The following is a 138756-nucleotide window of genomic DNA, read 5'->3' on the forward strand; positions in this document are numbered from 1 at the left end:
TTTGTGTACAGCTAATCTCTGGCACCGTTGGCTTGATCTCAGAGAAACTGTGCACACACACTCCCTGGATGCCAGAGCAGAACCTCTGCCCCAAATTTTGGGGCCGCTTTTTGCAAAACACATTTTTGGACAGTACTCCTACAGATTTTGGCCCAAATCGGTACACAGTATCTCTATAGTCATTAGAAGAAACGGCTAATTTCAGATTTTTCATATTCCATCTTGATTGGCAAAAATTGGCTTTCAAAGTTTGCAGGAGTACTCCGTTTCGAACAAAATGCCTCAAATCATGAACACAGCATGCAATTTCCATGAAATTTTGCTCACACATTCCCATTAGGCAGAGGAAGAAATGCCATTTAAAAATGTTCAAATCAGCCTCATGGTGGCGCTGTAACAGGCCGATTCGTGTTTTTACCTATAACTGCACCGATCAGTGTAAAACTTTGTATGCACACTCTCTAGAGGCCAAGGAAAAACCTTTGCCCTGCATTTTTCACATTTGCCTTTTATAGCGCCACCAGGAGGCAGACTTATGTAAAACACATTTTTTGATATTAAGCCTTCAGATTTGATCCAAATTTCACGCAAATAGGTACACATGATCTCTATAGTCATGTGATCAAGACGAATCTGTTTGATTTTTCATATTCCATCCTGATTGGCTAACATTGACATGTAATGTTTGCAGGAGTGGCCCGTTTTGAACAAAATGCCGCAAATCATGAACGCAGCGTCCGATTGTGGTGAAACTTTGAATGCACATTTGCACTACGTTGAGGAACAAATGCCACCCTTTTAACATTGGCATGTTATAGCGCCACCAGCAGGTCAAAATTAGCAAAACACATTTTTAGAACAAAATGCCTCAAATCATGCATGCAGTGTCCGATTGCCGTGCACAGCCTAGGAATAAATGGCACCCTTTTCACATTGGCCTATTATAGCGCCACCAGGAGGCCATAATAACCTACCTGACCTGGCGGAGACTTGTGCTCCGAGGAGCACTTTTTCTAGTTAGTTAATCATATTGCCTGGTTTTGGTCTTGATTAGGTATCAGTTTCTTTGACAACATGTAGAGCCCAGGCCAGATCAAATCATTTGTCTATATCAGTTCCCCAAAACCGACCAATGGGAACTTGATGAGATGGCTTTGTTGAATTAAAAGGGCTTTCTCTTTTGTATAGGAAACCAAAGCTACTTAAACGATCTGTGTTAGAACGTAATGTTGGCACCTATTTGTATATCCATTCCTCACACCCTCTCTAATCTGTTAAATGCATCATATTGTTATGCAATTATGTGATTTTAATAAAATAATCTAGTCAACTAGCATAGGCCTAATACACTCTTGCACATGAACGTGATTCTATTTATTTTGTTAATATGTAATTGATGATCCAAAGTAAGCATGTGATATAAATATCCTGTATTGTATGTGTTCTCTCTCTCCCTCCCTCCGTCTCCAATTTCAAATTCAATGATGACATGGATACTCTATACACTGCCAATTCCAAAGCAATGGGTGAGAAAATAATTGACATTCAAAATGAATAAAGTACAGGGAATATACAGTGACAGTATATCAGACATACAACAATATATATATACATAATGGCCACTCCCCCCACCCCACCCCACCCCTTATCTGGGCTGCTTTTTTTTTAAATAATGAGATAAGATCAGCCATTGTAAGGATGTCCAGTAGACTGGACATGATTGTTTATTTGAGATACTTTAGTACCACAGTCATTTTATTTGAATTTGAACATGGTTTTAGACCTATAGGCTACCTTTATGAATTGTAAGAGGGCAGAATATACAGAAATAACTAATAAAAAAGGTTTAACAAAAGTACATGATCTATTTATAAGGATACATTTTTTACATATCTCTGCTGTCCGGCAGCAACCAGCTAACTCCAAAATGTAAAATTTTCAGGAAATGACAAAAACAAAACAAAACGTGGAGTTAGGAGGGTTTGTTCATCATTGATAAGAACAGCTAAATGGACCTCCATGCTCATAATGAGGTTGGAGGTCAAAAGGGGGTGGAGCCTGGAGTCAGCAAAACCAGCTAACTCCACCCCCCTTTGCTGGACTTAGCTGGTTTAGCAGAAAGTTTGAGGATCCAATGGAGTTAGCTGGTTTTGTCAGAAGCACTTCTTAATACTTTTCATTGGTTCAATATATTTTGAATCAACACACGGACATAAAGGGTGTTCAATAGCACTGATTTATTGGGAAAAATGCAAAAGCGGAAATATGGAGTTAGCTGGTTTCTGCCGGACAAAAGACTTTGCTTTAAACCTGGATTATACTTCATCGTACTGCTGTGCTGTGCACGAACAATTGCAGATCATATTGTCAGCACGCGGCACTGTCATACGATGGACTATAAATTAAGCTACAGTATTACTCTCCATGTCTCCAAATTTCATTTAGTGATCAGCCCATGCATGCATCTTGTAATCCGACAATTCCCAACCATATTAAAGCCTTTGACCTGCCCTGTCACACATTCAGTATTCTCGATATGATGACTTGTGTGCCCTTTGATTTGACACAGCACATCTTGTCCTGTAGTACGGCTGGCTTAGTTGTGATCTCAAAGCTCTGAGGTCCAAGGCTGTAATGGAATATGGTCCCCTCACAGCATGACACCTGTCACCACATCTTTCTTGTGCACCGTGCTTGTTATCCAGAGTGCGACATGGGATATCTCATTGGTGCCGTTGAGTTTGTGGCCTTTCAGTGCCTGTCAGCAGGGACCCCTCTCAGCCTGGTGTCTCTCAGAGGGCACGCGGAGTGGAGGGCAAGGGCATCTCCTCAGCCCTCTGGGGTAACGTGACAGAATGCTGTGCGCCGGTACAGTGGAGGTATCGTGTTCTTCTTTATCATCATAATGAGATGCTATGGCTTTTGCTCCCAAATTGTTGCCACGACAATCTTGCCATGGAACTGATGAGAGTTCAGTTCGGCCTATCATTTACGTAGACAGTGTTTGAGGAAGCATCATGCAATCATAGCTTCATTTGTCCTCATGTGACTGGGATTGCGTTCTGATTGTACAACTCGGCAATGTTGTGTATAACTTCATTATGCATCTCTACCTCTACAGCTTCACTGGCTGTGGCAATTTCTGTCTTCCTGTCCTCCAGAGGGGGCTCTTTCACTGACACTGCACCCAGTGAGGAGGCCCTGCTCCTAACACTGTGCGTCCTTTCTCTTGGCAGGGTTGGTTTGCCCAGAACACTCCTCAGCTGTGCCCAAAAGAATGCCTGTTGTTTTTCTTGCTGTGGCCACTCCAGGTAAGTCTTATTATTCAGCATCTTTTTTAGCTTACAGTACTTGTTGGGCAGAGAGTGGGCATCAATAGGCTCCTTTACCACTAGGATGATATCACTGAAAGTCTTGCCCACAGATTTCTGCTGGGCAAAGCAGAGCTCATAGTTGCACCACTCACTGTTCACAAAGTCATGTGTGAGGACAAAGATAACCTGCAGATAGAGGAAGAAAACTTGAGGAATATGCAAACAGACTTTAGTATTGTCTTGATTATTTTTTTTAAACTATTTTGTTGAACCGATTTACCACACAAGAACTAAGAATTCTGAGCCATGCTATTCCTCAATTTTTGCATAATTGTTGTTGGAAATCATATCTAAATCACTCTTCTAAAGTATTCTATTCAGTTTAAAGTTTAAACTATCCGCTCTTACCTTATGACTGTTTTCGATGTTTTCAATGATATTATCGATGATCCACTTTCCCGGCATAAAGTCCCTCTCGTGAATACAGAGACGGTATGGGGTTTTGTTGTTCTCCAGGCAAGGCAACAACTGGTCCCTCACCCAGTCTGCGTCAGAGTGGCTATAGGATATGAAGGCATGGTAAGCGTAGACCTCTGATTGGCCTGCTGCCTTTTCCTTGTAAGCCCTGTATTTGGCCCTGATGATCTGATAAGTGGCTTTGGTATACCATGGAACTTCAAAAATGTAACAAATCAGCATTAGTATCAGGACCACGCCCACCGTGGTAGCAACACAGATTACAATTACAAGCCTGATGTCACAAGCCACACGGCCTGGGAAGTAATTGGAAATGACTGTGTCGCGCAAAGCTTCTGGGTGGTAACACTTATATTTCTCAGGCCAGTCTGTAAGATTGACATTCCCCTTGGACAGTGTGTCCTGGATAAAGGTGTGAAGATCACAGGTGCAGTGGTAAGGGTTGTTCCCTGCCCTCAGCTGAGAGAGTCGAGGCATAAGCTGGAAGGATTGTATACTAACAAGACCAAACGAATTATCATCCAGGGCCAGCACCTGCAAAGAGGGACTTTTCCAAAGAGAAGGAATAAATTTGATCTTGTTCCCTGTCAGCAAAAGTTCTTCAAGTTCAGTGGCTTTCTCAAAGTATCTCATGTTAAGCTCATTGAGATCACAGTGGGAGAGATCTAGGTAACGCACTGTTGTGGGCAGACACAGGAGTCCTTCACTGTCAAATTTGTTGTTGTTAGCAATTACCCGAGTGATGTTTTGCTTCCAGACACAGTCCTGACTCTGTCCAGCAGAACCAAGCATGTTGTGGCTTATATCCATCACTTGCAGCCGTGGGAACATTTCTAACACAGATGACAAGTCTTTCAGACTGGACAGACTGTTGTAGCTTAGGATGAAGCTGCGAAGACCTAGCCTTTTGGTCTTGTAATCACATCCTTGGTTGAATAGTACTGTATCCACCAATCGATTATTGGAGGCATCCAGATGCTGCACACCTCCCATCTCATCCCAGGCATCACAAGGGACAGAATTGAAGTACACGTATTGAATAGACAGCTCTCTGACTTTGTTGAACCAGGTGAAGCGCCAATCAAATCGTAGCACATCAGGGTTGCTGATATACCTACAAAACAGGAAAACAATCCTCAAAAACTGTAAAAGGTTATATCTTTGTCACTTATTATAATTAGCTGCATATGCATATTCAGCTGCAGCTGCAGAATATGAAAATAAAGATTGTAATGAATTCTATTTCTAAACACTGCATATCAGTTTTGTTTTTGTTTTTTATCACATGCATTGCATCATTCGATATCTTTAAAGCCTGGCTCTTTAGCGGACTGGTAACGTACGCGCATTCGGATCCAGGGATCCCGGGTTCGCCCCGCCCCGGCCGACGCTACAATAGCACATACAGAGCCAATGCTTTGCATGAGAGCTTCAGGCGAGGGTCTGTTCTGGAGTCTAGGCTAAAGACTAAGGAGTTACAGGAGTATTTGCTGTCAGGGCCTTGGCAATCTGGGAACCCATCAGCAAAAAAAAATGGAAAAAACATGCGATCGTGTATAGAGACCGGATGTCAGCCCGTTCACTCGCCTTCAGCCCTCCTCTTCCTGTGGTGCGTCTCTGTTTTCATTCCTACTAACAAACTCTACACGTTGTAATGGTAGCTGCCGACTGATTCAGCTGCGGAGCTCTAAATCTGTCTTGAGAGATTAGGGCCTGGGTAATCCAGTGCAGGGACAGGGCTAACACACAGTAACAAGTGTGGATCTGGGTAGTACTAGTGCTTTGGGCCTTGGGAATCACCACTTGCCTGAGGAAATTAGGCTACTTAAGTTAGTATCATCTTTTAAATCACTCCATAAAACATACAGTACTTTTGCAACAGCTCATTTTGAATCCTCATTTACTATATAGCTTTGTTATCTTTATGGTTTTGATTACTTGCACTTCGCTCTTTTATGGCTATTGTGTAAATGATGGATATCTCAATTTGGAATGGTACTTTAATTTCCTCTATTTTAAAATGGTGCGCAATGCATAGAAGCCATAAAGATAGATGGCTCTTACCAAAGATCTAGCTTGTCCAGTGCTAGGTCTGTTATACTTGAATCTGCTCCATCATCAACAAAGGTGGGCGAACGAGCAAAGTCAATATACTGCAGTCTTAGCCTCTTGATAGGAGTTACTTGTAAGTTCAACAAAGCCATCCTCAGGAGATTCTCATTGAATTTACCCCTGTGAAAGATGAGCTGAGATGCTGTAATATATTGTAGACCCTGGAAAATGTCTTCATCTCCCTTGTAGTACATGAACTCAAAGAGGTTCCGAAACTGAATGACACTGAAGGTCTTGTTGGCAAGGTCATGTAGCATCAAAGGGAGAGTGTAAGGCCTTTGATCTATCGCCATATCAAAACCCATCTGGCTTGTATGGATAACCTCCAAGCTCCCAGCTTCATAGTAGCTCAGATTGGATGAGCATTTAATAGCAAAACCATGCAACGTTATGTTCCTCAAGGGCTGGAAGTCGCCTTTCTTTAAACCCATTACGAGAGGGCCGCCCATGGAGAGCACTTTGAGCTTGATAAATTTGGAGAAGCCATCAGCCAAAGTAGCATGTTTATAAAGGTTGTTTGACATGTAGAGCTCCCTCAGGTTCAACAGGGGCTTCAGAGCTGTGGCAGGAATTTCCTGCAGGGAATTGTTGAAGATGTTAAGATACTCCAGTAGTGGATTGTACTTGTACGCATTGTCATCAATACGGGAAATGTTATTGAACTCCAAATGAAGTACACGGAGGTGAGGGAGGTGAAGGAAGTCATTGGCTCGGACAGCTTGAAGATGGTTGTAGGAGAGATTGATCTCTTCCAGCGTGGAAGGAAACTGTCTCCATGGAACATGGTCAAGTTGTTTTCCAAGGCAGTCTGCAGAGCGGCCAAAGTTGTAGATTTGACAGGGTCCCATTGGGCTGGGAGAGGATTCTGCTGCTGCTGATGATGATGATGGGATTGCTGGTGGAGAGGCGAGAGCTCGAAGCATTAGAGTGCTGAAGCCCATCAAATAGAATACCATCATAATGGAACTGTAAGGAAACAAGACAGAGTGAAATTAAGTTTTGCCTTATCTTTATAGTTCTCTGCTTGAAGCCATACTTGAACGTTGTTACTGAAACGTTCTTCCAGTGTGGTAACGACAAATAAAATCACAGTGAAGTGATCTCTAATATCTTATACCACAGTAGCACCAAGGAATGGACTGACAATTCCATAATAATAATAATAATAATAATGATAATGATAACAACACAACTAAAACATAGCAACATAGCTGAAGCAAAAAGGGGAGCTAAAAACACGATTTTTTAGAATTGATGAGTTACATACTGTACTGTAGTAAAATCCAGTGTGTGAATTTACTGTAATTCTGAATGTGTTAAATTAACCAAAATTTGGAGCAGCAGTTCTCTTCAGTGACAGCCCTTGGCATAGGTGACATCATCAGGTACACATCAGGGTGCCACAGGAACACTACTGAAAGAACGGCATGATGCCAACTTGGGCAACAACATTGCCAGGACTGCCTCTCCAGTAGCAGTTATCACATATTAGATTAAAGAGGATTATGCTGCTGTACAATAAAGTGATTGTGCCTTTTGCATTATGACACACTTGTAAAAGGCACGACAGTCCTTCACATGCCCAGCAAGGGTGGTAGACAGTGCATAGCATACAGTATCAGTAAACTACAGTATGCTGCAAAAAAGAAATCCCCCATAAACGATAAGAAACACTTACAGCCAATCAAAATCCATTAGAATTTACAGAGCGTAATGTAAACACATCACTCATAGTTATCTTTATAGATATCATTCTTGTTGTGGACGACCCTTAAATACTGAGGATGTTACAGTAAATTCTGCTTTGTAATCTACTTACCCTCTCAAGACTGCGTCAACTGCTCAAGACTCTCAATGAAAGTCTGCTACCCTCCTAACTGAGAACTGATTTATGTCACCAGGTCAAAACTACTGGTGCTCACATGGACACTATGTCACCTTTTATAACCATGCTGAGCAAACTCCAGTAGACTTGTATCCAGTCCAGACAAGAGTTGAGTAAATATTTACATCTTGGCGGATATGTGCCGTGAAGACATACAGCCGTTTCCGTGTTTATCCTCATGGATCATTATATTTAATGACTGTATGACATGTAAAACTGTAATGATGGGTGCAGGAACGACATGTGTTACCTATTAGGGTGATAATGATTAATCATCTAGAAAAGTGCTTCCCCGAGTGCAGATTTCCGCCAGGCCTGGTTGCCTACCCAGGGCTGTGTCAGTCGTGGGTTGCAGCTGTCAGGACATGAGGAAGCTGTGGGGAGAAAATAGAGTTTGTACGACAGATGGTGCAACTGTTCGTTTTTGTGATGCCCCTTATGGACAGAAGTGAAAGTGGTTTTGGAGGTGCAATCTATAGAGGACCCTTACCATGCAATGACAATTTGAGAATGATTGGATGTTGCGTGCATGTCATGATATGGCTTTGTTTGTAAGAAATAGGCCCCGCCCACAAATGTGTGAAGGCAATTACAGGAAAACAGTCTGCAGTTATCTAATGACAAGATTCCCCATAATATTCCATGAACCATTACTTTTAACCTCTGTACTGTATATGCAGAATTGGCCATAAATGTATCCTCCTTCCTGGTTATATAAAAAACACAACAGTGATGCCACTTAAAAGGAGGAAAAATAAGATAATGATTCAGCCATATAATATAATCAGGCAAACAATATACAGGCGTTCCTGGAAGCTAACAATAGATAAGATAGACATTCATATTATTGCCTCATATGAAGCTCAATATTGTAGAATGATGTTGCAATATTGTTTTCTAATCATACATATTTGAACATGAATACAATTATTTCCAAGCCCTTTAAGTTTATTTTAAGGCGTACAGTACAGGGAGTAGTAACCTAAGCAAAGAGTCATGAATGAGCAGTTATTAATTAATTAGACACTTGAACAGGACACAATTCAGTAGTTGTTGTGAAGTCAAAACTGTGACCTTTCCATTACAGCTGATTAGCTAAAACTAAAGTAGCCATGATTCTAACCATGTCTATTTTTAACCTATTATGTACGCAGAACCCTTTTGAGTTCATGAACTGAGTTGTTTAGTCATTAACCACAGTATATATTGTCCTTCTGCATCTTGATCTAAATTGGAGAGAGATTAACAGATGAGTCACAGTTAATAAATGTGAAGTATGTTTAAACATTAAACTATTTCCTTCCAGTCTATGCAGTCGCTTATTGGAAGTCTTTATCTACAACAGAGGAATGTGTGCACTCACTCACTGCCTGAGGCATTTTGTGGTAAACATGAATCTACCCTAGCTTCAAGTCCCTCATGTACAAGACATTATAGGCATTATACACATGCTGTATACATTGACTATTTTTGTGTCAGCTTTGTCCTTAACTCAACCGTATAACCTGCTGGTGCCTGCTAAACAATTGAAGCCCCAGGAGTACATGAACTGGGAATGCATTCAAAGATAGCTTACAATGATAGTTTACAAAGACCCCATGTTTCAATAGATTAAACTTAGCAGCTAACAATGACTTTTAGGCATCACGAGTAAAGCCATGTGAAAACACACAGAACTGACCATTGTCAGCTGAACCTCACTTAAGGAAGTGATGGTATCTTGTTCATCACCTGACCAAATTCAATATGTCCTGACAAAGAGTGAATTGTCAATTGTCTAATTGTACAATAGCCTATTGTAACAGGAAATGGTGTCGTTTGACAGTAAAACTCATTTGACCTGCGTAATATACACACCCACCCCTGGTTTACTATCTACACCAGTTGGTAGTGACAGGGACAACTTTGGAAGCATATATATATGTAACTCTAAAATTGGTTTAGATTTTATATGCTATTCAATTCTTGAGTCTTGAGGTTCTTACATGAGGAAAAATGCATTCTACTGTACTGCCTCCAAAAATGCCCTACCAACAGCCATTAAACATCTCAATTCCCCATCCACATTTAAAACTGATCTAAAAACATGGCTATCCTCAAATTATTATTGGACTTAGGGTTAGTCTAATTCTATCCCCTACCAGCTTTATCCCAGAGAGCCGAACAACGCACTCCCTCAGCGAGCTCCATGAAGGAGCCCTGTAGGAGTGGCATCCTCTGCCCCTCGCCCCCACCCCTCTTTTTTCTATAAATATATACAGTATTTTGCTGCTAATGGTGTTGCTACTTATATGTATATTATATGTATTATGTCTTGTTTTCTGAATTGAGTACAATGGACCACAATGGAAACAAGTCCCCCTGGTCTTTTTGTGTTATCCTCCCAGTGAGCCATAGTCGGCTATTAGACGTCTGTCTAAAACCGGGTTATAGCTGGTCTAATAGTGAAAGTTTTTTGAACTTCTAGCCTTACCCTAACCTTTAAGTGTCTATATATAGACCGTCTATATATAGACCGTCTATATATAGCAGTTGAAATGGCGTTGTTTCAATGTCTAGGCTTAGCCTAGACATTGAAAAACATTCACTGTTAGACCAGTTATAACCCGGTTTTAGCCTAGCTGTTTAGACGTATTTTAGATGTCTAATAGCCCAAAAAGCTCAGTGGTTTAGCATAGCTTTTTTTTTTACTGTACTGCCATACTGTTAATCAAACATGTTAATAAGATAATGGGTATGCCACCTTCTGAAAACTGGGAGTTGTGCACAGAGCCGATTGGGGGACAGCGTCAACCAGATAGTGACATGTTGCAATTATGAGCTGGGCTTTCATTGTATGATGTATGATTTACTGTATGCATGATTAGATATCATCAGCTGTCCAAACTCTATGCGTCATTCTGTGACGTGAATTTGCAGGTGCTTTGACTTGTTGTCCCTGAAAGAGAATGACTTAATCATTGATTACACTCGTATCTCTCTTTAATGTCCTGTGGTTGGCGTCATGAAGGGATTTTCAGTGCTTCATCGTTACCTATGTTATTTACCCAACAGTCAATAATACAGTAGTTGTTTGTAGCCAGCATTTTTCATTGACGTCTGTTGGCAGTCCTCTTGCTTTTGCCCACCAAATGCATTCACAATAGTGTGACAACAGACTTGTCACCTACTAATGTGCTTTGCATTGTGTGTTCACTGATGTGTTACAGCTGCAAGTCTATCTCATTTTCTGGACATTTTGACGCCAGGTCATGCTGTCAGCCTAATGTAAGATTTCCACCAATATTTGTTTATGACCTTTGTATCTATGTTGTAAACATAATAACACATTTAAAAAAAAGGTAAATCACAGAAAGAGAATACACAAAACAATTCCTCTTGCTCACATCCTGTGTGCAACTATCAACTGTACCCAAAGTTTTGCAAGCTACCAATTACCTCACACTGGAAGAAGTTAACGACATGAACCACATGAACCATAGCATCCCTATTCTGAGCACGAAAATAGGTGAACATAGAAAATAGCGAAAATAGCATATTGACAAGCTTATCAATAAACTGTTAATAATCTATTTTCAAATAGGCTTCACGTTATTCTGGTCTCAGTTAGGACTCTGTCTCAAATACAGCACTAGTAGTGAAACTACTCCCCAGCACTTGCCTCTAGTTTGGATCGAGTAACATGTGATAGTGGAGAGACCCCTTTTGGGTCAATCTTTACACTCAGATCTTACTGTGTTGTTCCCCAAACTATTCCCATTCAATGATTTTTCCTATAATCATGTTATGTCACCAGATGCTAAAGCAGAGATTTGATTCCTGCATCAGCCAAAGGTACCTGTTGTAGCAGCCTCCTTGTCCCATACACAGCCCTGCTCTCTTACTGTAAAACTCTGCCTATACCTAAGTTGAATGAATAGTGCTACGGCTGACTGTTAATCAAAGATGACAAATTGTTCTATTAACAGTCCTTGAGGTACGTGTACCTCCAAAAGTCAGTGTTTTACTATTAAACATACTATTTTAACACAAACATGGTAACGTGTTGATTATTTATGGCACACAGCATCATACAGTAGCCTAATACTATAAAAAAGGCTACATAGGTAAAAAAATAATTAACTCCTCAGAACTTACCTAAAGCTTCTCTGATGAGAGATGTAACCTTTTCACAACACACTTTCACATAAACACACTGTGAGAAGTGACTCAGCATTAGATGGGCGGGCCAAATGCATGCAGCCGTCACATACTTTGTTATTTTCCTCCAATCTGTGTGCGCGTGCGTGCGTGCGTGCGTGCGTGTGTGTGTGTGATTCATTACATTACTTATTGTGTGGAAATATGGGGGAACACATATAAAACTAACACAAACCCAATATTCATATTACAGAAGAGAGCTATAAGAATAATAACTAGAACAGATTATTATGAACCAACTAATAAACTTTTTATCAAATTAAATACCCTAAAATTCGAGGATTTAGTTCACTTAAAAACGGTGCTAATGGCATACAAGGCGCACAATAATCAGCTCCCGATCTGCATTCAGGGGCTGTTTGAAGCTAAAGAAACCAGGTATTGGTTGAGGGGAGCAAATATGCTTAAGGTAACTAAGGCCAGAACAAATATAAAAAAACAATGTGTCTCTGCAAAAGCAATTCAAATATGGAATAACTGTGAAAATGATTTAAAAATATGTAGTTCTATTGGCAAATTTAAGAAAATGTATAACATTAAAATGGTAATGAAATATATTAATATAATATGATAGGATAATTATATACGTTGCTATAGTAAATATAGTGATGTGGAATTAAGCAATTATTTGAAGTATAGAAGTATTATCAATGATTGATATGTGATTGATTTTCTGTTTTGTATAGCTTGGAAATATTATATATATATATATATATATATATATATATATATATATATATATATATATATATATATATATATATATATATATATTTAGATTTATATAGCAAAGGAATATTTTCTTTTTCAATGTTTGAGTATAAATAATAGATTTTCAGTTTTTAATAGATTATTCAATGCAAGAAGGGTAGGCGCTATAAGCTATTAGCTTCAGCCTACGCCTTTTCGGTCAAGCAGTTTTGTTCTGCTTTGTTTTTGTTTGTAATTGTTTTTTCTTTAATTGTATGAAATGCCATATGGGTGTATGGTTGTATTGACCGAAATAAACTTTATCTAAACAAAAATTCACTGTAAAAGCCAGACTAGAAGTCCTTCCCACCAGACTCAATCTTTCCATCTAGTTTCCCACCACCCAGGTCCCTCATTGCCTGCACCACACCACAGAACAGATCACTGAAACACTGTCACACATCTTGAATGGCTGTTATGCATACAAAGGGATGTACATAGCACGCCAAAATATCATGTATCCTCAGTGAGAATTTACAAACATTCCTGTGTCATTCCATACATGTTTCATCTTTGTGATAACCCTGACATCTTTACATGTTTGACAGCTAATACCCAGATGTTGTTGTGGTTGATGAAGAGTCCAGACAAGTGTCTGTATTAGAGATAGATTGAATACTAATATCTAAATCAACTAGCTCACACTGTGTCACATCACAACACAACACGTTGTGAGCTTGTAGATCTGCTATTTTAAAAAAATATTGGAAAAATATTATGGAGATGTTAATAAAATATAGGCTATGATATAAAATATTTTGAATATTCTTGAAACATTTTAACAACACAAATCTCGTATGGGGGTCCCTGGCACCACAAAATTTCAGATGGGGGACAAATACATATTAATCTGGGGGTCCTTGACATGAAACAAATGTGGGAACCACTGGTTTAAAAAACATTAGAAAGCAAGCCCAATTGAGGAACTACACTTAAAAAAAGCCACAAATGTACTTATCATAAGCAGACATGGATGCGTGTGTGTGTGTGTGTGTGTGTGTGTGTGTGTGTGTGTGTGTGTGTGTGTGTGTGTGTGTGTGTGTGTGTGTGTGTGTGTGTGTGTGTGTGTGTGTGTGTGCGTGCGTGCGTGCGTGCGTGCGTGCGTGCGTGTGTGCGTGTGTGCGCGTGTGCGTGCGTGTGTTTGTGTGTGTCGGTCTCTCTGTTAGCAACTGCTCAGGAATGCAGGGGGAGTTTCTTGCTGGGAAAGGCAGCAAGAAATAAAATATCTCCTCGCTTGAACTTAACTTCAGGTATGTATTAGTGGAACCGTTTTAACCCTATAACGCCAAACGTACTTTCCACTGCTTGGTACCAGCTTGACTCGACTCAACTCTACTAGCTTATGGTAGCCTACCACATAGCACTGCAGATAATGTAAGGAAAGAGTTAAAGAAGGTGGTGGCTTTTTTGGAAACAATCTTTATTTCACCTACAGTCCAACAACAGTTTCTGATAACCTTTTCGGTTAGAAATAGCCAAATGGGCCATGCAGTTGCTCAATATAGATTCATTTCACATTTACAACAGCTAGTTAAGTGTATTCATGATGACATGAACCCTAGCATCCCTGTTCTGGGGATGCCATAATAGATGAATCTTTGGCGGAAATAGGTGAACATTCAACAAAAGTGAGTCTACAAGCTCACAATGCATCACAATGTGAGTCGTTGTGATAATGGCCGGGTTTCCCAAACGAATTTGAGCTCATGCGCAGCCTAGAAGCTGCGTAAGAGCCTCCACGCACCTGCGCAGTAGCAACCCCGCCACGCACTGTCTTCGTTAGTAGCAGCTGTGTGTGCCCAACGTGCCATCTAAACTGGCTTCAGGAGGCACCATCGTCGTAGGTTCTCATTACGTGTGTGCTAAAACTACATTCGCGAGACAGCATGCACTTGAACACCTCCTGGACGAAGTCTACGTAAAGCCTACGTAAACTACGTAGTGCTGTCCTACGCTACACAGCAGTTTAAACACCCTTTGCGAAAGTGAAATGGATCATAAAAATACCAGAGCCAACTGTCAGATGTCCTGAAGCAGTCCACTCCAAATACAACTTTTGAATAATATATTTATGAATTAAATTACAGCGGTGAGGTGATATCTGCAAGGTAAATAAAACACTAAAGTGTCCCCATTATGCAAGTAAATTAAATATACTTAAAATACCAAAAGTAAAGGCAGAATGTCCCATTTCCCAAATTTAATATGTATTAAAATCTTTTGAAAATAGCAGATCTACAAGCTTGTGAAGCGTTGTGAGCTTGTAGATCTGCTAGTTTCAAAAGATTTTTTAACCATTCATAAACATGGCGAGCGCAACAGCTGTCACTTTGTGAGAGGAACTGGGGACTTTCATCATAACGTTTAACTATAAAACTTCGAAATTAAGGAAACATGTTTAGCTCAGCATCATTTATATACCTTTAGTTAACTTGGCATATGCTTAATATTTTTATCAGACGATCGGATCATCCGTGAGAGTACAATTTGTAAACTTCGGGTTCATGCATAGAGGACAAAGCAGCGTAGCCCTGGTTCAGAGCGTTAGTGAACTCTCTGGGTACAGCCACACATGTCCGTAAAGCGTCCGTCAAGTTGCCGTACGGACGCCGGAAGTCCCATCCACTCCCATGTTAAAAAAAAAAACTGAACGGTACTTCCGGTTTTAAATGTATATATATATATATATATATATATATATATATATATATATATATATATATATATATATGTATATATATATATATACATACATATACATATACATATACTACATATATAAATTAAGTGTGTGTGTGTGTGTGTGTGTGTGTGTGTGTGTGTGTGTGTGTGTGTGTGTGTGTGTGTGTGTGGTCGGTCGGTCGGTCGGTCTTTTCATAGATCTATTTCGCTACGATGGGTGTTACTAGCGCCCCAGGGCGCTCGTAACAAACTGCTTCGTAGGACAGCACTGCAGGGCTACGCCTCTCACAGGAGTGGGAGGAGAGTAGGATACGCCATTCTGTCTCCCGAATGTAGTTTTAGCAGACACGTAACCCCGTGGACGTGGGAACCGATAGCACGTTGGGCACAACCAGCTGCTACTAATGAGGGTAGAGCGTAGGTTGAACTGAGATCCTCTGCAACATTTATTTATTTAAGAGGAAGGTGCTACTCAACTAGCAGTAGTGCTTTCCCAAAATGGTTGGCATCCTTCACGAAGAGATGTCTCCTCTGAGTCTGTCCACCATCTCGCTATCTTCAAAGTGCAACTGGTGGTCTTGGAGTGCAGCATTGACCGTTTCCATGTGCGAGAAAAAAATCAGCATGAGTTCATCAAAGAGAAAAAGGTGCTAAACTTCTGTAGGTGCAAAAGCAGACCACTGGCTTTACATCCTGCGTCACTTGATTGATTGATTGATTGATTGATTGATTGATTGATTGATTGATTGATTGATTGATTGATTGAAAGTACATTTCAATACAAGGTCAGTTAAGAGGATTTAAAACCCAAGAAAGCCTATGGCTTGTTTCCATTGGGGTCCTGTGTACTCAATTCATAGAGACATTTAATGACAGATATACACTGCTATGCAAAACATCATAAAAACAGTTTGAGGGGGGGGGGGCTAGGCTTCCCTTTTACAGGGGCCAGTTTCGAATTGCAGCCCCCTGTAGGTACTCTTAGGGCGGTTTTGAAGGAGAGTAAGGTTTTACACTTCTTTTATGGTTTTTGGTAGAGCGTTCCAAATTTTTGTGGCATTGCAGGAGAACAAATTCAACCTCTTGATTGTGCCAAATCTGGGTTTGACTTGATCAGTGGAGCTTCCTCTGGTGTTGTGACTGTGGACTTCATTGACGTTTTTGAAGTACTTTGACAGGTACATGGTGTCTTTTCGTTGTGGTGTATCTTGTAGAACAGGCCCATTGCAAGTTGCTGTACTCTGTTCTCAACCCTGAGCCATCCAACCCTAGCAAGGTGAGCAGGGGTTTGATCAGTTGTAGGTGTAAGGCCAAGAAGTGGCCTCACCAGTTTGTTTTGGGATGTCTGGAGCCTTGTTTTTAAGGCCTTTGTGGTGTTGTGGTACCATGAGGTGCATGCATAGTTGAAGGGCTCCTGTTAGAGTCCTCAAAGTATTCTTACTGACCAGAGAGGAAATCCTATGCACAAAACTTGTTCTTTCGTTAACTTTTTTGATTACTCTTGTTGCCATTTTATCACTGGAAAGGTTAGCCTCTAGAATGGAACCTAGGTAGGTAATTTCCTCTTTTCTTGTGATAACATTGTCACCCACTTTGATTGTGAAGCCGTCTGCCTTTACCCAACCTTTACCCAAAGAGACCTGTCTTGTGCAATGCAATCTTGTGCAATGCAAACACAAACAGATGCAAACACAATGTTACAGTACCTCTTTGTTGGTGGCTTGCTGTCTTGTGAAACTGTCTTGTTGTGATAAGCATGACAGGGATGTGCATCATCAAACCCAGAACAATAAACTGCAAATGAACAGGGTGGGACTGTTGATAGACATTTGGACTGTTGTGAGTTTCCAATCCCTGACTAATCCCTGACTTTTCAGTTACAGATGTTACTACTACCTTAAAGGAATATCCCAAACAATTCTTATGTTCTCTCAATTACTCACCCCATGAAGCCTTGAATACATGAAGATGTTTTTGTTTTTGTCGCTTTCCTGAGCCAATAATCCAATATTTGACTAACTGAAGTTAATAGGATACCAATCTTAGCAAGAGCAATTCTATATTTAAAACATCCTCTTTGAACCTGGATCATCATAGGCCTCTCAGTGAGAGTTGTTTTGGTGTTTTTATTATTCTTTTATATAGTTTTGCATTGGTCTCCTACCACAGCAGCGTCACTGCGTCAGCCTATATTGGGATTATTGGCTCAGGAATGCGCCAAAAAAACGTGTATTCAAGCTTTGTGGGGTGAGTAATTGATAGAAAATAAGCAATTTTTTGGGCGAAGTGTTCCTTTAAAAATAATAATGGTAAAACAAAATATAATAAATTCGGTCTGGTAAAAGCAGTAGAAGTAGCTTTAGTACTTACAGTAGCCTACAGTGTCCTATCCTCCAGCTCATTGTAAATAACTTGGAGTGTTGACCAGTAGATGGTGCTAGACCTTCATTGGTGTCATATCATGCCCAGGCCATGTATCAACCATTTTGTGATATGTGTAGGCCTGTTTATAAACAGTACAGTTGATTTTGTAGGCCCACATGCAGCCTTGTTCTTTGCAGTATTTTCTAGTTTTAGCTGTACTTTGTTTACACACTCATTGTTAAAAAATATCATTTTATCATATGGGTTGTCATCAAACAGCTGCTACTCTTTCTATTTTGTCTACTGTCAATCAGTGGTGTAAAGTAACTAAGTACATTTACTCAAGTACTGTACTTAAGTAAAATGTTGAGGTACTTTTACTTTACTGCAGTACTTCCAATGTTCAATACTTTTACTTCTACTCCACTACATCTCAGAGACAAATACTCCACTACAATTATTTGAAATCTTTAGTTACTAGTTACTTTGTAGATTTTGATTATTATTACAAAACATACATTAGCCACTTCAGCCCTATTATAAATTTCGGTCATTTGAAAATAGCCGATCTACAAGCTCACAATGCGCTTGTAGATCTGCTATTTTCAACAGATTTGTATACATTTGAAATTGAAATGGGACATTCTGCATAATTAGTACTTTTACTTTTGGTACTTTAAGTACATTTTGATACCAGTACTTTTGTACTTTTACTCAAGTAAATTTTGAATTCCGGACTTTTACTTGTAACAGAGTGTCTACATTGCAGTATTTATACTTTTACTTAAAACATTGTGTACTTTTTCCACCACTGCTGTCAATATTTTAAATCAGTTTGAGCTACAGTACATTAGATTTAGGGTCGCTGACAGCTTAAAGTAGTACATACATCTATCTCAGACAAATGAAATGCTCAAGGTGTATACATCATTTGAATACTTTATTAATGCATTTCGGTCATTTGAAAATAGCCGATCTACAAGCTCACAATGCGTCGCATCGCTTGTAGATCTGCTATTTTCAACAGATTTGTATACATTTGAAATTGAAATGGGACATTCTGCATAATTAGTACTTTTACTTTTGGTACTTTAAGTACATTTTGATACCAATACTTTTGTACTTTACTCAAGTAAATTTTGAATTCCGGACTTTTACTTGTAACAGAGTGTCTACATTGCAGTATTGATACTTTTACTTTACAGAAGGGTCGCTGACAGCTTAAAGTAGTACATACATCTATCTCAGACAAATGAAATGCTCAAGGTGTATACATCATTTGAATACTTTATTAATTTTCACTGCACATGTTCAGTCGAGGGAAAACACATGGCATTATGGATTTGTTACATGAATATCTATTGCACTATAGATATCTGTTATTTAAAAATACATGATGTGTGATTATGAGGCGATATTAGACTGATATGACACCAATATAAATCTATTTTTAATAGAGTTTGGTGTGTTAATTTTAAAATAAGATATATCAAGACACAGAATTTTGGCACACACACACCATGTACAGTATTTGACATTCAAAACCCCCAGAGCAAACAAAGCACAATCCACTTAACTCGACATAGATTCATTTACAGCAGATGGCGTGATTTACCAAAATGGTTTCCTGAAGGCATTATATCAAGATCTTGCTTTGAGGGAGATTAGCCTTTATCATCAGACTGGGCTGTTGATAATAGATGGCAGTGGATGATAAGTTTGATGAGTTTGATGCGTTAGTCACATGAATGTCTACCTATGTCAAAGCAAGGACTTGAAGATAGATGGCGTCAGCAATTATTAACCACTATCAACCTGGTGCCCCTATTTTGGACATGTCATTACAGGCAAAAAGGAAAACAAAATAATAATAATTGTCACAAGATTACTTTATATGAGCCACACACGGGTGTAGCTTTGAAAACGAAATGACTTTTTTGTCTATTGGCCACAGTGTCTGGTAAACATTCAGAATCACCAACCACTCTAGTAATTCTACCTGTCATGTTGGCATTTAGAATTGAATGGTAGTAGGTATACAGTAAGGTAAAGTTGATACATTTACCAGTGACAGTCCAAATCTACCAGCATTTGGCTGTCGCCCTGGTCAAGGATGTTAATTAGATGAGGGGTCATTTCAGAGGGACATCAGCCTGAGCACTGGGGCTACTCCCGTAGGAAAACCATAAAGGGCCAATACAATCAACAATGCATGGCAACAATTCATCGGTCTTCTTAACAACACACATGACACCAGGTCATCAATCTTGTGTAGTATTGAAACTAAGCTTGTTTCACACAACAGTGCAGGGCAATGCAGGTGCATTTGCCCAATTAGCCATGGCTAGCACAACCGTTTTACCGGTGGCAAATCTAACGTACTCTTTAGTTCAGAGCACAGTTGCACAGATACAGTAGTTGTACTGTAGGAACAGGCATAACACGTAATTATATAATATGGCCTGTACAGTATGTGTGTGTCTACAGTATGTGTGCGTGTATGTGAGATGTGAGGAAAATCCATCTAAAGAATGGTGTGTGGATTTGATGAACAACCATCCTTAAAAAAAAGCAACATGAGCGATAAGTGTTAGGTGGATGAGGGGCTTAACATAGCTTAGTTTTGGCATCAGTGCAATGCAGCAAGCTGATCCCTTAGATCTGAAGACGGCAACACACAACCAACCACAAATAGAAAGAAAAAACAGACAGGTCGCCCTCATTAACTAAGAGATTTATGTTATAGTTACTATCTTGTCATATGTAAGGTATGCTCATTATCTACCTACTGATCTACTGATAAGAGGCATATTGGACAATTCTTAGATAGGGTATACTTGGGAATAGATGTGTTCCTGATGATCTGAAGGCTCATGCCTTGATAATGTTAGCGTCACAAGCTGACTTAGTTGTTTAAATATCATACCCGCTGCAGTGGTTAGCCTAGCGTGGCCAGATTTATATGACATTATTCTAGATGTTAATTTTCCAAACTCTCGAGAGCAGGCTAATCCACTGAATAATTCATTACAGAGGAAGCTTACTGTACTTCCTCAATCAGTTTATTAGTATGCATAAGGTTTGACTTAGACTTGTGTATATGCTTCAGCAATCTGGGAACACACACTGTAAAAAAGATCTGTCTTGAGAGATTAATGCTTCAGCGATACAACAACTGTTGTTTAGTAATTGACCATGTTTACAAGGTGACATTTTGTTTTTATGTCATACCCGGACCCCGGCGATATATGGCATAAGAGAAAAATGGCCGTCATGTGAATATTGTCAATGATTTGTCTCTCTTGTCTCTCTCTCTGTGGTTGCTGTTTGTTGTGGTTGCTATTTTACTCTACTATGGGATCATATTGAAATCTATCATGCCTTTTGTTTCGCAGCATAGATAAAAGTATGAAAAATAATACTTCTTAGCCTGTTACATAGCTCTAATTTCCCTGTGGAAAGAGGCGAATGCTTCGCAGCCCGTGGTTATGCATCTTGTTATAACTATGGTATAAAACTCATAACCATCAAGATAAACTGGCACATACATAGGCAGCAAAGGTAGGATTCAGCATTGGCAGAGCATAAAATACAAACATACTTCACTGTTATAATTACAGTACCACAAGCCTTTTTCTCCTGGCACGCTACAAAATGCAGCTCTATTGTCTATGCAACTTATTTTAGCCTCATCTGCCCTTAAAATTATGACTTAATAGTAATGGTTACTGAAAATGCAGTAGTGAAATGTTTGTCTGATACCATCTGATAAAATGATATGCACTGCAAAAAAGATGGCCTTGAGTCATTTAATCTCTTATTCTGTCTTAATATCTAATTTATTGTTACAGTTATGAAGAAAACTGAGTTAATTGCACTCCACTACGACTGCACGGAAGAGTGATCTGCCTTGTTTCAAAATAGTGTCACTTGATGCGTAAATGTTCTCGTGTACATGACAGATTTTATTTGATTTATTTTGTTTTGCTGGATAAGAAGACTGGATTTTGGAAGTTGGATTTTAAGACTGAATTCAACCTTAAATGACTCACATTTGTTGCAGTGCAAAAACTGCCTTGTCTGAGGAGGAGGTGCTGAGACACAGTGATGTTCGAGAATGAGCTCACGCCCATCCGCCTACTTCCTGTCAAAAAGCTGACACTTTCTTCTTGCTGATTTGGAAAAGACTTGGCTGCACCATTATTAGTTCCAAGTCTAACCACATCTGCAGTATTCTGCTTCAACTGCAAAATTGTGCTTAGGGGTACATGTCCCAGAAGTGTTAAGGCTTTTTAAATCTCAATACCAGACATTCTTTCTAAATACTAGTGAGCTATATTGATGTCCAACAAGTCCGACAAGATGCATGTTTAGATGTAAGAGCAGTATTAAAGGTTTACATATTCACAAATAAGCACAATCAAGTAAACATAAAAATAAGTAGAGAAACAGTAAAAATAATTGGCCTGGTATTGGGTTTTTCTTTGCCCAACTCATTGGATATGTATCTTTTTGAGTCAGAGGCAAGGTTCGCAAAGCACTTATTGTGATATGAATCTAGATAAAAACTCTCATGACTTCATTTCATAGGAAGCGACCCCAAGCTTAAAAAGCCAACTTCTTAAGTTTGAATATTATGTATTTTCCAAGTTCTAATACATATAAATCTTTATACAGCTGCAAAGTATGTTGTTTTATCATTGAAAGTAATGTTTTAATCATCCATTTACTAGTACTGTAGTTTGGGGACTAGAAGTAAAATTTGTTCAAAATTGATATGATAAATTGAAGGACCAAAAGGAAAGCAAATAGTGGTCACCGTGCAATCCAAACCCTGTACCTCAATGCTGTGCGAACCTAACCCGGTAACAGTGACCCCCTGCCTTTCCTGTTAGTGGGAGCCAATAAGGATGAGGGGTTAGCTTTAGCAGCATTAGCTTTAGCTGCAATTACAGGAGCCAAAGGGTGGCTGCAGCGAGCAGGAGAGAAGACCCCAAGGTCGCAGCGAGGGAGGTGGCTAGGGCCCCCCCATTGTATACCAGCCTAAAGGAGATAACCTCAACCTTAAATCCATCTTCGGTAGCCATGCAACGGAACACACCCTCCTTAAGGGGTGTGTCCACAGCTGGCCCCAGGACACAGGAGTCCCCGGAGAACAGGCAGGGATAGTTCTTGATGCAGTTGTCCTTCTCCCAACGGTACATTGCATGGAAGGAGCGTACAGGGCAAGGGAGGAAGATAGATGTGTTTGACTGCACCACCACCTCCCTGGGCGATGTTCTGCGCTGCTTCAGTGCTGAAAAAAGGCAGAAATCAAGAATGATTTTGAGGAATTAGATCATCGATCATCGAAAAATACAGAAAGTATACAGTAAAATGCGTCTCTTTATTAGCTAACTGTAGCTCCTAATTTGGAAAACAAGGCTTGGCATAGCTGCCAACCGTAGGCGGAGAATATTCTTTATTTGTAATCTTTGGCAAGTCACCATGGTATCTGGTTGATGAAAAATAAGGAGGACTTGAAGAACACAACACAAAGTTATCACAATATGGTTACTAATACTACTACTATTTGGATACAGGCCTGATGGGACACAATAATCCATTCTACATGCTTTTAGCTATGGCACATCCTGTGTACCTTCATGAACCTGGATAACCCCTTATGGTTTTGGTGGCCTTTCCTCTAGCACCACCATTAGGCCAAAATGTGCACTTGCACACAAGATATCTCTAAATCTAATGGGCCATGAAAATAACCTTTCTATATTTGGTGACCTAGCAGCCTAGCACCACCCTTCAGCTAATTTCCAGATGGGTTTAGGAGCAGTCCAGACTCTAGGGGATGCTAGCAGGGAATTTGGACTCTCAGCCCTATTTTGGGGTAGGATGCGTGAGGCGTGCAATAGGTGAATTGACAATTTCCGGGGGGCAATGTGGCATATTTATCCCTGCCGGCATGTGTGGGTGTGTGAGGAGAGGTGCAGTTATGGGTGTATTGTTTGCAAATCGAATTGAAATTGAAATTAGGTGGTCAACAAGGAACACAATTTACACCGTCCACCACCCACCTTGTTTGGACCAGATCTATACTGGCATATAGTGAAGTACAGGCTCTTCCATTGCTAGTTATAGCACATTTTATTATTGCCAGAGATGTACTGTATGCAGATGGTGTAGGTGTATCCAAAATCACACCCTCTTTATTTACAAATTATGCTTGTCTGTTTCGCTTTGTTATGAATCCCTCAAGCTGGAAAACATATGAATATGTAATGTTTCTATGCATTCTAACCCACACGTGACAAAGGTTAAATGCTTGTATCCAGCACAATTGTTGTGCACCACAACACATGGAGACTATTGAAGGCATGTGGTGTTTATCCTTTCCAAAATGCTTACTGATTGGTCAATTGGGTCGATTATTACACACACTGCCTGGTTCGGTTTCATATTCCAGTGTACCAACCCCATTTTATAGACATTTGTCATGGACAGATCACATGGACAGGTGCACAGATACAAATAAATGGCTGCTGCAGACCTCCTACTGTAGACGTCTGTGGATGTCTACTCAGAGCAACAGTTCAAACGGCTTTATTTCGCCTTTATGTCGGTGAAGACAAACAATGCTTTTAATATCTTTAAAAGAAGTCCAGCGCGCTTCAGCCAGTAGAAGGGCTCGTCAGTGCTCAACAGGGACAACTTACATCAAAGAAAATAATAATACCTGGACATTTCAGGAGAGACTACCCAAATAAAACATACTGGAGCACTCAACTGGTCTGCACGTGTATTATTGTTTTGCAGGGGTGACTGACGTTTCGACTTTGACCAGTCGAGTGCTCCAGTATATTTGATTTGGGTAGTCTCAGGTATTATTATCTTCTCTGATGCTTTTAATTTAATATCTCTTCTATCATTCTCTAGCCTCATGTTTCACTTGCTCCACACACACACACACACACACACACACACACACACACACACACACACACACACACACACACACACACACACACACACACACACACACACACACACACACACACACACACACACACACACACACACACACACACAGAGAGAGAGAGAGAGGTTCAGGATCTTTCAAAAGTCAATCACTATAGGTGGACATCTGCTCATTGTCTGCATTTGAGCCGCGTAGCGGACCAAAAGTGGACCCTGAGCAGACATCCGATTATTACTGTAGGTTCATGCAGCAGACATTTTCTGGACATCCACCCATGTAGTTTATATGGCAACTATGAATTGAGCTTAGAAATGCGTCTCATAAGGTTTGATGTGCTGTAGATTCATTGGCGTCACTTCACCTCCTACACAAGAACAAGCATACCGTTGCATTGAGCACAGCACACTTCTCTTAAAGATAATGTAACATCATTTGATTAGTCATGATTGAATCCACCTGCAACACACACGCTATAATATATTCCCCCAGATAAATCGGCCTATTCCAACCCACCTCACCACTTCACCACGGGTACTCCGTCCTTCTCCAGTCCAGAAATTACCAAACGTCTGTCACCATGCCCCACCCGCCACAGCGTTGACTGCACTTCATGCCGGTTCGCCCGTTCCCCCAAAATAGGGCCCATATAGTCTCAAGAAAACCCATCAAACACAGAACTCTAATACACATCTTGCCAGGTGATAATTTTACCTGAATAGAAAAAGTCGTCATTATAGGACTTCTACTGGCTTGATATTTGGATGCTGCAGAGGTAAAGTCATTGTATCATGCATTGCTAATACATGATACCTGACCTAACGTTCCATTGTTGAAAGATATATGGAAATTATAACAGCTTTCTCTTTACAGTGTATCTTCTCATCTTGAACTTTTCTTGAGAAAGATTCAGGGTTGCTAATTTATCAGTACAGACAGGCATGACCATTGCAACGCTGACACAACTGGAGAGATGTGTAATGGAAAAGAGAGATCTCTCATGAAGATACCTACCCAGTTAGATCAGAGAAACTGCCATGAATAGTCGCTTATAGAACTTGGCTTTTGTCTTGGAAGCAGGGCAAGCTTTGATATAAAAATAACTCCCTACTGGCTTCTGGGGCACAGCTCAATTATATGATAATCATCTCTGGACTGTGGCTCCTCAGAAAAGTTCCCTTTTTTGTTTAATTAAGATAGCATAGGGCATGGAGAAAAAGAACCTAATACTGTACTCACCAGCAGCTCCACCACAAACAGAAGCATTTGACTGGTCCAGATGCTGCATGAATGTCCTGGAAGATAATAGAGAGAAGAAAATTAGCAGTAAAAGCTTTACAAATGGAAGGCTTTCATGTCAAAATCATACTCAGAATTTATTACGCTCAATTTAAAACATACAGTGATAAATCATTCTATAATGCGAATAGAAAGGCACAAAAGAGGCACAGCACACTGTACCCAGTGTTAAAGTGTACATAGTCCTATATTGGTATATCAAGTTTAATTCCAAACCCATGATAAAACCATTCCAATCCCTCTCCAACCCCATGACACATTTTCAGAAGTGCATAGCTCTGCCAAAATTACAATGATGCCTATCGCACTCCATCGTACGATGGTGCCCTGTTCCAAAAATAGAAGATCTACAAGTGCACAGCACATCACATCATGGCTATTTTTGATACGGGACACTGTCGTATGACTAAGTATAAATCAGGCTTGAGGCTGCTTTGAAGATGCAATGTTTTTAGCTGACGGCAGCGATTCACTTCTTATGAAACTGCTTGGGAGTGCGCTGAAAGAAAGGACCCGCGACCCTTCCAAAAACAAAACGCAATCTTGGCTGCATATTAAACAGGCAGGCTATTATCAGTCCCTGCAAACATGTAACAGCCCCACAGACACCAGTGACATCATATCCCATCATACCCAGTGGTGATGTTGTATCCCGAGGGGATCGCTAGGCACTTCCTCCTGGCCTTGTCCCAGCCGCAATATGGATCGCGAGAAAGGATGCACTCCCTGCATGTGTCTCCATAGCGACCACAGTCAGCCAATGGCAGTCGCTGGACCTCCATCGCCGTGCCAACATAAAGGTGGCCCTAAGAAGCAATGATGTAATGCCAGATGTACATGTTGCTGAAATGTTTAATAAGATATATGAAAGATACTGTATACAGATTAAAGTGATGATAGTATAACTGTAAAGACACACACTAATGCACACTAATTTAAACTAAAATGATAACTAATAAACTCCAAACTAATTTAAAGTGTCCAATTCATTCAAATAAGCATACATAAATGATTGATTTAATGGCAACTAAAGTAATGAAATGTGAGTACTGTAGCATAGAATGTTTTACATTACTTTTTGGGAGTCGATGGCCATGTTTAAAACGGGACCCTCGTTGTGAAACAGAGAATACTGGGCAATGATGAAGGCCTCGTCGCTGGTGTGAATAACTTTCAGAACTTTGCCTTGTTCTGTTGAAAAAGAGGAGATGAGTGATATAGTTTGTAAACAGGAAAAGAGGGGAAGTCCGCACACCGTTTGAGCTCCCAGTGGAAGAGTTTTAGTTTATTGTTAGGCAACGTTTCGACTGTAACCGTCTTTTCCTGATGTACGTACTGTATTGTTGTCCAGCACCTGATTAATTGTTTTACGATGTGCGTGCTCCTCGTTCCTTCAGTTTGTAAACAACCTCCAAGCAAGGCTTGATTCCATCTACATCTACAGTATGTACCAGTGCTTGTTGGTGATGGTGATTCTTTTGTTTCAGAGTAAAGCCTGATTTACATCTATTTCCAACATGCCACGTTGATGTGTCACCCTTTTTTCATATTGTTTTGTGTCACCAAAGCATAAATCATGCAAGTCTATTGTATTTTCATAGTTGATATATACCCATTTGACTTTTTTGAATTGTAAAAAAAACCTCTAAACTCTGATCATAAAACATTAAATAATGAATATATATATATATATATAACCAGCATACTGTTCAGACTTTTCTTCCATCCCTGAGGAAGGGTTTACTGCAACAGCTCGATGATTGAAAGTGCAAAGGCTTTACTTTACCTTATAGTCATGCTGTCTGTCAGTGAGTTACTGAAGGAAAATAATTATTTTAATATACCTGTTCTATCATTCTGTAGCCTCAGAGACAGACTGCCTCTCTTTCTTTTCACACACAGAGGTTCAAAGCCTTGCAGCAGTCAATACCACAGTACATTACACAGTAAAATCCTCATTAATTTAACGTATAATCTGCTACTTTTAACTGCTGCATTGTATATGTTTTTCCTTAAACCATGCACCTTATGCAATGCATCTGTCATTACATCTGCTGCTATTTTTATTGCCTCCTCCCAACTTATGTATATATCATGCACCTTATGCAGTAGGGGTGTGCCGATATATCGTCCCGCGATATATCGCGATACGTTTTCGTGACGGTATGTATCGTTTTCGAGGGAAAAAAAATATCGTTTTGGGGGAAAAAACGGCTATTGTAGCTGAAAAGCTACAAGTTTGCATGTCTGAATAATGCAAAAACAGAATTATTTGTTTGCATTAGCTTTTTTTCTCCCCCTATATATTTTCATAATAAAAAAGTGCGTATCGAAATCGTATCGAAGTTGTGAGCCCAATATCGTATCGTATCGTTTCGTGAAATTAGTGTATCGGCACACCCCTATTATGCAGATATCTTCACACTGCCATCTTGATATCTGATCACATTTTTCTTTATCTCTTTCCACCTTTCTTGAAACTGCAATGATGGAGCATGTATGACAAAGAATTTCACCCACTTTTCTTCACCTGTAAACCTGTGATATGACAATCAAGTTGAGTTGAGTTGAGTTCAATACTGCACTAGTGTCCACCTGTCAGTTTTCCTTTGTTCCAAGCCAACATAGTAAATGGAACTGCTCTAGTGTCTAAATACATAATGTTGCTAACAGTCTGTGACTGTGGAACACACCCTAATATGTGTATGTACTGTATATGGTCTGAGTAAAACGGAATGAGTAACATTCTCCCCTCCTGCAATAAGAAGTATTGAGTTTCCCGGTGAATGCAGTGTGTGCTGTGGTTGTACAGGGCAGCTCTCAATTGGAATTGGTTATGGGCGTGTCCAATTGTATGTGGAAAAACAAACGGGGGACAAAACTATCTGTCTCATTAAGACAACTGAACAACTTTCATTGTATCCCTTTAATCCAAAGTATAGACTAACCCAATTCCCTGGCCCCTGCTCTGCTTCACACTGACCATAGATCAGATCACAGCCTCTACTACCAAACAAGCACCATTCAGGATCACGTCAATCCTCTTGAGACTGACACTGAAGATAACATTCAAGTCAAATGGAATTCATGGAAACTTGATCTAGAACGGCTCTTCGTGGCCTTGAGAAAATAATATTTACCATAACCTCCAACAGCAGACCAGGAACAATCTTAGTCTAAAAGCTCCTTAAGCGGCCCATATAGGCTGTCCTGCTCCTTCTAGCAAACTGAACCAAAGTGGTTGGACGGACCGTCCGACTGACCGACATAGCGATCCTTAGAGCCCCTGCCACAAGTGGGGCTAAATTATAAAAAGGCTTCTATTTCACTGTCCCTGGTCCAAGGACAGTCCTGTTGTTAAGACTGGTTCAGTTGTACTTTTCAAATTGGTTTGGACCTCCTTAAAGGTGCAGTAAGTTATATTAATTGTATTTGTTGTTAACCTCCCTGTCTCTCCAGCTCTTTAGTAGACAGTAAATGCATTTTCAGGTCGAGATACCAATTTTATCTAATCAGAAGAGAGAACTCATACAGCATACAGGATAAACAAGTGAAATTGAAGTGATGACACAAAGAAATGAGCAAACAAACTGGAACACTATAAAATGTATGCTGAAAATATACTGTTTTTGGCAAACTGAAAATATATTTTCTGTTTATTAAAGAGCTTCTGAAGAGAACGGGGAGACCCCTGTCATTGGACAAACACTCTATGGCAATGATACAGTCACACCATCAATCATGATGAGCTATCCACTTCTCTCAACAACAAATATTCCGATTGTATATACAAGGAGACCCTCTATCATTCCTACAGACACAGGAGACAGCTGATGAAATGTGGAACAGGGCTAACCTTGGTTTGTGAACAGCTGTCAGAAGTGACAAATATTTAAGATGTGAGACACACCAGATCTCAACCCCCGAGTATGTATGCATGCATAAACACCTACAAACAGCATGCCTACAACACATCCCATCCCATCACATACTGTATCACAGCCTGACACCATGACTGAACAGTTACGTATACTGTAACTGCTCTAGTTTCTTTTTTAGACCAGCACAGAGGCCCATGGCTGTTCATAGCGTTACATCTCTTCTCTTCTTTTCACTGACACACTTTGCAGAGGCCACAGTGAGAGGCCATATACTTTCCTGCCAAGTTGCCCTTCCTGCACTCTTGTTTGAAACAACGCAGAATGATGGTTATGAATGACAATGTGTACCGTCATATCCACCAGAAATTATAGTGAAAGCATCACTTTGTTTTGACAAACAGAAAGGCTGAGGTTTCATCAGTGGTGGAAAAAGTACTCAAATGTTTTACTTAAGTAAAAGTATCAATACTGCAACGTAGAAATACTCTGTTACAAGTAAAAGTCTGGAATTCAAAATGTACTTGAGTAAAAGTACAAAAGTATTGGTATAAAAGTTTTCAAATACAAAACATTGAAAATAGCCGATCTACAAGCTCACAATGCGTCGCGATGCTTGTAGATCTGCTATTTTCAAATAGCCAAAGTTTAAATAGGGCTGAAGGGGTTAATGTATGTTTTGTAATAATAATCAAAATCTACAAAGTAACTAGTAACCAAAGTTTTCAAATAATTGTAGTGGAGTAGAAGTAAAAGTATTGGAAATTGGAAATACTCAAGTAAAGCACAAATACCTCAAAAGTGTACTTAAGTACAGTACTTAAGTAAATGTACTTAGTTACTTTACACCACTGGCATTCATGCCCACACGGTATGAGTGTAAATTTTGACAGGGTTTCCATGGCAACTTACTACAGTAGGTCAAAGTTTTGGCCAAGGCTAGGGTGTCTATTGGGTTGCCTTAGCAATCCTTCTGTAATCACAAAGGAGCACTTATGAAAGCTTTTTTCCAAAAAGCAGCATTTCAATAAATTTTGACACTGCCATTGCTGTGTCGCCATTTGCTGGGTGAACGTCTTGCTATTGATTGCTCGCAGTATTGGTAATCAAATTTTAAGGAAGTCTGCGATATTAAATCCATAAATGTGAATATCAAGATTAGCCATCTAATGTATACCCATTAATTTGGATTTTCATGTATTTTCGATTCTACAAGAACAGGAGGCTTGTTTTCCCTATATAATGATCTATTCATTATTATAGCTTGTCTTATAAGCTTGGACATAGATCATTTGAACCCTTTGTAGTAAAAATTTAGCTACTAGTGAATTTAATATGTTTTCATGAATTATACATAAAAATTCCTTATGGTACATGCACATCAATCTCAAAGACACACCTGTTCCCAGATACAGGACACTGTAGTGTTCATCATTTACTGCGAAGACGATGTCGGCCACAGTGTGTGTGATCTGGTCATCTGTGGGTAGATCGAGGGGAGCGACGCCAACCGGACGGATTACGTCCTCAATTTCTGGGTGGTACCGGATGACCCCCAGGTTCTTGATGTTGTTCTGATCTGGTATCGATGCGTTCTTGCGGACACACTACAAAGAAAGTAAAGCCAGATTTATACTTTGTCGTACAATGGTGTATAAATTAATTATAATCACTAATCAGGAAAGAGCAGGCTGAAGATGGTGCAAAATGTCATTATACAATCATTTCACGTTCACTTCTTTTATCTCAGATACTGGATTTGCAAAATATTGTAACTTAACACTTGACAATGAACTTACCATTCCAGGGCGAGTGCCAATGAAAGCAGTGCTGTAGCCCTTCAATTTAGATGTAGAGAAGGCCTGGTCAATGTCTTGAATGGAGTAGGCACATATCACTGTTCTGCCCCTGAACAAAACCATACAAGATTTTAGTTTAGACAGAGAAAACGCGTAATCTCTGAGTACATCAAAACTAAATACAGCCAATTCGACATTAGTTTTTTCCACTCAACAATTTGTCACTTTAAAGTTTTTGTTAGTTTGTTTGTTTTTTTGTTTGTTTTTTCTGTTTTGACAAATTTCGTTATCAGACGCAACTTTCCAGTGATTAGGCTACAAACTACATGCATGGTTTTTGATTTATGAGACCAAATCCTAAAACATGATTGCAATGCATTATCTGAGCTGTTTGAAAGTGTGTTTTCTGTTTGTTTCTGTTGTTAAGGGCTAATTTGAACTTAAAGGACCACTTAACCCATTTTGTATAAAATGTTATCATTATAATATGGTACTATTTCTTCTACTCAGTTTCTGTCTCAGAGGAGGACTGTGGGCAGTTCAGTTTAATGTTGCTTTTATCTAGGTTTATGCATTTCTGCATTTCTCTTCCTGCTTTTAATTGTTATTTTTTATGTATTTAAATGTATTTTTTACGTATTTATTTTCTCTGTTAAGCACATTGAACTGCACATGTTTTCTGAATTGTGTTATATAAATAAAGCTTGATTGATTGATTGAGAAACCCGCCTACCAGTGACATCATCGATGGGGCATCCAAGCTAATAGAAACTACAGCCTTTCATTTCCTGGAAAGTCAGCGTGCTATAATATTTAAAAGAAATCTCGCATTAATTAGAAAAATAAATAATTGAAATCTTTTTTTATTTGAAAACGACCAAACCTGCCTACCAATGATGTTACTGGTAGGCGTGTTTCTGAACTGTCAACAGCCTTCCTCTGAGACACAGAGTGAGTGGACAAAAATTGTGCTATATTATAATGAGCATTAGTGAGGACCAATAATATGAAGAAAGGTTGGAAATGGGTGAAGTGGTCCTTTAACCCATTAAAACCGGGAACGCATTTGAGCAACCATTATTTTATACATTGGCTATTCACAAATAGCAGATATACAAGCTCATAGCACGGCACCGAGTGCCGCGCTACGAGCTTGTAGAACATTTTAGCTCAAATCTTTGTTTCTGGGGGTCCCTGGAACAAAACATTTTCAGATGGGGGTCGGCGGCCAAATACATATAATTTTGGAGGTCCTTGATGTGAAAAAGCTTGAGAACCACTGATATAGTAACATAAGCGTTTCAGAAAAACTGTTAGGATTTAGAAGACATTTTGTTGAATCAGAACCTCAGGCCTTAATGGGTTAATACAACTGTGGCTCAGCAAAAATAACTCATTTGCAATTGAAAAAGGAAAAAAAGGAAAAACATTCAGTCATGCAGGATGATGGCAGGTTGGAAGAGATAGCTTTAGCTTACCATGCATTGGCAAACAAGCCATACATGACTCCTGCCCTGTTGTCCTGAGCTGTGAGCACCACGGCCTGTTTGATGTTGTTGTACTGCTGCTGTGTGTTGCCTGCACCGCACGTCATCCTGGCCTTCATGAAGGTGGTCCATGAGTTCTCCAGCAGGGCCTTAATACCCCCTTCATCCGCCTGGGAATGATACACATGACAAGTGTATTTACACAATCTATCATTTTGATGAATGTTACATTCACTACATTTACACGGTATTAATGCACTTACAATGGGATAGGAACGTACTGTATGTACTGCAGTGCAATTTAAATGTCTACTATTTGGTTCAGTCTGGTGAAGGTGTGCAATTCACTTCATTCACTCATTATATTAAAATTAAAATAGGATATAGTCTGTGAACTAGAGAAAGCGTCTAGCAGTCCGGGCACCTATCTCCAATGTAGCCTGACAGCGCTTCGCGGGTTCGAGTCCCGAACACGACGGTCTTTGCTGCGTGTCACTCCCCGTCTCTCTCTCCCCGATATAAAAAGCCCAAAAATAAATCATACAAAAAAAGAAGTGCCGTAAATAATTTTCATTAGTTTACTTTTATTTTATTTTTTCAAATGATAGATATCTCATGCTGGTAAACTAATTGAGATATTTTGATTTATAAACTAATAGTAGACATATAGACATATATGTAGACATATGCTCTACTCATTATATTTCCGTTTGTTAATAGGAAGTCTACCTTTCAATGTTATTTAAGACTGTATGGTACAGATGGTATGCAAGCAAATGTGGGTTAATAACATTACATTGCACAACAATAACATCACTAAATGATATGTAAAAACCTACCGTACAGATTCGTCCGATGCGGGCCCTGTATGGCTCCTCATCCACCCTGGCTGTCTTGTTGATCTCGCTGAAGAAGAAGTATACCTCCTCCTTGAACTTCTCTGGAGATGGTATTACGTGAGCACCAGCAAACTGCGGATCTGTGTCAAGAAGGATGACAGTACAATGTTTACACTGCTGACAAAAGTCCTAAAATGTTATTTATCTCATTAACAAAATTGAAAATGTGTGTATAATGCAAATCCACTTCCTATTTTTGAATTTTAACACCTCTTGAAACAAAGGCGACTTGCCTAGTATTATAATCACAGAAGTGAAACTGCGTTAAAATGAAACATTTGAAACAGGTTGTTTCATTCCACAGATATTTCTCTCATCTCCTCTCAATTTGAGACAAAAGCAAGATGAAGTCTGATATGATGAGAGAGAGACCATTTCTTAGTTTGCAATGCACATTCTCTGCTTCTGCTTTCGTATTCCTTTCACATGCATATCTCTCCTCAACAACCAAGCGGCATGCAGGGCACTGGCTTCGAGGGATCTGAATAACCTTTAATCCCCGCCACAGACTGGGCAAATTTGAACACGGCAAAACAATATCTTTCTCAGGAGGCTGCCGCTGATGTTGTTAAAAGAAATAACAGCCCTGTACCACCCACCATTATTCATCACCCTCCACTAACCCTGCACGGGTCTCTACATCTCTCCTCCTACTCACTCAGCAGCCAAACGTTCTCTGTCTTCAGGAGCTTCTGGGAGCCAAACGTCCGTCGAATAGAGCCGGCATGACCTCCCACCGACGACATAGCAGAGTACAGACTCCCGTCTTTGGCGGGAGGGGGGTTGTGGGACACAGAGTGTGATGGATTGGTTCGAGGGACGAGAGGAAGTTGAAAGGAGATGGAGAGAAAAAGCCAGAGAGGCGCGGAAAGAGATTGAGTGAGACAGGAAGAAGGGAGGACATACAGAGAGAAATTTTAATGGATGTGAGAGAAAGTACAGACAGGCAGAGAACAAGATTACAGAGAAGGCCAAGGTAGAGAGGAGAGAGAATAAAATAAAAAAGAAATGTGTTTGCCAGACACAGAGAAGACATCAAGGGGGAGCGGCTGTCTGTGCATCCACCCCATCACTACATTTCAATCAACCCACTTAATGGTCTGTCTCCATGGCAATACAAAGGGGAAGCTTTTGAAATCATGGCACTAATGGCTTCATTTGAACAGATTATTATTAGAATGCTGCACTACTCAAGCAGATTGACTGGCTCATTGAACAATCAATCTCCATCTGATTTAACTTCATGCACTGCAAATTGATCTTCCATTGGTCTCAAGAATACCTTATGGATGTTTCTTTAATTATTCTAGCAGCAAACGGTTTCATAAACAGTGTTGTGTCTGTTCTATGTTGTCAATCTAGCTCTGATTATGAATGTTTTTTTTCCTTTTGATCGACTCTTCATAGTTAAGTGGTCCTGTGTGGCTAAAGGGGTAGAACATGGCACTGGCATGCCAACCTTAGGGGTTCCAATCCCAGGTTAGTGCAATGGGTAGAGGATGGCACTAAATATTCCAGGGCTTGTGTCTCTATTCCTAATGTGCAGAAATGCTGCCAGGATTAGGGGCTGATTTATGATACTAAAAGCTGCTTTTGATACTGTGTCCAGCTAATACCATGTTAATTTGTGATTCAGGAGTAATAATGAGGTCTGGTAGTAGGCAGTTCTACCAAGGATCTCTGTATCAAACACAAGCATTCAAAGCATTACATGGTTGGCGGTAATTGGTTTAGCCCCCTTTTCTAATTAGTGACGTGTGCAAATTAAGTAAATTGAACGACTTTAGTAGATTCAGTCATTTCATTCATAACATTTGTAAAGAAGTGCCATATACAATTCTGACAGTATCCTTACAATATGATTGAAAAAAAGAGTACATAAATAAACAAATGATGATAACTAGCAATTGACTTAATTATTGTAATGCATTTGCTATGGTAGGGTGACTGTCTTCCACATGAAAAGTAAACTTCCCATCATTGTGCTGTACCTGCAGGCAGACTGATGAACCTCTGGGAGGGATAGGGTGGGGAGATGTCCGAGGCGGACGCTATGTGTCCATTTCCCTGGACATCTGTCAACACCGTGTCATTTACCTGTGGGGAGGTAAAACATCTCACAACCTGACATGTCCATCCAAATTTAGCATGGTATCCCCATTATATTTGTCGTACGGCGATGCTGAAAATATCCGATCTACAAGCTCACACCATGTTGTGAGCTCACAATGCACATTGATCAATGCTCTCAGTGGTCTAAATGAATGTTGCTTCATGTTGTTTATTAAGTGATATTTAAAACGGGGGAAAGCCATGTCCAAAAGTGTTTACACATTAAAATATTGTGGTATCAACATTCTCTGCCCTGCATCTGTAGTGCAGATGCAGAGTAAAAGTGGACCCAGGCCCATTTTTACTCTCCCCGAGTTAAATGAACACAGAGGATTTTACTGTGCAGTAGAACACAATATGTTGTAACGCAAGACTAATTCATTGTGTTCTATCTGGCAGCTGCAAAGAGAACAGTGTTGTCCAGGGGAAGAGCAGTCGTACAGCAGTACTTATACACTATACCACAGATTCTCAACCGTTTTTTAAATTCAATTACAGTATTGCTCTTTCTCTCCATGCACCATGCCAGTGATTCTCAACCTTTTTCATTTCAATTACAGTATTATTTTCTTTCTGTCTATGCCCCAGGCCGCAGTCATTATCAACCTCTTTAATTTCAAGGACCCCCAGTTTGATATGCACATGGCCACAGACCCCCATCGGATGCTATTGTTTTTAATCTCTGAGATCTGCACTGTAAAATTCTCAGTGTTAATTCAGCTCTGTAAGTGTACAGATGGAACCGATCGGACCTGTGAGGGTCCGTTTGCTTCTATTTGTACACTCACGGAGTTACAGACCTGTAAGGGTCCATTTGGTTCCTAACTATTGTGGTGGCATCTTACGAGGAATCATGTCATTTCCATTTATACTATGTATATGTTAGTATCAGACATATATTCCATATATTTTTTCTTTTCGTACAAGCATGAACCTATTATATCGGTTACCACATAGAGAGCACTATTCGTCTGTTTAGTACACAGAGAGCACCATGTGTCTGGTTTAGCACACAGAGTACACCATTTGTCTCAACCATTTCCTTGCCAAGCCGTGTCCCTGCCAAACAGTTGAACTTGGTTAGATCCGGCTTAAACCAGATTTCTGGCAGATGTTGTGATAGGCCTTATCTTGGGAGCCTTATATTGGTTATGTGTTACCAAGGATGCCGCCATTAAAAGAACAAAATCTATTATATAACAGAACTCAAGGCCTGGTCATTGTGATCCCCTTTGAATGCACCCAAATCCCATGCCAAATCAAATGATTGATTAGAACATAGTGCAAAGAGGTATATGTTCTTATGATTTCTTAATGACACTATCAATGAAGCCGACCACCAAGCCTGAATATTTCAGATTTTCGTTCTGCACAGAAACCTGAAAATCTCTCTCAAATACAATTCTTGAATGATACCTTTCTGCCTCTGAGATCGATTTCACACTTAGGTCCCACTTCACTATCAATCATTTAGCTGCATGGGCACTCACTGTAACCTCTCAAGGACACGCTAAGAACCAGTGCAATATATAACTGGGGACTGGGTGCTTCCTCTCCAGACTTTTCATAGGCAAAATATCTTACCAGCTGCCAGCATTTTGGACTTCCGGCATTTGTCCCGCAAACCACAAAGGTGTCGTTCACCTTCTGAATGACTGTGATGAAATTATCACACTCCAACTGTATGAGAGCCAGGGAGAGACGGAGAAGGACAGAAAAAGACACACAGAAGGAGAACAGACGATAGATGAAGAGAAAGAGAGAGGAAGAGAGAATTCGCAACTGAAAAAGACAAACTGGAAGTGATCCATTTTCTAAACATTTTGGCAGAGAACACAGTGGACTTACCCCTGCAATACAGAGTGATTGCAGTGACTTCAAAGCTCCTTATGCATCACTTATTCATCAAGTACAGAAAATGAACCTCTACCCTTAAGACACCACAAGATGAAATGTGAGAATGAATACTAAATACAACCTTCGGGCATAATTCCTGTATTGTTTTATTTTTCATGTAATACTGAATCGTCCTCATAGTAGCAGAGTAGCAGAACCAAGTGAAGCCAAATGAGACAAAATGAACACCAGCATCCCCTTGCACTAAGAGTATTATTTTATAATATTAAAGTTAAAAGGTTCAATAAGTACAAAATAACAATAGTGGAGGTACAAAGTTTGTGCACAATCAATTTGGCGCTGATCGGTCCAGCGGTTTGCAAGATTAGCTCTAGACAAGCACGCAGACAGACAGACAGACAGACAGACAGACACACACACAGTCTGTCCCTCTTATAGATGGCTGGCCTCCTGCAGAGCCACATTATCACACTGGTGCACTGCATGACTAACCTCACTGTAGTGGTGCTGAAGAGGATGATGATGATGATGATGATGATGATACCAGGGATAAGGACGATAAAGTGATGGAACAGGAAAAGGATGCTTTGAAACAAGGATGACGGAGCAGTCTGAAAAGTGGATCATCTACCTTAGGCGGTGCAGACTTTGCCAGGCAAGTCGCCTTTGCAGTCTCATCAGTTACCACAGGGATCTGTTGGTGGAATGACACATTTGTTATTTTGTACTGCTCAGTCAGAGAATTTCTTCAAGATAAACCATTTACTCTAATCATATTGCATTAACTTTGGCGGTGTGACTGTCTGAAATAATCTTTTACTTTTTAATCTATTTTTTTCCTAATAAAGTTGTTTTTATTTTGTTTCCTGTTTTGTAAAGCTACTTTTGTAAAGCGAGGGAGAGGTCAAATACAACTATGTGAAAAGGACATTCACTGTGTGCGGGCTGTTTTCTCAGTTTCATGATATTGTTGAGCCGTGCACCTTAAGACTGTTGTTTAATCTGGAGTGTTGTGGGCATTCTGCATTGCAGTGCTTTCTCTCTGGCTGAACTATCGCAATGCTTTTATTCTTTTGGACAATATAAAATAGCATCATAATAACTGTTTTTTATGTCACTAATAATATAAAGGTAGTGGCTTTGGCAGCATCATATCTAGAGCTAGTGTTTTGGTGAGTGGAGCCAACCTGTTTTTATCAAAGGCCCCTTTCGGGACTGTCTGTGCAATTGATTTTAGCATGATAGTGTTCTGTCCTCAATGGGAATCACAACCCTAAGAAACTAATACCCTGCTGTAACAGTGGCTTTTTCTACCCACTGCACTACTACAACTGCTTGGCAATTGCTTGCAAGAGTGAACGTTAAGGCTGCCGTAATTACAAAAAATAGAACACAGTAAGATGAAGCACCATATTTACACTGGCAATCTGTTTGGCTAGCCGATGTTGACACTGGCCAACACACACACTATTATAACAGTATTATCTTGAAGCTATATTGACATTATGAGCTTGGGTTATTATCTTCTCCCTCTTCATGGACAGAGATAAGCTTGGTTTCATTCATTTATGTACGCATGTCCTAATATCTTCCATAGTGCTCCCTCCCTGTCAGCCACTGACTTACAGCAGGTCAACACCGGGACAGCCAGTTCACCTCTGGCCCACTCCCCTGGACACCCACTCCCCTGGACACCCACTCCCCTGGCCCTGTGTTTGGTCACTGTGTCATCCTTGTCTCTAAGGCAGGATACAAACTTTTTTTGCTGCAGTGCCTGGTAAATCCCCAGGCACTGCATGGGGCGACAGTGGCTCAGGAGGTAGTTCCCGGTTCGATCCCCCAGTGTTACTGTTGAGCAGGTTGGTGCCTTGCACAAATTACCCCTGTTCTTGTCTCACTACACTGGCTACTAGTGGCGTTCAGAATTGATTTTAAAATGTTCTTAAATCACTGAGCGGACTTGTGAGCTTGTAGGTTGGCTATTTTCACTATTTTATTTTCATTATAATAAAAAGGAACTATATTTACTATTTCCCCAAATTAATCAGCCACTTTGAGAATTTTGCCAGTCCATTACATTGTTGGAATAGAACAGGACCCCCAAACGATACATGATTACCTGCCATATGGGCCAAATAGAGTGGACACACTGACAACAGACAGAGCCAGACAGTTGGAACAGTTGGAACGTGTCCACACGGTTTACCCCTCCTCTCCTTCCTTGTTATTCCTAGTGGTGAGGTGGCCTTGGCTGGTTAGAGTAATTGTCTCATAACTAGAAGGTCATGTGGTTGGATGGTCTCCATAACGACCATGTGACCTGTCATAGTGTCCTTGACCAATATACCGACTCCCCTCCTACCTGTTCGCTCACCGCCTGCTTAGATCAAAAAGAGACTACATGCAGTAGTGGAAAAAGTACTAAATTGTTTTACTTAAGTAAAAGTATCATTACTGCAATATAGTAAGTAAAAGTCCGGAATTCAAAATGTACTTGAGTAAAAGTACAAAAGTATCGGAATCAAAATGTACTTAAAGTACCAAACGTAAAAGTACTCATTAGGCAGAATGTCCTATTTCAAATGTATAAAAATATTTTGAAAAAAGCAGATCTACAAGCTCACAATGCGTCGCATCACGACGCATTGTGAGCTTGTAGATCGGCTATTTTCAAAAGGTCGAAATATATATAGGGCTGATTGAAGTGGTAAATGTGTGTTTTCTGTCAAATAATTGTAGTGGAGTAAAAATACAACATTTGTCTCAAAGATGTAGTCGAGTAGAAGTCAAAGTAATGACATTTGGAAATACTCCAGTAAAGTAAAAATACCTCAAAATTGTACTTAAGTACGGTACTTGAGTAAATGTACTTCCGTTACTTTACACCACTGACTACATGTGGAAAGATATAAGTGTACCTGCTGGTCGCGGACCCTTCTGTCGGTGAACGTCAACACGTAGATCACTGCCTGCCCCCCGACGTAGATAGTGTTGGTACCTTCCGGGTGGTACATGCTTATGTAGTTCTCAGGTTTCTGGAAGTGGAACCTGGGTGGCTCTGTAGGTCACACCAAAATGCTGTATTAACATACCAGTATACAACAGCATGAAACATGTTAATGAATTGAATTGAGTTGAATTGAATTGTTACACATACTTAGTTTGGCTTAGGGGGTGGATGGAAATATGAAATTACTGAATTAGCTACGTTACACATACTTAGTTTCGCTTAGGGGGCGGGTGGAAACATGAAATTACTGAATTAGCTACGTTACACATACTTCGTTTGGCTAAGGGTTGGGTATAGTGAAATTACTGAATTAGCTTTACCCATCACAGATGTTTGACTGAATAAAGGCCAATAACATATCCAGACGGTGCAACAGTGAACCCTGGGATCCCAGAACCACTCCTCTGCCTACACTCATAAGATAATTCCATTTACATAGACAGATTATAAGCATTAGATTTCTTCAAATCATGTCTATTTGTCTTTACGCCGTCATGATATAATTTGAAAGGTTATCCTAAAATGAAAGGCTTTTATGTAGGTCTGCAGGTCTACACAGTAAAATTGTCAGTGTTAATTTAAGTCTGATTTAACTCTGAGAGAACTAAATGGTCCCATACAGGTCCATTTGTTTCCATTTCGTACACTCGCTGAGTTCAACTAACGCTCAAGGATTTGACTGTGAAATGTGTTATTTTAAGTAAGAGGGGTTATTTAAAGCATTCTTGTTGTTGTATTATAATCATAAAATTACAAATTGGATGGCCTGCAGTGGCCGATGTGTCCAATTCTTACCAAAGTGTTATTGAGTAAGTAAAACACTGAACCCCTGTTTGCTGTTGCACCACTTGTGTTGTAAAATCCTCCGTAAAGGGCAACATTGCCAAATTTGCACCCAGACCCTATTTTAATTAAGTTGAGGACATAATAAACGTGATGTTGGAGTGTGTCTGGTGTTTTTTTCCTGTGTTTTGATGTTTTGAACATGATTTTGGTGCCTGTGACATCATCGTACAGAATGTCAGTTCTTCCTGGACTACAATAGACCATATTCACACGGCGGCCATATTGCCATTAAGTCAATGAAATGCCACCCCAGTTATCACAGCAACGCAATGTTAAATTCCAAAATGGCCACCGTGTGAATATGGACTATAGACTATAGATGGGTTTCCTGTTTGTAAACATGAGAGGATGATGCGCGCGCAGTGGAGGGTTGAGCAGTAGAGGGTGCTATTACCCGCAGCAGCTCTAGTCAAATGTACATCCATAAAATAAATGGTCTTCACCGGGTTTAATGAAAGTAGATTAAATGATGCAGTTTGTAATATCTTCTTTACTCAATAAAAATGATTTGTCGGAAGTTGGATCTGTTTGTATAAAATAGCAGCATTATGCCTATTATGCCTAAAATAGCAGCATTATGCCTATCTAAATCCCGAAAATAACAACAGTGTGAATGGCGCTTCCGGTTCGTTCTACCACCCGCATGCGCAGATTGCGCACTCTGCTCTGTGATGACGTCGCGCGGAAACCCATCTATACAGCCCATGTTTCCTGTAGTTCCAGTCAGACCTTCTCCTCCAGCTGATGTCAATCATCTTGTTAAAACTGGGTTTTAACATGATGTCAGTTAACTTGTCTACCAGCACCTCCACAGTGAAGGGCACCATGACACTCCTACAATAACTTTATAAGATATATAAACAACATGAATATTTATACAATACAAATGACAATTGACCTAATACAGGTTAAAACAAATGCATAAAGAACTAAAGAAATGCAAAACAAAAGCCAAAACAAAAACTTCAGTCAAACACCCCTCTCTCTTCCCTGACCACTTGGTACAGTCTGACTAGGTGTTAGACAGTCTTAACAAGATGATTGACATCAGCTGGAGGAGAAGGTCTGACTGGAACTACAGGAAACATGGACTGATGGAGCTAAAACTATATGTTTTGTGGACCAGATTGATATGATCTAGAAATATCGATCTAACCAGTCAAATTAATATAGTGATGTCTTTTTGGGCCTGTACTTCAGTCTTTTAACAATGCCTTTTGTCTACTATACTTTCTCTACCAAGGCCATGTAGCTTAGCCTGGTAAACCCTCCCTCCGGAAAATCTCATTTCCATTTGATTTCAGGAAGGAGTCTGACCTGAAGGCTTGTATGGGCGTTTCTAGCGCATTACCAAAAAACCGAGCCTATCAGCGTCGTCGCTCATCGTTCTGTGATTGACAGCGAAAGTTGGCCAATCAGGTGGCGAGTTCGAGTGAGCCCGAATGGCACCGAGTGCAGCCTGAATGCAGCCGACAAAATACGAACGGCAGCCATCTTTTCTGTGCGCTATTTTCTCCGCTGTTTTTTTACTTCAAAAAGCTCTCAAACTTCTATTTTGAGGCACGGAATTTACTTATAAGATATTGTTTGGATAGAATTTAGTTGTTGTGGTCAATTAATCATGACAGAGCCTATTTAAAAATAAAAATTTAGAGAACCGGCAGGGGCGGGCAGTGACACGCATGTATCCGAATAAGGCAACCTATTTTGGGCATGGCCGTCTCAAAAGTCCCGTTGCGTCACATTAGTCTGGAAGTGGTAAAAATGCACTGGCTGAAGTGGGAAACAGCTGATTGGCTGAAGGGGTTGTCAGTCAATGGTATTACTCCCGCCCAACTCCAGCCCACAGCCAAAATTGCAGAATGGGCGATCATGCCAGACTCACTCCAGAAATAAATTACAAATGAGATTTCCGGAGGGAGGGTTTACCAGGCTACATGTAGCTGGCTCCATATTTGCTATCTGGTGCCGGCTCCATATGTTCCCAATCAGTAAAAACATGTCTTGGTCAACGCTTTGTGTTTAATGTCCTAATGACCTGTATCTCTGTACAATGACCGATATCTCTGCATGACCTGACATCGTCACTAATTCCCTTTGTCAGCTGTCATCCTGTCACAGATAAAACCGAGCACATGTCCCTATGATATCGAAGGAATGACTTGTTTATGGAACCGAGAATTGTACACAAGGACACCATAAGATGAACAACAACTTATTATTATTACAGCCAGACGCCTGTCCATCCTACGACTCCATTCTACGTCTGAGGGTCTTAAAGCCAATCATAAGGATGCACCTATGTCTGATGTCATTGAAGTCCAACTGTGTATAAATACCATTGTTTGTTATTACAACTTTAGTGTGATTATTATTCTTGTCTGTAACTTGTACTGCCTCCCGTGTGCACGCTCGGCAATACAGACTGATCATTTTTGGACATACCGGTGTCTGACTCATTTCTTTGGGTGTTGACTGGACAGGTATTGGGGGGTCTTAGTACCAAACCATCTTTTCCATCTAATCTTGGAGTTAAATAATTCAACTCTATCATGGACTGTAGTCCATTTTAGTCCAGGAAGAACTGACATTCTGTGCGATGATGATGTCACAGTCGCTGAAACCATGTTCAAAATATCAAAACACAGAATAAACACAAAACACACTCCTCCATCATGTTTATTATGTCCTCAACTTCATTAAAATAGGGTTTGGGTGCAAAATCGGCAAAGTTGCCCTTTAACCCGCTGTGCTACTCAAACACTGTGTGAGTCTTCTACTGACTGAGCTACTAAGACACATGTGGACATATGTACTTTATATATATGTCATATTATCTACTGTAATGTGTATATATATCTACAGTACGTATATACCTATAGTATATGAATGAATTATTATTATTATTATTGTAATCGTGTCTTGTCATAAGACCCATCCCTTACGGGATTATAAGACACCAAAAACATAAATACATTACATTACAGTCATTTAGCAGACGCTTTTATCCAAAGCGACTTACAATAAGTGCATTCAACATAGGTAGGGAACGAAACTACTAATCACCAGAAGTCTTAAGTGCATTTCCTGCAAAAACAAGCAACCAAGAGTATACCTAGCGCTAAGGTAAAAGTGCAATATATCAGCTACCTACTTTCTTAGACAGATTAGACAAAATAGCAAAATCAAATGAGCACGAGCTAAAACAAATAAGTGTATCGACTAAACAAGATCCAATAACACAATACAACAATAAAACAAGAGTTCGTACAACTAGTTAACTCATTCTCAATACAATTTATGTCACAATAAGTGCAAAGCCGCTCTTCTATTACTCCTCTATACTATATGTACTGTGCTACACAGTATTTTTTGCCCACTGAAGAGCTCTAGAATGAAATAAGTAAAACATTTCTAAAAGCCACTGGTTTTTCAGTTTGTTGAACAAAAATGTAAAGTTAAACCTTTTCATCTCAAATTTCCTATAAGAATTCTTATTTCCAGCTTACTCTTTGGATGTAGACAAAACAAGACAGATACCATTTTCATCTGCATCGAATTGCCTAGAAAGTCACTTTTAATGATCATGAGTTTAAGGTCCTCCAATAAATATTTGCCAAGACATTCTGTCTAAGTCATGAATTCAAAAGAGCTTTTTCACTGATGTGCTCACAGGCAATGGTTTGAGGTGAGACCCTATACCCCCATGCATCTTTCAGCCATAAGACCAAGGACACACATGCATACACTGATGCAAAAACTCTCTCTCTCTCTCTCTCTCTCTCTCTCTCTCTCTCTCTCTCTCTCTCTCTCTCTCTCTCTCTCTCTCTCTCTCTCTCTCTCTCTCTCTCTCTCTCTCTCTCGCACGCACACACAGTGCCGATGTTTTCCTCTCTGCCTTGTGTGTGTGTGTGAGCAGTGGTGAGCTGTGGATTTTTTAACTAAGGGGGCTATATTTTATGACGTCACGTGCGCGCGCACGTGCACGCGCGCGCGCAGGCATGTGCACATATAGCAACATGCCTGCATATCCAACATAGCAACATTATTTTCCTTTTTTTATATAAAAGCCCTTTACATATATTCACCCACACATAAGTACTTAAAATAATCAATCAACTTGTCTTTACTTGAATAACTTTTTTTTAAAGACTTACATTGCTTTTAAAACAGTGTTTTTTAAAACAAGTAAAAAATAAAAAAAATACCCTTTTGCTACTCACCAAACAAAGACGGTTTTATGGAGTTGAAAGCCTACTTTACTAAATGGGAACACGTGAGTCCCCACCTCACGTCTAAAATACACTTTTTGGCCAGAAAATAAAATATTTCACCGGAATTAAAACCTGTTTTTCGTTACTCCACAGTGCCCTCTACAGATCTGGTCAATGGAATTTTCCTATTAGACCAGATTCTTCCTTCCGGTGAAATATTTTCTTTTCTGGCCAAAAAGTGTATTTTAGACGTGAGGTGGGGGCTCACAGTGTTCCCACTTAGTAGAATAGGCTTTCAACTCCATTAAACCGTCTTTGTTTTGGTGAGTACCAAAAGTGTATTTTTTATTTTTACTACAGACGAGAGGCTGCGCTACCGCGGTGCGAGGGGAAGAATCGAAAGTACCATTGCGTTAAGGAGAACTCCTTCTAACGCTATGGACCAGAGCTAGACAGGGATAAGTTTGTGAGTGTCTGGCAGGCTACTAGCTCTTGTCCTCTGCTAAGCGATTAACCCTTTCACACTCCATGGCTTTAATGTTATGCAAAGCAGCCAGGTTGAGGCCATTGTTAAAGGTGTTAAAGACGGCTCGCCCCCATAGAGGTATAATATAGCTCGCCCCTGACGGTGCGTTGTTGTGTTAATGATTGACGGCTCGCGGGCGGCTGACGGTGAGTGCTCGCGCGTGCATGTGGAGCTCGTGCATGTGGAGCACGCGCGAGCCCCCAGCCTGGGAACTAAGGGGTCGACGACCCCCCGTAGCACCCCCTTCAGCTCAACCCTGTGTGTGAGTGTGTGTGTGTGTGTGTGTGTGTGTGTGTGTGTGTGTGTGTGTGTGTGTGTGTGTGCGTGTGCGTGTGTGTGAGAGAGAGAGAGAGAGAGAGAGAGAGAGAGAGAGAGAGAGAGAGAGAGAGAGGAGAGAGGAGATTCACGTAGGGGAGGGTGTTGTCGTTGTCCATGGTGCTGAAACAGGCTCTGGTGCTTGACTAGATTACTGCTCCAGCCTAAACCAAGGAGCAGTTTTATCGATTTTCTTTCTCCTTTTACTATTTACTTCGACTACTGAAGGTCTTAATGTTGTGGTGACATCACCTTTACACATTGTCTGTGGCTATTGCATAACATCAGGTTTGATTAATATGACGGACACCACGTATAAGGCCATCTGGACCGTTTTGTGTTGCTCATCTCTGCCAGGGGAACGAGTGTTGCGTCGCCGCATATTAACTGGATCTACATGCCTGGCTCTATCGATTGTGAATACATAACAGAGCAGTGTGTGCGACGTAGTGCTGGCGTGAGGGGAATAATTAATTGCGAGTCATCTTGGTGCTGCCTGGAATTTTCCATTCACTGGATGTGTTTGCAGTTAAACCCCTCTACTATAGACTTCCTCATAGTAATATTATTATTATTATTATCATTATCATACAATCTCTCTGCCGATCTACAAGCTCACAACGCTTGTAGATTGTAGATCTTCTCATTTTGGCTAATGCCTCAGACTGACCTATAATTCAATTAGGCAATTAGCCTCTCTCTCTGTGTTTGTCTCTCTCTCTCTCTCTCTCTGTGTTTGTCTCTCTCTCTCTCTCTCTCTCTCTCTGTGTGTGTGTGTGTGTGTGTGTGTGTGTGTGTGTGTGTGTGTGTGTGTGTGTGTGTGTGTGTGTGTGTGTGTGTGTGTGTGTGTGTGTGTGTGTGTGTGCCTGCCTGCGTGCGTGCGTGCGTGCGTGCGTGCGTGCGTGCGTGTGTGTGTGTGTGTGTGTAAATGGTCGCCGGCTGCTGCGGTAGGCTACCATTAACAACCCCCGCACCTGCATTGCAGCGCTGCCGCTGCAGCTGCACGGAGCTACAGCAATGTCGACCTCTGGCTCTAAAAAGAAATTTTCCTCCACAGCAATGATACATGTCATAGTGGTGGAGGACTCAGTGATGCCCCATGCACCCAATAGCTACAGTTTAGAGTTATAGGTTTAACAGAGTCAGAGATATAGTCTACAACAGTGGTTCTCAACCTTCTCAACCAGTGTCCGGGGACCCACCAGTGGTCCTTGAGGGGGTTCAAGGTGGTCCCCAGCTAAATGATGGAGAGTTGGAAACCAAATGGAACTCTTGGGAGTGTAAAATGAAACCAACGGGTCCATTTGGTTTCAATTTTACGCTCAAGAGTTAAATTATTGTTAAACATCTGCATCACTTAATTTACTAGAAGTCTACACAATTAGAGAAAGTAGAATAATTTTATTTTGATCACGTTTGCCTGTTTTATCTCTAATACCTAATGGTACCACTACCACATCAATATAGCATGGAATTGTGGAGAAAATCTTATCCAACGACAACAACATATTCTAGGTTTTCGGTCTGAGAGGCTAAATCTCATCAAATGGTGGTCCATGGCTCAAATGCCGAATAAATAATGGACCTTGATATGAAAAGGGTTGAAAACCACTGGTCTACAACCATAAGCTACAACCAGCCAACCAAGGAACGGGAATCAGATGACAGACAGTCACAGACAGATGTGAACATTTTAACGCGTCCTAATTGGTAAACAAGTGCATCAGCTCTGCTCCGTCTCAATGACGTAACCCACGAATGTTGCTACGCAATATTATGCGTATGAACGCAATTCATGTGTTTATGGGAAAAAAAATCAAGATGAATTCTCATTGTATTAGACCACAACATTTTTCAAAATAGGATACATAGGCTAATAGCCTATAAGTATGAGATCAAATAGCCTCTATACAGTTTGTTGCATGCATATAGTGCCAATAACAGATACAAAGCGGTTTCCTAATCAATCATCATGCAAAAGACTGGACATGTGTACCGGGCCTAGATGGAGGAGGGGGCGTAATTTACTACTTGGGCAGCGGGGGAGGGGGTTAACATATAGGTGGTCTATCAGTTGAATAGAAGCACAAATGCACAATGGTTTAGCCTATTTGTGCATTTTGATGCAATTCTTTCAATATTAGGCTATTGGCCAATAATTGGGTGCATCACTTCCAGATTAAACTACCCCTCATGCATTCATTCATCTATTCATTCATTCATGCATGCATGCATGCATGCATGCATGCATGCATGCATGCATTCATTCATCCATTCATTCGTTCGTTCATTCATTCATTCATTCATTCATTCATTCATTCATTCATTCATTCATTCATTCATTCATTCATTCATCCATTCATTTAATCGTTCATTCGTCCGTCCATTCATTCATTCGTTTGTTCGTTCGTTCATTCACTCATCCGTCAATCACACCGATCACACCATTTTAGCCTTCAACAATTGATGATAAAACGTCCAGACGCGGCTCGTGACACACACACACGCACGCACACACACACACACACACACACACACACACACACACACACACACACACACACACACAGCATAGAATTATTGTACCGATGTTTGACTTAATATTGAAAGCAGAAAACATAGGTCTGCCTACCGTGCACAACAAATTTCAGGCGAGGTGACTTTACAGCACAAACCACAGCAAAAAGCGACAGCAAGATGAAATGTTTCATCTTTGAGGGTAGAAGACAGTCCACCTAAAATAATAATAATAATAATACGCTCTCCAAAAAGCCTTCCTTCTGTGGTTGCCACCTATTATTATTATTATGTCGCTGTTATACGTCCTCGCGCTGATTGGCCCCAGTCAGTGGAAGGAGAATGTTGTCCGTGTGCCTTCAGTCCGCTGTGGAGAGGATCGGGGTATCAGACAGACAGGCTCCACCTCGAAAACAAAAGGAACGGGGAGCGGAGATTGGAGGAAGCGCCAAAACACAGAAGTGCTTTGGTAAAAGCAATACTTTTGGAACCAGTGGGAATGTGCTGCTGGAACATGTGCGCAGCAATATTGTGCGTCAGTACCTGTTGAACAGAGAGAATCATCATCACTAGCCCTGAAACATGACTGTCATATATTTTATGACAGTCATGACGAAACTTCAACCTGGTGTTTGCACTTTCTCCCCTTTTGGCCAGTACATCTACTTAAACGTTCATATTTCAAATATAAAGTGCTTACCCCATGGCCACGGATGTTACAATTCACTTCGGTTGGGTATAAGTACCCGTATCTTCCGTATTGTTCAATAAAAAGCATTTTAATCCGATCGGTGGCCATTTTCTCATAGAGTTATAATGTCATCAGAGTGCAATACACCTCCAAACCAATAGGGTCACATGGCGAAAAAACTGAGAAAATGGCCATCAATCGGATTAAAAGGCTTTTTATTGAACAATACGGAAGATACGGGTACTTCTGAGGGTCCGTACATAATTGTAACATTTGTGGCCATGGAGTAAGCTCTTTATATTTGACATTTTAACGTTTATGTATATGTACGGGCCAAAAGGGAGAAAGTGCAAACACCAGGTTGAAGTTCATCCATGACGGTCGTGACAGACGACCGTCGTGTGATCCATCACACGACGTACATCATCACCGATTTTCATGTTCTAATAATGCTTTCTTAGAACATGCTTTCTTTTGAGTTTGCTTTTAATCTAATTATCTTTTTGGTATATGTTCCAAATAATCAACTAAATTGTTATGCTCAAGATCTGTTTAGTTTTCAAGAGGTCAATAAATTGTTATAAACCCTGTTGAAAATACACCAAATAGACCGTTTAAATCCCTACAATTCCGAATTCCCATGTATAAGTTTTCTTTTCACAATAAAATCTAGAATAATTATGATATAGTCTAAAATAGTCCAAACAGGCAGCTATAGTAGCCTAGCATATCCCAAATCAATCAACTTCTATTACTGTAGTAAATCAATAACTGTCATTAGCCACTGCCCACTTCAGTGAGATGAGTCAGCAATGTGTTTCTGCTGTAAAATGAATCTGCGTAGTTAACTGCCTAATTTTAAATGATAGCCATTTTGTAAACATGAACTGTAGATAGGCCTAATTAGCAGTAGTGTAAAGTAAGTATGTACATTTAAGTACTGTACTTAAGTACGATTTTAAGGTATTTTTTGCTTTACTGGAGTATTTTCAATCTACTTTTTCAGTATAGCCTACTTTAACTTCTACTCCACTTCATCTGAGAGGGAAATATTATGCTTATAGCCTACTCCACTAATCACTATACAATTATTTGAAAACTTTTTAGTTACTAGTTACTTTGTAGATTTGTATTATTATTACAAAACATATACTGCACATTAACCACTTCAGCTGATCTACAAGCTCACAAAACATCACAATGCAATGCATTGTGAGCTTGTAGATCTGCTATTTTCAAAAGATTTTTATCATTTTATACATTTGAAAACTTGTGAAATGGGTCATTCTGCATGATGAGTACTTTCTACTTTTGGTACTTTAAGTAGGCTCCATTTTGATACCAATATTTTTGTACTTTTACTCAAGTAGTAGCCTACATTTTGAACTTTTACTTGAGAGTATTTCTTCATTGCAATATTGATACTTTTACTTAAGTAAAACATTTGAGTACCTTTTCCACCACTGCTAATTAGATATATGACTGAAGAGCAAATTGTACAAATCCATGTGGGTTCATGAGGTTCCAATACAGCATGGTTGTATGCAAGAAAACAACATTACACACCACAGAGGTCAGTTTAGGGCTCTCTGCCTGAATGGCAATTGTTTACAGTCAACCTACAATCTATATAGCTCCTGTCATTGTAAGGGATAGGCTGAATCTTGGTTGATTAATCCACCTGACTGTCAAACGTGAGGTCAACCTGGTGGTGCTGCACTGTATGTTGGAATTTCTGCAGAAATGTAGCCTATATATGGACAGCAGCTTCTAGTCAAACATTACTGAATGTAAACATTTTGTCCAAGCCAATCCAGTAAAATCAGCGCAAAAGATGATTGCATGTGATATGCAATCATCTCTGTATACTTTCAGATACTTAGCGCAAATTATGAAATTATGCTTTCTAATGATGATGATTGAGAAAGAAGACCTCTTTTAGGTCTTCTTTCTAAAAGGTTTTAGCACCCCTTGGTGGTGAATACTAATATAAAGAATTGACACCCACGAGGACAACACTGGACATAAGCCTTTAATACATTCATGATATGTGTTAGTATTTCAACATTGAATGTATTTTCCCCCAAAATAAGTTAAATTAACTTAAGACTCGAAAGTTAAGTTAGATAAAGAAATACTTAGTGTAAATACTGTAAAATGACTAAAATTATCAAATGACCAAAGGAGGGAAAAAACATGTCACTATAGAGGTCTTCATCATTACTAAATGAGGTTAAATATATTGCTTAGTGCTCTTGAGGGATGCAAATTTAGTTGTTGAGTTTGACTGGAGCTTGTGTATCAGTGCTGATCTTCTGTTTGGATGATGGCAAAATTAAGGTGAACATGAATGTTTAGTGTAACTGATTCCATCACCTTGGAGCCAATAGGGAACTTAAATAGCCTAGCAGCAGATGTGAGTAGACTATAATGTTCTCAGTAGTGAGTGTTTGTAAGTCATCAGGACCATTGGCTTATAAACACTGCTTTAATCTGACCCTTGACTTCTCCCCCAAAGAGGAAGTAGATGTATTAAAACAGATCCAGGCTGGGCCTGGGGAGGTAACAGCCGCCAGACACAGATTGAGGCATGCAGAGGTAATCCAAAAGGGTTTAAATCTTTGCTCTTACACATGATTATAAAAAAAATCTGGGTTATTCTGGGCAAACTGCATGAGAGAGAGGGAAACTATTTGCTGTCCATTGAATCCATATTGCTGTGCAGTGAGAGAATGTCAGTGGTGCTCAAAGGTTAACATAAGCCCATCAGTCCATCACACTCATGATACATCATACATACAACACCTCCAGATGTATCAAGCCATGGTCACGGGTGAGTGGGTACACATGATCTTCTAGGTTTCACTCTTTATTAAGGCAGAAAGTAAATCAACAGTAAGGGAGATAAATTAGTTAATGTTCTACTGGTATTCAGGCTTGAGCCAGTAAAGTTACATGTTCCAGAGTATGGGACCATTACGTATCTCTGGGCAATGGGCATTATTTCATCTAATCAGATCATTAAGAAAACCATGTGTGCCTAACAGTAAAATATACAGTATTATTGTATTCTCTGGGACTGCAAGGTCATCTGTCTGCTCTAATCACCTGAAACAGGCCTCAGAGCTCTGAGATTAAGTTAGCTTAGTTCTGGAAAAAAGTGTTCTAATGCCATCTATCTAACAATAGCAGCTGAATCATTTTAAATAGAGCCCAAGAACGACCCACAGTGAGATTGACTTTGGGTAGACTTAATCTTTTTTGTTTTCTTTCATAATCACCGATCACAGCTCGAGGAAAAGCACAGAGACAACACAAGTTTAAATATAGGCATTTAATACTTTGAAATGCAAAGTTTTAAGTGTATCTTACAAACAAGATAGTTAAAACAACAAATTGAAAATGTTAAATGTGTGCACAATATATGCGTACACACAGCTTACATCCATTTTCATGGCATAACAAAGTATTGATTTGTGCGTGCTGTATGTACAGAGTAAGTTTATACAGTATGGTACAAAAGTGACACTAATCCTCAGCAACAGATGAAGTGATGGAATAAACCCAAGAGGACAAAAATGTCCTTGGTCTATACTATCATTCAGATTTACAAGCCAGCAATGATTACCGTAGTTTATCACTGATTTTCTCAGTCATGTGAATGTTCTTCAGGCACATTTGTTATGTTGTTGTGTTCTATGACTGTGGGTAAAAACTACATTAAATGTGAGATTACATGAATGTAAAAAAATGATCATAGTGACGTTTAAAGTAACAAGGATTCTCCTCAATCACCTGACAAAATCAGATAAAAAAAATAATTTAAAGGTGATCCAATCTGGACCTGAAAAATTATTGCATAAAGTGTGAAATGACATTGGGATACATTCTTATATACATAGTATTATACAGTATACCATCAACAAAATGGCACTACAATATTTTTAGGTTTTCCTAAATTGTATGCAGAACACAAAGTAATATTCCTGTCATGTACAGCAAAGGTCGAAAATAGGCATTTCCAAGTGTGTTTGCATTAGAGGCAGCCATTTGCTCTCATATCATACTTGGGTGGGAAAACGATGCTGTGGGGGTTCCCACCGACCGAGTATGACGTAAGACCAAAATGGCCGCCATGTGTATATGGTCAATTGCTGAGCTGACAGTCTCTGAAATGATCCCCTGTGGGTAAGCATAAATAGCAACTTTCGGGTCAAAGATCAAATGGTTGCTTGGCCTGTATTGACAGGTTGAGACATAAAGCCGCAAGCACACATGGATGTTTAACCAAGCACACCTGATATGTTTGATGACATACAGTATGAAGAAAATATATAAAAATTGAACTGTTTTCATGTGTGCCATTCCCAAAGTCTATGAAAATAAAATATATTTTTTTACACTGTCAAAAGGCTTGATCTACAACATTTAAATGGTATTTACATTTGCCTCATCATAATACTCCACCAAAACTAAATGCATGACAAACATGGGATGGATTTGCAGCCTCACACACAGCCTATTGTCTTTCTATTCTAGGCTCATGAGATATTCATCAGTTAGTTGACAAAGCCAAATGAGCACAGACATTTCAGCTCTAAAATTAGAAGAGGACAAGCAGTAGCCCAACAAATGGGCTTTAATTTGCCCTATGAAATACCAGAACCTTCTAATAGAGGACCGAGGCCTTGGGTGTCCCAGTGGGGTCTCCGTAGCACAGGAGGTGGTAGGGTCAATATTGAATTTTGGGTTTAGATCAGCTTCATGGTGAACCTGCCACCCTCCCCTCCATCTCCTCCCCCCGTGGAGGCACGGGGAACAAAGTCAATAGTTGTTGTGTGTTTGACCTGGCCTTTGCTCTGGCTCCAGAAGAACATGAAAACAAAACAGATTGCCACAGAACTGAGAAAGGACAGGAAGCCCATGGTGGTGGCAATGACCAATGTCTTAGCATCAAATGGGTATGGCTTTGCCATCTGAGCAGAGGAGTTGGCACTAGTTGAGTGTGATGACCCTTCTTCTGTAAGGAAGGGTATGGTGCGGTTTCGTGGGAACCCCCTCACCTGCAGACTGACCAACAGACTGTCATTGCCAGCTGCATTGCTTGCTGTGCACTGGTACGTGCCGCTATCCTGAACCTGAGCGTAACGCACTTCTAGAGTACCATTCGGCAAAACCCTGATTCGGCCCGTCAAAGAAAGCAAAGCTTTGCGGGCTGAGGTCCATGTGATGGATGGGGCTGGATCACCATCAGCCTTGCAGGAGAACAGGACAGTGGTGCCCTCTTCTACTCTAGCTTCCTGCGGCCTGTGATCAAGGACACGGGCTGAACGGCAGGTGAACAGCCTTGGGAGCTCCTTCTCTGAGAAGTCTCTGAATTCACGCTCTCGCACCATATCAGGAGATGAACAGGTAGGTTGACGCCCATCAAAGTTGAGCCGCAAACGCCTGCGTACCACCCAAAGAAGTCGGCAGTCACACGCCAAGGGATTCCCATCCAGTCTCAAAACCTGCAGGTTCCCAACTGAGTGAAAGGCACTCTCCTCCAAGGTGGTTAGCTGATTGGATGATACATTGAGCATGCGGAAATAGGCCAATCCCCTGAAGGCCCCCAGCGCTATTTGTAGCAGGCTGCCCCCTGCCAAGTGTAGCTCCTGGAGCCTCAGCAGGTCCCCCAACAGATTACCTTGTATGATTGTAATGGGGTTGTATGACAGGTCCAGGTAGCGTAGGTAGACCAGATGACGCAGCGCAGAGTACGGAACTACACTGAGGTTGCAATTGCTGATGACAAGAGAGGTGAGATTGAGACCGATCAGGCTGTTGCTAGCAATAGTGTCTAACATTGGCCAGTTTGCGATCAGGAGGCTCTGTAGGCGGTGGAGCCGGCGGAAAGCATTGTTGGGCAGTGCTGAGATGGTGAGGCGTAGCATGCGTAAAGTCGCCAGGCTCTGGAGCTGTGACAGTGCCTCGGTAGGGATGGAGGTCAGATTGCTGCGATCCAGATTAAGTTCCTGCAGGTTCTGCAGACCAACAAAGGCCCGCTGGGAGATGAATACCAAGTCATTCTCCCCAGCTTCCAGCGTCTGGAGGCCCACCAATTCCCTAAAGGTGAAGTCCAGGAAGACAAGAATCTCATTCTGACTGAGATCTAGAAAGCGCAGACTGGATAGGCCTGAAAACACCCCAACCGGGAGGATTTTAAGTCGGTTGCTCTTAATGCAAAGACTCCTGAGGTTCTGCAGGCCCTGGAAGGCTTCCACCTCTATCATAGAGATCACATTATCACTGAGGTCCAACTCTTGAAGTTGCGAGAAGCCAGAGAACTGGCGCCGTCCCAGAGTCTTAAGTTTATTGTGAGATAAGTCCAAAAACCTGGTGTCACTGGAAAAGCCCTCCGGCACTGAGGTGAAATGTCTTCCCGAGCAGTTCACTTCTGTTGTGTCAGGTCGACATGCACACCTTATAGGACAGCTCGCTGCAGAAACATCCAATCCAAAGTGGAGCAGGATGCTCCAGGCCCCCCATCGGACAACAGACTCCACAAACATCTTGTCTCCTGGCTGAAAAGGGAGACATAGTCAGAGGTGGTAATGTTTTTGACAATTCATGCAGTGGTATTGGTGATATCAATTGTATGCAGTAAAATTTTGTCGGGCATCTTCAAAATATGGGATAAAATAAAATGAATCTAAAGCCAGATGCAGCATGCCTGTACTCTTTTTATCTGTATTCATTTTATAATAATGTATATAATAATAATTATTATTATTATTGTATTATCATTATTATTATTATTATTGTCTCCGCCAGAGGTGGAGAGTATGTTTTCGTTCCCGTCCCGCTGTGTGTGTCCCCCCCCAGCCAAGCTAACATTGGTCAAGCTTCACGTGACACGTGACAATATGTTGTCACCAATGCTTTTGATTGGCTAGCGAGACGCATGACGAAATAAAATCCTATAAATAGGTGTATCACTTCAAAAAGCCACTGATGTTTTTGAAGTGAGGTAACATTGGTCAAGCTAACATTGGTCAAGTGACAATATGTAATATAAATAGGTAAGACAGGATTAATCAGGAACAGTACTGGCGGAGACCTGTGCTCAGAGGAGCACATTTTCTAGTTATTATTATTATTATTATTATTATTATTATTATTATTATTACCCTTATTATTATTATTATTATTATTACACTTATTATTATTATTATTATTATTATTATTATTATTATTATTATTACCCTTATTATTATTATTATTATTATTATATTATTGCATGTAGTTTGTTAAAATATGTATATTAAAACATACCGTTTGAATGTTGGGGTGCAGATTTTCATAACCAGTGGTGGTAAAATGGAATTAGGCTGAAGTCTTCTGTAGAGATGTATGTTGTCCTTGAGAATGGCCTGTTGAGAGAGAGGAGAGAGAAGAGAATCTTGAAGCAACATTAAAAATGCATGAATAGTGTTTTATAGTCTAGAGTCTACAACATTTTGAGGTAAAACTCCAAAATGCAGTCTGACTCTGTACACTACTGTAAGTCTTTCTTGCAGTGGATTTATAAGCCTGAGTCGTTGCGTATATTTTGACTTTCAGGCTCAGTAAGCAGTTGAAATTGCCTGCATTAAAATCTCTTTAATGCAGGCAATGAAATCCTAACATAACTGATTATGAAAGAATGCTTCCTCTCCACATCCTTTTCACTCAGCAAGTTCTATCCTCACATCTATGTTTCAGGCTGAAACACTAGAGAAATAAATTAATAAACCATATCAAAGACCACATACTGTAAGCTCTTCTGTACTCTAAAAGCACTCATTAGTACATCCAGCTTATAAACGTGCACGAGGCACCTGAGGGCATCTGGTTTTAAGCAAACCAACAGGAATCCGGGTCAATGATTAGACAAGGCAGGTGGAGTACACCTTGGGAATAGGAAGCGTTTGATTTGAAATGAGCATTTTTTTTGAAGGACATTAAATCTAATTATAACACTTATAATAACTGGATCCTTGCAACAAAGTGTAGAAAGTTTTCAACTTGTGAGAATGATGCCAATAGCCATGTCAATTGGGAAAATCAATATTATTATATCTTAATTAGGGAAAATACTCACAAGCACTCAAAAACAAATCAATGGGCAAAGACTTGAGTCATAAACTGACAAATCAAAATTGAACACATCAAAGCAGATAATATTTTACTATATTATTTCTTGCTCATGCACTGCCACTGTTCCACTTAAATGCTGGGACAATATTTACTGTAATTGATACATTGTCTTTAAAACCATGTCCAGAGCAACAAGGAGTAACTCACAAACTCTCAGCCTGCTATGTGTTATATTATCTCATGCTGCGAATGTAGCAAAGTAAAACAGAATCTGAATAATTTGTATTGCCAGTCCAGGTATGTTTGTGCATACATGGGTTTTGTCTTGTTAAGGTTTACACTGAAAGCAACAGTATACAAATATTTTACTATTTGCTAAAAAATAAACATGAGCGTAAAGGAGCTATTAACTACGACATGCAGTCATTACAAAGAAATTCAAGGCCATTCAAACCTGCCACTGTCGTAGTCTCTCACAGTCCACAATCAGAGACTTTCTAAAGGCTAGTTTATATTTATACGTCTCACTCAACCTCAGTGCATCCTCTCCATCTGAATGGCTAAATTGACAGCAGTGCCAGATCTTTGTCTCTCGCATTTGTTTTGAAATGCGTAGAACCACTTGTGTCACTCTCACGCCAGATTTACCGCGCACATAGTCCTGAGGATGGAGGAACTTGCACAATTTAAAAGTGTTGATCCCACTGCCATCTAGTGAAAGACAGAGACTGGCAGGTGTGCGATGTCGCCGGCTGGTGGGTGTCTGATTGAGGCCGGGCTCTCAGTCCTTGTGCACCCCTCACCCCACCCCCATCCCAAGCACACTGACTGGGACAAGAAATCCTCCTGGCTCTGCGATACACCATCTAGATACATCTTAGCCAAGGATCATGACCCTGGAGTCACTGCAAGAGCTGACCCTGTCTGTCAAATTAGAAAGTGAGTGAATAAGTGAACTTGGAAAATGTATTTCTCACCCTCTGTGAATACTAGTCACATGGTGTACTGTGTTACCAGTTAATTACACTAACTATTTTCTATTACATATATCCGCCTTGCACTTCTATTAGTGACACCATCAAGAATATAAAGGGGAATAGCACTCATTGCCCATGGCATGGTCTGAAATAGCCCTATCTGTGAACAGAAACAACTCTCCCAAAGCCATTACACACCCTACTCACATTTGTGATGTTTAAAAGCATAGCTTCAGGAGGCACTCTATAGACAATCCAATACCAGACTGATTTAGTGACCACTATGCGTCTTTAAAATTTTACTACCAAATGACCTTTGTTCTATAATGGTGTTACCAGTCAGCCTGTACAAGAAAATACACCCTCCTTTCCCCAGTCACCTTCAGCATCTTTCTAAATTAATTCTCAGCTTCAGACTTAATAACTGATGACATAGTCTTGAATTCTCATGCTTTATGGTTTTTGGAGTGATTTGTCATACAGTATGGATTGAGCTGTCCCGGGCCAAGATTTAAGAATGTTGTCCTTGAAGCTATACTGTCTTATTTTGTGGCCTTACCAGTGGATTGGATCTTGTCGGATTGGATTTATTTAATTTGCTACAGCATGGCTAACCTCGCCACATAGGGTCCACTTGACCGATAACATGATAGTTTAAGTGACGGTAAACCTTTTGCATAACTCCTGCTTTAGCTCTTATCTCATAAACCCTTACAATGTCAAACACAAGCAATATCAAAGTCAAACGGGAAATAACCTTCACCCGGACAATCGTAATACTAATATTTTCATAATCGACTCATCTATTGATCGTTCAGTTAATAAAGAAAGAAAGTAACAAAAACTATGGTAAATGCTCATCACACATGATCTGAACCCACCAAGAACTTGCTTAATTTATTTACCCAGCAGTAAAAAAAACATATTTTGGAATAAAGACCAGTTTTCATATTATGGTCAAGTTGTAGATAGCACATGTTAGAAATGTGTACACGATACATCAATAAATCAATAAACTGCCATGGATTTTACAGAGTGCACACAGCTGCAGATTCCCCTATTGCTGTTTTTAGTGTTCATCACACTGACCAAAGTGACTATGAGCTCATCACATTCATTATGTTGCTAAAGTGAATGACGCACAGCAACCTAACAGTCAACTGCAAAGAAATAAACAATGCAGTGATTCCCAAATTAACTTTGGTTCTTTTCACTTCTGTAATGGCTCCATTACAGCTGCGTTGAAATGAGATTGCTCTGAGCTCTAAGCTTTTAAGATTAATCTGACATTCCTCAAGATTCCATTCTTCCATGTTGGGACACACAACACGTCACACAACTTGTCAGACAGAGCAAACTTACTGACAACTTCAGATGAACAGTTCCATCGTAATACCACAGGTGTGTCACGTCTTATGGTGGAGGTGACTTCGGATGGGCTGAAAGCGTGTAAGTCTTTTAATTCCAACTGAATTTGCTCTTTCAAATGGACGTCCCTCCCTAGTAGGAAAATTTGCACGCCACCACATATGACAGAGAATGCTCAGTGAATGCCTTGCTGTACTTTCTGCCACTTGTCTAAGTACTATTTTTAGTCTGTGGTGGTGTGAAAGAAAAGACCTTGGCTCAAATCCCGAAATGAAGGCAGCTGGAACAGAACAACAGCGGAGAACAAAACAACAATCGAGATCACACAATGTGTGTGACTGTATGTGTTAGGGTCGCTGTATCTCTGTACCGTAGGTGAGAGAGAGAGGGGAGAGAGGGGGTGGAGAGACAGGGGAGAGAGAGAAAGATATGGTTGCATACTCTATGTGTGAGTATGAATTTGAGTTGTGTGTGTGAGTGCATGCTGGTTGTCATGCTTCTGTTTTCTAAATGGGTCTCTGAATATGTGTGCGTGCATGCGTGTGTGCGCGCGCGCGCGCGTGTGTGTGTGTGTGTGTGCGTGCGTGCGTGTACGTGAGCGTGTGTATGTGTGTGAGTGAAAGACAATTTCCTGGCACCTGCTGCTGTATGGTAGCCCCAGAGTCATGCTCAAGTGTGCAACTAGCATGTTTAAAAGGTGGGCAGAACAGCTGAGTGCCAGGCAACAAGAAAACAACAGAGCTCTTAAAATGTGTGTGCATCTTGCCCCATTGAGCAATGCCAGGGAACGTGGGACGTCGGACGAGGGCTCAAAAACTACTTTAAAGGCCCTCTTTAACTGGTTTTTATATATGAGATTTAATGTTGTCCAATCTGTATGGTAGAGTATGTTAATACAATATAACTTATACAATTGGGGTGGTTGTATTTGGTCTCCCTGCTCTTCTATTGAGACATTTAGATCCTGTGTCTAGGTGAGACATGACATTTGACACAATCCTGTTTCTGGTGATTAAATGTATCCCCTGAGCAAACAGGCAGCCTCTATTAGCTCAATGGTAAAACATTCAGCACTTGCGCAGGAGACCGGGGTTCAATTCAATCCTGGGTTACAACAGGAAAGTTGCATAAGCCTTTTCTCACCAAATTTTCAAAAAGTCCCATAAATGTAATGTAGGTCAATGAATACTAATACGAAACTGTAGGGGTGCGTTTGTTTGATTTCATATTTTAATTTGGCATGCATGGTAAAGATAAAGAGGCGCATATGTCTGTCTGGCTTCAAACTCATGTCTGTGACAAATATGATTATATTACTTTTGTGCCTCTGTGGGTTTTTGCATATTTGAAAAGTTTCCTTTTCAAAAGCTCAGGCTTTTGAGACATTGTTGCCAATTTACTGTGGAGCCTATATATTGTCAATGTTGGGTGCAAATGTCTGTGTGCCTGGTTATCTGTGCTGGTCTGTGTGCTTTTGTCCACATGTGTCTATTATAGAGTCTGCTTGTATGAGAGGGAGCGTGGGAGACGGGAGAAAGACAGAGGGGGAGACAGATGAGAGAAAGACAAAGACAGCAGAGCAGCAGACCAAATGATGGAGAGACAGGGTGACATACTGTACTAATAGAGAGAAAGATTGATGCAAAATAATTTACAAATGTTGTTTGTATTGGCAGGCAGTGACAGAAGTGGGTCACCATGACAACCCATTCAAGCCAGTATTACTACAGAGAAATGAAAGTGGTGTTCCAAGGGTGAGACCGAAGACACGTTCGCACAAAATACACTGTCTGCAATATTAATAATAGCACAAATAAATGAGAGGAGGGAATCTGTGCAGCCACAACGTGACATGACAAATTAGGTTGTTTCAGCTAACGGCATTGATGGGTTGAGAGCACATGAAGAAGGTCAATTGGTTTCAAACAAGAGGTGACTGATAGAAAGCAAGATGCTCTGCCTTTAATTGGCTCAGGCAGTTTATAAAAAATGTACACCCAACTCCTAATTTCATTTAAAACAGACTCAGACAGCAACAAGACCGGGGCAGCAGCTTATTAATATTTAGAGGGTTTGTGACACAGGGCAAACAATGATCATGGGTTTGTGCTGTAAGGAAACTTTAAATTAAAAGAAAGAAAGAAAATAAAACAGCATCAATTTTCTATTATTTCGCCCCTTTAGTCGCATTCTTCTGATGCAGGTTAAGGGGGAAAACAATTTGGTTGACCTCCTCAGAACAAAGAAAAAACTAAAGACAAATCACTCTAGTTTGTCATGGCTTGCTTTTTCCCTGAAAAGCGATCAACTACTTAATCCTCTCACACTATTGGACAGGTGGGGGGGTGGGTTTCTCTTTGGCACACTTACCGGCCTACCTGCTAATCTGATGGGGCCAGTCCACAATCCCACCTTGATTCCAATTGAGCCAGCCAGCTATAATAGTGCAAAGGCTAAAGGGGACCGACAAATCATTTGGAGTGCTGTGCCACTGCCAACACCACTAATGTGTCCATCCCTGTCAAAAGAGTGTTTTAGCAAGACACCGAAACCCTAGCTGCACCAGGATCACCATTCCTGGCTCCACCTGCTTTCTGATCCCACTGGAAGAATTAACACCATGTAGCCTTCTGTATGTCTGTATCTGACAGGGATACATGGAGTGACAAATTGCTAATACACTTTGTATAATTATAATGTTTTAAATGATACATTACAGTGTTTTTGTATGCGTTTCCCATTGGCTATCTTTTGGTGTGTGCTTTCTTTTTGGAGCAGTGTAAGAAGTTTGACCTTTGAAAATGTAAGATTGCCCCTGAGACTCATCCCACTTAATCCTGTCCGATCTACAATCAGTTTTGGTGCAAAATGCGGAAAATCTATTGAAATGATAATGTATCTCAAAATGTGGTATTTGGATATTTTACATGAATAAAAACAAATTTGGCAAAGAAAGAGGCCACCTGAACCCTCGCAAACACAACTAAAGACCTTTCTGTTTGGCGCTGCCTTTGATTTTTGTTTTTCTTTCTCTTCTGAGAACATTTGAGAACCACAGCATTAAAGACTCAACTCTGTAGCATGACATCTTTGTATAGCATAAAGCCTGTATTATTGATATAAGCCACAGGCCAGTGGCATTAAATTCTTAACTCAAGGTTTCATACCCCACTGGTACAGAACATATTATCTCTTTATTCATCTACATGAAAACATATGGATGGTGAACTTCAAATGACTATGTGGCCTGGATATTCCTTTTGTATGCAGCAGGCAACATGCTGCAGGCACATATTCTGTCCTGTATAGACTGTCTTTATCCCTCCAAATGGGTGTAGAAATGAGCAGAAAACAAACAAAAAATGCTGCCCTTTGAGACAGTTGACCCGGGGCAGCACTGGTGTGAAAATTGAGAGTGCTGCCCTTTTGGTGTAAAGAGGGAAAAAAATATCAAGGTTTTAAATTGATGCTAATCTTATTGCCTTTTAAATGCAAATAAAAACACAGACTCTCCGTCAAAAGGCCTTGCCTGAATTCTGAATAAGAATTTGTTCTTAATTGTTTTGCCTGCAATGGTTATATAATAAAAAATAAATAATTTGATGAGCATGTGTGTGTTATTCCAAACTCAGTGCTTCACAGATATCTTCAGTGCTCTTCAGCTATATGCCTGTTATTAAAGGTTGCGGTAGTGAAGTCGAAGCTGCAGTAACATTGTCAGAGGACATTCTCTTATTTTTTTCCCCTAATGGGACAGTGACTCTGCAGGCAGTCTTGCCTCCTGGAAATTGTATAATTATGATATAGAATGTGCTTTAAAATCGTATCTGACTGCCGCTGTGACCAAACAAAACACAGTGATAGAAGATATATTCATCTGATTATAATCAATTCCGGTCTGGTCTGGCCAACTATTACAACAATTCCAGATAAATCGTTCCCTAACAAGGAGACGGACATACTTCCTGAGCACAAAATGTCCTCTGATTAAATTGCCTATTTGGCAGAGTCCCAAGCATCAAATCCTTGGCACTCTCTTGATGTGGATGTGGCTCCGCAGCCATACTTCACCATTATGATATCTTTCCTCATTATGACAGGAAGAGAAGACTGACTGCCTGTCTCAGGGGAGAGTTTACCTCTCCACTGTGACTAAACTGTTACTCCTGTAACTTATCAGACTGCAGGTGAGACAAAAATATTCAAAATAATCTACCATTAGCCAAGTTAACAAATGTAATGTTTAGGTTCAATAACTGAAAGCAACATATCCAGCTTGAGAACAACATAGGCTGAAAATACAACACTGTTGGCGATCCTAATACCAGCACCCAAGGGGAAAAAGAGGATGCACCATCAATCTAGTTATAGGCTAATCGTAAAATGCACTATAGGCTACAAACAAATTGACTTCACGTCCACTTTAAGGGTAGCTATCAAAGTTATTTCACACAGTCAATTCACGTGTAGCCTATAGTGCCACACTCAATAATAGTTGCTGAATATAGATTTTACAGCAGTAATTTCACACCATGCATTTGATTTGACTGAAATAACGGATTTGTGCATACATCCAGTTCATTAAGAAAATCTAAATAGTGTGCTGGCTCTTTAAACATAGATATAAGAACGGGAAGATCACTAAAGATGGCTCTTCAATTAGGCTACTGTCACCATAAACAGGTCAAATAAAATATTCAAAACCTGTATGTCCAACTGTCTGAGCTTAAAATAGTAGCTAGTGGAGCGAAAATGAAAATTCATTGTGATTTTCTGCTCAACAGACTGACAGCCTAATAGGCGGCGTTTAGGACTAAGAAGTAAACAACACATTTCAGAAATGAATAATCAGTGGTGTAAAGTAACTAAGTACATGTACTCAAGTACTGTAACAATTTTGAGGTATTTTTTATACTGGAGTCCAATTTTCAGTACTTCTACTCCACTTCTACATCTCAGAGGTACTTTTACTCCACTACAATTATTTGAAAACTTTAGATAGACCTACTAGTTATTTTGAAGATTTAGATTATTCTTACAAAACATACAATAACCACTTGAGCCCTATATACATTTCAGCCATTTGAAAATAGCAGATCTACAAGCTCACAATGAGTCACACTTTCATACATTTTGTGTTAGGCTTGTGCATAACGTACTTTCTACTTTTGGTAGGCCTACTCTTAGTACATTTTGATACCAATACTTTTGAACTTTTATTCAAGTAAATTTTGAATACGGGACTTCTACTTGTAACAGAGTATTTCTAAATTGCAGTATTGATACTTTTACTTAAGTAAAAAATGTGAGTAGGCTACTTTTTTCCACCACTGACAACAACACATTTCAGAAATAATTCAACTTACCAGTTTGAAGGTGCATGAATGTATAGGTTACTGCAGAATCAGATGCTATATAATAACTATAACGTGTATCCCTTTCAGCCCCACACAATGATCTTGACAGGATTTCCCGCGTCTGTTTCTGACTGTTTCGCGCAAGACTTGGAAACATCTGCCTGAAGACTCTCAATTTAATTCGCCCTCCTTTTCTTCATTAATTTCTTGCCACTGCATGAACCTCGGGGAGTTTCAGAATAATTACGATCGTGAAATAATTTAGGTCGACTTATATCTTTATTCTCTTGATGCTTCAGAAAGCCCGCCTTCCTTCTGGATCCGTGGTGGTGCTGATGCTGGTCCATCCACACACATGATCTGTTTACACAGCGTCCGGACTGCTGCTTTACCGCATGTCAACTACTGTTGCCAGATTGTGTGAGAGAAATAAGCAACCATGTCTAGGAAAACATGCCCAAAAGAATCCACATGAGCACAAGCTGTGCTCATGTGGATTCTTGGGTTAGACTCAGTCTCTATTTCTCTAACCCTATTGGCTATTATAAAAATAGCAGATCTACAAGCTCACGTTGTGCGCTGTGAGCTTATAGATCTGCTATTTCCAAAGAAAAATATTGAAAAAAATGAAAATGTAGGAATATTTTCAAATCCAAAAAATCTTGTAGGCTATATGGGGGTCTCTGGCACAAAATATTTTCAGAAGGTTGAGTCAACTACAAATACATATTAATTTGGGGGCAACATTAGGAAATAAGCCGAAAGCAACTAGCCTACACTTTAGAAACAAGCCAAAAAAACGCAACCCGCAACTAAGCAACTTTACAGAAAAACAAACCCAAAGTCTCTTATAACAAGCAGACATGGCAACACTGCGTCCGGAGTGCTTTACCGCATGTCAACTGAACAAGTGAGAAAACTCCATTGATTTATAACACCGTCCGATGGTCCATCCACACGAGAGGGTGGTTTGGTCGAAGAGCCATAATAACAAAGAAACTGTTGACAACATCCACATCGCTACAGACGCGCAATGTGGTGGCAAAAGACTGGCAATGACCAAACTATAAGCTCTGACGGGATTTGTGATTATTTTTCTTCCCTTAAATCCGATTGACTCAGAGCGCTGGCATGTGTCCAGGTCAGCACATTACTATCACCTATATTATGGAGGGAAGGAAAATGCATGGGTCAGCCAAATCTCCCACACACACGCACGCACGCAAGCACGCACGCATCACACACGTATCTCCCTCACCCCTCCACCACATGCACACATATATACAGTAAGTACAGTATAAATAAGCACACAGTAGCCTACTCTCTGTAGGCTATATGCTCTCTCTCTCTCTCTCTCTCTCTCTCTCTCTCTGACACACACACACACACACACACACACACACACACACACACACACACACACACACACACACACACACACACACTGCAGCCACAGCACCTGTGCTGATTCATCACTGCCAAAGATTTAGGCTACAGGGGAAACTAAAAATAGATCTACCTTAAATATCTTGTAAACCCAGAAAATTCTTCACGTTCGACCATACAATCAGCATAAAAATCTATATATAATACTGCACACAGATGTGTCCTCGGTGAGGGGGTCATAAAAGGACGGAGAGGGTGATAAGCTTATCACAAGTTCTTACAAGATAGGATATATATATATATATATATACATATATATATATATATATATATATATATATACATATATTTAAATGATGTAACGCCCGGGATATGAACCCGGGTCTCCCGCCTTGAAAGCCAACACTAGCGAAAAGGGGAATTCCCCTTGGCTGGGGGAGATATTAGGCTTTTGGTCATCAGGGTTATATGTGTGTGTGTGTGTGTGTGTGTGTGTGTGTGTGTGTGTGTGTGTGTGTGTGTGTGTGTGTGTGTGTGTGTGTGTGTGTGTGTGTGTGTGTGTGTGTGTGTGTGGACCATAGCCTTGTTTATAAACAAAGACAAGAAGAAAATACTATTTGGGGGTATGGGTTGTGTGGGTTGTTGTGGCGGGTGTGTGGGGATGTTGGGGGGCTTTCATAGATAGGAACTACTCTGTATGGAGGATGGGGCGGTGGGGGATGTACAGGGGGAACATTCAGGTAAGAAGGTCCCAAACGCCCGAAGGGCGCTTTTTGGTATAGTGCCCAGAATAGGGACAGCTGGTTCACCCGTAATGATGAATCGTATTTTCCACAAGTACACAACACATGCTTAAAAAAGGAGGAGGGGGACAGGGATAATCTAACATTAAAGAAGCATGTCAAAGAAAACATAAAAAATATAAATATTTATCCTATGATCTCAATCCCAATAAATGTTTTTGTTTTGAACTACCGGTTCAGAGATTTGTTCCTGATTAAAGCTTGGATTAGATTTTCTGATCTGATTGGATATCAAAGTGATCCCAATCCTGTTTTTTTTGTTTCAACTGTATGCAAAATCTGAATTTGATGCACTCAGATAGGGATTAAAAGTTTGAACCCTTGGGCCCGGTGAAAATAGCTCAGCCTATGGTCCGGGCCAGATGGTAGCAGCTGAAACAGTCCATGAATAGGGTGGTTAGGGTCCTGCGTTACTGACACAACGGCTGACATACAGTATACACCATATGTCCTGGATGGAAGGAAGCTCACATCCACTGATGCTCTTGGGGCTGTCCACTTGACCCTCTGCAGTGCTTTGCGGTTGAGGGCAGTGCAGTTCCCACGGCGGTGATGCATGCGATCAGAATTTTCTCAGTGCTGCCTCTATAGAAGGCATGTAGGATCTAGCCTGAGGTGAACGATGTTTTGCTGTGACTTTTGTAACACATAGACAGTGTGCTCATCCCAGGCAGAGAAAACGTTGTCATAGTACGTTTTGCAGAAACGTACAGTGAGAAAAAATGTTATCCCAAAAACGTTGCATGTGAACGTGGTGCGCAGATGAGAACCATGTAGGGTCTAACCCTAAATCTAACCTTAACCCTAACCCTAACCCTAACCCTAACCCTAACCCTAAACCTAACCCCTAAACCAAAACGTTGAAATGCAACGAAAATGTAAAAATTTAACGTTTTTGTGGTCCAGAAACGTTGTCATTAAACGTTTCTGGAGAAACGTTCAATGACAACGTTTTCCTCTGGCGATAGGGTTACTGCAGAATACTGCAGAACAATTGATGTAGATGGGGTCCAGCCTCTCTCCTCTCTTCCTGTAGTCCACGATCAGCTCCTTGGTCTTGTTGACGCTGAGAGAGAGGTTGTTCTCCTAACACCACTGTGTCAGGTTGTCGACCTGTCTCCTTCAGATGCTGCTGACTGCTCATTCTGCTGGCTGCAGGTGCTGCTGGCTGGCTGCCCTGTCATTACGCAGCCATTCTGTGGACTGTCAAAGTGGTTGGATTCCATTCTGTGGACCTGAGGTGTTCCTTTGCAACAAGATAAACTTCTGTGTTTCCTCAGCTGTGAATTTTAATACACCAGCAGCTGTATTCATGTTTATCAATTGACAGCCTATTTTCAGAATCTAAATATGCCTTTAGCTTTTGCTGATTGATCAGCTGCCTTATAATCCCTATATAAGTCATCTCACCCAGGGCAAATAAATGTCAAAAATACAAGGTATGTGTGTGTAAATAATTATATAATTATATTGTGCATTTGACATATGCAATCTACATTATGCCAATCAGCTCATCCCTTCGGCTGAAGCCATGATGCAACTATACTGCCTTGCCATTTTGATAGATTTTTTATTGAATACTTTATGTCATCTGTGGGTGTCACTCACTTTGGAGAAGTAGTTAGACAGGTATGAGAGTACTGAGTGGCACTGTCCCTTTGACTATCTTAAATCCCAATCCCATTAATATTTGCTTAACCCTGAGCCAAACTAGCAAAGTGTGTTAACTTGGAATTAGGTGGGCCGAGAAGTAGTCGTATCAGTTTGTTTTGGGAGGTCTGAAGATGAGTTTTTAGTGACATTGAGATGTTGGAGAACCAAGAGGTGCAAGTATACAAAATGGAATTGAATGAGGCCTCCAGGTAGAGTCTTGAGAGCACTTATGTTCACAAAAGAGGAAATCCTACCCAAAAATCTTGTTCTTTGATTGACTTTCTTGATCATTTTTGATGAATTTTTGTCACCCGTCAGTTTGTTGTCAAGAATAGGGAGAGACATGTATTTTGATGTCACTGTGTCAGACAGCTTTAAGCTTTGTGTGTGTATGAGTTGTACACACACACACACACACACACACACACACACACACACACACACACACACACACACACACACACACACACACACACACACACACACACACACACACACACACACACACACACACACACACACACACACACACACACACACACACACACACACACACACACACACACACACACACACACACAGGATTCAATAGGGTTAAAGAGTAGTTTTCAGACGTATACATGAGATTGTTTATGTATTATTTGATCAGGATTTCAGGATGGTTAGAAGGTTACATCTTGGCTCCTGCTGGGAAACTCTAGATTGGGGATCAACCTCGCGTTCCATTTTAATTAATCTTCATCTGCTTTGCCTGTGGTTCACTGATTGGAGCCGGCCAGCCTTGCACTGCCTGTCTTCCCCGAAGCATTGAGCATCTGCCAACAAGAGATGCTTCTCCTGACAGACACAAGGGGGAAGGCTTTGTTTGATACAGAGCCAGGTGCAGGAGGTTAAGTTTAACAACAAATAGACCTGTTAATTGTGGGCCGGCTGCCTGGGAGGCCTTGTTGTCACAATCCTTTTTTCTATAGCCTGTATACCCAGCAATCTGTCTCAATAGAATTGATCAAAAATGCATAACACACTCGCATACTGATTTGTGATGACTGTGCACTCTGCAGGCAATTTTGCCGTCACAGGTGTCCAAATGTGCCAGACAAAATTGTTCTATTCATCCAGTTGGGAATGTGTCAAAGAGAATTTCAGCAGTCTTTTATCTCTCTGTGTGTGAGTGCCATTGAGTGAAAAACACCCACTAGAGTGACTAGAAGGCAGTTGGTCTCTAGAAAATTGGGCCAACTGAGACCCACTGTTTCAAAGCCTGGCCCTGAATTTCAAAAGCTGAACCAAAATGACCCTACATTTTATGAACAGTCAAAGTAGGCAACTACCTGGGGCCCCAAGCAAAGGCTCATTCAAGGAGGTTGTAATGGCCCCATGGTGTTGGCTGTTCATTCTCGTTGCCCATGACCCCTGGACCTTCTCTAGAGTCTAGAACATGGGTGGGCAATCCTTTTGGCGATCTACTATCTCCATTAACCAGACAGTTAAAATCACCACCACTTTTATGTCTTATAGGCTGCTAATTCAACTAATGCAAACAAATAAGTCAATCATTTAATTTACAAAACTAATAGTAAAAGTCAATAGTTTAATATAATAAAGGCAAGATCAATTATGAAAATGGTATTAGACACATCAAACAACAATGCAAAAATGATTCAGGGGACTTTCAAAATACTGATGATAGCACTTCATCCAGTTTAATTTATTTCTTTCTTTCTTTTTCTCAGTTCGCCTTCGGCTGGAAAAATCTAGTCAATGGTTTTTGGTTTGTCTGAAAGTGTCTTTCCAAGTTCCCTGTCTTCGCCATCACTGTTCAGTTGTTGCTGAATAGACAAATATATACTTAAAATACTGATGACAGCACTTGCAGTGTCATGTATGGTACACATATACAGTATATAATCTATGGCTGAGTCTTACGTTTTAAAAAAAAAAACGTTTTTTCTGTGCTTTCCAAGTTCCCTTTCGTCACCATCACCTGGTCCTGGACCATTGATATGCTGCCAGGGTCATTCCTGTGCTAATTCAGAGAGGTTTTCTTCCTGAAAGGTTGACTTTTAAATGATGAGATACTGTATATTGTGTAAGAAGAAGTTGGCATTATGGCTAGTGCTAAAGGAAATGTCATGTGGTCACTCAAATGATTAGGGTTCATCCTCCTAGGAGCATCAATGTGTTCCGCAAGTCTCACAACAATCTGCTAATTACATTTTGATACAGCTTTTGTGTAAGGTTTTGTAATCTATCCATTACAAATGGGAGGATGTATTTAATGCACAAACCACTTAAACCCCAGCATCCGTATTTTGAGGGAAACCTTCGCAGAAAATAGAAGATCTACAAGCTCACAACACGTTTCTTTGCGACACATTATGAGCTTTTAGATCGGCTGTTTTCAGCGAAGATATTTAATGTAGAGCAAAAACAGTATAGAGCCTAGAGGGACTCAGGTCAACCAAGTATAAGGTTTAAGTGGTGTAAGCTGCAATCCATAACTCTCCTATCCTACCGGGATTTGAACGTGGGTCTCCCATGTGAGAGACCAAAAGTCTACCGTACTTCCAAGATGGACCACTTGTCCACCAGTACTGCTCTTTTCAATGGAACAGTAAAGTGACCAGCTCCAACCACTACAATTATAGTGAGTGTAGTTGATTTAACTGTTTTATTCATTAAAACAAGTTCTGTCTTGCAGCTTTAATATTTAGAGAACACAAAGGAGACCTGACATGGTCACAGTCAGTTCATCAGACTGTTGCTTAGAAATGAATACAAAGGCCAAAGTAAAGTTGCAATCTACATTTAATGCTGCATACGTCAGTGCTTTGGGAGAACATAGTCTTGGCAAACTCCAGAAGGCCTTAATTAGATTTTGTCCCTGGAGGGACAGTCTGTGAAATTAATATAGGGAATTGGAGCCAATTCTCAATTATTACAATGCTTGATCTTTGCACCCATGGTGAGACTATTAAATTCCTAAAAGTAACACAGTAACACAAACAAGAAAGTAGCCTGCATGTCACTAAAGACATAAAGTTGTATTTGAGTTTTCTGTTTTGTTTTAGTTTTTTTGCAGATATCGGTAATTATATCATAGCTGTTACCATAGACGGACAAATGTGGATCTAAATGTTTTTCATTCAATATCAAATGAAATAGAATGGTCTGCAGACAGACACAATAGCAGACTAATAAACTGTTACAGTAAACTCCACTGCATCCACGTATAGACCTACTGTACAGAATGTGACATAAATGTTTTAACGTTTGTTTCCTCACAAAACAATCCAATATGTTTGTGATTGTGATTGTGATTGTGTGTGTGTGTGTGTGTGTGTGTGTGTGTGTGTGTGTGTGTGTGTGTGTGTGTGTGTGTGTGTGTGTCGTGTGCGTGTGCGTGTGCGTGTGCGTGTGCGTGTGCGTGTGCGTGTGCGTGTGCGTGTGTGTGTGAATACTTCCTTATGCACTTCTCCATTTATAACACCTGCCAATAATGGCCAGTTGGTATAGATGAGAAGTGAGGACTGCCATTGACCGGCTGCTTGGGGGTAGGTGGTTGTCTAGCCATAAATACTGCAAAGGGATTATTGTTTGGTGTGTTGGTCCACCATCGAGTGTTTGTATAATTAAAATAATTAAATGTGGTAATAATTCAACTAAAACCTAAAAGTACATTAATGACTTACGACTTAATTACTTGTCTTATATTTGTTTTACTACTACGTAATACTAACTTAACAGTTGTACATCTACAAATGCACTAATAATGCAAATCTACACCTTTATGAATGGAGGCTGTGGTGGCATTTAAAATGGTTTCAAAAGTCACACTATTGCTATCACATGGATCAAAGCATACAAGAGCTAGCAGGCCTTTTAGCTTTTAAACCCCTGTTGAGGCCACAGCTGTTGCTTCATGTGGCCTCCCTAATGAGCGTCCACATAAAGCAGAGTGATCAGATATTCTTTATGCTCAAATATTGGCACCACTATAAAGTGAACAACACTCTTAAACTACAGCCCCCCAGCTCATTTAATTGTCTTGTGTCAGCACTGTGAATTTGACCCCAATCTAAAAATATGCATTAGGACACAGGAGCATGAGACACACACCACTTTAACTCAATCTTGTGTTGGACTATTAAAAAACCATATACAGTATACTTCATTGACTGGAGTCCCCCAGAGTCTATACTAGGCCCCCTCCCTTTTCCCCTTAACACCATCTCTTTGCCGATCTACAAGCTCACAACCGTGTAGATCGGCTCACAAGTCGCAGTGTGATGCGTTGTGAGTTTATCTGTTTTTGCTAAATGTTCACCCCAGAATAGGTACACTAGGGTTCATGTGTTATAATCCTTCAAGAGCAAATTTGGAGATGGCTTAGCATTTGGCCAATCAACCCTTGGGAAAATGTGTGCTGTCCTGGCAGCCTGTGCTCTTAAATGGGTTTTCATTTTGTCCAAGTCATATGGGGGTTGCCATTGCTGCTCGGAATAAACACTAATCCTTTAAACGTTGGAGCACATGTGCACATCAGCGAAAGACAAACATGTAGCAGCAAAGCCAAATAGAATTACTAGAGGCCAGGAATCATGAATGGCTTTGTTTCGCTGCCAGTCTCTGACAGGATTCGTTGATAATTTTCTCTTGGCACGTGACAGGGCTCAATGAAGAAGCCATGCTGTGGTGACTTTATATTGAAAGCCTCTAAGGTTAACTGAGGCAGAACAGCTGTTGTGTTTGGATTCTGTGCCAGGATCCATTCATGATTGTTGAGCACATATGAGACAGATAGGATAGACAATATCAATCATTCTGTGTTTACCCCAGGTATTAGTTGTCAAACATAACAACCTGTCCATTTAGATGTTTGTCATTTAGCAGGTGTGTAGCTAAATACATTGTTACATTAATGAAGCTCCTGAGCCCAATATCTCCGCTGGCCAAGCAGGGAATGCTTCTTGTATGAGTATAGAAATTTAGTCTCTGGTGCGGGAGACCCAGATTTGAATCCCGGGTAGAACATGAAATTTATGGATTGATCCTTTAAGAATTTGTTCCTGTCAAATATGAAAGAACTTTGACATTGGAAAAAAAAACAGTTTACTTTTTATTTACAGCACTGATGAATAGAAGTCTGGTGTCAAATAAATGTAAACAAGTCTTGAAATGATTTAGCAGTCTATTAATACAGGACTAGAAATGTTGCAGTTTTCATCTTGGGCCAATCGCAGATGACGGTCTGTCCAGACCATGGCATTTTCAACATTTTCAAGTTGTTACACTAAATCAAACTGATTAGAGCACACAGTTTGTAAATCTACACATTTGTTTCATAATATATGGGTTCTCATGTGAGGGTTTGTTTGTCAGCACCAGTTGGAAATTGTTATTGATTTATTATTACAGTATGTCAAGGCACAGTGCTTACAGACTTTAGCTGTATGGGCTAAATACTAAAAAAAAAGGGTGGGTGGGAGGGTGGTTGGTTGGTTGTTGTTACACTTATACTTATACTATTATTATTATCTAGATCTTGTGACCATGCCTATGTCTATGTTCTTGTTTATGTATGTTTACTGTGTCTTTTTATGTAGTTTGGTTTAGTTTGTATTATCTGCTGTAGCATAAATTGCCCAGTTTGGAACATATTAATAAACTTGACCTTGACCTATCATCCCAAGTGCAACTGGGTGTTGTGGTACAATTCGTATCAAACGGGGAGGTGTGGCAGAATTCAGAATTTGGGCCCTTATACATGGCTTCAGTTGATTTCCCTTTGATATACATTGTAACATTCGGAAAGATGACAAATAAAAAGGTATATATATATAAAAAATAAAAAAGAACATCCAGACCAGAATGCACAACCTCAGCTAATGGAAAAAGACAACGCTTGGTGTCTAAAGCTCTAATCACTGAACTCGTCAGTGAAAAGAGCATAATGAGGATTTAAAGGCTTTACGTCGCTTTCAGTAGATTGGAAGGTGATGGGAACAAAACATGTGAATGAACAATATGGCAGCAACAAAGCCGCTGCTTTACTGTTATGATCCACAGATTCACAGTCCATTCTCATCTGAATTTTATGGGTGCAGCTCTAGGCCCATTACGTTATGTAATCACAGCCGGAGGAGGCAATATGGATCAGGGTGCATATAGAAAGCGGGATGTCACTCGACTATCTCTGTAGAACCTCACCGAGATGTAAGATTACTTCTTGTTATTACCATGCCATCTGAGTATAAGTTGCTGTCCCATGATGGTCTGAGTCAGCAGGTTGGTCATATGATGGGATATGAGCGGATGCTCCTGGGAGCTGTTTTGCTTCCAGTCTTGCGGTAGACCTGGATGGCGTGTTTATTCTTAACAGGAAACAGATGTAACACCCACTCCTCTCCAGTCTCAGTAACAGAGAGGGAAGGAAGGAAAGAGGAAAGAACTGGCCTTTACATTGTGTTCAGGGACAGGGTACATACACCGTAGGCAGAGTCACATTTAACACAAAATCAATTCACCTCAATAAGATAATGGCCACCACTGATCACATCAATATACATGCATGTGTTCTTCAGCAGTTGGGGAAGACAGACAAGCGCTCCACATTAACCACTATGAAACTGGTAGAATTGTATAATGTTCCACGTAAAAGTAAGGCTTTTGGTTACCACTTCAATTAAATATATTGGCTAATGAATCTATAACCCACCAAATCCATTACCCTTCTTAATCAACACGCGCACGCGCACACGCACACGCACACGCACACGCACACGCACACGCACACGCACACGCGCACACACACACACACACACACACACACACACACACACACACACACACACACACACACACACACACACACACACACACACACACGTGTGCACGCGCACACACACACACACACACACACACACACACACACACATGTACACGTACACGCACACACAGGTCATGACCTGCTAGCTGATGGTAAATTCCATGGTGTTGAGAGGGGGATGGGTGCTGGCTGATGGATCGTGGAGATGCTGATCTCTGGTCTCATTATCTAGAGTGGTTGGCTCCTGGAACCTGAAGTAAGTGTCTTCAAAGAGCTTAAGGTCCACTCTCATGGCTGCTTGAATGCAGCAAGCAGATGCTCCAATACTCCAAGAAGCCCATAGATCTTACATATAGTAAGTGTAAGTGATCTTTGATAAGAGCAAGGCCCAAGGCAAGGCGAGTTTATTTGTATAGTACATTTCAACAACAAGGCAATAAAAAGAGCTGTTTGTTGTTTCATTATTTTTATTTTGCAGAGCAGAATCCCACAATGACAATCACACAATGCGAAGAGGATACAGTACCAGTATATCTAGAGTCATTGGTTCAGTTCCTAATCATACAAATAATTTACACTGTATGATAGTTTTAAATCAAAGTATCACCAAATATCATTGAACTCTTAAAGCGTAAATTATACAAATGAAGGGATCCATTTGGGTCAATTTTTTAACTTTCCAGAGTTAAATTGTGTAGTATAGCCTACTGACACCTTTCTCTAGATTTTCACACATATATTGCGTTCACACATGTGACATGCTGTAAAAATGTATAATTGGACATATGAGTTACTTCTCTTTAGACAAGTGACTTAAGAGGTAGACTAATGTGTGACTGTATACCATAGTAGTCATGAGACATTGTTCATATATACAACAGGCTGTTGACTAACACTACAGGGAAGTAGCCAAAAGCAGACTTAATGTTGGAGAAAATAAAAACTGGGAAAAAAAGAATATATGTAATATATAGCCTACGGATATATGTCCATCACATTCATTTTGTGAAAAATAATTTGTTGATGGAAGCAAGAACATATATATAGTGACAAACAACTATAGTCGTTTTTGTTTTTTTGTTTGTGAACACAACAATGTATTCCAGATACAGTATCACACAGGAATAATCCAAAGCCCCCCGCCCCCGCGCAAAAAAAGAAAACAACAACAACAAACAGTAGGCCCAAATGAAAGATGTCTGCAGGCCTCTCCTTCGGTTATCTTAAGTGCATTCTTATGATTTTATTGTTTGTTTTTGTGTGCTGAGTTCAAATAGCAAATGCAAAATCTATACAACATAAGGGACCCCAGGGTTGGTTTGTACACTTCTCTCTATGACATACATTTCTCTTTTTTTTTAAATTTATGTTAAAATATTCTAACCGGCAGCAAATGAGAAGGTCTCAGCATAAATAAATAGGTTTTAATGTACACAAATGTTTTCTAAAATGAGATGATGCATGACTAAAGTCATGTTGTGTATTTGTGCTAACCAGCTTACAAGCAAACCAATGGAAACAATTCGAACATTCATTCAAACAAGAACTGGGCAACATGAACATTTAATAGAATATCTGCCGATGTTTCGAACCAAATAACATTTTTAGCTAGTAGGAATGTGTAATTATTTTTGCCAAAACACAGTGGCAGCAACCCCAAAATCAGTGTGCCGTAATATGTTAGCCATCTACAGTACATCACTCGTCACAGGCTTTCACATCTTATATGAAAAAATAACTGATTCCTATATATTAAAGTAACACATAACACAGTTTTATGTTTTATTTATTCCAGAGGTTACTACTTTTTTTTCTTTCGATACTATGAAATTAAAATGTTAAACACACCCCAAAAAAAGTTAGTGACTTCAGATATTTCAGATATTCAGATATTTTATCTATTTTAGGCTTACTGTATAGTAGATGAGTGCAGGTCAAGAAAACACCTATTTTTATGTTACATTTTTGTTTCATGTGACCATAAAAGGACCAGACAATAGCTGTGTGCATTCTGTGCAACCAACACCCCTGTTGTAAACAAAGCTGGTCTCCCCAGTAGCCTATGTCAGTGGTTCTCAACCTTTTTAGGCCGTGACTCCCCAAAAATAATCATATTTGAACTGGGGACCCCCCAGATAAAAATTGTGAAAATAGCAGATCTACAAGCTTGATCGGCTATTTTCAAAAGTTTTGCCTCTTTCTTACATTATTTGCCAATTTGGGCAATGTTTGACCAGTATTTTATAGTATAGTTTGTTGATTACTTTTGATACTGTAATGGTAAAAAAAAAAAAAGGTATTAAAAAGGTCTTAAAAGTCCTTAAATTGACAAAAAAAAATCATGTGGGGACCCCCCTGGGGGTCCCGACCAACAGGTTGAGAACCACTGGCCTATCAGTGATCCTCAACCTTTTCCATTTATTTTATTTTTTTTTCTTCTTTGAAACCTCATCTGTAAAATCCTTTGTGTTAATTTAACTCTGGGAGTGTACAAATAGAACTATCAACTATAAATATATATAATAAATCCTTTAACTGGGGCCCAGGGACCCTCGAGGGTCCCTGGGCCCCATGTTGATAACCATGGCCTTGGAGGTTGTCATGACGGGCATGAAATGTGACACCTGACGTGACATCTGGCTGCTAGTTTGGGGGAACTGAGCGAATCCAGATGTAAAATCCCCTTTTCTCCTCCCAATCTTGAAGCTGACTCCATTGTACTTCCTCAAACTCGTCCCAATATAAACACACACACACTGACCTAGTTCAACAGTAAAGGAAAAATCAACGCATCTCATTCAGAAGAAGACTTCATCCGAGCTAAAGTCTCACACTTTTGAACTAAAGGTAAACTAAACTCATTACTATCGTTCTTGATCAGGTCTTTTGTTTCACATTCCTATTTAGTTTTCTGTTTTGCTTTTTCTAGAAAAGTCATACATTTGGCTTCTCATGATCAGCGGTAATGCATATAGCCTAATGGATAAGGATAACTAGAAAAGTCAGCTTATTACATAATGATCAGATCAAGCCACAGTACATTCCTTTCACGGAGAGAGTGGAAAAGAGAGACGTACGTTACCAGGATGAGAATTTGCAAACGACTTCCTCTTGCAGAAATATTATAACTCTATGCTTCCTTCAGACTGAACAAACATCATTATTTGCATAATCGCTATTGGTATTTAGTGGGCGGAACATTGAACCACCCAAGGGAAATTACATTATAGCACAAGATCACGTTGTTGCTGACATTCAAATGCAGTACAATGTGGTTATGTGGCCGTGCAGTCTGGAAGTGGCGACACAAACTTTAGCCTATCACCTTTGTCATGAATCGCACACTTGATTGCACACAGTAAAATCCTAAGTGTTGATGTATCTGCAGTGGTGGAAAGTAACTAAGTATATTTACTCAAGTACTGTACTTATAAGTACAATTCTGAGGTATTTTTTTTACTTTACTTGAGTATTTCCATTTTCCATTCAGAGAACTTAAAGGGGAATTCTGAAATAATGAGTACTTTTACTTTTGGTACTTTATTTTGATGCCAATACTTTTGTACTTTTACTCAAGCAAATTCTGAATATCAGACTTTTACTTGTAACCATAGACTGTCTTGTAACGGAGAATTTCTACATTGTGGTATGGTATTGATACTATTAATAAAACATGTGAGTACTTCAGTTCTTCCACCACTGTGTATCTACGATTTGTAATTCTGAGAGTGCAGAAAGACAGGACGTGGTCACACTGGTCATAATGGTTAAAGCTGCTGCAATCAGCAACTTCTCTCTTCTCTGGGAACATTTCTACCACTCTGTCAAGAAGGCATACACGCTACGCTTTCAGCTTACGAGCTTCAGGCAGTACTGCTTGTCAACCAGTAGGTGTCCTACCCGACACCTCTTCTCTTCGCAGATGAGTGAGGCTGGGAACGAGGCTAACCCGACACAGGATCTAAATTTCTCAATAGAAAAGTAGTTATATTGTAACGTACATACTGTACTCTACCATGCTCATGCAGAATGTTTTATTATTATTCATTACATTTAATAATTTTAATTTAACCTTCATTTATACAGGTTAATCTCACTGAGACCTGAGGTCTCATTCTGAAGAGAGACCTGGTTGGGGGGGGGGGGTTCTGGATTGCAGCTTTAAGAGCAAACTAACATTTTTGCTGAATGCAGCTCAGCAATGTGATGCTACACAGTAAAATCCTCAGTGTTAATTTATCCATTTGTAACTCTGAGAGTGCACGGTACAGTTACATTAAATAAACACTAATGACATTGTGGCAGTGTATTGATTGATATTGCTATGTGTGTTGTTGTTGTTGTTCCAGAATGCTGCTGTGTGCCTGTGTCTCCCTGCTGCTGGCCTCGGCTCTGAGCTTCCCTCTGGATGAAGCAGCCCTGGATGCACAATGGGAGCAGTGGATGACCACTCACAGGAGAGAGTACAATGGCCTGGTCAGTGTGTGTGTGTGTGTGTGTGTGTGTGTGTGTGTGTGTGTGTGTGTGTGTGTGTGTGTGTGTGTGTGTGTGTGCGTGTGCGTGTGCGTGTGTGTGTGTGTGTGTGCGCTCGTGCGTGTGTGTATGTCTGCTGCTTGTTATGTGAACATCTGTGTTTGTTTGACTCAACGTCTGTCTGTCTGTCTGTCTGTCTGTCTGTCTGTCTGTCTGTCTGTCTGTCTGTCTATGTCTGACTCAGTATAGCAGTCAGGTTTTTTTCTTTAAGTGTGGTCTGTGCAGGCTATCAGCCAACGGTATTAATTTCTACTGCCAGTGTAGTGTAGGCAGCTGTTTGTTTGGGGTATACAGTAGCTCAAATGTTTACATCACTTTGGTGCAAGCAGCATTCAACAGCAGCCAGGCATATTTGTTCAAGTTAAATAAAATGTGCAATACATTCACACACCGATGGCAGAGGAAACCCATGCAAGGACACTTTGACAGTAACACAGGGGGAGCCAGGGATCAAACCGGGAACCTTCAGTTTCTCAAGTGGCCGCTCTACCTCTTGAGCCACTGCTGCCCTCATAAATGAAGTGGTTAGGATCTTTTTGTGACAAAATTGATGCAATATAATTTCTAAACAACTGTGGTCAATGCTATTATAACTTACAAATGGGCACCGAACTGTGTTTTGATAGACCTTCGGATTTTAAAACATATTTAACACTGAAAATTTTACATATTTTCCAACACATTAGTCAACACATTGTACTATTAACTTTCGTTTACTACTGTACTAATAATAATAATAAAATAATGGAAGAATGTCCATTTTCAAAATATCACAACGTTTCTAGGACTAGAAAATAATGTACATGTAACAAACGGATGACCATCTAGTTTTGGCCTTGGTTGAAAATGACATTCTCTCTCTAGTGAGAATGAGAATATTCCTCAACCTGGTCAATTACTTTCCCTATAAATGACTAAACTGCTCATGTGGTATATATAATTCTAGGGCCTGGATGACATTACTTTTCACTCAGATGCATTTTATACTCTGCTCTCATCCCTGCTGAATTGCAATAAGTACAACTTTAGAATAACCTTAAATTCCGAGTTCACCCAAATTATAAGCAACCTGTGGTAAAGATTAACAATATGAAATTGAAAACAGCAAAAAAGTGCTACATAAGGAAAGGTGCATTATGTGCATCATTGTACACAGTAAAATCCTCTGTGTTAATTTATCAATTTGTAACTCTGAAGAGTGTACGTACAGTATGTAACCAAATGGACCCTTCTTGGTTATATTTGTACACTCTCAAATACAGTTAAATTACCATTTAGGATTTTACTGTGTAAGCTTTGGCTATACATATTCTAGCTATGAGGGAAATATGAATAAGAAGGCATCATGGAGTCATATCCAGCCTTGATGTACTGAGCATCACTTTCATGTCCCAAGCATCTGCATCAGTATCTCTGTTTCCTCATGTTCACCTCAGGCTAGAGGTCATTAATCCAGATGGGAGGGTGTGTGTGTGTGTGTGTGTGTGTGTGTGTGTGTGTGTGTGTGTGTGTGTGTGTGTGTGTGTGTGTGTGTGTGTGTGTGTGTGTGTGTGTGTGTGTGTGTGTGTGTGTGTGTGTGTGTGTGTGTGTGTGTGTGTGTGTGTGTGTGTGTGTGTGTGTGTGTGAATGAATGAATGAATGTAATGCACATTGTAATGTTTGCTATATAAATGCTACATTTTTCTATTTAATTTATTTAGACTTCATCATACAATGGTGTCACTCGCCAAACATAGCTTACCAGCTCACAACACATTGCATCAAAGCATAAATCAAGCTTAAAATAATGATCATCCTGCCTCCAGTGTCTTTTTTACATTCCTCAAAAGAAGAGACAACTATATTGTTGCATATTTTGGTTTGTGTTCAATTCTCAGGGTGAGGACGGGATCCGGAGGGCCATCTGGCAGAAGAACATGCTAATGATTGAAGCTCATAATCAAGAGGCAGCTCTGGGTATGCACTCCTACGAGCTGGGCATGAACCATCTGGGAGACATGGTGAGTCTACCAGGCGTGCACACAGTCACCACAGATGTGATATTGGACCATTGAATGATTTAATCCAGTGGTTCTCATACCTTTTTGTGCCAAGGACCCCCATCTGAAAATGTTTTGTGGCAGGGACCTCCAGAAGAGAAGATTACAAAATCTAAATGATTCAAAATACTTTTTCCCCCCAAAATGTTCAAAACTAGCAGATATACAATCTCGATGTACAAGTGACGTGCTGTGAGATTGTATATCTGCTATTTTTAAATAGCCACAGTAACAAATTTAGCTGGGGACCCCCTGGAACCCCTCCAAGGACTCCTGGGGGTCCCTGTACCCCACTTTGAGAACCACTGATTTTATCACATGAACATTCTTATTCTGGACATGCTTAACAGGTGAACAACATTCAGCAAAAATAGCCGATCTAGATCGGCTATTTTCGGTGAAGAGATTTAAGTGGTTAAATGGCCAATTTGGGCCAGAATTTAGAATTTGCCTCGTAGTGCACAGCTGTGCTCTGTCTGCACTCCATTGGGCAATATCAGTCCTGTTGACATCACATAGTGGTCAGACTATAGTGGGTTGGTAACCAATGAGTACATTAAACTACATGGGGGTGTGCTATAGATAACTTAACCATTAAAGGATTAAGCCTCTGAATGTAATACATGACCTGAATATGTCTATAATAAGGGTATACCGGGACAATTTTTTTCTGACTGCATATGTCTGGTGCTAAATAACAGTCAGCTCCAACAAGAGCCCCTATGAGTTTTGTCACTCAAAACTACAAAAGAAACCATGAAAGATTATTTTCAAGCTGAATGTTTGCTGGTTGAGCTTATATTCATAAGACAAGACATCAGCATCGATGTTGAAAGAGACAGAATCGCTCCAAGAAATCTTGTCAAGGGAGCATCCAGCAATTGTTGTGCCATTGTATAGTGAAATCCACATATAGGTCATATTGTTTATTTGTTTATTTGTTTATTATACTGTAAATGCTTGTGGTCAAGTTTCTAACAATCTCTATATGACACCAAACATGTCATTCTGCAGAAGATATGTTCTGCCCCACTTTGCTTGACACTCTTTTGTACATTTTAATTGGGGTCTCCCCTCTGGATTAGTCACATGTCCCTGGAACACGCCGTATTTTGGGTCAGTGTTGAAAACACACAGAAATCCAGTCCCTAAGTGCCAGCGATCCTTTTTTTTACTCAAAAATACCAGGACAGAGTGGTGGCTTTAAGCAGATGCAGTCAGCGGCCATTTATCTTTACATGCTGTGGTTAGAGAGGCAAAACAAAGGCTTGTGACCACTTAATTAACTGTAGATGCCGACAAACAGTATATGTCAGAACGGGTCTTGACTGATGGTTGTTTTTACAGGCAAGAGCCAGGCTCAGTTTTAAAACGCTATATATCAAAAAATGATAGTGTAGTGCCTTTTTTATGGTAAGGCTCACATTCATTCATTAATGGTTCTACCTATTAGTGACAAGAGCATGTACAGTATAACAAGGATTCTGAGTGAATAATTTCACGTTATTGTGAGCACAGATGGCTAGGAAATGAAGGGCGCATTTCCATTTTAATTTAGACATGAAGCATTTAAATTTCCTCCAAATGGATCTTTCCACACTTCAACTGTGCTGCAATCAGGGACAAATCAGGACAGATAGTTTCTCTTAAATGTTTGCTCAGACAATCATGATTTCCTGTGCAGGTGTACTCTGCACAATGGATAACTTTTGCAATTACCTATTTATTCCATTGCCTTTAATCTCTCATCTCACTCTGATTCAATTCCTTTCCCTCTCCTGTATTCCTATTGTCCTTATCACATTTCTCTATCCCTCCATTCTGCTCAACACTCCAGTGTCTTTTTACCTTTCATCCACATTCCTTTCACAATCATTTTTAAAGGAGAACTTTGCCCATATTTAACATGACACCAATTGTTCTATTGTGAGGAGGACATCAAATTGGTTCTTTGTTAAGAGCGCACTCTCCACTCTGGATAAATGGCACCAGCCTACATACAGTATGTACTGTTTTTTGTGGCTAGCAATTTACCAGGCCGAACACACAGAACACATAGGGAAGTGTGTCACAGCATAAATCTCAGCAAAGGGCAAAGTTCCCTTTAATGGTCATACAGCGTAAAATGCCCCCCAGACACCCACATACACACAAGAAAATGATGGCATTATTCTATTGCATGTTTCTTAAGTGCATTAAATACATTCAGGAGAACATACATTTGCCTCCAGGGTTCAGCAGGTTCACTCCTCAACAGGCAAAGGGTAATTGGTGTTTAAACTCCATTTTTTATTTTCTCCTCCCTGCATCCAGACAACAGAGGAGGTCTCTGATAGGATGACTGGGCTCCAGGTACCTGTAAACAGGGACAAAAGCCACACCATCTCCGCTGACGACAGTCAGGTGTGGTTGCCCAAGTCCATCGACTACCGTAAGAAGGGCATGGTGACCCCTGTCAAGAACCAGGTCAGAGCTCATATAATACATTCTTTAGAATGGTGCAAAGATGACAAAATGTACAAGCATCAGCTGATAGAGCTGGTTGGTCATATCAGGTTGACTGGATAAGTTTAATACTCTAGTTGCAAATAACAAACTGTTATTTATAGAAATCTGGCTGTCCGGTGGTTATTCCCTCATTCCAATCTTAGTCCTCGTTTGTGTCATTTAATTTTGAATGTCTACTGTATGTATGTGTGTAGAGATGTTTATTCAAAAGTGGTGCTGTAGGGCACCATAGCCAGGACATTGCGCCCTCTATGAAACAAAATACTGCATACCAATAAACCAAATATGCAGTAGCCTATTTCCTGTTTCTTGTATGTTTGGAATCAATGATTTTAACATGAGAAAGTGTGAAGGTAATAGTAAATGTTGTTAGACAAAAATTACCAGACGTTGAATTTAGATATGGATGACGTGGAACTAAACACAAAATGACATTAGACAAAAGCTTTAAGACAAGACTATTTTGCTCGCTTTGAAGCACATTTCTATTTGTCCAGTTCCTGGACAATGTAATTAGTTTCTGTATGATGCAATCAAATGAACCTGCAAGTGTAAATTTGGTTACATTTATGCTATTCTAGTAAAAGTACATTGTACAGGAACTGATGAATTTACTGTGTGCGAATCATGTCTCCCCTGATTCCAGGTGGAAATAAATGAACATTGTTACAGTAGGTCACATAATCTGCTGGGAGAAAGCAAAGTAAACCAGTCTGACTCAGCCTTTGACAGTAAATGAAACCCTTGGATTATGAATTACCATTAGCAGTGGAATTGTAGAACAAGGCAGGATATAGTATATATATATAAATATGGTGTACTACTGTAGGCTATCTATGTTTTGTACTAAAGCAGATTATTACTAGAATGATATACCCTATTGTCTAATGAGCATTAATTCCCTCTGAGTTAGCACACAGTGCAAATAGACAGTGTTTCTAATAAGGTGTGAGTGGAGGGTGAGCTTGTTGTGTGTTTTTTAGCGACCAACTATGAAAGCCTTTCTTCAGGTTCCTGTTGACCATGAATTATCCAATACATTGATTAAAAATGTTGCTTTACAAAGTAATGTTGTTCCTCTTCCAGCCCTGTTATAATCAAAGTTGTGTCCTTGAAGGAACATGGTGACATTATTAAATAACCACGCTAATGTAGAAATACATAGCCAAGCAGTATTTTAAAAGTATTTCCGTTTAATTTCTAAAACAGTTAGGAAATGCACAAGCATCAGTCAGCAGACATTCAGATGGCCTTTAGAAAATCTGTTCCTTTTACTGCCATTACAACCATTGAGCTATACAGTAGGTCACTGACAAAAATGTTCTGCCTCATCATGACTTAACTTTACGTGAAACTGGTCAGAGTGCGCCCCCCTGTGGACAAACTGTAGAAACCATATACTGTACATATCTCAGCTGTTTCTTCTGTTCTCCCTCCTTGTAGGGTTCTTGTGGTTCCTGCTGGGCCTTTAGCTCAGCGGGGGCCCTGGAGGGTCAACTGGCCAAGAAAACGGGGCAGCTGGTAGACCTCAGCCCTCAGAACCTGGTGGACTGTGTCAAAGAGAACTCAGGTTGTGGAGGAGGCTATATGACCAATGCCTTCGAATACGTAGAAGAAAATGGAGGCATCGACTCTGATGTGGTCTACCCATATGTTGGAGAGGTAATGTGACTTGAAGAGTGACAATAGCTGGGACATGTCATGTAGGAAAACAAACAAATAATGTCGCTTAGCAGCCGCCCAATTCCATGTTTAGTGTAATGTGTCATTAAGTGTATAGCGCTGCATCAGGGTCGTCAACTCGTTATGTGTGCATTTATGTGTCCTGCTGTCCTTGAGCAAGAAACGTACTCCTTTACCTGAAAGGTAAAACATAAAGGCCAATTTGGGACACATCACATACACTGTAAAAGTGAAGTGTTGGGTCAATCTGGCTACATTTGTGCACTCTCAGAGTCACAAATGGATAAATACACACTGCCGATTTTACTGTGTCGTCACATAGTTATTCGTTTGCTTTTAATGTAAGGTACTGGCACTTACAGGCCTTAGTTTAAGTTCACCTCTTCCAGAAAATACTTTGCCAAAAATGCTTAAGTGAACTAAAAACCAACTGGAACTGAGTCAGGTGACAAGCCATTTTTTAAATCAGAATGACTTGCCTGATAACTCATATAACCCACAAATCACATGCTTCAACAGAAAACAATGATCAAGCTGTAGCCGCAATGACGTTGTTCTACCTGCTTCCTTGCTGAAGAGTAGACACGCTAAAACTCTCGTGATCTTACACAGCAAAATAATGGTGTGAGAAGGAAGTGAAAATGTATGATTACTGTAGCTTGGTCCATATTCCTTTTTCCTAAATGAATAATGCAATCTCTAGTTGGTTACATAAAATGTCCAACATTTCAACATGTCTTCATTTCAAAAGCAAGCCACACAAGTGAACGCCTTGGAAATGGGTTTGACATGCAGTATATTCTATTGATTATTGTAACAGAGTTCTGCGCTCTCTAGAAAATCTTTCTTTGCTTCTCAATTTTATTTTGTATGCATATTATTTGTTACAATGTGGCAAAGCCATGTCAACAATTTGAAGTAGATCATGAACAGATTTTATTTAATGGTGGCATAATGCAGGCAAATGACTGATTCTTCTCCTTTGTCTTACCTACAGGACCAGCAGTGTCGCTACAATGTATCAGGCATGACTGCCCAGTGCAAAGGCTACAAGGAGATCCCAGAGGGCAATGAGCAGGCATTAGCTGTAGCGCTGTTTAAACACGGGCCTGTGTCTGTTGGCATTGATGCCACCCAGGGCACCTTCCAGTTCTACCAGAGAGGTGAGTGTAGGGTGGATGGTGGCTGATTTAAGCAGGCAGTCACATCACACCTGGCCTGAGTCAAATTAATTACGCTCTGGGCTGGGTGTGACTACAATGTCATGCCTGTTGTGCATTGATTATAGACATGATTTGATTTCAGGATTTTACTGATTACTTTTAAAGCATGTATCTGTCTTGTTCCTTCTCAGACGTTTTAACACTGTATGAATCATAGCGCTGCCTAAGATCCTCTAGTCTAGCATGACCCTTCTAGACTGAACTCTACCACCAAGGCTCCTATACTTTGGAACAACCTGCCCATGGATATTAGGCTAGCAAAGTCATTATCCTCCTTTAAATCTTAAAACTCACTTCTACAGACTTGCTTTCACCACCTGATTTTATATTTCACTTGTTTGTCTTGTCGTGTGCCTAGGTATTTACTATGATCCCAACTGTAACAAAGATGACATCAATCATGCCGTACTGGCAGTAGGTTTTGGAGTGAATGCCAGGGGCAAGAAATTCTGGATTGTGAAGAACAGGTGGGTCGCATAGCCTGTCAAAATGACATCAGGTGGTACATGTGGTCCTCAAAATGGAACGTCAAGATATTAGTTGACTCTGAGCTCACAGTGTAACATTCATACGATGCTTTCTGTCGGACGTATGTTGACAAAGTGATGAGTTGAAATGGTGTTTGACTCCCGGCAATGTTGAACCTCTTGCTCTTCTCTCTTTTCCTCTTCCCTGACAGCTGGAGTGAGGGCTGGGGCAAGAAAGGTTACGTCCTGATGGCACGTAACCGTGGTAACCTCTGCGGAATCGCCAACCTTGCCAGCTATCCCATCATGTGAAAGAAGGACGAGACTCATAACCAAGGGCACAAAGATGATGAAAAGGAATAAGGGACCATGCCTGAACTACTTGACAAATACGTGTGTGTACTCGCGGTCTCGCGCGCACACACACACACACACACAGACAATGTAGTCGTAAAAAGAGTTTAATTCCCCCACCAGAATGTTTTACCACCTTCTCGTTCATTGTGGAATATTATTGAAGTGATTACCAAATGTAAAACCTTTGTAAGCAGCATTTCTTAGGACTATCTCATCTGTATTTTTGGAATCTTGTTTAGAATATTATCCAAAAGATTTTTTAAATTGGATCTTTTACTGGTATAAAAGGATTAATGGAATTTTTGTTGGGTCTTTAGTTTACTTGAAGTGTCCTTACATATTATTGAATTGGAAGTACAGTATGGCTTTATTTTGTGTTCTTTTAACACTTTGAGCACCTCTGAATTATTTTCTGTCTCCCAAGACTTATAGTGTCTTAGCCATAAGGGAAGAGTTGGAATTGTTTTTTGTTTGTTTTTTCCATCAGGCTGCAAGGCTGGATAAATAGTTGTCTGCTTACTAGTCAGTCAACAAAGTTAATAGCCACAATCAAAACTTGCCTGCCTTTGTTTGATGTTCAATACTAATTTTAATCTCTGGCTGCATTAACAAATTGCGCTGGCACACTGCTGCAGTGTGCATAGTTGGAATACCGTTTGACAGGTAACATTGCTGGGCAATGAGAGTTTCTCTTCGTGTTTATAAAAAGAAGGCAACCAGTCTCTGAATTATATTGTATTGAAACTGAAATCTAATGTTTTCTATGAAATGAAATAAAGGTTTTTCATTTTGAATTTGAATTTGTTGTTTGTATCGGCTTAGGGTGGGTTTGTTTGGGGAGGTTGGGTTCTGTCACATGTAAAAACTAAGCTATAAATCAGACTGTAAATTAAAAAAAACAGAATCATGTAGATATCAGGTCGGGATCCACATGGGAACTGTGACTTCAATGTGGATCTTGCACTTCATGTGACCAGCCTGTGACGTCAGTCATCCATGATGATTTAAACAACGTTTGGCGCGGATTGATCCAGAGATTTGCTAGCTTAGCATCGGACACAGACAGAGAGGCCCCTCTCGCAGAGCTTGGCTTCTGCAGGAGGCTAGTGACCAAATTTGGAGGAAAGGATGGTGCTCCAACTTGCTCTGGTAGTCTATGGTAGCAATTTGTCAATCACAATGTACTGTAGCCACACTCAAACACATACCATGCTTTATTATCTATTTTCTCACGTCCTACATGCTCAGACGACAAGTCTAGCCAACAACACCAACTCGGGACTCCTGAATCGCTGCCCTCCACACTCTCCTATCTAGCATCATGGTCTTGAGCTCCACAGTGTTCGTTAAGCTGCAGCGCCGCAGTGCATCTACGTAGGTGGTGCGCTTCTTGCCTTTCCTAGCTTTGCCCTGGGTTGGCTCCCACAGGGTCAGTTTGCATGCCACTAGTTCCGGGTGCCTGACACATTGCCCTGCCATGTGCCGTTGAAGCAGTCCAGGCCCGAGATTTGAAGTACCGGAACCATTCTCCCCAACACAGCCTGTGACGAGAAATAGGAAGGCAATGTCATCCTCAACCGGCCTCTGAGTTGGGGATGACATTGGGGATCTCCATATATGGGCCTGTGACATTAGACATAACATAAACTGTTGCCTAACAATGCCGATTTGCGCGTGTCCATATTTAGGCATATCTGCACGTCCGTTGTTGCAGAGGTTATTGTTTTGACAACACGTCGAGAATGTCCAGTCCATATTTGGGCATATGACATGTAACTTGAACTTTATATAGTAGGCTAGATAACATAATAGGAGCTTTTTTGAAAGTGCTTTACAATAGCACAATGGCGTACCAATTTGGTGGCGGTACAAATAATCCTGCTGCAGGCACGTCTGGACTTTTTGGTGCCAAAACCCCAGCCTCAAGCACAATTGGCACCACCACCACATCCTCTTCAGGATTTGGTACTCTTGGTTCCACAGCGTTTGGGCTCGGCTCCACCACCACTGGTGGTTTTGGAACCACTACAACATCCGCTGCTGCTCCGAGGGCCCCATTCAACTTTCCTCCCTCCAGCACAACAGGTAGTCTATTTGGTAACAAAGGCACTGGGTTTTCCTATGGTCTTGGTACCGGAACTGCAACTGGGACAAAACATTTTGGAATTGGACAGGGTGTGTTTGGAGCACCAACTCAGCAGCAGCAGCTAGGAGGATTATTTAGTCAGCAGGCCCAACAGCAGCAGCAGCAGCAGCAGTGTCAGCCCACCAAGTTGGACCAGCAAGTCACAGCTTTATCAGGTCCCACAGTACTGGGTGATGAGCGAGATGCCATCCTGGCCAAGTGGAACCAACTGCAAGCTTACTGGGGCACCGGGAAGGGCTACTACAACAGCCAAGCAGCCGCCGTTGACTTCACCCCGGAGGATACCTTCTGCAGGTTCAAGACAGTGGGTTATAGCCGCATCGCTGGCAGTAAGGATGAGGATGGTTTGGTGTCTTTGGCCCTAAATAAAAAGGAGGCTGATGTGAGATCTCAGCTGAAGCAGCTGGTGGAGTCTCTCCATCAGGTTTTGGGAAGCACGCAGACACTCACTGTCAATGTAGAGGGTGTGAAAGCACTTCCTGATGACCAAACAGAGGTGATCATTTATGTGGTAGACCGTTCCCCCAATGCGATTTCCAGGCGGCTCCCAGCAACCAACCTCTTCAACGTCATGGAGCAGGACAACATAAAGATCCAACTCCGACAGCTTGGAGTGGTGGAGTGTGTCGCTCGCACTGAGCTTTCCTCCGCACAGCTCAAACAGCTATTGCAAAATGCCCCCGCAGGTATGGACACTATAATTTGGGAACAGGCCAAGGCTGACAACCCTGATCCTGAGAAACTGATCTCTGTGCCCATGGTGGGTTTTAAAGAGCTGCTGCGCAGAATGAAGATCCAGGAACAGATGACTAAACAGCACCAGTCCAGAGTGGATATTATTTCAAATGACATCGATGACCTGCAAAAGAACCAGGTTACCACAGTGGCCAAAATCGCTCAGTACAAGAAAAAGCTAATGGACCTTTCTCACAGGGTTCTACGTGTGCTTATCAAGCAGGAGATCCAAAGAAAGAGTGGCTGTGCCATTGACATGGACGAGGAGCACCTTGGGGTGCAGTTAGACACCATTGATTCTGAGCTCAACGCTCCAACAAAAATGAAGGGCCGGTTGAATGAGCTGATGGCCCAAATCAGAATGCAGAACCATTTTAGGGCAGTGAGATCAGAGGAACGTTACAGTGTTGATGCAGAAGTTCTCAGAGAAATCAAACAACATCTGAAACAGCAGCAGGAGGGTCTAAGTCACCTGATCAATGTAATCAAAGATGACTTGGAGGACATAAAGCTCATTGAACATGGGCTAAATGATAGTTGACAGATCTACAGGCCTATTTGTTGTGACACGTCTAATGTCGGTGTTAAGGGTTCATTTAGCCTTTAACATGGCAAATCTATTTTGGCCATGTCATTAAGCAAAAATATTCTACAAAAAATCCGATTTTTATTTAGTTTTTCACTTTTTTTTTCTTTTACCGAAAATAGCAGATCTACAAGCTCAGCTCCACCATCTTCGCTATTTTGGGAAAAATAATAAAAAATAAATAAAACAACAGCATTTCATCTGTAGAGCAGATCAAATCCCTGATTAATAAAGGACAATCAATGTGATGTACAGTATAGACCAGTGTTTCCCAAACAGTAGGTCGGGACCCAAGAAATTTATTTCTAAAGATTTTCTAAAATAAAGATCTAACATTTTTAAAAATGTTCAAAAGATTCAAATATTTTTTAAAGAAAAATCGTATTGCTATGCGTTGTGAGCTTGTAGATTGGATATAAAAAATAAAAAATAAAAATAAGGCTCACTGTAAGTTAATTGATCATGTATTTTGGGAGTTTGGGAGACATCAAATTTACTTTTTGGGTCTTGAGCTGCTTTGGGAAACTGTATAGACTACATAATATGCAATTTTCACATAGGCTTTTGGTCAAATTCGGCTTACATGACCAAACCCAATTAAAAATTGTCTTAAGTTATGGAATTAAAATTAAGTTTGAAAAAATAATTTAGTAGGCTATGGCTTCCAGGTGGTCCTTTAGCTAAACGAGTTGATATAGCATCAAAATCGACTTAACCACTTTAACCCTACAAAGGCGATTTGAAAATAGATGATCTATACAAGCTCACAATACATGGTGTTGTGAACTTGTACATCTGCTATTTTCAAAAAATCTTGAAAATGTGTGTGGGTTCATGGCTCAAAATGTGTTCTGATGCGGGTCCACGGCCAAATAATTTACATATTAATTTGGGGGTCCTTGACATAAAAACGTTTGAGAACCACACTTACATTTAGCTTGCTCGACAGGGTGTACTAGGCCTCAAAAGTAGCCTATTGCTTAATAATGTGACAGGACTGCTAGCTAGTCTAATCATGAAGAGGAAGGGTGAAGAAACAAAAAAAGAAAAACAAAAAGAGGAACAGTTGAGTTCCCCCACGTGACATTCAGTCATAAAAGACAAGCAGGATAACAGGTTGATGGTGTAATCAATAGACGCTCTCAGCCGACACTAGATTCAAAACGACACATTAAGGTAAGTAAAACATAACTACACCTAATATTATGTTAGACCTTCTGTTTTAACTTTAACTTGTATTGTCAACAAGTAGGCTACTGTAGCTATTATGCATGTTTGCTTTTACTTTCGTTTCTGTTTAGGCTTTTAATTATTCTATTTTATGCGATTTATTTGAGCGAAACGTATGTTATGAGAAAGGCTTGATTGCCCCAAAGCAGGCTTTTAGTTAACAAGACATGGGAATTCACAACTATCTGCATTAATTCGTTTTTTGTTTTTTTTGAATTTTCAATCGGATATTTGCGTATTTATTTTCTATATAAATACTTAGTTTACAGCAAACATCACTTTCTCGATGATAAATGTTGAGAGTGATCAACTGATCATACGTATTAATAAACCTAACTAATATGATCGTAGTTTCAGTGTTGGTGTTTTTATGAGGTGTTTCATCAAATGAGAGAAATGAACATCGCAAGCGCTCTCTCTCTCTCTCTCTTTCTCTCTCTCTCTCTCTCTCAACATCAGTGGTTTTCAACCGTTTTCATATGAAGGTCCATTATCTATTCGGCCTTTTGATCCACGGATCACCGTAAGGGTCCATTTGGTTCATTTTACACTCTCAAGTCAAGAGTTAACAAGACCAGGAGACCTGGTTCTGCCAGACCCAGACTTCACATGACGTGTCAGCCTGTGTCTATGCCCATGTATGGACGAAAGGGGGACAGACTTTTATGGCTGGGGCCTAAGGACAAAGTGACCATGCCCATGTATGGACGAAACAGGTACAAAGCCTCATGTAAGCCAGACCCCCTGGGTCCGGCAAAAATCTATAAGGGTCCATTTGGTTACCTACTCTCCATTTTAGCTGGGGACCACCTTGAACCCCCTCAAGGACCACTGGTAGTCCCCGGACCACTGGTTGAGAGCCACTGCTCTACACTGTCACAGTGGCAATTTATGAATTCTGAGCATGTATCCAACAAAACATGTTGTGCAAAAAGAAAAAGTCCACATCCTCTTTTTTCCCACCTACTAAGCTAGTTTGATGTTCGTGACCATTGGCGACTCATGTCTTTTCTTCACTTTAATAGATCACACAACACATTCAAATGTAGGCTACTGTCCTAAGATTAACAACAAATAAATACATTCACAGGAACCAGCTGACTGGCACTCATTATACTGTAGGCTACATAAGAGTGGACAACGTGTCATATAAAAAAGTAAGGAAAAAATATATAAATAAAAGCGTCTACATAAAGATCAGAAGAATATCAGAGAAAATTCAAGAGTTTGACATCATTAACATCTAACACTGGAATCAATGGTCTCCAGTTGGCCTACTGTTATGACATGAATCTCATACAGTTGAATTTGATCACTCAAATTCTGCCAAGACATTTAGCTTACCTCACTTGATGGGTTGAACTCGGCTTGTTAAAGGTCAAAGGACTTCCTGTTGTTTATGTGACACCTGTTTTGTTGTCTGCACAGTATGCAGCTATAGTCATACCGTATATTGTACATAGCCTATATATAGAAGATGCTGGGTTGAGATTCATCATGTTGAAAACCTGAAAGGAAGCAACACACTTGTTGTATTGCACTGCCATGTGGGTGGAATCGGAAATGTACAAATCTACAACATCAATGAAAACATCTCACAAGCCATTAGGATGCCCCAATGCTTCTAAAATAGAGATAGAATATGCTAATAGGGAAGTGAAACACTCTATAAGCTTAAGGGAGTTTAGGCTACATTAAAACCACAAAGTTTACATTTTAGAGAGCCAGTGCTACACTACTAGCTAATTATAATAAAAATGGATGGCAGCCTAAAGAGTGACTTAAACATGCTGTTGTGCTGCTGTGTCAGTATAGCCTCGCGTGGCCAGACAATATCACACGACACACTGCCGAGGGCTAATGTGCGATGCAATTTTGCAAAGGCAGATTCGGCTGGAACCAGGCTAGTGTCAGTACCCTGTGCAAGGGTTGGGTGGCATTGTCTAATCACATTCCACACCGTGACCTCCTTTGGGTTATTCTGCTGGAGTTTAGGTTCCATCTTCGGTCTGTGCTCATAGTACTTACATGAGCATATTTTCCCCTTTAGCTCCTTTTTTATGCTGTTCAGTCTGGGTTTATTTACTTCCCTATAAGCATATTGTTTCTCATTCAATGGAGCCTTCAGCTCTTCAGTTACCCATGTCTTGTTTGGAAAATCTAGCGCACTGTTTTGGTTGGGAACGTCTTGCATTCTGTATTAAATAATACACTGGGTCAGTCCATCACTGGCATCCCCATAAGCCTCACAAAACATGCCGTACAAGGCTGTGGATGGATTGATGAATTGTTTAAGACGAGCTGATTGTGTGCAACAAGAGCAGTGTCCAGGGCTGGTGTCCAGTAGGTGGGGGTAGTCCAGTGACTGTGGGTTGCCTCAGTACTGAGAGCTTGTGTTCTGCATGGACCAGTTTGTCTCTGAGGTTGGTGTTCCGCCATAGAATATAGCATATGATTCACAGAATTTTCACATTTTCACCATATAGACCACACCCATTTCCACCTGACTATAGATTTTCAGCCATTTAGCTTTTCTTCAAAGCACACTTTTTGCTAACTACTCCTACAGATTGTTTTCCTAAACTCACACAAATCAGTACACATTAGCTCTGGAGTTATGTGATCAACATTTTTCAGATTTCATTCTGATTGGCTATGATTGGCTTCCAAATTTTACGTGATTTTTTTCCTACCAATTAGGCACAACCCAGCTTGGCGGAGATCTGCGCTCCCAGGAGCATACTTTTCTAGTATTGATTTGCAACGACCCTTAGGACAGTGGTTCTCAAACATTTTTTTTGTGCCAGGGACCCCCAGAAGATAAGATTTATGTTTTAAAAAATCTAAATTATTCAAACTGTTCCATATATATATATATATATATATATTTTTTTTTTTTTTTTATCAAATATTTTTGAATTGCCAACGTATACAAGTGGTTAAAATGATTGTGATGCTAAGTTAACTACTTTTGCCGGGGACCCCCTTGTTCCACATCTCCTGCCTATGGTTTTCTGCAACACTGAACTCTCAAATGGGGATCTTTGTAATGAGGGGTTTATGCTGCAACCCTACTATAACACGCCTACTAGGTGAGCTAGTTGTTGATGGACTGTTCTGGCTGTCATAGTCTGCATCCCGTCCTGCAATGACATTCTCAGTCACCCAAGGAAGAGTTGTTCTTGCTCTTTTCCTCGCATAAATGCACGAGCATCATGGCCATTGATGTTTTTGACTACCTCAAAACATGCCCCCCGGTGATCTTTGCCCCCACATGCCACAGAACCATGGTAGTTAATTGCTTAATTGTTTCTGCCTGTGTGGAAGCAGATATGCATTTGTTATGTGTCTCCACGCAATTAATCAGGGTTTTCCTTTAATTTGTCACCCGTCTGTATGTCTGTCATTATTAAAGAAAGGAGACCAATCGCCAAAGAATACCATTTATATAGTATGTAAAGACTATTATCTTATCATAAAATTTGCATATTTGACTATTACCTTCATCCTCTGATGTCACCACACCAGTCCCTAAGGGTGACTAGTGCAGTCAGCACTTCAAACAGAGAAATTGGTAAAAAAAAAATATATATATATGATGTATTGTATGCAATAATTACTGTCTGTGAACATCCAGTTCAAATTTGGTGACCTTATTTACAGAGATACATGTGATACTGCAGTCCCTTTCGAACCGACCACTTTCACTATTTTTCAGTTTTTTGGGAAGGATCCAAACATCAACCAAATAAATACATTTTGCATTTAAATGTTTTTCTTTACAGCCATCCATTAAAAAAGGGGGTAGGGGTATATCAGCTCATAGGGGCCTTAGTTCCTGTGAGGAAAATTCTAATACAGTCTACTACAGACAGTGAAGACTTGGGACAATGGCTCCGGTCTTATCTGTCACTCTCCACTGACTGGCTGAGGTGGGGCATTCCGATTGACAGATATCGGGATGCCAATAGTTGTGCACGCCTAGTGATCGGCTTGGTCCCGACCTGTTTGTGACTTGGGTCAATGGCTCCCGTCTGTCTGAAGGTCCACTGGCCGAGGTGAGGCATTCTGATCGACAGATATTGTCGATCAATTGTTTGCGCTGTGTGCTCGGCCTGGTCCAGCCATGTTCATGTCAGGACAGCTGAGCTGGGTGGAATTTTAATCTGTCTCTGACCCCACCTCTCTGGGTATTCTAAAGGTATAAGTTCATCTGAAAATGTGATATTGGGTAGAACTGAGGGCGACTTCGATGGGAGGCTTCTTGTTTTTCTCCTGTAATATTTGGGGGGAAAAAACAAACTCTTTTGGCTCGACTACTATATGTTTTCATCCTTCACGGAATACTATAGCAGGCGTGGATTTTCATCAGCTCTAAATTGTCTGTCTGCACAGGGACAATGTTGGGGAGTGTGCTGCTCGTTTCTCTGTGTGGATTGACTGTGGCCACATTTAACAGCCAGCTGGACCCGCACTGGCAGATGTGGAAGAAAACATATGGCAAGAACTACCAGTCACAGGTAATACGTTATGCACATGCTATATACTATAGAAAAAAGTGACACTTAATGGATAGAGGGAATCACACAATAAATATATTATGTATAAATTATTGTATTTTAAAGAGATAATACATAAGGCTAATATATATTTTTTGTTCTCAGTCTCGCTGTACATTACATTTGAAAACTGAATATAAGGAGGAAGAATAAACACTGTGTGTTCACACGCTGTGTGTGTGTGTGTGTGTGTGTGTGTGTGTGCGTGCGTGTGTGTGTGTGTGTGTGTGTGTGTGTGTGTGTGTGTGTGTGTGTGTGTGTGTGTGTGTGTGTGTGTGTGTGTGTGTGTGTGTGTGTGTGTGTGTGTGTGTGTGTGTGTGGTGTGCGCGTGTGTGCTGTGTGTGTGCATGCATGCGTGCATTTGTTCAGGTGGAGGAGCTGGGCCGCCGGGAATTGTGGGAGGAGAACTTGGAGCTGATCTCCCTCCATAACCTGGAGGCCTCCATGGGCCTACACACCTACGACCTCAACATGAACCACCTGGGAGACATGGTAAGAGGAGATTATCAGCTCATAGAATAGTGGTGGAAGAAGTACTCAGATGTTTTACTTAAGTAAAAGTACCAATACCACAATATTAAAATACTGAAATACTGTTACAAGTAATAGTCCTGTATTGGCATCAAAATATACTCACAGTAACAGTACCAAAGAAAAGTACACGCATAGCTAACCGTTTTCTTTTAACTTTCTAAATTAGCATCTTGGTAGTTTGACAATAAAGTGTGTGTCGGAGTACCATGGTTCAAGATTTCAGACTCAAGGTGTGATAGAGCACATTCCATCGTTCAGTGTAGGATATCAATCAAAGAAGGAAACAGTCCTATCTGATAAGCTTTTTTTGTATTGGTATTACTGTATGTGTGTAATTTCCTGGTCCTTATGACAGGCAATATCTGTTGTAACTGAAGTTCAAGTACTGAAACGGGCTGTAAAACGTTTTACATACTCACTCTTTTCATTTTGTTATTCCCCTTAATATCATTTGAATAAACTGCAAAAATACTCCAAAAATACTAACTGAATTTCTTGTTTCACTGATCAGTCTAACATACAGTACATTAAAATAATAACGTTTTTTGCCTCCTCACTCAGTGTTCATAATGAAACTACCAATTCATAAGATTATAATGATGATGCTGTTTTTTCCATAGCCGTCTTATATATTGACTAACATCATTGTAAGATCACTACAGTGGATGCTAAGTCTGATCATTTGTTGCCAACCTTTCCTAGTCAGCGGCTGAGATTCAGTCTCTTGCTACATTCCGTGTTCCTTCCGACCTCAAGAGGGAGCCCTCTGCTTCTGTGAGCACTAATGGTGCCCCTTTACCAGCCACTATGGACTGGAGAGAGAGGAACTGTGTCACCAGTGTCAAAATGCAGGTAAGAAAATATCTTTGTCTCAACAAAGCTCTGTCTGAGCTTAGTCCGCAGGGTTGACCAGCATGGTTGGTCAAAGAACAGACATGGGAAGAATGACGGGAACTGATGTGACATTCTGCACCAGTGGTTCTCAAACATTCTCAATCAAGGACCCTGCATTGATGTGTGTGTGTGTGTGTGTGTGTGTGTGTGTGTGTGTGTGTGTGTGTGTGTGTGTGTGTGTGTGTGTGTGTGTGTGTGTGTGTGTGTGTGTGTGTGTGTGTGAAAGCGGACCCCCATATGACAAGATGTTGTGACAGGGACCCCCATAAGAGAAGATTTGTGTTTTTAAATTTTTTTTTTCAAAATGATAAAAAATGTTTTTATTATTACGGTATTATTATTATTTCTGAATATAACCTACAAGCTGGAACCACCTCAAGGACTCCTGGGGGTCCCCGGACCCCATTTTGAGAATCAATGTTCTACACATTATGTCGTCACAGTTCCTCTCTTTGTTATTTTAGGTCATGAATCAGTTCAAGAGCTTGTTGTGCAAGTTTACAACCCACACCTAGTTTTTGTATCAGGTGTCCCAGAGTTGTTGGACTACTTGACACACACTACATTGTGTCGATTGTCGACACTTTAGATACTTTTTTATTTTTACCTTGAATGTATTTTCACACATCGTCGCCGGTTAGATCCGTTTATTTTTGCAGGATCGTGCAAACAATGAATGCAATGACATTTAACATTTGTCACGATGACCTGGTATTAGACACACTGTCCAGTCAGTGAATGAAATATTGAACTTTGAAAAGGTGTCCATCCCTCCACAGACCGGAGCCATATCCTGGCCTACCTGCTCAATGAGTTTAAACAACTCTGAACGACAAAATGTCACCAAAGAATTGCTCACTTATTTCCAATATATTCTGTTTAATACAACTTAAGCCTGTCTTACTCAGAATAGTGAAAATAGCTTATCTAGAAGCTCATAACGAGTAGCATTGCAACGCGTTTTGAGCTTGTAGATTGGCTATTTCTGCTATTTTTTTTTATTTGTCCTTTGAACATTAGAATTAATTACATTATGCCAACAGCTAATTGATGCATGTTACAGTGCACATTACAGTAATACTAAAGCCATTTTATGTGTTTGACTCCAGGGCCCTTGTGGCTCTTGCTGGGCGTTCAGTGCTGCAGGGGCCCTGGAGGGCCAGCTGGCCAAGAAAACTGGTAAACTGGAAGATCTCAGCCCTCAGAACCTGGTGGACTGCTCGTCCAAATACGGCAACCATGGCTGCGATGGAGGCCACATGGAAAAAGCCTTCCAGTATGTTATTGACAATCACGGTATTGACAGCGATGCATCTTATCCTTACAGAGGAGTGGTGAGTTCTTTTAATAAAATTGTGATGATAATAACAATAATAACAACCTTTATTTTTATGGCATGTTGTAAACTTACATTAGTCAAAATACTTGTTTGGCTATTGTATTTCTTCTGTAGATGCCAACATCTGAAAAATTATTTTGTTTGTGTAAACTCAGGTTGGACTTTTACACATTTCTTCATATGTCAGTGTTTGGAATCGGGTTGTGGATGCCCTGTATGTAGTATTATGCTCGGTTCACTTCAGTGTATCTACATGGTATTTACATGGACGAGTCTCTTCAATATAAATACATTGAAGTGAACAGTGTGTTTTGCCTGTAGGCTTCATCAGCTATTTTAAGTATGCGACATCAGTGCGGGACACCGGCGTGCAACAAAGTATAAATCAGTTTTCTTCTGGTTCACTTGCACAAGATTGACCCTGTTGTCTTGTCTCACTTCAGCAACAACAGTGCCGCTATGATCCCAAACACCGTGCAGCCAACTGCTCCCGGTACGAATTCATCCCCCAGGGGAATGAGGAGGTGCTGAAGCAGACCCTAGCCACCATCGGACCCGTGTCTGTGGCAATCGATGCCACGCGACCCAGGTTCGCCTTCTACCGCAGCGGTAGGGAACACGTTGTCAGCCGGCCCCATGGGTTGCAAATGGCCTTAAGACTTTGCACTGGACTAGAGAGTGGTTCATTGGCTTCATAGATCACAATACAGAACTTCTCTTTTTTGGTCAAAGATGTTTTATTAAGATCAGATTATAAAATGTACAATTTGTACAATGTACATTATTTTTTTTCATATATATTTAAAACAAATTTCAAAGAAAAAAGCACAGCAAATAAGACAAAAAGGAAAAGAAAACCCTCAATCCCTCCCACCCCTACTGTTCAGTGACATTACATAAAATAAAGTAGTAAAATTAAATGTTGCCATGGAAAACAAAAACAACACACCAATGGTGTCTTGTCCGTTAAGTGCTACTATTCATGTAACGAACGAGGGGCAGCCAAACCTTATCAAATTGTTTCTCTTTATTGTGTACTAGTCATTTCATTGAGACAATATTTAAATGCAGGAGCCTCCTTCTTTTTCCAATGTGTCAAATTTAACTTTTTAGCTGTAAGCAGACCATATGAGAGAAGTTGTCGCTGTGCTCTCGTCAAAATAACCTTTTCAATGTTCCCAGAATAATTAGCACAGGATCGGGATCAATATGAATACTCAAATTATGGGAGAATGTCTCACAAATCTTAATCCAATATCTCTGTATCTGAGAGCAGTTGGGGCGAAGCTGTGAAGAAGATTTGCCTCTATTTCATTACATTTCTCACAGTGCCAAGAAATATCTGGAAATATCTTGTGTAGTTTTGATTTGGAATAATGGAGTCTATGTATGAGTCGAAACTGAATGAGGCAGTGTCTGGAGTTGATAGAGCAACTTCTTGAAGACTGTCTTCCCAGAGCTCATCGGGAATTTGAGTCCCCAACTCATTTTCTAACGCCAATTTAACTGTAGTAGGGAGATTTACAGCTTGTAATGAAAATGTGACACCTTCTTGCCTGGTTCTATATTTTGGAGAAAGAACCTATCTAAGGGTGAAGGTGATGCTTTCTCAAAAGAAGGAGAAAAATTACGGAAGTAGTTCCTAACCTGTAGAAACCTAAAAGAAATGACTCCTAGGGAGTTTATATTTTTCCTGCAACTGAGCAAATGAGGCAAATGTTTCATCTATACAAAGATCACCAATTGTGCATATACCCAAGCCCTTCCACTGTATAAACACGTCATCAAGTTGGGATGGTGGAAATGAGGGGTTTCCAGCTATAGGGAGCAGGAAAGATAGTGAGTGGTTCCCAAAATAAGTTTTGATTTGTTTCCAGATCCTTATTATACTGTGAATAACATGGCATCCATTATAAATAGATTGATCTAACGTCACCGGGGATACGTTTATTGAACCCTAACAATTTGGGCGACACTGCTCCCGCTCCCACTGTACAATACAAAACTTTTAATAACATTCAATGTATCATAGTAAATTAAAACAATAATAACAATAACTTCATAGCACTATTCATATTCTTCATGACCAAGTTTCTTACATATACAAGTACCGGCCTTTTATTTAATGTGTCCATATTATTATTATTATTATTATTATTATTACAATTATTATTATTATTATTATTATTGTTGTTGTTGTTGTTGTTGTTGTTTTACACAAATAAAACCCTTAAGAGTGTGCTTTTAAGATTTAAAATGAATTCATGATTTAAGTCAATTCGCCTATCAAATCACTCATAGAATGATGTGACTTAGCCAGAGAGTAATTGAAGACAATGCATGAATGCTTAATTTATCTTGAAAGCATAGATTTGAAACGGAATGCATTTCACCACAATACCCCGTCTTGCATCATTTCAGGAGTCTACAATGACCCAAGCTGCTCACAGAGGGTCAACCATGCGGTCCTGGCTGTGGGTTATGGTACACTGAATGGAGAAGACTACTGGTTGGTTAAGAACAGGTAAAGGGATTTCACACACTTAATTCATATTCCAGTGTCCATCTGCTTCATACATACATATTAAGTGGATGTAGAGTCCATAAGACTTCCAAAGACCAAAGACATCTGTCTTTCTGTTGTTCATTTTAAATGATATATAATGATATAATTATATTATGGTACTATAAGGCCTCATTAGGTGGATTCACTGTGCCATCAATTTAACATGTTGCTAGAATCCACAGTGAGTCTAATAATGAGTGCAACTGTACAATAACCTTCATTTTGTAGTCAAATCACATCAACAAGAGAATATATCCTTAATATATATATGAAGAGAATTTCCAGGCAAATAACTATTTATCAAGTGGGGAAAGTATATTCATGTTTTATATGTATGTAAGAAGAAGCATCACCATTACCTTCCTGGAAGAATGACGTACTCGCTCTTTTTCTAGCTGGGGAGCGACGTTTGGAGACCAGGGTTACATCCGCATGTCACGCAACAACGGGGACCAGTGTGGCATTGTTCAATATGCCTGCTATCCAGTCATGTAGTTCCTGACCCAAGGAAACTATCTAAGCAATACTGGACATCCCTCTGTCTAATATATCCTTTTTCTTTTATGATTAATTTTAATATTACTTTATTTCCCCGGCCCGCAGTATTTTGTTTTTTACTTTTTTAAGATATTTGGCCAATGTGGTCAACATTAAACTATTTTATGGAAATTAAAACCCTTTATAGGAGAGAACTGTTATAACCATTTCCCAGAGAATGGAAATTAAGTTCTACCACCAGAGGGTTTGTCATACTGTTACACAGCTGCACAATAAAATTATCTGTGTTGATTTCATTTGTTGATTTGATTCAGATTTTACCCACATTTTACTGTGTGAATTGAAACACTGTGTATGTGCGCGTTTGTCTGGTGTTTCTCTGTAGGAGAGAAGAGGCCATAGATATGAGATAGGCTGTATTCACCCGATGACGCTTATTGGTATGGATTCATTGATTCGTAGCTTGCGGAGTGATTCCATGTCGAACAAACATGTCACAGAGTCCCCAGCGGACTGATTACTTCCTCTTCCATGTTTGACATGGTCTGTTCTATACTTTCCTATTTCTATGGGAGAAGCAGGCTCCATTTCCTCAAGCCTGATTATTTCTTCATACAATAGTGTTGCATGCTCAAAATAACCTATCTACAAGCTCACAATGTGTCGCGATGCAACACCGCCGTGCAATAAAGTATAAATCAGCCTTCAATCTGATACTGACATAATCTCCAGTTCTCCATAAAATAACAGAATAACACAACCAGGCCAAAATACACTTTTGGGTTACAAATGAGTCATTTTTATTTTTTAGTGCAACATCACAACAAACAATTTTCACATGAGGTATTCAAAGGGATTTTCTTTAGTTGTTGATACAAAATGTCCCACCATGATTGAAGTTTAAAGTGTTGTGTATCTTTTTTCAAAGCCTTTGGTTGGTTAGCCACATTCAATAGTAAGTCTAACACATGGACAAGAATGGCACGATAAAGCATGGTGGGTTGGTTCCAAGCCAAGGAAACGCAGACTTAGTCAAATATAATATTTCCCTCAGCTCTTCCCCGTTTAAAGCTTTTTGTATGGATTTCATTAATTCCTACTTACAACAGTGGGATCAAACAGGATTTCAACTACACTAAACATCTTGGAAAAAAGAGAGGGTGGGGTGAGGTGGTTTACAAATGTGGAAAAATAGCTTTTGTCTCCTCTGACCTTTGTTTGGGTGAGCGCTTGATTCTTGGGCTTTTTCTGTTACAGTAAGTCACATGATTCGAGTTTTCGGAAAAACAAGGAATAGGCAACGTTGATTACAGCAAGATCCTCCTTGCTTGGATTGTCACCTCCTTCTTTTTGGTCTTGAAAATGATTTTTTTATATACAGAATATGTACTAAATATGACACTCTAACATACTGGACATAAGCTTTGGCTGGGCTTGGTTGGCTCCTGTAACAGATTGATTCCAGCACATTTTGGTTTTGAATAAAAGGCATGAAGAGACAGATGGACAGACAGATAGATAGGTAACTAGATAGACAGACACCCTGACAGGATGGAATCTTTGGTTAAGGAACATCGTTGCCACACAACATCGCACACAGTTGAGGTAGATGGGTAAAGTCTTCATGTACACACAGGTGGAAGGGAGCAGGGACAAATGGGGAACAATTATGCTTAATTTATACTGTCACACGCCGAAAATGGCAGATCTACAAGCTCAGCTTGTAGATCTGCCATTTTTGGCGCGTGATACCGTCATACGACAAAGTATAAATCAGGCTTTACAGTCATAAGACTTCCATCCACAGACACCGCCTCATGTCAGTTTCTCAGTTCCAGTTTAAGATAATACTGTTTATGCAACATAAAATATTTAGCACACAGAACCTAACCACACGGGTGCTTTTTGGATCAGTACTTCAGATAGGGAACTGCTAAATCTACCCATGATACACAATGATTCAGCAGATGCCCAACAATCTTTGGTTGTTTTACTCTCACTCAACAAATGTTGCTATTTTAACCATATGCTTTGCTTTCCCTCAGTTTTGCTGTTTTATTATTTATGCTCCCAGCTGACTGCTTTCACCCTGGCTGCAGCCCTCAGTTCAGGGTCAAGTTTTCACAAAATCCACTAGGGGGTGCCGCAGGCTACAATGGCAGCATAGATGACCTGCGTTGGCCTACAGAATTCACTCTGACCTGGAAAGGCGGAGGACTCCCCTCAGTTGACGCAGAACAGAAGGTGACTGGTTAAATACAAATAGCTTGGTCTCCACTTTGGATCAGACTCATGGTCAAGTATGACAAAAGAGGACCCTAAAATATGTCACCTTGTCTCAGGTTAAGTACCATGAGTGACAAGGAAACGGTCAGGAAAGGAAAGTTTCTTATTTTTCTTCTTCTATGGACCAGATCCAACCTCGTGCCGCCACCTCCACCCCCCTTCGTTCTCAGCATGCGTACAATTGTTGCTCATTAAAGTTTAATTCACTGCCATGCCCCCCACCCCCCTTCAACTGCCCCATACCCCCGCCCTCCCATTCTAGATGATTCAGCCACCTCTCTGATCTCCCTCCCGCCCCCTGTGAATGCGCCCTAAAGCCCACAGGTCTGGCCGAGAGCGGACCCCAGACCATGTACCCAGAGAGGAGACCAGGGATGAAAAAAGCCCTCTCTTTGAAGTCAGCAAAAAAGTCGATGGCCTCTTTCATGACCGCCCGTCTTTCAAGTGCACGCTGTGAAAGGGGCCCCAGCAGCACACGCCCCTTCGAATGTTAAAGACAGACAGAGGGCGGAGAATGGTCAAACTCAGCCTCGGTTCAGACACACTCTTTTGCCACATTTGACAAATGGTCAGATGAGTCAGGTTCTGTGTGGTAACCGCGTCAATCCAAACTTAACAGGGCCAAAGTGCAGGGAATCACACAGCACTATGCACCACAGAAGACCGGGACACAGCCCTAAGAACCTATTGGAACTGAGAGAACTGGGAGAAGGGTTTGGCGCATGGAAGACGGATATTTTACACAGACATAGTGACTAGAGAGTCTGTGCTGCATCGGTGAGGGGAGTCACAGCCATGCAGTCCCCAGGCAGATGCACAATACACGTTTGCATGTGGTCCTGAAGGACTCGCACTCAAAGGCCTCCGTACACCGCTTTAAGTGGGTCCCCCTGGACACAGTGCACGCTCTGCTGAATGGCATTGGTTTGAACACAACTTTACAAGAAACCTGTGAACCTATGGGATGTCACATCATTATTATTATCATCGTTATTATCATTATTATTATTACCACAACATTCAAACAAGCTTTGGCCTTGGCATAACAGCTGACCATAGAGACATTTGCAAGAGTAAAGAAATCCCCATTATTCTACATTAAAAACAAAACAAAAACAAAGGCCAGGCCTTAAAGATAGAGATACATACTGTAACATCACTGGGTGAGGGTGTGGGTGGATACAGGAACTGGTAAGGGTTCAGGAACAAGGGGAATACAGGAACGGGGGTTCAGGTCGTACATTCAGGGAGGATAATCTTAATCTTTGGTATTACGATGGGATCCTACAGCTAAAAGTGCCCATCAGGAAAAAGTCTTCAGTTTCACACAGACATACAAAGCATCGTTAAATAAATACTTACAGTATATAGATAGCATAAATAAATAACCAAATAAATAGAGAGAAAAAGAAAAAAAGGGAAAAACAATAAATACACAAAAGCAGTCATAAATATGTTGATCGGATCGGCAAATTGCATTTTAAACCTTCTTGCTCCAATTCAACTGGCTATAAGGAGGCATGTTAAAAACCATTCCTTTGTGGACCAAAAATGACCTTGCACGCCAAGCAGGGCCTGAACAACTGCCCCACACTTCCAACGTGTTTCTATAAATAGAGTGATGTGCTTGATATCTGTACAAAAGGGCTGAAAGAATCACATTCCTCCATTTTCTAGACATCTGTAAAAAAAGATTTTGCAATGGAGCAGAGGTTGTGTTCAGCTGAGTTGTTTGGAAATATGCAAGTGGAAAAAAGAAATACTACAACATCACTATACATTGTGTCGGGTGTACGTCTTTCCTCCAGAGCCTTTGTGTTCAAAGGGTGTTTCTTCTTTTTCAGTCAAAAATGGCTATGGAGCTTTTGACTGGAAGCTCAGTCAGTGTCTTAAAGCTAGAAGGTTGCACCAATGAGGCTCTGCTTCCCACATCCCTCGGAATCCTTTGCCTCTTTTTATTGATCCTGTCCCAGTGTACGGTGATATACACGAACAGTTCCCTCCTTGAAAACTCTGATTCATTCAAGTCGGGACCGTCTTCACAGAAAATAGGGAAGGACAGCCAAGGTTTCCGGTTGACAGTAATGATTGACAGCTGGGAGAGTCATGGACACAGAGGAAACCTCCTGATAATTCCGGATTCGGAACTTGGAACACCTCTGTAGTCCTGTGAACCATAACCATGGCAACATATGCTAAGAAAAGGGGTAGTAGGTTCTTCAGAAAAAAAGCTTGTATGTGATGGACTGGTGTTAAAAAAAATGCCTATTTCTCTCTTTTCACCATGATTCTTGAGAAAAAATAGGGCTTAAGGACATGGGGAATTAAATTAGTCTAACAGATGGTGAACATTTTGATTAGGAAATTACACAATGGAGCTCTCCAGCTGTGAGTGAGCAACACCTCTTGATTCTTCACATCGGAGAGATGACTTTAGATTTGAAGGTACATCAAAATATTCTTCCTCCTGATTTGCAATACCCTCATGATCTCTAATCTACATAATCAAAATAACGAGATGGTGTCTGTGTAAGGGTGTGACTCTTCAAGTCAAATCAACTTATATGCACCCTTGACTATACAACGTAGGACCTCATATCCTACAATCATATCATTCTTGGTATCGCCCCCTTCCATTTCAAGGGGGCGATCAACTTTGGTTTGAAAAAATGCTTCAAGATACTTCATAAAAACTTCAATATTAGCCGCCTCGGTCGCTCCCTGATAACGAGGAGGACATTATTTCGGCCGATCTCTGCCCAGACCAGTCTATGTGCCCCCTTGCTCCCTCAGCACCTTCCCGTGTTGCATCTCCAGTGTGTTCTTCCATCAGGCCGTGCTGCAGGACACAGCGGAGGATGAGACGCTGGAGCCCGAGGAGCCAGTGGAGGAGGGACGGCCCTCCTCCGCCCACTTGTTGACGTTGCGGCGGCGGGCATTCATGAAGAAATTGCTAACGGTAGAGAGCTCCAAGCCCAGCTGCTGGGAGATGGTGATCTGCAGGTCTTTGGCTGGTCGGTGGTTCTCCCTGAAGATGGCCAAGAGGGTGCGTCGCTGCAGGTCAGTGAACACCAGCCTGGTGCGCTTGGGGCCCTGGTTGCGCTCTAGCTTGCTCTGCTCCTGCTCCTTCCGCTTGCAGGCTGAGGGCAGATGGGGAAATAAAATGGAATCAAATAAATAAATACAATTCAGGGGGGGGTGGATTGGTTAGCTAACAGACTGGCTGCATAACTAGGACAAATGGATTAACTGGGAGAAAGGGGATTTGTTGAAAGAAAACAGATTAGCTAAGCAACTTTGATTAGTTAAAAGAGATGAATCAGCGACTTGTTTCATTGCACAGTAAAGGAATTAAGATGTTCACACGATCACATCTTATTGCCAGTGAGCTGCTGTAGCCTACTTAAAATAAACTAGATAACTAGGCCCAGCTAAATCTCCGATGTTATCACCATGGTCTCTATACACAATGGTTGAGTACAGTGTAAACTGTAAAGCCTGCTGACAATGTGCAAATCACGATACTGCCCCCTGCCCAACCCCCAGGAAATAAAAACCTTATACTCACACACATATACCCAGATTACCCACACACTTAATTAATCTTAGAAGAGCTAATTATAGATGATAAATGCACCCGTACTCCTTTGAAGAAGTGCATGAAACTAATGCAATAAGTATTCACAACGTAAAAAGAAAATTGACAGTTTTGTCATAAATTGCATCTATGAAATGAGGTGGCATTTACTAAATTATCCACTCTTTATCATTTTATTCTTTTGCATTTCCCACTGAAAGAAATGAGAAAGTGCAACAAACTAACACATTTGAAAATCGAACAACAAATGTATTTATAATCTACTATAATTTTTATAAATTGTCCCAATGCCAAAGTTTTTAAACTCAGCCAAATTCAGTGAATGACAGCAGTTGTGAAACATCTAAAAAATCCTTTCACAGTATTCATGTAGCCAAGACCTATCATGTTCACGCCATAACAAGACTCAGAATTCAAGAATCAGTTCCTTGAGGAAAATCTACAAGATTACTCAGTAAAACATTCAATGTAGTCCACTAAAGGAGTTTGAGGATACAGCATTGTGTGTAGGTTGGGCTCTTTTGGGAATGAGATGTGTTGAATTCAGTGTGTTCATTGTTGAACCTTCCTCCCCTCCCGTGGTGGTCATTGCCTCTCACCACATACACGCTCAGGAGTTCTCAAACACTTCCATGCTGGACTATAATAAATAAATTACACTGTTGGAGCATCTAAAATGGGATAATCCTTTCTTTCAAGAACCCCCAAATTGTCATAGCCTCTGGCTGCAGGCCCCCTAACGAGAAATTGCTTTAAAAAAGCTACAACCTCTATAACGATTTGTGGTGCGTTGTGAGCTTGTAGATCTACTATTTTCGCAATTTTTTAAAAATGTAGCAAATATTTAGAAAAACATGGCTGATCTACAAGCTCACAACGCGTGGCAATGCGATGCGTTGTGAGCTTGTAGATAGGCTATTTTGAAGAAAAAAAATGTTAAGTGAGTAACCAGGAAAAGATATATAATGATATTAAGAAATCCAAAATCACAGACGATATCTAGTCTAACAACACGATACATCAATATAATATTGATGTATGTATAATTGAGAGTGACAAACTGTGGAAAGTGGATTTTACTAAACAAGTCAATAAGAAGATGGCTATTAGTCCTATACAGTGTAGGCCAGGCACCATGCTTTTTTCATGTGCTAACGCTTCTGCCTGTCATTGACTCATTGGCTATCAATCTGTTTCTGCTGTATTTAGTGTGTGTGTGTGTGTGTGTGTGTGTGTGTGTGTGTGTGTGTGTGTGTGTGTGTGTGTGTGTGTGTGTGTGTGTGTGTGTGTGTGTGTGTGTGTGTGTGTGTGTGTGTGTGTGTGTGTGTGTGTGCCCGCACGTGCGCGTGCACACACACTCACGTGTACATATTCCTCTTGGTCAGTAATCCTCTCCCTCTGTCTTTCTTGCCGAATTGAATGGCTAATTTGAGTCTGACAGCCTAATATGCTGTGTACTGGACTTCTATGGTTCTTTCGGATATATACGTATACGCAAGAGTATATGATTCAGCATCATGAATCATGAATACATTATATATAATATTATATATAATAATAAATATATCATATTTTGGATGTTTCTATAAATATGGGATTTCTAATATATTTTTGGGGCTTTTCTTCCTTTACTGGATAGTACAGTGAAGAGTGACAGGAAACAGGAAGGGACACGCAGAAAAGGCCGCCGGGCCAGGGAATCGAACCCACGACTTGCTGTCAGGCTGCATTAGAGCCTATGTCGTATGCGCCTTAACCACTATCAGTACCCCTATAAATGAGGAATTTCTAACAACTAGTAGCTCAATGTCTGCAATGATCAATTCCTTTGCTGCGCTTACATTTTTTTTAATAGTGACTAGCAATTATGATGGATTCAACATGCCCCGTTTTCTCATAAAAACCATTAACTTAATTTTGTCAAACTAATTTGGTAGGTTTTAGCAGCAGGCAGCCATTCACAGTAGTTTTGCTAAGGCCTAACTGTATTTTTGAGCAAGTAAGTAGCAGTAGCAGTAAGTTGGTATGATGGTAGCAATTATTTATTATTTAGGGGTCAGGGAGGCATTACATGATGCTGCTTATGCCTAGGTTACCAAAATTGCCACTTCGCCAGGACCACCACACCACCTCTAAAGTTACAGAAAACACAACACCAATCTCTGTCTTTGTGTACGGAGCCAACACATCCTCCCTCTTGTCTCTCTATCTCTATCTCTCTCTCTGTCTGTCTCCTCCACTTCCCCTCTGCCTAGCCTTAGTGGACACTTCAACATCATTAGTTTCTCATAAAAGTCATTTACATGTGGCGGCAAGAGTGAGTGATAATCACTTTAGAGAGAACTAATTTATTTTCTATTAAAGGGGGTTACGTCAGAGGTGAGTGAAATGAGCAGAGTCGGCAGAGTGTTTAGAAGCCCTAAGTGGACTAAAACATATTTGGGCGACTCGTGTAATTACCTAAATGCACACTTTTAGAGGTTTCAATCAGCAATGTGTGGTGGAGTTTTTCTTTTCTTTTTTGTGTCTTTTTTTTTTTGCTGATGGTATGAAATGGGCTTTTAAGTGTAAGCATTGGTGTACATGCACACACACTTAAATGGATTCTCTATCTCTCTCTCGCACGCACGCACGCACGCACGCACGCACACACACACACACACACACACACACACACACACACACACACACACTCACACTCACACTCACACACACACACACACACACACACACACACACACACACACACACACACACAACGAGGCTATACCTTTGGTCCCAAAGCAGCACTGAGACGTTCAATTGATTGGCTTATATCTCCCCATTGAGAAACATCTCACACGCTGCTGTGCACTGATACTGATGTTTACTGTATGGCCGGCACCTCAGTAGCAACCACATAGTGGCAAATATCTCTCATCAGTAGAGCACTTGAAAAATAAGTGTGACCTTAATGCCGTCCTTTCCACACCAGTGCCATCATTATTATCACAAAGAGCATCACATATGAGACTGCTATACAGCACCATATAGCATTGATTGCTTTGACAACCGCCTGCATTTCTGAACCTCATACATTGAATTACACATGAATAAATCTCATGTTAATTCCCGGTGTATATTCGCTTCCAATCACCATCTGAAGGAAGCATTTGACTAGAGGATGCACTCTTGTCAACTTGAGAGTGCAGAGGGGCCGTTAGCTTTTAGACATCTACAGCTCGTTTGCATTTCTGAGAGGTATCGAACCATGTCTCATTAAAATCCAAACAGTCCAAGATGTCAGAAATTATGTCAATGTTTTAATATTATATAGATTATAATAATATAGTTTATATTCCAAATGTTACATTTTTCACTATGAATACACCTTACCGGCTACACCTGGATTGGAGAAGTGTGCAGAAGGCATTCTATGGTGCACTCACAGCTACAGTACATGTAGTAATGAAAGGAGTGACATGATAGCGGTGGTTAGCTGGCTTGTACCGTGGATTTATGGGCTGATGGAGGAGTCAGGATGCCCGACCACTCTTTTTCCTCCGCCCCTCCGTCCCTCCTGTGCCTCCCAATCCTTACCGACGATCATAACGCCGACCATTAAGTAAATGCTTCCTTATGCTGTAATCATGTGTAAAAGGCTCACAATTACCATGCTATAAATCCCTGGCACTCGGGCTACTCCTGGAGACATAAATATTCCCCTATAGGGTTCTTATGATCGTGGGAACAGCCCCTAATCATGATGTATGCCCCTGTCTCGTGTTGCTGAAACGTGATCGAAAGCCCTTTCCCTACCCCCCGGCGTCTGAACCTACATCCCCCTCACCACCACCCCCCCCCCCCCCTCACAGCCTGCCCCCCTCCCTGCCCCCCCCCCCAAACATCCCCACCACCCCTCCAGCCCCAGCCCCAGCCCACCCCCTGCTGATTTCTTGGGCCAGGGGCTGATAGAAATTATTGATTAAATCTGTGCAGCTCAGACTCCTCGACCCACAGAGGCTGGTTAACCCTTTCAGCACCAGAGTGGGGGAGCTGCTAAAACCAGATAAAGAATAAATAAATAAGTAAATCAACTCTGTTTGTTTGGGGAGGACCATGCTGCTAAGGCCATATTAGCTTGTTTACGATTCCTGATATGCATACGCCGTCCTCTGTGACCTTTGAGCTTTTGTTAACCGAATGTGAACTGTATGCAGCAATGGATGGGTCTTTGTGGCTTTCATTACTAAGGGGGGATGGGGGGGTAGGCAGGCAGTGCAGCCGACACATAAACCACATTGACCTTTCTTATTCATTTAGACCTTTAGTCAAGGGCTTCAGCCATCATCTTTAAAGTTATAGTCTCTGATCCCCCTCCTCTCGACTTAAAGTGTTGGAGCACGGCTGTGTGGTCTTTATCCTGCTTCGCCTGCCTCCTTCTTGGGCTAAATCCTGATTGCCTACTCCACACAGCCTAAGGTCGGGCTGAAGATGCATCTCATATACAGTGCAGTAATCCAATAGAGCATAACCACCACAAACCACAGGGAAAAAAACACATACTGCAGATAAATCCAAGGGATCACCTCCCGCTCTGTGTAAGTACTGCACAGTGTCGTCGCATAGAGACATGTATGAAAGGAAAATGACAACTAAAAGTCTATAATGATGTTGACTGCATTTGCCTCAGATGCTCTGTACAGCAGCCCCCAATACTGGACAGATAGCAGGGAATTATCAGAACAACAGATTATTGCTGGCTGACACTGTCATGTTGAAGGGTACGGTATGGTATGTATTTAAGCGAGTGCTGCATTAAGGAGGATCATTTTAAAACTCGAGGCGTAAAGCAGAGAGTGCTTGAGTTATCTTCAGACTAGGGAGCACAGGGCACTCTGCATTCTAATTCCAGTCTCGATTTGCCGATGCGGCCGAGGTGTGTGTGGGCAAGGCGTGCTGCTCTTTCCCATGGAAATCAATAGAGGCTTGTAATTAAACAAAAGGGGGTTGGCCAGGGAAGAAAAAAAACAACCCCCTTGGAAAGTAGGTTATGTAGAAAAGTGCCGAGCTGTCCAAATTGTGGCTTTGCCAAGAACTAAAATATGCAAGTTTAGGCCATGTGGGAGTGAGAGAAAAGCATTGTCAAATGTTAGCATGCTGGTAATACATTCTCTGCGTAGGGCCCTTAATTTTTTATGAGCATGATTGATCCGCTGCTTAGATTTTGAGCGGTGGGTTGTTAAAAAATGTCTCTGTTTGTAAAGACGAATAAGCTAAAAATTATATGTAATGCATAATTCCAGACAAAATAAAGACAAAAGATGTAACACTCACTTTTATCCTGCTAAATAGAAATGGGTATGCATCTCGAATACACTGCAGAAAGACTGCCCATAAACCAGCTGTCTTTAGAGCAACATTTCTGCACAATTACAGTATCTCCAAGCCTAATTCATCACTTCGTAACCGGTTTGGGTGTGATTGGTGTAACACTTTGTTGAACGGAGGTTGTACACATGTGCTCTGAGAGCCGAACAATCAAAGATCAATAATTGTGAGGGGATTGCAAGAGTGCACAATCATTACCTATGAACCCTATTGTGCTGTTGGGCTTAATCAGTTGAGCTGCTGACAGAGAGCGAAAAGCAGTGATCAACTGGGCTGGCTTACACACACGTACTGCTCACAGACCCCCACAGTGAGCAGCCCACTTGCAGAAACACACAGACACACTCCCCTCTGCTCATCTCATATTACTGTGTTCACTTGGATCTCTTTCTGTGCCTCGTGTATCAGATGGGTTCTTGGTCCCTATGGAGGCACAACACTGTAACATTGCACTGTACACCGTGCTGTCTTGTCTTCAATCCATATCCCCCAAGAATATCAAATGTCAAGCAGCAGATTACATTCTGCCTTTTAAAAAAAAGAAATCTTTCTTCCTAGAAGTCAGTATGAATATTGCATGCTCTTCCACTTAACCAATCATTTATTCTGTTTTCCAAGATAATAGAATATTGTAGAGAATGAATAAAAAGCAAAGTGTGGTGCCTCTGTGTAAAACAACAGAAACAAATGCATTTCTTTTTAGCCTAGCATTAATTGCTTCTGTGACGATGTTGATAAGAAATGTCTGGCGAAAGCTCAATCTCAATTTACATCAACCACCGTGCCAAGTCAACTTCAGCCAAGCACAGAGCAGATATAAATCACTGTTAGAATCAATCAGTGGCTCTAGAATGGCACATCTGCACAAATTATTTTGTGGACTGGAAAGCGATTAAATTTCCAACTGCTGCCCATGCTGATCTTCATGGTTCATTTAAGAAGAGGGCAAATGTCTGTGGCTCTTTTGATTAGAGCTACTGTACAGATCAATAGGGGCAGTGTGTGAGCAAAGTAAACAAAGGGACTGGACATATGGCCTGTTTCTGTCTGGACTGTCCTCAATGTATCCCTGAGTTCCTTCTAGTGTTTAAGATCAAGCCAAATAGTGGTATGAACTGGGCTAATATCAGTAGGATTGTCTCGCTTTTCTTCAAATCCTGACCTGAGCAGCATACTGAACTCAGAGAAGAGAATTTTGTGGAAGACATAGAGAGGGAAGGTGCTTGGGGAAAACAAGGCGAGTGAGTGAGTTTGTGTGTATGTGTTTGTTTTCAAATCATATTTTAGTCGTGTGTGTGTGTGTGTGTGTGTGTGTGTGTGTGTGTGTGTGTGTGTGTGTGTGTGTGTGTGTGTGTGTGTGTGTGTGTGTGTGTGTGTGTGTGTGTGTGTGTGTGTGTGTGTGTGTGTGTGTAGCTGTGTAGCTGTGTAGCTGTGTAGTTGTGCATGGGGAGAGAGCAAAGGCATATCTTACCCTCCAGCCGGAGTGAGGCCATCCTTTGAAACTCAGGCTCCTGGAGCCAGCGCTGCATCCTCTTGAAGGTCTCACGGCCGGACTTGAGCTTGCCCCAGGGCTTGGGGTTCCTCAGGAGGTCAGACAGTGTGCCCTGTGACCTACACAGGACCCTCTCTGCAAAGATGGCCTGAGGGATGCTGTACCTCTTCAGCTCAGTGATGATCCTCTGGGCCACGTCTCTGGTGTTGATCTCCTCTCCTGCCTGCCCTCCTCCCCCAATGCCACTGGCACTGCCAGGTTGCACACCGGGCAACATGCCCTCGCTCATGGGCGAGGACGAGGCTGAAGAGGATGAGTGTAGATGCTCCCCCATCTTGGAGGCCTGCTGGCCGGGGTGGTGGTGAGGCTGGTAGTGCTGACTGTAGAGGTGAGGATGGTGGCCCGGTACGTGTTGGTGGGCGTCCATTTTGTTCAGCTGATGGCCCACCGAAGCATCGACTCCTCCAAGTCCAGGCGGGGACATCTCCCGGGCAAAATCTGATGTCCGACAGAAGATGTTCCCTCCGTGCACTTCGTACCCACCAGGAAGCATCTGGCCCCCGCTGCCATTGGGGCTGTTTCCCAGGCTCCCATAACCATGCATGGATGAGCCCAGGCCTGAGCCGGTGGAGGGTGGGGATAGACTCTGGGACATAGCCAGATCCTTGCCATACGGGTTATAGAAGTTGCCACTGAGGCCTCGGTCCTCACGCATCAGGGTGAAGCTCCCAATGACATTGCTGACCGGCAGGCAGGGATGGTGGTGATGGTGGTGGAATTTGTCATCAAAGGGCTGAAGAGGGGTGAGGGTGGTGTAGGTGCTACCACAACTGGATGGAGCATCCCCGCCATAGCCCAGCGCTGACATGGAGTGGTCAAAGCCTGGTGGACGATGTTCTGGCTCTAGGGACATGGTGGGCCCCCCTAGGGAGGGCCTGGGGAAAGCAGCTGAAAGATCCCGAGCATGTAGCATGGGCCTGCCATCCTGGCCATGCGCCAGCTCCGGGTGGCTGTGGAGGGACATCTCCCCTAGACCCCCATCCATTTTTTTAAAAATTCCCCCAAAAATATTTTGTTTCTTGGCTGAAAATGTCGTTTTATTATTATTGTTGTTATTCGAATCTGTCTTGTTATTGTTGCTCAACAGCCAGGCTAACCGTCTGGAAGGTCTCTTGTTACACGGGAGTATGGATTTATTGATCGGTGAATTAATTGATTTCCTGGCTTATGGGGTGTCTAATTAATTATCTGATAAAGTTAAGTAGTGTCTTCAAACTCCCTGGAAGTCCAGTAAAATGAGTGTGCAACGGTAGAAACGAGTGGGAACCTCAACTATCATATTATTGTCATTTGTGCAACAACACTCCTCGCCCCTCTCTCTCTCTCTCTGGTGCTGAAAGGTGTTCTTCGGCAGATGCCTTGCTTTTGTGCCTGCATGAGATGAAGATACGCGGAATTACTCTGGTGCCTCTAAAGTTGTACCGTTATATAGACAAAGAAAGCAGTTAAATATAACCTTGTCTGTGGGCTAAACCATTAATTGCAGGCATATAACTCACAATTTTAAACAATAGGAATTGCAATATGTAGGCCACATGAGCACTTTAAACATATACATTGGCTTATTTGAAAATAGCCGATCTACAAGCTTTTCAATGCATCGTGATGCGAAGCGTTGTGAGCTTGTAGATCTGCTATTTTCAAAGAAAAATCTTCAAAATTGTGGAATATTTTAAAATCCACACAAATCTTGTCTCTGGCACAAAATATTTTCAGAAGGGGGGGGGGGTCTCTTACAGACAGGCGGATTCCGCTGAACGCACGAGAAAGAAAAAAAAAAAGCCAACATCGGGTGTTTTCAAAACACGCAAATAAAAGCACATTCGTCTCAAAGTTGTGAATACTGAATTAGCCCAAGCTCTGCATGCACGTTAACGAAGGATCAACACATATTAGATCATGCAACGAGCGTTGACGGCGCTTTTAGCGAAACAAAACAGAGCAATAAACGCATGCAAGGAATTAGGGACACAATACAGAAAACACGAACGTACATTGATCTTTTTATATCCAGAAGCCTACCTTTATAATCCACTTATTTGAGCGCATCCGCGGTTGTTGTCCGTCCTGAGCATCGCTTGTCTCCGGCCAGCAGCCTTTCTGTCTGTCTGTGTCTGTGTGTGTCTGTGTGTGTGTGTGCGTGTGTGTGCGTGTGTGTGCGTGTGTGTGTGTGTGTGTGTGTGTGTGTGTGTGTGTGTGTCTGTCCGTCCGTCCGCGCAGAATCACACAATGTGTCCGGTGCACTGACCACTGAGGGATGCTACATTCAACAAAAGCACACGATCGCCCTTCCTTCCACACAACGTCCTCTCCGCGTCCCTTTTGCTCTCTTATTTTGTGATAATACTGTTAAAATGTCCGGCTCTCAGACTCGGCTTTCTTCACCTATAGTAGCTCTGCTCTTTTTCTTTCATTATCTCGTGAGATTTTCCTCCTCCTCCTCTTCTCTCTCTCTGCTGCCACTTCATCGATTTCAGCGGCAACTCTTCTCTCCTCTCCTCCCCCCCCCTCTCTCCTCCGCCCCTCTCCTCCTCCCCTCCTCCCCTCCTCTCCTCCCCCCCCCCTCCTCTCCTCTCACGTCACGGGCTTAAAAATCTGACAGATGTGCAATGAAATTCCAACTCCCAATTAACCCTTTCGCTTCGGCCAGCGTCTCCTGGGAGGGGGCAGGGGTTTGACCACAGAGAGGTGAAGATGCACCCTTCTTTCTCACAGACCCCAAAACTTAGGATTGTTGTCTTTTAGCTCATCTGACTGTATAGTAGCTGATAATAGTATAGGCTATATAGAGCAGTGGTTCTCAAACCTTTTCATGCCAATTAAGGACCCCCAAATTGATATACCCCCATCTAAATACGGTTTTGTGCCAGGGGCCCCCAGAAGAGAAGATTCATGTTAAAAAATACAAAATGATTCAACGTTTTTCCAAATACTTTCAGGATTTTTCAAAAAATGATCAAAAATAGCATATGTAGGCCTACTGCTTGCAGCCGCGCTGTGAGCTTGTATATCTGCTATTTTTGAATAGCCATGGTAACATATTTTTCTGGGGACCCCCTGGAACCCCTCCAAGGACCCTTGGGGGTCCCCGGACCCCACTTTGAGAACCAATGGGCTATAGCACGCAGTGTTTATGAATTCTGTGATGTAGCCTATATCCTGGTCATTACACACACACACTGCTATACACAATTACACATTTAGTATAGGCCTATGTGGTGTTATAAATATTGTGATTACTCGTGTAGGCCTGCCCTACTTTGAAACTGTATTCCATGCAGCCTACTGTAGGAGGTAGATGTAACCATTCTCATCTTAACATAGTTTAAATCATTAGGCTATTTGCTTTATTATTGCAGTTGGTGTCCACCTTACTGTAGCTAGTAGGCCTATATAGCTAAGTGGGGACATTAATTTAAATTGGTCATGGTGAGATAATAAAAACTGTATTAATGGTGAATATGTAATTATGAGAATCGCTTCACTGGCTTATTGACTACGGTATAAGAAAATAAATCTATGCATTTACATATTGGTAGGCCTATGTGTCCTCTGTAGATTAATTCCTAAATGTTGTCCCGTAAACAGAGCAATTTTTATTCTGTATCATTTTGATTGATTGATTTATTTCCATGTTGTTGTTTTCCCCCCCATTGTATTTTGGTGATTTAGAACAATATTGTTAATCCAACCTTTTAGACATTGCTGTCAAGTGACACGCTTTGCAACTGATTCATTTAGCTAACCTCTTAATCAGCACTCAGGCCACGGTTGAGCAGGCCCATTGACAACAGATTGCAGCACACACTCCAATCTGTAGTCCCTAAACAAGATCAATGAGGCCATTCGTTTAAATGCGACCTTTTTACATAAGATACTCGACCTATTGCAGCTATTTGGCACCAGCTTTTCATTTTAACACGGTGCTTATCGGACGGAGTCCTGTATATTTGTGTGTGTGTGTGTGTGTGTGTGTGTGTGTGTGTGTGTGTGTGTGTGTGTGTGTGTGTGTGTGTGTGTGTGTGTGTGTGTGTGTGTGTGCGCGCGCGCGCACGCGTGCGTGTGTACGTCCATATGCGCGCGCGTGTGTTTTGGCCTCTATGTCAGAGACAGAGATTTGGGAGTTAAGAGAGAGGGTTGGTGGTTGGTACGCATACTAATAATATCTAACTGTCAGTTTATTTTTCAGAGATGAGCAATTCTGGCTTTTGGAAGAAAAAAAAGAAGGAGAAAAAAAAGCCTGATGCAGTGTGTGTGTGTGTGTGTGTGTGTGTGTGTGTGTGTGTGTGTGTGTGTGTGTGTGTGTGTGTGTGTGTGTGTGTGTGTGTGTGTGTGTGTGTGTGTGTGTGTGTGTGTGTGTGTGTGTGTGTGTGTGTGTGTGTGTGTGTGTGTGTGTGCGGTGTGGTGGGACCGCTGCCTTCCCGGAGCAGATGCTGCCCTATCGATCCGCGCCGCGAAAAGCCAAGATGGAGAGATACACGTATGGATAGCAAGTAGCTGGAGGTAAAATGGTCAGCGGCCACATGAGCGGAAAAAAAAGGTCCTTTTTAGAGGTCGGGGTGAAAGTTCACCTTCTGTGGCTTGAGAATTTGAGAAGGCAGCAGACTGACATCCGAGATAGAATATATATATATATATATACATCCCCCAGACATATAGGTTGGTGAACAACTGTAGGCTATATAGGCACACAGTAATCCTAAATGTTAATTTAAGTCTGAATTAAATTAACTGTACATTTTATACCATCTCAGAGTTACCGATTGATAACATTTTACCGTGTGGTCATAATCTCGCCCCATTGACACATTATGCAGGCATTCCAGTTTTTGTCGAGACGAATCTATAATAACAAGCCTTGTGTTTTCTCTCTCCAGGACAGTGGACGTGCTGTGAATATTGGTCTAATGTAGGCTACATGGTGCAACAAATAAACAGACCTACACAGAGCTATAGAACCCGCTGTTCTGTGTTGCAGAACCACAAATTACAAGTGGGGCATAAAACAAACTGTCAATACGTTATTAATTTATCTAGCCTATACTTACTCGCATAACATCGACAGTGCTCCCCAAATCTCTGGTTTAATCAAAAGCTAAAATGTAATATTTTATTGGAAATGATAATGGCTGGTGCATTGGTGTTCCTGAATGAAATATCGACTGGCGACATCACTATCTCCACTTGAATCCATCACTGAAGAAAGGCATTTCATTTGGAACATTTCAGGACCAAGAACAGTTCCTCCACGGAGCAATGTATCTCAAGGAATTCCTGTGGCCTAAACTGTGGTGTGTGTACCTATATATATATATATATATATATATATATATATATATATATATATATATATATATATATATATATATATATATATATATATATATATATATATATATATATATATGTAGTATGTATAATAAGTTTATAAATAAATAGGATAATAACAATAATAATCTAAATAACTGCACATTGACGAACACGTAACACTCTCTTTCTCTCTGTGTGCACGCGCGTGTGTGTGTGTGTGTGTGTGTGTGTGTGTGTGTGTGTGTGTGTGTGTGTGTGTGTGTGTGTGTGTGTGTGGGGGGGGGGGGGGGGGGGGGGTATTATTTATTCCTTGAATCGTCACACATGTAAGTATGTTGGTTCTCCCTGATATTTAACCATCAGAAAGATTTTACATGGGCTATACAACACTCTTCTTAACCCCTTGAACCCCAGGCCAGCATGCCTATTCTAGGGGGAACATTTGCCAAAAATAGCAGATCTACAAGCTCACAACATGAGCTTGTAGATTGCCTATTTTTGGCAAAGACATTTGGTGTAAATGGAAAAAAAGAGATCCAAGTACAGTTGTTGTAACTCAGTTCCGTTTTCCTATAGGGTTTAAGTGGTCAAAGAGGATATGACGTTAATTGTCAAAGCTAGCTGGGACAACTGTAACTTTTAACTCAACACGTGTTAATTGGAAAACACGCTAATCACAGGCTAGTGTGTAATTCACGTGTGTTTTTGAGGAACTCATTTATAACACATGGGAGGGACTGAGGGAGGTCCAAACGGTCCATAAATGTGTTGAAAATATATATTATTTTTCTACTGTAAATAAATGGTCCACTCTATAGGGCCTTACATAATAGGTACAGAAGGCCTGCAGTTCAGAAAGTCAAACCCCATGGTTTAAAATACACATTAAAGTCCTCAGTGTCAATTTAACTCTACAAAATGGGTCCAGAATGAACACTGAGGATGTTTCTACTTGGGTTGTGTGTCATTGCTTTAACATGTGATGAGCAAATGGGTACAATTTTATGAAATACGAGTTTTTTTGTAGGAAATATACACACAGACAAACACACATTATTTCAATTCTCGTTTATTTCACAAATAACATTTTCAAGAGAAAGAAATCCTGTTGCTGGCAATCTGTCATTGGTACTCAAAGTGAGGTCCGGGGACCCCCAGGTGTCCTTGGGGGGGGGGGGGGGGGTACCAGGGGCTCATAGCGTGGCACCGAGTGCTGCGCTATGAGCTTATAGATCTGCTATTTTGTTTTTAAATCGTGAACATTTGTGCAAATCTTTGAATATATTTATATTTTTAAAGCGAACATGTTTAACTCAAATCTTTGCTTCTTGGGGGTCACTGTCACAAAATATGAGATGGGGTCTGGAGCCAAATATGTATGATTTTGGGGGTCCTTCACATTAAAAAGTCTGAGAACCACTGGTCTTCAAGTTTGGCGAGTTGTCAGCACTCTGGCGTTGATGTGTAAATAGGCCTGATTAGCTATCAATTCAAATCATTACGGTGGTTATACGTTACACCTGTAGGCTAATGGCACAAAAAATATATAGGCTAAAGGAGATATTTGTTTCATCATTTTTGCTCTACATTGACACAAACAAGGCATAATATTATGAATGTATAGATATAGTGCAAAACAAACAGGCTTTAGCTATATATTTTATTGCAGACATGCTGTTAAATGTATAGCCTGGGTATGCTTTAGTGTGGGTAGGCTTTAGGTTGATGTGTGATGCTGATATTATTCAGACCTGATGCCAATTTATATTACACGTTCACTTTTATATTTTAGAGGTTGTTCATATAAGAATTATCATCATCATCATCATCATCATCATCATCATTATTATATTGTTATTATTATTATTATTATTATTATTATTATCATCATCATCATCATCATCATCATCATCATCATTATTATTATCATTATTGTTATTATCATCATCATCATTATTATTAGAATGATTACTAGCCCACTATTATTAGTATTATCATTATTATTATTAGCAGTAGTAGTAGTAGTAGTTTTAGCATAATTACCAATAACGTTTGTAAAAGCTTATTTCAACATACTCTTTTTTAAATAGCTTTTGAGGATTTATAATTTCCGTCTTAAGTTTTGTTTTAAACATCACCACTAAAAAGGTTAACATATCACGTGCAGTCCTTCTGTTTTCAAACACAAAAATAAAAGCTTCAAATTAGCCTATTTCAGATTTCTTATAGCATTAAAGCCCAACACGACTTTATACCTTTCGGAATATGCAGCATATAGGCTATAGTCTATGTTTTATTTTATTTATTTTTTTATTCGTAGGCCTAAATTATTTTCAGGCGCAGCAGCACCCATCCCTAACCAATCGATGAAATCAATTGTTACCACGAGACGTGGCATTACAGGGATCACTGTGAATAATCAATAAATGAATTAATTTTACTAGATTGGGTTGGAAAAAATTATATGTATAAATGAGCATTGATCTATTCATATAGGCTATTGCCATATGGACTCACTCAATATGGCAGGTATATAATGTGAGACAAACTTATAAAAAAAAAGAGTTGTGTGGATTGAACCTAAACCAGAGAACATGTCCCGTGTGTACGAGGACTGCAAATAGTCATGTGGAAGTATACAGTATATACGTATACAGTATATGTATATATATATACATATATATATATATATATGGGGGGTAGCCATTTATATGCAAGATGATTATAGCCAATAAGCTCTTTAATAGGAAATGATGAATCAAGGCCAAATAATGTGCAGGCTATTTAGCTGGGGTCAGACTGATGTGGCTGGAATACCTATAGCAGTTAAATGCTTCTATTTTAGGCAATGATAAATAGGCTGAAAGTTTCTGACTTGTCATTTGTTGTATTGTTGTTATAGGCCTATATGTGCGCAATCCTCGTTTTGATTTTAATACCTACATTGCACCATGCAGTCATAGGCCTACTGTAGCCTAGCCTATTTAGCCTTGTCCGCATAATCTATTATTTTAATAGTGACCTAACCTTATTTCGTGCTAACAGTTTTCATTTTTTTAAATAATAGGCTACCTGTCATTGTGACTGTCACTGAAATTAAATAAAGTTAAATCTAACCGTAATCAAAAAGTCAAAATAGCCAAGCATAGGCGATTTTGTCCTATTGCATTCTATATGAATTACGTAAAATACATTGCCTTACAGTGTTGTCATTTGTATCTGGATTATGCCTATCGAAATGTAACCTGTTCAATTTCAAGGGTGCTGTTAGGACTCTAAAAACCATGTAGCAAAATTATAGCCAAAAAAGAAACGTCAGAAATACCCAAACCATCACGCGAGTGTTAAATATTGTTTATGGAACATTATGCAATGCTCTAATAGTTTTTCATTGCGTTGACATTAAAATGACATTAAAATATGTTGTAAACGTTGCATTGAAATTAGCACACATAAAATGGAATTATGTAGCCTATAGGCATAATGTTCTAAAAGAGAAGAAGGCCCCGATGGATGAAGTGTGTGTGTGTGTGTGTGTGTGTGTGTGTGTGTGTGTGTGTGTGTGTGTGTGTGTGTGTGTGTGTGTGTGTGTGTGTGTGTGTGTGTGTGTGTGTGTGTGTGTGTGTGTGTGTGTGTGTGTGTGTGGGGTTGGGGGTAGATACAAGCGTGTGCATGAGAATCAATCAATACGCACTTGCATTTTAAAACACCCTTGCTTATTTTCATATAAAATGCAAATATCTCTGGATTATGAACTGCAATAATTGGTGGGTGCATTCTTTATGGTAATGACATTATCTCAATGCCCAAACCACCAAAAGTACAGGAAATTTGTTAATTTATGCAAACTTGAGCTCAGGGGCGTGAAAAGGTCGATAAGTCGCGTTCGTTTTTCTCTTGTTAGCTCTGAGACACTTCTGGTATAATCATTAAAAGTTTTCAAAAGTTTGAAAATTTGCATGTAGTTCACATCAACGAATTAACTGTGGTGATAATTGAGTAGTTACAGCTGAAAAGTCCTTGGAGTTTTTTTGTTCCCTCTAAACACCATTGTAATCATTATAAATTAAATAACCTCACTTTAACTCAAGCCTGTTATTTGTTGCACATTCTCAGCCCATCATTTGCATTCGGAATGCATTCCTATACTGTATATTATATATGAATGCCTTGTTTTGCAGTTAACATAACATAGGCATGATAAACCCTGTTGTTCCTTTAAAGTGTGTTATTTTAAACTTGTCACACAATGTGACATTCAACACACAATTTGTGTACTTAAATAGCATTTTTGGAACAATTATGCATTATACATCCTTAGGCTCCCACATTTTGTGTACAAACTAATGAAAAATATATGAATTATTAAATGTGTGTCAGTTTGAGTAATATAGTTTCAGTGTTGCATGACTTAATTGTATGCAAGTTCCAGAGATCACCCACTGGTCAATCATTCCCTTACAGCAAATTCCTCAGTGGTAAATTAACTTTAACATTAACATCTTTACACTCACCTTGTACACATAGTTGTGGATACTTTTAACTGTAACACAAATTACCTCCCTCATATGAAAACACACACGCACACGCACACGCACACGCACACGCACACGCACATGCGCACACACACACACACACACACACACACACACGCACACGCACACGCACACGCACACGCACACGCACACGCACACGCAAACACACACACACACACACACACACACACACACACACACACACACACACACACGCACACACACACACACACAGACTTTTCTCCCTCTGACAGAGACACACCCTCAAACTTTCACCTGCACAAATGTTCAAAGTTCTCCAGACACTCTCACTTTCACACACACACACACACACACACACACACACACACACACACACACACACACACACACACACACACACACACACACACACACACACACACACACACACACACACACACACACACACACACACACACACACACACACACACACACACACACACACACACACACACACACACACACACACACACACACACACACACAGACAGAGACAAAATATGAATGTAAATAAACATACATGCTTCCTATATGCATACAAATCCCCCACTAGCCCTATACCTCTCCCCTCACCGCATCCTGCCCTTAAAACCTCCCAGTCCCTGTTGGAATAAAACCCCTTTTCTCAGAAGCCTTATGAGCATCTCTGGAATTCCCTTACCGCATGCTGCTTAACAATGTATGACCACTTTGCCACCCACCGATATAAATACCATTTAGGAAGCATCTACATATTGATTAACATCATACGCACTTCTATTCTATTTTCTGGCACAATAATGCATACTATAGCCTCGGCCAGTCAGCCGGAGAGTGTGTTAAGTGTCTGCAAGAGTGTATGTGGGCGTAAGCATGTGTGTGTGTGTGTGTGTGTGTGCGTGTGTGTGTGTGTGTGTGTGTGTGTGTGTGTGTGTGTGTGTGTGTGTGTGTGTGTGTGTGTGTGTGTGTGTGTGTGTGTGTGTGTGTGTGTGTGTGTGTGTGTGTGTGTGTGTGTGTGTGTGTGTGTCTCACACAGCCTTCAGTGTGTGTCAGTCTCTCTCCGGCACAGTCAGTAGGCTAGTCAGTCAGTCAGAGTCAGTGTACTCAGTGGGGGTTCAAAGGCAGCAGGGTACTCTGTGCTTCTTTCTCTCTTTCGTTCGTTTGGCTGTCAGGTCAGCATCTGCATCCATCGCCCCCTCCTCTCGTTGCCGCTGCTCCCCTCCTCCATTTGTCATCCGCTCCTTGCTTTCACTCTGCTTTTCTTCCCAATTATTCCCTGATTTTCCTTCCTCACTCTGCTGTTAAATCCACTCTGCATCCTTCCCCAGCCACCGAGCCTTCTTCCTTCTCTCCATCCGAGGCTTGGTTTGTGTGTGTCTGTCTCTGGCTCCTGCCGTCCGCCTCGCCTTCTCTCTCCCTCTCCTCTCCTCTCTCTCTCTCTCTCTCGCTTCTCTCTTTAATCAGCATGTTAATAAGAAAGGTAACTAATCAATACATTCAATGGCCTGGCCTGGCGATTGATACCATCTCATCCACCCCCCTCACTCTCCCCTTTTAAACACACAGTCACACACACGCACACACACACACACACACACACACACACACACACACACACACACACACACACACACACACACACACACACACACACACAGAATGACATGCACATACACAGTTCTAGTACCTTTAGCTACACGGGCCCTCTGTGGTAATTGTAATAGATGATTATTTTCCAAATGTTTGGGGCAAATTTGTAACATCAATCTAATTATCCCCGGTGAAAAAAGGCTAGACTCAATTTGCTCTCTCTGTCTTTTTCATTCTCTTCCTCCATGTTTTTGCCTAAGACGGTTTCACTGCCGCCTTAGCCATAGCCCTCAAAACCCAACTATTCTAAATGTTTGGCTGCTGGTGGCTGTTAAAGGTAGTTGGATATTTGGCCAGGGAGGTCCTCACAACGCTTTAGGGCAAGAGATTGTTTCAGTCTCAGAAGGGATAGGAATATTTAACAGCTGTATACTCCTACAGCTTAGGGCTCTGAGCGCAGAGCAAAGAGAGAACATTCTACCAAAGCAAATACACATATCCCCATTCTCTCTTTCCAATATTATTAATAGATAGGAGGGATAAAAAGGCACGAGCGAGCACACACACACACACACACACACACACACACACACACACACACACACACACACACACACACACACACACACACACACACACACACACACACACACACACACACACACACACACACACACACACACACGTACACGTACACAAGTCTACCCTCCTCGGGATATGGAACTCCAAGAGACATGAAAACGCTTGGGCTCCTTCTGAGGAACACATGAGAGATATGGCAGAGGATAAAGGGAAATCCTTCATACAGAGAGAACACAGGCAACAGCCAGAATGCAAGGTGGCCTTTCAGGGCTGACTGGTTGGGTTTCTCCCCTTGACCCTCAACACCCCCCACCTCCCCTCTCCCTTATGTGCTTTTTTTTTTGCCTTCTGGTAACTTCTCTGCGTGCAGAGCGTACAGTGTGATGTAGATCCTTTTACATTTGTCTCCCTGTTCACCCCCCTTCTCCCCTCCCTTTTGCCCTCCATATCATTTTTCACTCGCACAGTGGAACAATCGATATGTAGAAAAGCGCTACGGCATCATGTATCATTGTGGAATATGTGATATAGATTATGGCCAGTTCATGTTTACAATATTTTTCTTTCATATTGTTCTGATTCAAGGCATGTTGACAGTCTGTGAAAAGCTTGTTATCCATCCAATAAGATGAACACAAAAATGGAACAGAACATACTACGTATATCTACACAAAATAGAATAAAAAATGCTGCCTTAAATGTAATCAATATTTCAAAAACATACATGATTTTATCTCCAAAAATGTCACTTTTTTCTGGGCTAGGAAAGCATTACTGAATAATAATCCATAGGGTGCCACAAATCATTTTTGCACAAATGGTTGTCCATTTTATCAAATAGATATCTCATTTATGAATACAGCTCTTCTATTTAAACTAGACACATCTAACTTAAATTTCATTGACGTTATTAAAATGGGGATGCATAAAATATCAACAGTATTTGCTTGGGCTTCTGACACTCTATCTTATTCTGATTAAAGTGCATATATTCATTTCTAAATGTCTTATACTGCAGTAGTGGTTCTGTGCTGAATATAACATGATGCTTTGGTGTGTTTGAAAACAGACACTCTCCCATTCAATCTTAATTTTACGATGAATATTTTGAAAAGGCTTTTGTTTTTAAATCAATATGTGCATACGTGGCCAATGGCCCCTATAGCCCCCTTCCCAATCTCACCTCCACAATATTTTTTTCAAGCATCCTTTTTTTTTGTAGAATATTCAATATAATTTTGAAACCTCCTTAAATCTATGTAATAGTGTCATACCAATAACCATTCTACAATTTCATTTTACCATAGCGTGCTTATATCTACTACTCTGCAATAGATGAACCCTGCAATACACATTGATCACAGCCTGAGGTAAAAACAAAGAGAAGTGAATATCAGTGACTGATTCCACAGCAGTATTATATTCAATATACTCTTTACATAACCAATTCCTGCTATGCTTCCATCTCCCTGCAAGCCTAGGTCCAGTTTCATTGCATTATCTGCATGTCCAAGGCGTCCCAGAGGGGCCACAGAATGACCAGTGGCCCCGCTGACCCTCAGCTCCGCTGTCACCCTTCATCATCCCGCTCTCCATCTTGGACGGTGTGGTCACCTAGCAACGGAGGCCAGGGTTCGTGGCTCATGGACCAGAGGCTATTGGGAAATCAATCGATACGCCTCGGCCCAACCTAGCGAGCTGCCTGGCTGGCTGGCTGGCTCCCCTCCCCCCACTCCTCCCCCTCTCCCTTGTTATGGCCAAATGAAGACGATGCAGTTCTCACTTTTCCACACCTCGCTGTATGTGGATATCCTGTTACAGGATAAGAAATGCCTCTGCTTGCCAGGGGCCTGCAACTCTCCCAACTGATGTATCTGCCCTGTCAACCGGCCTCCATTTCCACCAATGTTTGGATTGAGAGGCGGGGGCACAGCAATTAATCAAATTTCAGAGGAGGATTTTTTCCTATCAGGGTATCGGCCATGAAGAAGTGCTGACCAAAGATTGCACTGGTGCAAGATCCCCACCCCACCACCACCACCACCACCGCCGCTACACAGCCGCTTATGAATTTCTTTCAGCACATTGCAGTATCTTGAAGTATCAGACAGTATTTCTGGGACCACCACTCCAATCCTTTCTTGGCTGTGCCGTTGGATCATTTCCACATGGGTCTATGTGAATCTAATTAGAAACCGATCAGACATGAACACAAAGATCACTTTCATTAGCAGAGCAATGCTAAATGTTAAAGGGATTACGGAATCCCAAACATAAAAAACAGAGATTTTTTAAAGCTTGTGCAAGTCTCTAGAAGGTCAGATCTTTTTAGGAGGACCTCTATTTATTATGGAGCCCCCCCCCCCCTCCATCCAACCTTTACAATCAGCCATGGGTCAGGAACCTTTGATCCCCTCCGACCACTGAGGGAGGATGGGCAAAATTCGATCACCTTAAACAGTTTAAGACAGAAGGCTTGGGGAGAGGAGAGGACGATGAAAGGATGGGGGGTGGAGAAAGGGTGGAGGGAGGAGAAGGAAGGGGAGGAGGAGAAGTATCAGGAGGAGGAGGAGGGGTGAAGTTAGCACAGACACCAAACTAGTGCTAATCTGTTCCCCGATCTGAGCAATCAACCTGAATGGCTGAAGCTGAAGGAGGATCTGTCGGTCCATCTGTGCAGCTGACTTCCCTCCCGCACTGATTTACACTTGAGTCGAAGAAATACCACTTCACTATTCTTCTTTTTGTTGATGTCATGCAGTGGCAAACACAATAGATCAAAGTAGATAATAAAACATTTTGTAAATTATATTTAAGGGAGGGATTATGTATTGTGACATCAAATCAAATCTCTCCATCCTGAGAGCAGCAACCGGGAGGCATACAGTATACTGTATAATATACAGTATACTGAATATATATATACAGTATGCTTCCCGGTACATACATACCGTATGTATGTATGTATGTATGTATGTATGTATGTATGTATGTATGTATGTATGTATGTATGTATGTATGTATGTATGTATGTATGTATGTATGTATGTATGTATGTATGTATGTATGTATGTATGTATGTATGTATGTATGTATGTATGTATGTATGTATGTATATATATTTATTTAAGAGCACTGCATTGCATTAAACAGCAGTTGTGCTCCACACTTGTTTTCAATCAACAACAGGCAGCTGCAGTGACAATCTCCTCTCTCTTTCTCTCTTTCCAGATTAGGGTGACAGATTTCTTGACTTCTGTCGTCAACCTATCCCCGCCTCTAAGAGGATGATGGGGCTGCAGTGGACGCGGCTGGAGGAGCCCCAGATGGCCGTCCAGCACGTGGCCGGAGATGGGCCGTGAAATGACCCCCCAGCTGGACACTGTGGCCAGGTCACTGATCTTTGAGCCCCCTCCCCTTATTCAGGGCCAGCTGCCATCAAAAGAGCTCAGACCCATCCTAATGGTGGTGTACCCCCCCCCCCCCATCCTGTGTCCATCTGCCCCTCCCTTGCCTCCCCACTACACCGGCCTTTCACTGGACACCAGAGAACCTGAGGGTGTGGGTGTGTGTGTGTGTGTGTGTGTGTGTGTGTGTGTGGGGGGGGGGGTTACCCCCTCCCTCCAGTAGCCACAAGGATGAGCCATGGCTATAGAAGCATGACATTGACACAGGAAAAAGAATAGAACCTTTTAACCATAAAAGTGGAATAGTTGCCTCTGGAAATCGGAGGCGACAGTAAACTCTGTGTGTGTGCTTGCGTGTGTGTGTGTGTGTGTGTGTGCTTGCGTGTGTGTGTGTGTGTGCGTGCATGCGTACGTGCATGCTTGTGTGCGTACATACATACGTACGTGTGAGTGGATGCGTGCATCCGTGCGAGTGTGGTTGTGTGTGTAAGTGAGTACTTGGGTGTCTCTCTCATTGTCCCCCATTACATGTCTGGTGAGGGAGGGAGACAGTTCCGGATGATACTGAATGGGAAGTGTGTATGTATGCATGCGTGTGTGTGTGTGTGTGTGTGTGTGTGTGTGTGTATGTGTGTGTGTGTGTGTGTGTGTGTGTGTGTGTGTGTGTGTGTGTGTGTGTGTGTGTGTGTGTGTGTGTGTGTGTGTGTGTGTGTGTGTGTGTGTTTGTGTGTGTGGAGGGGGGGGGGGGGGGTTAAAAGCATACTCAGTGACACAAACACACAATCCTGATGCATGCTACTAATGTGCCCCTCCTAGAGAATCCAGTCCAGTTGGATGACTTGGCATGGGCCCATGCACGCAGCGCAGGGGGACGTACGCCTCCGCTGGGCTGGAGCCCTGCTGCCTACTGAGAGAGAGGGGGCTTCTGGGTTCGCTTGCCTGGAGTAATGTCGATAAATCAATAGGACACACGTCACTGCGGGGCCCTGAGAAGCCACATGAAACTGTCATTGATCGGCATAAGGTGGAGCAGAAGGAGGGGTAAAGGGGGAGGAGAGGATGGGTGGAGGGGGAGGAGGGGGGGGGGGGGTGCAGTCGGATGGATGGAGGTGTTGGGATGGGAGGGTGAGGTTGAGAGTGCGTGTGTGTATGGGGGGGGGGGGCCCCGACGCCAGCAGCCCACGGGTCGTTCCCCTCCTCTCTCCTCCCCCGGCCTAACCCCTCCTCTTGTCTCGCCTCCCTCACAATGAAGGCCGGTGCATGGACGGGGTCAAAGGGCAATGCAGTGGCCAGTGGCCCCTGAACAGCACTGCAGAGCCACGTGCCCATCAATAGCTCTCTGTCACAGCTCACAAAGCAGACGACCCCTGTGGTGCTGGAGCGCAACTGTCCTCGTCTGTGCTGCAGTCCACTGAGCTGCTGGACAGGGAATCTAGCTAACAGGCAGAGTTTCACACAAAAAATAGCACATTTCAGCACATACACAAAATATATATATTTTTAAGAGACTCGTAAGGGTCCATTTGGGTCCATTTATACACTCTCATAGTTAAATTAACATTGAGAATGTTACTGTGTGCAATTGTGAATTGTGCATGTGACTGTTGGATGTGACACATTTTCACTGATCCGCTGGACAGGACACGGAGGATACAGCTAGGAAAAGTGATTACATGAATGCATTATTTCACACCCTGATTATTGTTTCAAATTACAACCAAAGTATACAGCTTCAATATTGGTGAACAGCAGTGACTAGTTTATTGTGAATGGTTTATGTTTGCTGTGTGACTGAGTTGGTTTGTTTGAAAACAACAGGGAATTGATGTGATCTGGAACACACCAGGTCAGGACAGAGAGGGCCTCTAAACAGGTTGATATGCACTGAATGTACATTTCCTCTCAAAACCACTGCTTCCTATTCTGCGACGCTGTCGGTGACCACAGCAATGTGCGACAGAGCCACCGAACGGAGTGAGAAGCCACAAACCATTCCCTCCCTCTATCCCGGCCCTGCGTTTTCAGCAGTAGTTTCGATTGGCGATCAATACAGTAACACATGATCAACACGGCCCCAGATCATGATATCCATCCCCTTCACTTAGGGCCAGCCCAGCCCAGCGCCACCGCCATTATAAGGCCAATGAGCCTCGGGTTCAAAGTAGGAGAAGTTCAATGCCTATACCACAGACAGACAGACAGACAGCCATAGAGTCTTGTGATTGTCTGGGTGTCAAGTTCTCCTGACATTCCGTCTGGCTCAGCCTGCTGCATTTTGATCTGCCCTGCTGGCTGCTGCTGAGCGGGAAGAAGTAAACTCAGGCGATCCTTCAACCAACATCACCACTCCCTCTCTCTTTTTTATGACCCCCTCCCTCTATTCCCCCACTTGTATTTCTTTCCCTACTCTCGGGCTTTGCCCCTACAGTTGCTCATGGTGAGCTAATGGCCAGCACATTGATCATGCTTGCTCAACCTCCAAATTGGGGTCAACCACAAAAGAGGCCCCCTTCTCCAGTGTCAGGAAACAACTGCCGATTTCAACCGTCATCTGTGCGTGTTTTCCTGAAAATAACAGAGATATGTCCTCGATTTGCTCCCGTGTGGACACTGACTACACTGAAGCCTGGTTTGCCTGTGTCCTTCAACTCACACAGGGAGGTCACCAAGAACGAATACGGTCTCCCATTTTTCACCTTTCCTTTCTGCACGCAATTAACCTTTATGTAATTTCTTTAATTGTGGACGTTGACGTGGGGTAGACCCCAATCACCTTTGCATTCATTTCCCTGACACTTTCATTATCACAATAGGTATATGAAATAGACAGGTGCAAAATACATGGCAGCCTCTGTCCTCGCGCTCTGCGAGTTGCCATGGAAACGGCTGATAGAGTATGTTATCGATCGCTGTGTCCAGTCGGAATTGTGTAGCCCCCTGAACCGACTTTTTTTCTGCAGTGATGGGCGTGGATCAATAGCCCGATATTGTATGCTTTTCTTGCCTTCCGTCCTCTATAATAGCAAAAAGGAGAGAAAAAAATAATTGGAAAATGTAAGTGATAGTATTTTTTGCACTATTCTTGTTGTGAGACGGAAAAAAATGGCTGGAATTTGATTATATTAAAGGCAGTAAAGCGTTTGTATTTTGAGCATTTGGGACTCCCTCTTCCATGAATGAGGCGCGCGCCTATTTAGCAAAAAAGCAGAATGAGCATGCAGGTGCACAACCCTTTCACCATTTCAACTGTCATTCTGTCACTCTCACTCCAAAATCACTCCTTTTCCTCTGGCACACTATTTACCTATACTGTCATGGTGCATTTACCCTTATTTTTTTTATCCATGTATCCAAATCTACACTTTGTATTCGAATAAATATTATAATCAACCGTTAGAGAGTCTTTTAAACGTGACGGTGAAAGAGGAGCCGCTGTAGACCTGGGGGAGCTCGTTTAAATCTCGCCTGAGGGAACCCTCCAGCTAGGGGTCATGGTTGAAGTCACGGAGCGGCGGATTTAAAGGTGGGCGCTCCTCAAGGTGTCTCTGTCGCCCCGAGGCACGGTCATCACAATTCCTAGAGAGGTGGATATAAAAGTACACGAAGGACAAAGGCTTTTGGACACTTCTATAGAAATTAGCTGAGGAGCTGGGTGATGGTCAACAACCTTGGCTGCCTACAAACAGCTCTTGCCCTTTAAAGCATGAACCCATATATCATAATTCATCTCAACAATTCCATTCATTTCTCAATGCAGCTCATTGATATACAATGACAAATGGCTGGGTTTAAAAGAGATAGTTTTGAATGAAGATAACAGTGGAGCACAGAGAGTAGTGTAAAAAGCAGGGAACCTGAAGAAATAGGATATTGCATACATTTTTACTCAAACATGCCAGGTTTTCGATACATCCACCATCTCAGCACTCAGTTTCACAGATTGTTTAGTCATATTTACAGAAAAGGGGGGCAACTACATATATATATATATATATATATATATATATATATATATATATATATATATATATATATATATATATATATATATATATATATATACTGTATATATACTGTATATATATGTGTGTATATATATATATATATATATATATATGTGTGTGTGTGTGTGTGTGTGTGTGTGTGTGTGTGTGTGTGTGTGTGTGTGTGTGTGTGTGTGTGTGTGTGTGTGTGTGTGTGTGTGTGTGTGATATACAGTCTCTCCCTCAACACACATGTCAATATGTTTGGTCTTCACTAGGAGGAATGTGCCCTGAGGCTCCCATATGAAATTAGCAGACCATTCCCATGTTGGCTCCCTTTCATGCCCCCACTCGCAATGCGGCCAACACCATTGTATCAATAATTCAGCCACAATTTAGTTGTAGTTGAGCCACATGTTACGGGTCAATTGTAACGGGCACTGTTGCCAGTGTATGCCTGTATGTCTGATCTGTTTGATAGGCTTTCATTCAGTTTGAAACTATTGTGGTTTTTCTAATGCACACATAGGCCGGCTGAGGTTTCAAATTATGTTTGAGGATGTACACTATGCTTAATAATTATGTTATAATTTTACTTAGCGACCAACGCAAAGTACTGCCTGAACAAAAGCTTGCAGCTATGCGTATGGACACACTATCAATGAGCTAAATATGAGGTAATCAACTGGAGAATATTGTGAAGTGACTAATATTGTCACTTCACAAGACAGTACATCCTACCAATACCTAATTAGCGGTTTGTCGTATGACCATGTTGTTTACTGAAAACAACAGATTTTGAGTTATTTTCGGTGAACAACGTGATCATACGACAATGTATACCTACATATAAGAATTCATCCATAGGATCTAGAGTGGGTTCAAACAAGTCTCAGGAGGCCTTCTCCCCCACATACATCCCACCAACACTGCTGGATATCCGCTATGTCTTAAGCCAGCCTAGGGGTGGTGTAACTGCTAAACTAGCACACTGTAGCAGAAATGGAAATCTGCTGTGTGTTTATGTGCATGTGGATGGGAGGAAAGGGCTGGGAGAAGTGCAAAGTGTCTGCCCTTGCACCTCAGTGAGATGAAAAGCCCTTGCAGCCTGGAGAGTAGGAAAACACTAACAGGGCAGAAGTCAAACTCCCCAGGCCTTAGAGAGAGAGGGAGAGAGAGAGAGAGGGAGAGAGAGGGAGAGAGAGAGACAGCGAGAGAGGGAGAGAGAGGGAGAGAGAGAGAGAGGGAGAGAATCTATAAAACTTTTTCTTCTCTCCCGCTGGCATAGTGTATGAGCATCTGGTCAAATTGTGAACCTGGTGTGAAAACTTTACTTATTGAATGTGAACTGTACATGGCAGTGTGGTGAACTTCCAGGCAACTGGTGAAAGGCCAAACTGACTGATTGACTGACTGACCAACTGACTGACTGACGAACCTGGTTGAGTGTATTGTACGCTCTGTATGCTCTTGTTGTCCTTTCCCTCTAATTAAATTGATTAATTAAATTTATTTCTCCATTGCAGTCATTTATATTTGTCTGCAATGTCCATCTGCAGACTAATTTTCTGTGCCCTTTATCTATTGCTTTTGAATGCTTTTATGGAATGTCAGATATCTTCAAATGGTCAGAAAAGCAACAATAATCTTACATTGCTTTTATTTCTGTATTTGAAGCGCTACATACAACATACAGAAAGTGGGTTGTTTTCATAAAGCATTGTAAGTCAAAGTATAATACTAGTTAACAACACACAATTAAAGATACTTTGATAGAACATTCATTCTATCACAAATATCTCTCTCACAAAAATGAAAACATTTACCTTTATCACCTTTTACACATACTTTATGGAAACGCTGTAACACAGGGGGAACAATTCTTTTGGTAGAGCAGAAAATAAATGTGCTTATTTACCACGATTAACATAACAAGTAAACAGCGGTTA

General features: G+C 40.9%; 7 protein-coding genes across 11 annotated transcripts; 3 read left to right on the forward strand and 4 right to left on the reverse strand.

Annotated features, from left to right (window-relative positions):
* Window positions 1–1744: 1744 nt before the first annotated feature.
* tlr18 (toll-like receptor 18) lies at window positions 1745–11975 on the reverse strand. Of its 2 annotated transcripts, XM_080425441.1 has the most exons (5): window positions 11926–11975; window positions 8039–8162; window positions 5856–6869; window positions 3723–4905; window positions 1745–3500 (listed from the first exon to the last, which is right to left on the reverse strand). In XM_080425441.1, the coding sequence occupies exons 2-5, from the start codon at window positions 8062–8064 to the stop codon at window positions 3042–3044; spliced, it is 2682 nt and encodes an 893-aa protein (XP_080281567.1). In that variant the 5' UTR covers window positions 8065–8162; window positions 11926–11975; the 3' UTR covers window positions 1745–3041. The 2 variants fall into 2 exon arrangements, with proteins under 2 accessions (XP_080281567.1, XP_080281568.1); XM_080425442.1 differs by lacking the exon at window positions 11926–11975 and having other exon boundaries at window positions 8039–8180.
* Window positions 11976–19092: 7117 nt separating this feature from the next.
* On the reverse strand, window positions 19093–49849 carry LOC308083214 (semaphorin-7A). The gene is made up of 14 exons (XM_080425446.1): window positions 49629–49849; window positions 41004–41143; window positions 38717–38779; window positions 37813–37908; window positions 36108–36213; window positions 34775–34882; window positions 34057–34196; window positions 33209–33387; window positions 31731–31839; window positions 31331–31538; window positions 27129–27244; window positions 26687–26859; window positions 25994–26049; window positions 19093–23080 (listed from the first exon to the last, which is right to left on the reverse strand). The coding sequence occupies exons 1-14, from the start codon at window positions 49705–49707 to the stop codon at window positions 22734–22736; spliced, it is 1920 nt and encodes a 639-aa protein (XP_080281572.1). The 5' UTR covers window positions 49708–49849; the 3' UTR covers window positions 19093–22733.
* A 3776-nt stretch (window positions 49850–53625) lies between these two features.
* lingo4b (leucine rich repeat and Ig domain containing 4b) lies at window positions 53626–66118 on the reverse strand. Of its 3 annotated transcripts, none has more exons than XM_080425458.1 (3): window positions 66034–66118; window positions 57519–57616; window positions 53626–56767 (listed from the first exon to the last, which is right to left on the reverse strand). In XM_080425458.1, exon 3 carries the CDS (start codon window positions 56753–56755, stop codon window positions 54956–54958), a length of 1800 nt encoding a protein of 599 aa, XP_080281584.1. In that variant the 5' UTR covers window positions 56756–56767; window positions 57519–57616; window positions 66034–66118; the 3' UTR covers window positions 53626–54955. The 3 variants fall into 3 exon arrangements, with proteins under 3 accessions (XP_080281584.1, XP_080281582.1, XP_080281583.1); XM_080425456.1 differs by lacking the exon at window positions 66034–66118 and adding an exon at window positions 60662–60929; XM_080425457.1 differs by lacking the exon at window positions 66034–66118 and adding an exon at window positions 60658–60929.
* Window positions 66119–79353: 13235 nt separating this feature from the next.
* Window positions 79354–90299, forward strand: ctsk (cathepsin K). 2 transcript variants are annotated; one of them, XR_013932982.1, is made up of 9 exons: window positions 79354–79542; window positions 81045–81171; window positions 83106–83228; window positions 85581–85733; window positions 87219–87437; window positions 88456–88621; window positions 89040–89148; window positions 89361–89628; window positions 89669–90299. XR_013932982.1 is itself a non-coding variant. In XM_080425467.1 (8 exons), exons 2-8 carry the CDS (start codon window positions 81046–81048, stop codon window positions 89458–89460), a joined length of 996 nt encoding a protein of 331 aa, XP_080281593.1. In that variant the 5' UTR covers window positions 79354–79542; window position 81045; the 3' UTR covers window positions 89461–90299. The 2 variants fall into 2 exon arrangements, 1 of the variants encoding a protein (XP_080281593.1); XM_080425467.1 differs by having other exon boundaries at window positions 89361–90299.
* A 1050-nt stretch (window positions 90300–91349) lies between these two features.
* LOC308083553 (nucleoporin p54-like) lies at window positions 91350–92927 on the forward strand (the record flags this gene model as incomplete). The annotated part of the gene is made up of 1 exon (XM_080425867.1): window positions 91350–92927. The coding sequence occupies one exon, from the start codon at window positions 91350–91352 to the stop codon at window positions 92925–92927; it is 1578 nt and encodes a 525-aa protein (XP_080281993.1).
* A 1099-nt stretch (window positions 92928–94026) lies between these two features.
* LOC308083226 (cathepsin S-like) lies at window positions 94027–104888 on the forward strand. Its single transcript, XM_080425468.1, has 8 exons — window positions 94027–94148; window positions 98598–98722; window positions 99131–99253; window positions 99998–100147; window positions 101299–101523; window positions 101972–102137; window positions 103950–104052; window positions 104490–104888. The coding sequence occupies exons 2-8, from the start codon at window positions 98603–98605 to the stop codon at window positions 104587–104589; spliced, it is 987 nt and encodes a 328-aa protein (XP_080281594.1). The 5' UTR covers window positions 94027–94148; window positions 98598–98602; the 3' UTR covers window positions 104590–104888.
* Window positions 104889–109707: 4819 nt separating this feature from the next.
* On the reverse strand, window positions 109708–118383 carry onecutl (one cut domain, family member, like; the record flags this gene model as incomplete). The annotated part of the gene is made up of 2 exons (XM_080425462.1): window positions 109708–110018; window positions 117318–118383. 2 exons carry the CDS (start codon window positions 118381–118383, stop codon window positions 109708–109710), a joined length of 1377 nt encoding a protein of 458 aa, XP_080281588.1.
* Window positions 118384–138756: the final 20373 nt, after the last annotated feature.

Source organism: Gymnoscopelus braueri (assembly GCF_963280865.1).
Source record: "Gymnoscopelus braueri genome assembly, chromosome: 4".
In the NCBI taxonomy this organism is placed as follows: domain Eukaryota; kingdom Metazoa; phylum Chordata; class Actinopteri; order Myctophiformes; family Myctophidae; genus Gymnoscopelus; species Gymnoscopelus braueri.

Bases quoted from the DNA above. Each gene is read 5' to 3' on its own strand.
- LOC308083226 (XM_080425468.1), top strand. From the start codon at position 98,603: ATGTTGGGGAGTGTGCTGCTCGTTTCTCTGTGTGGATTGACTGTGGCC. The intron at 100,148-101,298 runs GTAAGAAAATAT...GTTTGACTCCAG, and splicing joins TCACCAGTGTCAAAATGCAG to GGCCCTTGTGGCTCTTGCTG. The intron at 104,053-104,489 runs GTAAAGGGATTT...CTCTTTTTCTAG, and splicing joins TACTGGTTGGTTAAGAACAG to CTGGGGAGCGACGTTTGGAG.
- lingo4b (XM_080425458.1), bottom strand. From the start codon at position 56,755: ATGTTTGTGGAGTCTGTTGTCCGATGGGGGGCCTGGAGCATCCTGCTC.
- ctsk (XM_080425467.1), top strand. From the start codon at position 81,046: ATGCTGCTGTGTGCCTGTGTCTCCCTGCTGCTGGCCTCGGCTCTGAGC. The intron at 88,622-89,039 runs GTGAGTGTAGGG...TCGTGTGCCTAG, and splicing joins CTTCCAGTTCTACCAGAGAG to GTATTTACTATGATCCCAAC. The intron at 89,149-89,360 runs GTGGGTCGCATA...CTTCCCTGACAG, and splicing joins TTCTGGATTGTGAAGAACAG to CTGGAGTGAGGGCTGGGGCA.
- LOC308083214 (XM_080425446.1), bottom strand. From the start codon at position 49,707: ATGAAACATTTCATCTTGCTGTCGCTTTTTGCTGTGGTTTGTGCTGTA. The intron at 34,883-36,107 runs GTACAGCACAAT...CTCCCGCCAAAG, and splicing joins GTTCATCAGTCTGCCTGCAG to ACGGGAGTCTGTACTCTGCT. The intron at 23,081-25,993 runs GTGAGTACAGTA...GCCTTTTTTCAG, and splicing joins TGTTTGTGGTGGAGCTGCTG to CACTGAAGCAGCGCAGAACA.
- tlr18 (XM_080425441.1), bottom strand. From the start codon at position 8,064: ATGATTAATCATTATCACCCTAATAG. The intron at 4,906-5,855 runs GTAAGAGCCATC...CCTGTTTTGTAG, and splicing joins CTGGACAAGCTAGATCTTTG to GTATATCAGCAACCCTGATG. The intron at 3,501-3,722 runs GTAAGAGCGGAT...CTCTATCTGCAG, and splicing joins ACATCGAAAACAGTCATAAG to GTTATCTTTGTCCTCACACA.